Here is a 144179-nt window from a genome sequence, read left to right as displayed (position 1 = left end):
AAAAATATTATTGATATACAGTCAAAAAAAAAACCTGTCTATATATATATATATATATATATATATATATATATATATATATACTATATGAACATCAAGATAAATGCCTGGTAAATGATAAAGACTATGCAGAACTTATTCTCAATAAAACCAAATTAATTTTCAAAATAAAGTAAAATTCCTGTGATGGACTGGTGGCCTGTCCAGGATGTCTCCTCGCCTGCCGCCCAGTGACTGCTGGGATAGGCTCCAGCATCCCTGCGACCCTGAGTAAGGATAAGCAGTTTGGATAATGAATGAATGAAAAAGTAAAATTCATAAAGTAGAAGACATCTATTTCTCATGAAAATTCAACAACAGAGAGCTTCGACACCTTGACAGGTAGGGCTGGGTTCAATTAATCGTTTTCCCGATCCGAATCGATCTTTATCATAACGATCTGATTATCAATTCATTTAATCCCTGAATCGATATTTTAATGTTTTTTTTCTTCCCCTGTTGACGTGTGAAATGGAAATTACAGACACTGCTTCGGGGTCAATTCTTAATGTAAACATTAACATTTTTATTAATGCAACAGGTTAGAGGGTTCCTTGTACAATTTACAGGATTAGTTCTCTGAGACTCTCTTTCACATCCAAGCAAAATTTGTACTGTAACTGAAATATCCCAAACTGAATCGATATTGAATTGAAAATCGATTCGATTCGGGAAATCAGAGGCAACACCCAGCCCTGATGACAGGACTACATTTCACTTGACAGTGCAATTAAACACCCCACTGGTGGACAACAATTTATGATGGCTATCATTTTATAATGGGGCAAATCTATACAGTATTGAAGGAGCCATAGTGCGGCAACATCTGCCTTTTACTGTATGTCAGTGCTGTACCACTGATATTGGCCCTGCGACAAATGGCTAAATAACAGCCAGGCGGACAGGAAATCATCTTGTGCCAAACACGTCATGACAAGAGCTAAGATTACAGCTTCCTCGCTGTTTGTCTCTATTCAGGCCTTCAGTCAACAACGCCTAGGAGATGTTTAGCAGTGTGGGAAATTACTGCCAGCCACCAACCAAAACGTTTTAAAATTCTGCCCACGGCTGGTAATTTTGCAAATTCTACCATCCACTTAGGGAGTTAACCAACCATCATTTTGGATGTGTTACTCTATTCTGATATCTCCTTGGATTCGGTGAAATGGGAATACAATCTGAAATGTTCAGGTCTACCGGCCACTTTAATCGGGGGACCAGTGTTAGTCTCCTGTGTATAGCGTCACACTCCATCAAGTCAGACATCCATTATACTCCCCTCGCCATCAGCAGGCTAAAGGCTCTAATATCTTAAAGTCACCCCGTGTCTAACCTTTCCCTCAAGCACTACCATCTGAGAGATTGCTGAAACAAGGCTAATTCACCTTGTTACAAATGGAGCAAAATACGGTGGGTTTTGAAGGGATAAAATACCTCAAAGAAAACTTAGTAAGTATTTGATGAACTGAAAATCAACCAAAAAAAAAAAAAAAAGCATAATCAGGTTGGGCGGGGGGTCAAATACCCTATCTAAAAGGACAGCGAGCTACGTTGTGAATTCAAGCGTAATAAATGTCAAATACTCCGTTGTTGCGGCATTTAAAAAAGCTCATGCTGCTTTTAATTAGTTGTAGTTGCTAGTTTTCCCCTTTGAAAGAAGTTTTAGGCACCCAAAAATTGATTTTTATTTTTTTTGCAACCTTACTTTTTCTAACACCATTCATACTTCTGCTCTAAACACAGATGATTTCTCGTTTCAAATCACGAGGCTCAGCCCATCTCAGCTCATCTCAGCCCATCTCAGTCCATCTCGGGACTTTGCATGATCTACTGTACTACGTTTAAGCCCGTTTCCTGGCGTACAAGATCGAAAACTTCTGACCATGAGAGCATTTTGTTTCTGTCGCGAAATTACATCCACCATCTGAGCTGTGTGGCACTACAAGGAGCCTCGACCTTCGCTCACTTAGGGCCCGTTTGCCACAGGCTTCGGTCAGCTTGGACACACATCCACAGTGTAGTCTTGTTCCTCGATACTGAAGTGGAGCAACACTGATTCTTGCCAAGCAAAAAAAATAAAAAATAAAACAAAAAGGAAGCTGTAGTCTGTATCAAAGCGTGGTACACAGTAAGATTTTATGGATAGCACGCTACATCCACAAAAGCTTGAATCGTAAGAAAAAAACAAGGAAGTCTCAAAGACTGAAAATAATGACTTCACTGTGTTCTCCTAACACTTGTTGCACAAAATGACCATGAAAAAACAAACAAAAAAACATGAACGTTTGAAAAAGAAAGGTAAAACAGGGAAATCTTTTGCACTGAACGCTTCTCTATTTTGCAGGATCCCTCTAGCGAGATGAATATTTTTTATTTCTATTATCGGGGCGCAGAGGCTCTGACCATTATATTGTAGTGAATTCGGGGGGCAGTCCGGGAACCGCCACAGCCGGGACGCGAACCCGTGTCTCGCACTCCGCAAGCGACAACTTAACCAGTCCACTAAAGGGTCCGACCCGTTAGTCAAGGACCAACGTGTCTACTTATCCATGCACGTTACAATATACTGCTTTAGCGGGTTGTGGCTTTTGTTGGTGATTGAAGCTTATTCTATTGTTGCGTTCATTCCAAGTCCCTCTGGTTAACAGCCTCCGCTAACTGCTGAACATCTAAAGCGTAAAGCATAAATGGCCGTGACACAGACGGCGAGAGACGATGCACTCAACGTCAATAATTACAACAAAAACGCTAAATCCGCACTGCTCGCAAAGCAGTAAATGAACCCTGGTCACAGCAGAGACACGCTTTCCATTTTTTTCCTCCTACCTGCTGCTCTCCCTGCGCCCAGCCAGCATCTCAGCGATAACAGAGACAGAGAGAGAAAAGAGAAAGAGATATTCCACAGTACAACCCAGACCAACTCCTCTTCCCTTCGGCCCCACCGGCTGGTCTGATCAGGGAAGACAGGAATCACGGCGGTGCGTCATCCCCCCCCCCCATCCACCTCGCAAAAACATGAGCAGAGGGCAGGGCCCGATCATGGAGGTATGGCTCCTCTTCGCTGGCAGTGCCAAGGGGCTTTGTTCGCCAGCCAGCCTCCTCGCTGTGTGTGTGTGGCCTGCCGGGACTGGCACAGCTGATCCCCCCCTGTCACCAGCTTTACCACGCGGGTGGGGTGTGTGAGAGCTTGTAGGGAGAGTAGGGGGGAGGGAGGGAGGGGGGGCTATGGACTCACACCGAGAGAGAGAGAGAGAGAGAGAGAGAGAGAGAGAGAGAGAGAGAGAGAGAGAGAGAGAGAGAGAGAGAGAGAGAGAGAGAGAAACACGGAACATACCATCTGGCCAAGGAAACGGGGACATACATAGCCACGGCAAGCCACAGCAGCAAGCACACCATTAAAAATTCAGCTCGTGGGGATTTCACGGTCATTATGTAGGTCCGGGCCAAGCGAGTTCTCATTAACTTTGCAAAGCGCCGTGCAATATTTCGGCTCTCGGTGCTAGCTTAGGTTTTCATATGATTCAAAAGATTTCTTAACACAGGAAAAAAAAAAACCCCAAGACATTTCAGATTCACAGAGGAGATATTGAAGACACTGTTACCAGGTTGTATGAAAATTAGACGGGCAAGCTTGGCTAATCCTCTATCCTACAGTGTGAAGACTTGCTATTCTGTTCTATTAGCAGCAGTACACTCACATATACCACCACAGAAACACAACAGCTACTGAAGCCCCATTGTGTCCAGAGGGACCTGCTGTATTGTGGGACCCTGAGGGGTTTGCATAAACTCACATTACTAAAGCAAATTTAATGAAGTTCCGCTCACCGATGGAAATGAGGCTGATATCCACTACAAACTGTGCAAAGTCATATATATTTTATCTCCATTTCCACTTCTGAAAATCGTGCAATAAAAGCACGTCTAAATCTCATTCAGTGAGGTGACAAATTGTCTACATGTTGTTGCTATCCAGTCTGTTTATTCTTTTACCAACGGTAGTTTAAACTCATGATTACGATTAATAATTGTGATCACAAAACCACACAAATAATGAGGATGATATTTCAGCCATCATCCTGCAGCTAATTTACATTTCCTTCCATTTGTCAACATTTATGTCCAGGGGAGAGGCCCTGTCTGTCTGGCTACCAACATTAGGCACTGCCTCTAGCTCAGAAAAAAATCACCAATGACCCAGCACAGCCCTTCAACTGAGGGAAAAGCTGTGTTAAGGCTGGCCAACTTCCACAAGCAAAAACACAAAGATCTGCTGCTTCTGACACACCAGCTGGCATTTGAAGACTTAGAGGTAGAACGAGTAAGATTTGTCGGTTGCGGTTTGTAAACACAACGTTCAAAGTTGGCTCCTCCTCCTCCCCGGTTCAACGACACCAGGGGGATACGCCCCCTGACGGCAGCTACCGGAACGCATCCCGTTGTACAGCCCAACTCCATGTCGCTCTTCATCCCCATCCTGTGCCTCAGTGCTCGCCAGCGGCTGAAAGTTAACCCCAGATCCACTCATGTTTTAGACCGAGCTTTGCTCACTTGGCGTTTCGCCTCGCTATAGTTGCGTCTTTTCAGCGCTGTGTCCGCCATTGTCGTAGCAGCCTCGTGAATGTGTGCTTACGATCTCGACCTGGCACCTGGTCGCTACGGTTTTACGGAGTCCCGCTGCCCAAAGGTTAACGCCCATAAACGTCCCGTAAAAGCAAAATAAGGAAATACAGGCAGAGGACAGGGTCTCTGCAGATACAGACACCGCCACACACGTCCGAGTGGGTCATAAATCATGACTGAGAGGGATTATTTTTGTGTGAGTCTATGCATTGATTTTTAGGAAAATCCTGCTCCTTCTACCTTTAATTCTGTTTAGGATGCCATCATGCCTCACAGTTTGAGGTCTGTGGAAGAAATTATGTATGGTCCATGGGATGCTGCATAATTCATGCTGTATAGTTGATGACATAGACTAACATTTGGTTTATACCTTTAAATATATATGGATTAACGTGAAGTTTATATTTTACCAAACGCATGAATTGTTAACTAATGTATAATCTCGGCAATGAACTAGCCTTAAATTAAAAAAAAATAACCACTGGGATTAGATACACAACATGAGTGCTTGAATGCAGAACATATGGTTGAAGTCTGATTTCTCAATTTAGTTACCATGCTATCCAACAACCCCACCCCACACACATGCCTGTACACAACCTACACAAATACACACACACAAAAACATGAGTGTTTTCTGCGTACTGCTGGATCTCTTCATCTGCAAGACAATTCCCTCCCGGGCTAATTAAGGTGCATTTTAGCCTATTCTCTGATTCTGTGTTTTGTTTTTCTTTTGAGGAGGATGAGACTTTGGGAGACCACAATCCGTGTCTGATGTTTGATGTGGATCCTGTGAAAAAAATGACACAAGCCAGCATATGCTTCTTACTCTTTTATGAGCTAATGTGTTTTGCACATCCTGGGTAAGGTAAGGACACAAGCCGCACTGAGGGAGAGCCAAGTATTAGCCTTGAGTTGTATTATCCATGAGATGCTGCTCCGTCTTTACTAATCAATAAAAAGCAGCAACTTTAAATAGAAGACATGTCGCTGCTGGCAGGCAAGCAAGCAATGAGGTATTAGTCTTAGCTGGTAAGCTTTTGTCTGCAGTGGTTTGTCTTTCCAGCAAGTAGCCAAGTTAATAAATACCACATTATTGATTTAGAAAGAAATAAGGGAGTTTTTGATTCAACTGAATCAAAGGAATTGCTGACAAGCAGCACCTATTTACATTGATTCAGCCACAGTAGAATCTTCTTCCGTTTGATTCGGTTCTCCACTGGAGGCTTTTAGTAACGAGTGCCGCTTCACTTCCTCTTTTCAAAACATAAAAAACGAGATGTGTGGGCTCCCGTGTGTCTGATGTCAAACAGTCATCTGTCATTCACTGTTAAGCACAGGCATTTACAGCTAGAAAGACAAAGAAGAGACGCAGTAGAAGCAGAGAGGAAGTGGTTCTCTTGGGACTGCGATAACTTCAGGGGAACTGGCGAAGAATCCCAGGGGTCTCACAGCAAAATCGAGAACAGGTTAACCTTACTATAGTTTCTTTTTAGAAAGAACAGAAAAAGGTCAGAGAGGTTTTAATTTGATCCAGCACACTGGGTGATTACGGGAACCCACGTCAGTTTGGATTTGCCTCTGGATGACCACACCACTTTGGCAACCATAACAATTAAATGGAAATGACAGAAAACATTTAATAGATGTCATCTAATAATCTGTGCTGATGAGTCAGAAACAGCAAAAGAATTCGCAAAAATGTTAAGGAGGAGGAGTGACATAATGGCCTGCTGGGCAGAATAGGCCCACTGACCAAAGACCAGTGCCAAAGAAAGACCAGTGCCAAAGACCAACAACAACTCCTTGTCATGATCTGAGGCTATCCCCACAAAGGCTTTACACTCAGGACCATAGTGACTCACACAGTCCAAAAACTTTCCAGTCCCCATCACTTCTTCCCTAAGAATAATGGTTGGCTACTTGCCATATCAGAGCTGCCAGCCACATATACAAAATCTACAAGAATCTGGTAATTTTTCACTAAGAACCTTCTATCTTCTATTTTTAGAGCCAATCAATAATAAACACATGGGCCAAACGTTAATTATATAACAAAACCATGACAACCTTTGAATGCACTTTGGTGAACTATGTTGGAATTTCTATACATGCTGCTTAAACTAGATACGCCTATAGTTGTTGTAGTAGTAGTGTTTTGGTCCTCATCTGCCGTTTCAAAATGCAAAAGGAATTACACAACTTTAGGTTTATTTTGAGGTATGTTGACAGACACCAGTATTATGTCATGACAGGTCCTGTTTAGTACCTTTAGTTTATATTGTCCCAAGGTGTGAATGTGTGTGTGTGTGTGTGGGGGGGGGCTGTGATGGCCTGGCATCCTGGCCTGTGATGTCCAGGGTGTCTCCCCGCCTGCTGCCCAATGACTGCTGGGATACACCCCAGCAGCCCCGCGACCCTGAGAGCAGGATAAGCGGTTTGGATGATGGCTGGATGGAAGGTCCTGTTTAGCCCTGTAGTGTCAAACAAGCTATGAATCACTGAACTGGCAATTGCAGCAAACAGGCATAAAGGGTAATAAGAAAAGCAGAAACAATTCAGGGATGAGGCCTCAGCCATGAGTGCATTTCATCATACAGTTGGGTTGTGAGTAACACAACAATACCAGGCAATGGTAACAAGATGGGGATTGCCAGCAGGGTGGGAAACACAGCGCCCATCAGCAGCTGTCGATGGCTGGTTTGACTTTGAATTTGCTTAGCTAGCCCCTTTTCCAAACACACTGACAAGAGTTATTAGAATTTAAATACAATGAAAAAACATCTCCTGGCCTTGTCACAAAACCCTCAATGTCACACAACTCTCATTGTCACACAACCCTCAATAAAAATTGCTATTTCAATTGCAACACAACTTTAGACATCATGGAAGGCGACAGTCAAATAAGAGCCATTCTTACACCAAAAAGGAAATTAGGAAGTGATTTTAAAATAAGTTCAGCAGCAAACATAAGCCACATTACAAATAAATAAATACAACCACAAAACACTGCTACTTTGTAAGCCTACTTATAAAGTATTAGAATGTATCGGATAGCCACTAAGCAGGTAATATGGCACTGTTTCAGGTCTCGATTTAATCTAAAAATCCAAGTAATGTTGAGAAATACTGATGGCTTTTGAAAATTCAGATAAAACAGCCACTGCAGCCTGCAGTCTAAGAGAGGTGTTTGTCACTTAGTGTTTCATACGGATGTAAATTAACTCTCTTGCTAACTCCGCTATGTTTAAATCTTGTATTTTATACTGATGTTCATTAATGAAAGAAAGAAAGCCACTTGATTTTGTCATTGTACAGTTGTTCAGTAACAATGAGATTTGTTTAGTGCATTTAACCCATCCTATTGCATAGCGGCAGTGGGCAGCTGCAGCACCAGGGGACCAACTCCAGTGCTTCTTTCCATTGCCTTGCTCAGGGGCACAGACAGGAGTATTAACCAGTGGCGCCGTAAGTGGGTATAATGTTATGAATGTTAGTTTTTCCCCTTATCCCACCCGATTACCCAATGGCATATGGCCAGATCTTGTCGAAGAATGCTCGGATTCGTGATCCACAGCAAGGAGATCAACAGGAAAGAGCCCACAGGTTCAATCTGGGCTATGGTGGTATCACATTCCTTTTTGTTAAGAGCATTTTATATGTAAATTTGTCAGACTAAGAAGATGGGTCCCTTATTGGAGAAGCTGTTGATAAGGGGATTGTTGGGCAAGCTGGTAGCATGGGACAAAGGTAGAGGATGGGTTTAATGTTTAGAGAAGTCAGGAAAATAATAAAATAATTATTTGATTAATTAAATAAATAAAGGGTGCTCAGTCATATTCTTTATATGGACGCAAAATCCCTGGCGGCACCCCTGGTATTAACCCTAACATGTATGTCTTTCTGATGGTGGGAGGAAACCGGAGCACTCAGAGGAAACCCACGCAAACACGGGAAAAACATGCAAACTCCACACAGAAAGGACCTGGGATGGCCTGGGGTTAAAACCCAGGACCTTTTTACTATGAGGCAACAGCGGTAACAACTGAGCCACCGTGCCACCCAATTCGTGCCTGAAAATTCAGATAAAACAGCCACTGCAGCCTGCGGTCTAGGAAAGAGGGGTGTTTCTCAGTGGTTCATACGGATGTAAATTAACTCTCTTGCTAACTCTGCTATGTTTACATCTTGTATTTTATTTTGATGTTCATTAATGTGCTTTGTCCCTATCAAATAAACAAACAAATAGATAAATAAATATTGTCAGGTCAAATACTTCAGCCTCCATCTCTATATCAGCCAGTCTGGACCATTCAAAAGGCAAGTCAACTCACCGACAAGGTTTTGTCCTGATTAGGCCAATGCCATCAGCCATTCCCTCAATGGCTTCACAAGAACTGACACAACATTTTTTGTTTATGTCCTAAGGTGGCTTGTAAAATCCCCAAATTCACATGCCACCTTAACTAATTGGGTTTTAGATTATAATGAGACCTCGCAGTAAAGGTCTGGTGGGGTAAACAGATTTGTCCGCCACAGCCACTAGCAGCCTAGGTTGTGACAATAAGTGGCTTTCAACCTGTGTGTCAGGACTCTCCACAGGGTCGAAACATCATTTTTGGAAACTCAAAAACTGCTGACATACAAATATACTGTGCTTTTGATTCTCGTAAAAAAAATAAAATAAATTCTTTTATCAACAGAAATTTAATCATAAAGCATCACAAATATCATCACTGTCAAAAGTTCACCATTTACTCCAGTACCAAAAGGTTGAAAATAGCTGCCGTTTGTTTTGCTTTGTTTTTGGAGGGGTGTGGGTGGTTTGACTACTTGGATAATCAAGCAGTATGTGAAATAAAAGGCATTAAAAGGATAATTCCAGTTTTGTTTCTTTTTAGTTAGTAGTTTAGTGGGTGCTACACATTGGTGGTTGAAGTGAGTTACCCTCTTCAATATGAATTGCTTTAGGTGTCTAGAAAAGCGCTATATAATTGTAATGATTATTATTATTATTGCTGTTGTTGTTATCCTTTAACAGTGCCTGATAACATACCAATTAAAGTTGTTGCTGTGAATTATTAAGGATAATGGATATCTATGTTGGAGAAACTGCACCAAAAAGTGACTCACAGCCCCTAAAGCAAACTACTGCCAAACCATAGAAAAGACCTTTATCATGATATTCACAAAGAGGTAAGGACATTGAATTACCACTCGCCAGCAGCAAGGATTAGTAGGATTTTTTTACATTTATTTTAGCTGTGGTTCATTAATTTATCAAAATCTACATGCCCCATTCACTGGTCACCAGTCATAAGGAGATCCATCTGATACTAAATATCCAGGGGGACATTAAAATAATCAAAATGTTGAGTGAAATAGGGATGTGTTCCAGTTTGTTATTTGACTGGGAGAGATTGAGTTACCTGACCTGCTAAAAATCAGAGATACGCCTTGGCTCCAGGCAAGGACATCTTTCCAATTATTTAAGTGTAGTTGGCAGGGTTAGCCTAACGTACGGTTTTGACTTCAAGCCATTTGATCCGTACATCGGGTGAAACTTATTTTTTCCAGAAATCACAGGATACACACACACACACAATTATTTGCACTCTGTGTATGCAAGGCTACGCATATGTGGGTGTAAGTGTATGCACATACACACATGCACAAGCTGTGTATGTCCAACAGAGTGTATAGTTTTAGTATCTATCAGTCAATATACAAAATAGTGTAGTGTAGGTTTTTCTTTATGAAATGGCTCTTCACGACAAAGTACAGAGTTGGCAGAGATCATGTTGCTTGTTGTCAAGCGTCAACATGGTCACAATCTCATGGCTGAACACCATCACTGACAACGATGAGAAAGCACTGTAGGCTGACTGAAGGTTTTTGGGACATTAATGTGTGACAGCCAACCTTTAACTCAAAGATTAACCCAGTTCGACGTGTTGTCCGCAGACAGACGTACAGACAGGGCATGAACAATGCGCTGGGTCAGTGTACACACAGGGGACGGTAGCAGGTTTGGAGTTAACCACAGTCCAGGCAACAAAGGAAGGCTACAGAAAAATGCAGCAAAATGACGACACTATAATCAACATATAGAGACAGCAAGCAAATAGGTTATTGCACCTTTAGATAACCGGCAAGCTAAAACCTTTTTTAAAAAAAGAAAGAAAGAGAGAGAAAAAACATAGCTGCTTGTTGGTAACGTTTGGTAAACAGCACCCCTGGATACCCACCCAAGCATGCAACCACAAATGTTAACTCTCAAAACATCGCCGTGAATTTCGTTATATTTATTAGACATCAAGGTATCTGTCCTGTTTTCCGTTTTAACTGAGCTTCAGCTGACGCGAATTCCTGCTCCGGGCAGCGCCGCTGAACGAAGGGCGCCGCGCCGGACAGCGCGGCGCGGCAGCGGCTCGTCGGTAGGCAGCTCGACCGCTGTCGGCCACCTCGCTCGCGGGGTTAGCATTAGTTAGCCTGCTACCAGCTGTGCTTCCTAGCCCCGTCGGCATCTGAAAGACAACTGTCAGGCTAATAGGTAGCGTAGATGTAACTGGACGGCCTTGGATACACGGCTTGGCAACTAATTAGTTGGGTATATTTTTAAAACTAAATATTAACGGATGACGTGGTATTTCTAACAACGACCTGGCAAACTAAGTGGTCGTCAGCTGGGGGGGGGGGATAAACCCATTAACGCAAGCTCGGAGGTACACATTGCAGGCGAGGAAACCGGAGGAGGCTCCCGCTAAATTGCCTTGCTAGGCGGCTAGTAGTGCGATGCTAGCTCCTCCACAGAGCACCGTCTTTTTTTCCTTTTTTTTTTTTTTAGTATCCGCCATCCGCTTACCGATAACTTGTGCAGACAGCGGGATATTCCAGTCAAATGGCAGAGGACGAATATGCGCTGCGTCGATGGCGTCGTCGCTGTCTCCTTCTTTATCCATATGTCACAAATGATGCCTTTATCCAGAAGTGGTTACTATTCCTTCTCCTGCCGGTGGCCATTTTTAATCCTCAACATCTAAACAACCCAACCTCGTCTACCAGGTCCCAGCGTTGATGATATTGCTTCCAACAGCATCCCTCCGGCTCCCCAAGGGCCCAATTGGAGGGCAGGGCTGACATCTGCTGGATCACATAGAAAAGAACGGAACAGAATTTGAAATTGAATCAAGGCGAACGTCATACCCGGACCTCAATTTTAAGGCATGACAATTGTAATCTTTTGAGTCCATTTGTAGCAGAGCCAGCAAACCCCCCCCCCGGTCAATTGTTTTGTCAGTGTTATTTTTTTTATCATTAATAATAAATGAGTCTCAAGACATGTATCTTCTGCATCTAAATAACTGACCAACTGTGCAATCGATGCACAACCATAAGGAGGGTAGCTGCCTTTAAACTTAAAATTATATGAAACCGAGCAGTCATCATGACAACAAACAATGAATAAATTCACCCAGTGTTGTGTATTTTTAAATATAATGTACGGACAGGTATTTGAACATAGCCATCAATCATGAGCACGCTGAATGAATGGCCTTTTCATGTTTATGAGTCCATTCATCTACAGGATGGAGTGTCTTCTGTACAGATTTGCTAATATTATTCTTTTTTTTCATTTTGCACTCTGCACAGAGCTATACATTTCCTAAATCTACTTTAGTCCCTTGACCACTTGATTTTCTAAGATGCATAAAAATTCCTAAATTCTGAGGATCTATTTTATAATCATCTGTCAACAGTTCTAGCCTCGCCAGATGTTTGTTTTTGTTTTTTTAACTCTGAGCATCTCAAGTCACCTTTTATGTGCAGACCTCTTTGACTAACAACATAACCTAACTTGACTTAACTAGTCTCAGACAGCAGCCGTCCAACACTTAACAGTTCTGACTGAATGCTCTGGTTCTCTACAGAGGGCCCTTCCGCCACTTCCTCATAACTTCTGTAATGGAGTCCTCTGATGTTTCCGCAGAAACTCTGCCAACTGTTCTTGACTTGACAGGCAAGGCTGAGTAAAACATGTGGATATGAGAAGTCTCATCCTCTTCTGAAAAACATGAGTCTGTGCTTTCCCATTCACAGCCCTACAAAGTAAGTCTGCAGTGAATATGAAGGGACTGGACTTGATTTTTATTGATTGTTTTGGAGAGCAGCTTTAGTGGAAAACATAAACAGCACTGCAGTACACTCGATCAGGGTACATTTGATTCTGTATTCATTTAAACCAAGGGTCTATTCCAGGAAAGAGTAATATTTCACATGATAGAAGCTTAGTCATATGTCTCCAAACAGTACAGTGTGTTTTAGGGAAGTGCTGATTCAAAGACTGCTACTAAAAATAAGTTTGTCCAAAACAGAATTTGATTCATGACTTTCAGCTGTTGATATAATACATGTACACACCATTGAGTAAGAAAAAAATTATTGGGGTATTTGAATTAAGATTCAATGTCACCAGTGACAGGATGAAAGCCACTTTATTTTGTCATTGTACAGGTTACAATGAAATTTGTCTTCTGCATTTAACCCATCCTATTGTATAGCAGCAGTAGGCAGCTGCAGTACCCAGGGACCAACTCCAGTTCTTCTTTCCATTGCCTTGCTCAGGGGCACACACATGCATTTGTTTGATGGGGGGAGGAAACCGGAGTACCCGGAGAAAAGCGACACAGACATGGGGAGAACATGCGAACTCCATACAGAAAGGACCTGAGACAGCCTAGGGTTTGAACCCAGGACCTTCTTGCTGTGAGGCAACAGTGCAAACCACTGAGCCACCATGCTGCCCCTTATGATGACTGATGACATTAGCCATTTTTGTCCCCGCTCTGAGATTTATGTCAGATTTAAATCATAGCATTAGAACCTCGTCTTTAGACATCGTATGTGTGTGTGTGTGTGTGTGTGGGGGGGGGGGGGGGGCATGGAACATAGATTATTTTTTGCAGTTCCTAAGTATTTATGGTCCATTTCTAGAACAAACTTGGGAAGTCCATCGATGAAGGCATCACATTTATCACATAATAATACTAAGCTAAGGCATTCATTTTCCAGTGGGCATGCTGGCACTCAGAGACTTTGCCATCAGAGACTTTGATGCGTCCACTCAAGGGGCAAGGATATTGACTCAGGGGGTGGGGGTAGTGTGGTAACCCTTCAATAATGAATAATAATGAATGAAACCAGAGAACTCTACCCCTCTCATAAAATACTATGATAAATGAAAGGTAATTTGTTGTCACAGAGCACAAAATGGCAATTTGTTTTCTTTTTTCTTTTCTTTTTTTTGGGGGGGTGGGCCTTTTTTTGGGGGTGGGCCCCCTTTTCTCCCCAATTGTATTTGGCCAATTACCTCGCTCTTCCGAGCCGTCCCGGTCGCTGTCCCACCCCCTGTGCTGATCCGGGGGGGGGGTTGCAGACTACCACGTCTCCTCCGATACATGTGGAGTCACCAGCCGCTTCTGTTCACCTGACAGTGAGGAGTTTCGCCAGGGTGACGTAGCGCGTGGGAGGATGACGCTATTCCCCCCAGCCCCCAGCCCCCCCCAATAGACACATCGACCGACCAGAGGAGGCGCTAATATAGCGACCGGGACACACCCACATCCGGCTTCCCACCCGCTGACATGGCTAGGTGCATTAATGTCACGCTGCGGAACTTCCGGGTGTGTCTGTTTGCGTAAGAACTTCCAGTACAACCGGATGCCTACGTCCTACCGAATCATTAGTTAGCTGCTAACTTATCCGTCTGAATTATCTTAATTTCGCCTGAAAAATCAATGAATCAAACAGGGCAAAAAGGGGCGTTCAAGTATCAACGCCGTGAATCAGGCTCCACTGAGCACTGTTGTGTGTCACAGTGTGCGAATTCCGCGCACTATCATTCTCTTGAGTTTCCATTCATTCCCTAGTAACTGCGAGTGTAGTGTATGGAGATACACACGATAGCAAATGTTTTTATTTGCAGTAATATTATGTATTTTATGTTTGACCTCTGACCCTCGATGTCTATTGGTTGTGTATGTTGTATAAATGTACGCGCGCCACTCTGGTGCGCGCCCTTGGAAGAAGACAGAGCAAGAGGGTCACTCATGTGTTTTCGTGCCTGCTTAACGCAGTCGTTTTGTAATGTTACTACGCTCTAGCAAATAAAAGAGGAAGACCAAGATACACCTTGATCGTTGTGTAATTTAGTTATCCTGTAGATACACGACAAGCTTTGGCGACGAGGATGGGATTTTCCTCTTTATTTTTATGTGCAACGGGTTGCTTCCGTCTTGACCGGTAATTTTTTGAACGATGCTAGCAGCTTAGCAGCTAACGTACGCGATGGCACTGTATAGTACAGATATAGGACTGCAGTTCGACGAAACGGCAGAAGGCTTCGACAATTATAAAGACAGGTTTATGTAATTCTTGTCTGCTAACAAAATTGAGCAAGATAGGGGAAGAGCTGTATTTTTGTCCGTGGTTGGACCGAAGAATTTTGCCTTGCTAAAGGACTTGATATCACCGAAAAAGTTCAGTGAAGTTGCTTTTGCAACCTTGCTACTGTCGTTGCGGGATTTTTACACGCCAAAGAAGAACGCATTGGCGGAAAGATTTGCTTTTAGAAGCCTTCGACATCAGTCTGGAGAGACTTTTGCTGCTTCATTGCTAGTGTAAACTACTAATAAGACACGTTAGTCCCTAGCTAACGGGTCTGACCCTTTAGCCGAGCGGTTAGCGATGTCGCCTTGTGGTGCAGTACACAAAAGATGGTGGAATTAATGAACAATTCCGAATGCACGAATTCTGGATTAGAAAGCATGCAGAAAGGGAGTCATCTGTCAATATGCGAGCGGATCATGTCGGAGTGCGGAGACACCGAGAGCCCAGGACTGCGCGGAACCAGAGGGAGGTCAGCGACAGCCACCAGGACAGTTACAGGTGCCTCGGGAAAGGACATGGACCGGGGAGCTGCCGCTTCATAGACTTCCAGTATCGCGGATGTGGAAAGAACGGACATCTGGAGCGAGCCTGTCGGAACAAGCGCACCGACGCCGGTAGGGACCAAGGGAGGCGGTCTGCTGGACATTCGTCTACCCGCCCGCCTCGGACCAAAGGCGGCCCGGAGGTGAACTTTGTGGACCAGGCAGACACAACTCGCGAACCGGACTCAGGGACTGATTCTGAACGGCGAACTGATATGAGACTATTCAGTAAAGACTGAGTGTGAGTATGTGAAACCTTACAAGGTGATGGTAAAATGCAATGGTGTTAGGATGTACATGGGGGTAAATACCGGGGCAGCAATGTCAGTTATCTCAGACAGCCTGTACAAATCGAAACTGAAAGGGTCGAAATTGCATTCATGTGACGTTACATTGAGAACATACACAGACCAACCGTTAGCTTTGTGGGGTAAAATCCTAGTGAATGTGCAATGTGGGAAGCAGCATTTACAGCTGCCCTTGCTAGTGGCCCGTGCTCAACTTAGATTGGTCAAAAGTGAATCGCGTTGCCGCATCTGACCCAGTGGAGCAAGTGTGCTCAGAGCACAGAGCAGTTTTCAGCGCAGAGCTAGGCCGTGCAAAAGGCGTCACTGCATCCTTGCGTGTCTCACCGGATGCTATATCAAAATTTTGCAAAGCGAGGCCAGTGCCTTATGCACTGCGTGAAGCCGTGGATAAAAAGTTAATCGAACTCGAACAACAGTAAATTATCTCTCCTGTGCAGCGTAGGGGATGGGCTGCGCCGCTAGTTTGTATTCCGAAAAAAGATGGATCAGTGCGCATGATGGCTTGATGTAGATCAGTACCCACTTCCAAAACCGCAGGATTTTTTCTCCACTTTAGTAGGTGGAAAGCATTTCACTAAACTTGACTTGACGCAGGCCTACACTCAGCTCGACATGGATGAGAAAAGTAAGCCGTTTCTCACCATCAATACACACAGAGGTCTCTATGTATGCAACCGCTTGCCATATGGGGTCGCTAGCGCGCCCGCTATTTTCCAGCGCACTATGGATGAAGTATTACAAGGGCTTGATGGCGTGGTATGCTACTTAGATGATATTTTGATAACAGGAACAGATACCACCGCACATCTGCGCAATCTTAAACAAGTGTTACAGAGACTGGAAGAACATGGGCTTAGGCTTAACAAAGAGAAATGCGCCTTCTTTCAGAAGTGTGGCCTACCTCAGGCATGTAATTGATGCCGAGGGTGTGCGCCAAATTAAAGAGAAAACTGAGGCTATTGACAAAGCTCCTGTGCCGAAAAATGTGACAGAATTGAGGTCGTACTTAGCCATGCTCAATTACTATGGCAAATTTATACAAAACCTGTCCAGCGAGATTAAGCCTATGACTGAGCTCCTACATAAAGATAAAGAGTGGGATTGGACAAGAAAACGTCAAGAGGCGTGTAGAACCTGATAATGTAATACATCCCTGATAATGTAATAACCCTGATAATGTAATAAAAAAATGCACTTGAGGCCATTGAAAATGCAATAAAACCTGATAATGTAATAACTTCCTGATAATGTAATAAAGTGCATTTCCCGATAATGTAATAAACTATATATCATAGCTAACCCTAAACCCTAACCCTAATAACGTCCCGTTAATGTAATACATTATTACATTATTGGTAAAAAGTTTATTACATTATTGGGACATGCACTTTATTACATTATCAGGAAGTTATTACATTATTAGGTTTTATTGCATTTTCAATGGACTCAAGAGCAGATTTTTATTACATTATCGGGGTTATTACATTATTGGGAATTTATTACATTATCAGGTTCTACAAGGCGTTTGAGCGAACTAAAGCACAGCTTGTAGCTGCGCCAGTGCTTACACATTATGATCCTAAAACTGCCTGTAATTTGGGCATGTGATGCTTCGCCTTACGGCATAGGTGCCGTGATTTCACATCAGTTTCCAGACAACAGTGCGAAACCTATAGCCTACGTGTCTAGGACACTCACTAAAACAGAAGTCAACTATTCTCAGATAGAGAAAGAAGCACTTAGTATCATCTTTGGGGTGGCCAAGTTTAATGACTATCTGTATGGACGAAAGTTTACTCTGCTTACAGACCATAAACCACTCCTAAAGATACTAGGGCCCAAGACTGGAGTGCCTACATTGGCAGCAGCTAGGCTGCAGAGGTGGCCATTAATTTTAGCAGCATACCAGTATGATATACGTTACAAGCCATCCTTACCACATGCAAATGTGGATGCATTATCACATTTACCACTACAGACTCAAGAGGCAGACTCAATTATAGTTCTGTGTTTAGGGTCTCATTCTTGGATAAAGTGCCAGTGTCCTCACAAGAGATTGCAAAACAGACAAAGACTGATGCAGTACTACAGAGAGTGAAGCACTTCACATTGAATGGTTGGCCAAAGCATTTGAATGAAGACGAGTTAAGGCCATACTTCATAAGAAACACTGAACTGACTGCTGAATCTGACTGTGATGTGGGGTTTCTGGCTAATCATACCAGAGGTGTTAAGACCAGAGATGTTACGTGAATTGCATGAAAATCACCAGGGAATGGTAAAGATGAAGGCATTAGCCCATAGTCACTTTTGGTGGCCAAACCTTGATTCTGACATAGAGTCACTGGTAAACAGTTGCCAGACATGCCAGTTAAACAGACACCAACCTGCCACAGCTCCTGTTCACAATTGGAGCTGGCCTAACCGTCCTTGGCAGCGGATACACATAGATTAATTATGCTCAGAAGGGAAAGTTCAACTTCCTAGTGGTCACTGATAGCTATTGACGTTGGCCAGAAGTAGCTTTGATGAGTAGCACTACATCTGAAAAGACCATAGAAGTTTTGAGGGGATACTTTGCCACTTAGGGTCTTCCAGACGAACTTGTGTCTGATAATGGAGCACCATTTGTATCTGCTGAGTTTGAAACATTCCTGAAAAACAATGGGGTGAAACACATTAAGAGTTCTCCTTACCACCAAGCTTCTAATGGGGCTGCAGAGCGTTTGGTGCAGAACCTGAAAACAGCTCTTGAAAAGGGAAAGCGTAGCAATATGACGTTGCAGCACTGCATACACAATTTCCTATTCTGTTATAGGAGTAGACTACAGCCTACTACAGGGGAAAAACCTGCAGAATTGTTTCTCAGACGTCAATTTAAAACCAGGTTGTCTCTCACCAAACCTAATTTCGCAGAGTCCATGCAACAGAGACAGGACAGTCAACAGTCCAAGCAAGCAGATAAGTTGGCACAAGTCAGACACTTGCTACCAAAACAGAAGGTGTTGGTTCGAAACCACAGAGGAGGGGAAAGTGTTAAATGGGTGCCTGGGTGCATTGTAAAGGCACTCGGTCCTGTCACATATCTTGTGAAAGTGTATGGAAAGGTGTACAAGAGACATGTCAATCAAATGATCAATACTGAGATTGAGAACTGTAATGGGTTAGATGAATCTGATAATGATCTGAGGGTTGTTCCAAATGTATCACATGCATGTGTAGCAATGCTTGTAAACGTTCCAGAATCCACTGAGAGGGTTGTGCAGCAAGGATCCAGTGATACTGCTCCCTCTTCAGGTGCAGAGGGTGTACAGAGGCCACAGCAGCATGTGAAACCACCTGATAGATTAAATCTGTGAGAACCCAGTTGTTGTTATAACAAGGTAATGTTGAAAAGATGTAAAAAAAAAAGAAAGAGAAATGTTGTTGTACTGTAAATGTACTGGGTTCAGATTTCAGGGGAGGAGTGTAGTGTATGGCGATACACTCGAAAGCAAATGTTTTTATTTGCAGTAATATGTATTTTATGTTTGACCTCTGACCCGCGATGTCTATTGGTTGTGTATGTTGTATAAATGTACGCGCGCCACTCTGGTGCATGCCCTTGGAAGAAGACAGAGCAAGAAGGTCACTCGTGTTTTCGTGCCTGCTTAACGCAGTCATTTTGTAATGTTACTACGGTCTAGCAAATAAAAGGAAGACCAAGATACACTTTGATCGTTGTATACTTTAGGTATCCTGTAGACACACGACAGCGAGGAAAGAGTGAAGTGGCTAGCGAAGATTCGGAGGGATGCATTTACCGTCACCAAGAGTGCAAAAGTGTGTAGCCTGAGTTTTGAACCGGGTGATTTCGCTGTGCCAGCTACAGGTGTGTTAAGGAGGCTCAAGAAAGGAGCTGCCCCCACACTCTTTGCGTGGAATGAGTACTCCAAACCCACACCCAGGCTAGGTGTGTGGGGCCGCCGGGAGCGTCCTGCTGTCGCCGCTCTGTCAGCTCTGGACTCCTCTGATAATGAGATGGATGTCAGCAGCTGCCTGCAAGAGCATGACTATATCGTGGCTCCTAATCCTGCCACTTTGGATGATGCCCTGGCCCAAAACGAGTCAATGAGGAAACAAATAGAAGTGCTCCAGAAACAACTAGAGACCATCCAGCTACAGTCCAAATTCAGCCTGAGGCGATTTGCAGGTTCCCATGAGGACATTCGGTTTTACGCCAGGTATGTCTTATTTGTATCATTTCATTTAATCGCCCCTGAGAGCCAAGATGGCGGCGTAGTGTTCGGTCTACTGCAGAACCCGCTCTGTCTTGAAAACGTTTTAAAAGCAACAAAACGAACTTTCAGGATAAAAAATTGAAGCCACATGTGATGGCAAAAAATCTGGGCTCAGATAAGAGAAAAATTACGACTCCCAGTTCTTCTCCATCCAAACGTTTTGGCAAGAGACAAAACATGGAAACCGACGCCGCAGAAAACATCATTGCTACGCTCAAGATGGCTATCAAAGAGCAAGGAGCTAGTAGCATTGGGAAAAGTATCAGTGACCTGCAGGTTACTGTTAACTTTATTTCTGAAGATCTCAAGGAGCTGAAAGGAAAGTTGACGCACACCGAAGCGAGAGTGAGTAAAGCAGAGGAAAAAATCCAAAATGTGGAAAGCAAGGTGCTGGAGCTGTCACGATACAAACGAAGATGGAACCTGCGACTCCACGGGCTAACTGAGGAAGACGGAGAAGACGTTCGCAGAAAGGTAATTGAAATCTGCCAAAACATGGCTCCTGACCACCGAGAGACATTCCCGGAGGTACTCGACTCAGTGCACAGGCTGGGGCAAAGACGTGAGTCTTCAGCGGCACAACTGCCCCGTGTAGTAATCATTCAATTCACTATGAGGCATTTTCGAGACATTATCTGGAAGACGGCGAAACGATCCGACTATTTGACGACCAGGAAGCTGCGCTTTAAGGAAGACCTTTCTCCCGAGGACCGAGAGAGGCGCAGCCTATTGTGGCCGCAGGTTGAGAAAGCACGAAAGGAGGGGAAGGTGGCACACTTCGTGGGAGCCCGTGCGTTTGTGAACAGAAAGGAGATTCACTGAAGTGCCTCTCATCGTGTCAGCTAATATGACTCAGGAGTTATTTTTCCTTATTCGTTTTCTAAATATAAAATATGCTGTTGTTGCTAAAAACACTTGTTATGTAATGACAGAGTAGTTCTGTTCTCTCTGTAATTTACACGCTTTTTCTCAGGATGAAAAGTTAGTTACACTCAAAATTTCATCTTTATCTTTTGTTTCTTTTAATGCTCGAGGATTAAGGGACAATACCAAAAGAAAAGCACTGCTATTATATGCTAAAAGCCTGAACACTGATTTTTGTTTGATACAAGAATCTCATTCTGAACCTAATGACATTAGAAACAGGAAATCCCAATGGGGAGAGGACTTGTGGATGTCTCATGGCACAAACCACTCAGCAGGAACTCTGACTTTGAAACACAAGTTTAAAGGGAAAGTTATCTCTTCACAGACAGATCCAAACGGTCACTTTATTTTGTTGGTTATTTCATTTAATGACCAGGTGTTTCTATTGGGAAACGTTTATGGTTATAACAACAAACAGGAGACTATTACCTTAATGCATTCAGTAAATGCAAAAATTGATTCTATAATAAGTAAATTTGCAGATCTATAGATCATATTCGGAGGAGACTGGAATCATTCAATTAATATGTTAGATAGATGGCCAAATAAAAGTAATACAAATAATAGTTATTTGTTAGATTTTATAAATGAAAGATCTGACTGATATTTGGAGGTATAAGAATCCTACAGTTAAAGAATTTACGTGGAAGAACAGGTCAGGGTCATTACAGTCTCGTATTGACTATTGGTTGATTTCTGATCCATTATCTGAACATGTCTCTTCAGTTAAAATGTTACCAACACCCTTGACGGATCATAAAACTATCTTTTTGGAGCTGTATATGTCTACTAGTCATCAAACTAAAAGAGTCATGTAAGGGTTGTGGAAGACCCCAAGCGCACGACACCAGACAGAGATGGGGTTAGCCGAAAACTGGCGTACTTTATTCCTTACGCGTACAAATAGTCAAACATCGGAAGGCAATGGGCGACAAGGAAAAACGGAAAGTCCAAGGGGAAAAAACTCGCGGGTAATCCAAACGGGAACACGGCAGGATACTTCCACGGGGAAACTTTGCAAGGGAAAAACATGAACCAAGGGCTGGGGTGAGTTCGGAGAGAAAAGGACCGTGAGGGGAGACGAACTGACAACGGGCGCGTGGGAGGCCACCAAACTTGAGCCCAGCCCTGATGACTAAGCCCGGCCCTGACGAGCCGATTGGCTGCCGGCGCGGGGTGGGCGGGCCATAACAAGTCAACTCATATTGGAAATTAAATAATTCTCTTTTATTGAATGAATCTTTGGTAAAGGAGATTAAAATAAAAATAGATGAATGCTGGGATACGGCATGTGCTGAAAATGTGTATGGCAAAAATTGGGAGTTCATGAAATTTGAATTAAGGTCCCTTATAATGAAAAGAGGAGCTGAAATAGTTAAAAACAGAAAAGAAGAATCAGAAATGATATCTGACATTATTGCTTTATCATCACAGCCACTTGAAAATTTATCAGAGGATAACAAGAACAGACTTCAAATTCTACAATTAAAATTAGATAATCTATATATTCACAAGGCAAAAGGAGCCTTTGTGCGCTCTAGGAGGAGATGGCTTGAGGAGGGAGAGCAAAACTCCAGCTATTTCTTCAAATTAGAGAAACGACATAATACACTTTGCAGCATGACCAAACTCTGTTCAGATGGTGTCATCGCACAAGACCCTAAAAAGATTTCTGAGACATGTGAACTATTTTATAAAGACTTATATAAGTCTAAACTGTCAACAAATGACATCGGAAGTTTCTTCAACTCTTTAGGTAATATTGAGAGCATCAGCAATGCTAATAAAGATTTGTGTGATGCCCCCATCACAACATTGGATGTTGAGGATGCTATTAAAAAAATGAAACTCAATAAGAGTCCTGGGAATGACGGATTAACCTCAGAGTTATATAAATGTTTCTCCAAGGACTTATCACGCTTTTTACATAAAGTATATATGGAAAGCATTGCTAATGAAAAGCTCCCTCCTTCACTGTCTCAGGGGTTGATCACTTTGATTCTCAAACCGCAAAAAGACTATTTGTTGTTAGATAATTGGAGACCTATTTCACTCTTGAACAATGACTACAAGATAATTGCTATGTGTTTGGCTAAAAAATTGAAAAGTACACTTAATGACATTATTGATGAAACACAGCCTGGTTTCATGACTGGTAGACACATAACAAACAACATAAGACTGGTGATTGATATCTTGGATCATTCCGAATTAATTACAGATAACAGCTTCATTCTTTTTTTAGATTTTTATAAAGCTTTTGATTCCATTGAACACAAATTCATATTTAAAGCACTTGACATTTTTGGTTTTGGGAATGTGTTTAAAAAAATCTGTCAAAACGTTATATGCAGGTGCAAATAGTTCAATCAAACTCCCATATGGCACTACTAAAAGATTGAACTTAAATCGTGGAATCCGTCAAGGTTGTCTGATATCGGCATATCTCTTCCTTCTTCCTATGCAATTACTCTCCATTCATTTCAAAAACAGTGATGTATTGGGTCTCTCTATCGTTGGCAGAACACTGTCTATCACTCAACTTGCAGATGATACAACACTTTTTTTAAAGGATAAATTTCAAGTTGATAAAGCAATCAAAGTCATTAACTCTTTCTCAATGGCCTCCGGCCTTAAACTGAACATTTCAAAATGTGAGCTTCTTCCTGTTAATAGTTGCACAGATACTATTATTTCTGGGATCCATGTGAAGCATAAGGTTAAATATCTTGGTATTATAATTGAAAAAGACCAAAGCTCTAGACTATCTGAAAATTTTAATTCCACTTATAGCTTCAGTCCAACAGAGGTTTAACCTTTGGCTTCAAAGAGATTTGTCTATTACTGGAAGATCCTTGGTAGCTAAAGTTGAAGGCCTCTCCAGACTTATATATGCAGCTATGGCACTTGATGTCTCAAAAGCCATATGCACTAAAATTGACAGAATATTATTTGAATTTATCTGGAAAAAAAGAATACATTATATTAAGAAGAATGTCATGATAAATAAGTTATGTTCTGGTGGGATTAATTCTTTAGACTTCACCTCCTTAAACTCTTCTTTTAAAGTCAAATGGATCAAACTTTTCTTAAAAAATCCCAACTCAACCTGGAATTTTATTACTGCCCATATATTTAATTCACTTGGAGGAATGCATTTTCTCCTAAGGTGCAATTACAATATTTATAAATTACCGATAAAACTGTCCAACTTTCATAGTCAACTTTTGTTATCCTGGTCAAGGATGTACTCACACAATTTTCTCCCCATAAATATTTCATTTGGAACAATCAAGATATTAGGTTTAAGAACAAATCTTTATATGTTAAGAGATGGGTTGATAATAAAATTTTACTTGTTAGTCAATTACTGAATGACAATGGTCAGCTTTTCACTTATGAAGAATTTCTTTCTGTATATGGTTTCCCTGTTACACCAAGAGAATATTCTATTGTATTTGATGCAATACCAGATGGAGTTAGAAGGTTATTGTTGTCTGCTCCTAAAGGTAAAAGTTGTACTATTCCAGGTTTAACTCCTGATGACATATATATATTGGTAACTTGTGTCCTTTATTAAGTGATAAAGCCACTAATCAATGCATTAGAAATATTATTCAGAGACATTGTTTCTAAACCTGCAGCCGTTTTCTACTGGAATAATATTTATAATGACATAGATTGGAGGAACACTTGGATTTTATCACGAAAATATTGTATTACAAATAAGGTACGAGAAGTTACATTTAAACTGCTTCACAGATGTTATCCAGTCAAGTCCCTTCTTGTAAAATACAAGATTAATATTGACACACTCTGTTCCTTTTGTGGCAATGTGGATGAAACCATATGTCATTTATTTTCGGATTGTACTTACTCTCATGTTTTTTGGATTGATCTAAATAATCTCATAAATAACAAAATTGACTCTTCTTGTAAACTGAAAATCCAACATGTTTTATTTGGTCTGTCACAAAATGAGGAAATAAGTTCAGAAAAAATGTATATTATCAACCTTCTATTAATATTTGCTAAATTTCATATTCATTGTACCAAATTTGGACACCAGCGTCCAAACATTAGTGTATTCAAAGCACTTCTTTCCCCCTATTTAGGATCTTTAAAAAAATGTATGAATCCTAAAGCCAGCAAAACCAGAAGACTATGTGAAGAATATAATTGAACTTAAATCCTGTATCTCGAGCTTTTTTATTTTGTCTTTTTCTTTTTTTTATGGATGTGTAAATTTTAATTGTGAAATAATTTATATTTTTGTAACTACTTTTTGTCCTATTGTGATGTAATATTTTCTTGTTTATATGTTTTGTTCAATAAAGAAAAAGAAAAAAAATTAATCGCCCCTGCCAGCTAGCTAGCTAGCGCTAGCATAGATCCAATGATGCCGTTACTCACCCTCGTAGTTGTCGATGTAGCTCAAATATAGATCTTTAGTCCGCCGTGGTGTAGCAGTCCGAGGATCGGCTTTGCGTCGATGCAGTTGCCCACTGGGGACCGGGGTTCGCGCCTCGGTCTCGTCAGATCCAACTATGGCCGGACTCGATGAAGCAGCAATCATTAGCAACGCTGTCTTCGGGGGGGGGGCGGAGTCGGCTTGCATCTCTGTGTCGGAAAAAAGCAGTGGTTCGGCCTGGATTTGCCTTGTCACGAAAGTGGCGAGGCGTCTGTTATGTCTGCACACATCGACAGTGCTGCATTTGATTTGGTGCTGTTCTATTGTGCTGGGATCGATTGGTGATGCCTGCGGGCTCTGGGTTGTTTAATCGGGTCTGCCTTTGATGCTGTGTCAGTCTAAATAAAGAATGCCACGGAGAGGTTGTGTCGAGCGACAGCGCTGTGTCCTGAAGTGATTTAAAAATACAATATTGGCGACGAGGATGGCTGATATCTCTCTCCCACCACCTGCCCCCTTCCTGGCATTACCTGGCGAGCCTCCGGTACCATGGACTCGCTGGCTACATAGTTTTCAAAATTACATCATCGCCTCAGGGCTCGACGACGTGAGCCAGGCTAGGAAGACGGCTCTGTTGCTACACTGCTTGGGAGCAGAGGGTCATCGTGTGCTCGGGTCTCTGGGGAACGTCACAAGCTTTGACGAAGCTGTGGGACTTATGAGCACCCATTTCGCTGCTCCACAGAGTGCCCTCCTTCGGCGATTTAGATTCCGTCAGCGACACCAACTGCCTTGTGAGTCTGTGCGGCAGTACGTAGCTAATTTGCGAGGGCTAGCTAGCTCATGCAAGTTTGGCGCGCTTCAGGACGAGATGGTTCGCGACCAGCTAATCGAACACACCAACAACGCAAAGGTGCGTGAGACTCTCCTGCTGGAAAAAGACGATCTGCTGCTGTCCAGAGCAATTACCATCGCACTACAGGTTGAGGGAGCTCCAGTCAAGCTGCCAACGACTCCTCCCTCTACTCACGGCTGCCCCTCGGGACGCAACCCAGCCAGAGCGAGGCGGGCGCCGACTCCATTGGGGACGTCTTGCAACTGCAACGACGGCGTTCTCGGCCCCGCCCTCAACAGTCCTGTGGTAACTGTGGGTCTCGGTCTCATGTTTCAAGGGCTCAGAACTGCCCTGCCCGTGGCCAGACATGCCGTAGCTGCGGTGAGCACAATCACTTTGCCAACGTCTGTCGATCTTCCCCGGCTGGGTCAGAGGGCCACACCCCCCAGTCTTCAACCGCCGTCATTCACAAGGTGAGCTCTGGGCCAGTGTCATTCAAATCATGCACAGTCAACATTAATGATGTGTGCATCCCCCTGCTGTTGGACACCGGTGCAAGTGTGTCTCTCCTGAATGTTGATACCTACAGTCAATTTTTCGGTTCACTGCCACTGTCCGCACCCTCAGCTGTCCTCTGTGGGTATGGTGACTCCAAAACCGATCTGGTTGGCTCTCTCCAAGTGACTGTCCGCTATGGAACCAAGCTGGTGCCCAATGCAGTTTTTCATGTGGCACGCCGTGGGGCCAACCTGATGGGCCTGGACCTGTTCTCCGCTCTGGGGTTCTCCCTCTTAGACACAAGGGGAGCAGCAATCCTGACTGTTGCCACACCTGGGCAGCAGAAGTGGCCATCGCTGTTTATGGGGCTGGGCTGCCTCTCCGCCTTCGCCCATCAACCTCTCCTCAACCTGCTGTGAAATCTGTCATCCAACCACTGCGCCGCATCCCGTTGGCTCTCCGTGATGGGGTCTCCGCCGAGCTGCAACAACTGCTGGAAGCTGGCATCATTGAACCGGTGGACGCGTCACCTTGGGTCTCAAACCTCGTGGTGGCTAAGAAGAAGTCGGGGGGCCTGCGTGTCTGCGTCGATCTACGTGCAGTAAATAAGGCAGTGGTCCCTGATAAGTATCCACTGCCCACCTCAGAAGAACTCACTGCTCAGTTCTATGGCTCTGAGGTGTTCTCCAAGCTCGACCTCAGACAGGGGTACTTACAGGTGCCCCTCCACCCCAGCAGCCGAAACCTCACAGCCTTTGTGACACATGCAGGAGTGTTTCGCTACACCAGGATGCCTTTCGGTCTCAGCTCCGCCCCTAGCTGCTTCCAGAAAATCATGGTCTCCGTGCTGGCTGGCATACTGGGCATGGCCATTTATCTGGACGATATAGTGGTACACGGGCCCACCAGTGAAATCCACGACAAGCGCCTCAACATGGTCTTCGCAGCCCTGTCTAAGCACAAGCTAACTCTCAATGCTGAGAAATGTGTCCTCTCTGTGCCAGCCATCGACTTCGTGGGGTTCCGGCTGTCAGCGAGCGGTGTAACTCCACTACAATCCAACGTGGACGCCATTCAGGCCATCCCTGAGCCCAGCTCGGCCGCCCAGGTCGCCTCCTTCCTGGGTATGACAAGTTACTACCTGAGGTTTCTTCCCCAGTACTCTGCGACCACAGCCCCCCTGCGCCAGCTGCTGCGTAAGGACGAGCCATGGGTGTGGTCAAAGGCATGCAGTGACGCTGTGCGTGATCTCAAGACTCAACTGACTTCACCACCAGTGTTGGCTCACTTCGACATCTCCAGCTCCACCTTTGTGATCTGTGACGCATCAGCCACAGCGATAGGGGCTGTGCTGTCTCAAACCCAGAACGGTGTGGAGAAGCCCATTGCCTTCGCCTCTCGTGCCCTCAACCTGACCGAGCAGCGGTACTCCGTGGGTGAGCATGAGGCGTTAGCCTGTATCTGGGCTTGTGAAAGGTGGCACCTCTACCTCTATGGCCGCTCCTTCACCCTCAGGACAGATCACCAGGCCCTGACAGCGCTGCTGTCCACATCTGGGACAGGCCACAAACCCCTGAGGCTGCACCGCTGGTCTGACCGCCTCCGCCAGTACAACTTCAGCCTGCAGTTCACCCCAGGCAGAGACAATGTTGTCGCCGACCTGCTCTCTCGCTCTGTCTCCACCCCAGCTCCACAGACGGACACTGACTGTGTGGAAAAGGACATTGTCCAAATGCTACACACACCCCTCCAGGCCACTGTCTCTCTGCAGGAGCTGAGGGCAGCCTCCGAACAGGACCCTGTCCTCTCCCAGCTCCAAACCTACATCCAGAACGGCTGGCCTCACAAGGTCCCAGAGGAGCTGGCTGCGTTCGCCCGAGTCAGACAGGAGCTCTCCTGCTGGAACGACACCTGCGTGGCACGTGGGTTTTGCACAGTGGTCCCAGCTGCTCCCCGTGCACGTGTTTTGAATACGGCGCATGAAGGCCACCTGGGCATTGTGAAACTGAAACAGCGCTGCCGAGACCTGGTGTGGTGGCCAGGGATAGACAGAGATATTGAGGCTCTGGTGAAGGACTGTTCTGCCTGCCTTGTGAGTGGCAAGACTGGCCACCAGGCTCCCCCACCCCTGCAACCTCTCGCCTGGCCCTCTCAGCCCTGGGAACACCTGCAGTTGGAAATTTGTGGTGAGATCCATGGAGTTCCCCACCACCAACGCTTCATGGTGGTCGCCTACGATCTACACTCAAAATGGCCTGAACTCACCACTTCCGGCACTGTGACCTCACAGATCATCATCGACTTCCTGGACTCTCTTTTCTCTCGCTGGGGCCTCCCAAAGACCATCACCACTGACAATGGCCCTCAGCTGGTCTCTGCTGAGTTCACTGCTTATCTCGAAAGCAAGGGCATCCGTCATATACGCACTGCGTACTACCACCCCCAGGCCAATGGCGGCGTTGAACGTTTTCACCAGTCACTGAAGAACGGCCTCAGAGCACACATGGCCCAAGGGTGCTCTTTCACGCAGGCCATCTGTCACACTCTGCTGCACTATCGGGCCACACAGCACTCGACCACAGGCGTCTCCCCAGCCTCTCTCATGCTAGGCCGGGAACTGTGCATGCCCCTTGACAGGCTCCGCCCCTCCACACCTCAGGCACCTCCCTCTGGGGTCAGAGCCTCAGTCACTCGTCAGCAGACGCGGATGAAGCAACGGTTTGACCAGTCAAAACGAACCAGGGTGCCAGACATCAATGTGTCAGACTGGGTCAGGGTCCGCAGGCCCCACAGGGACAATAAAATGGCTTCATACTGGTCCTCTCCTCTCCAAGTCACCCGTCAGCTGGGCCCAGCCACTTACCTCCTCAGCGATGGCACTCGGTGGCACTCCAGTCGTCTACGGAAGGTGTCAGCTCCGCCACACACAGCTGGTGACACAACCATAGCCATTCCCTCAGCATGGCGAGACGCCCCGGGGCTTCATGCAGCTCCTACACGGGCCCCAGACATTTCTGGGCCTCAGCTTCCCCTGCCATCTCCCTCCCCACCTCGGCCTGCCCAGCCTCAGGCCGCCCCGCGACCTGTTCGCACACGTTTATGCCCTGGCCACCTAGAGGACTTTGTGTCAACCTTTCATGTTTGAAATCCTGTCGGGGGGGGGGGGATGTTATGTCTGCACACATCGACAGTGCTGCATTTGATTTGGTGCTGTTCTATTGTGCTGGGATCGATTGGTGATGCCTGCGGGCTCTGGGTTGTTTGATCGGGTCTGCCTTTGGTGCTGTGTCAGTCTAAATAAAGAATGCCACGGAGAGGTTGTGTCCAGCGACAGCGCTGTGTCCTGAAGTGATTTAAAAATACAATAGCGTCTCCTTCGAGACTGCCGGCCAGAGAGATGCAGCTGGCGAACGCATGCAGTACGAGGGTGGGTGTTTGAATTAAAATAGGGAGCGATTGGCCCCTAAATTGGGAGAAAAAGGGAAAAATCTGAAATAATATATATATATCTTAAACCCCTTTTCTTTTTTTGCTCGTCTGAGCTACCGAGGAAGCACTTACGATGCGATGTACATCGTTGACCGTGATTTTAGGGAGGTCCTGCAAACCGCGAGTGTAAAACAAAGCCATCTCTTCTTGCAACAAACCAGACCGGAAATTCGTGTGCAAGTACTCGTACGTCGGAAGTCGAACGACGCCATCTTACGCACCCAGGCTATTGCGTCTGTAGAGACACCCGACCAAGCCGGAGGCAACACGGGGATCCGAACCAGCAATCCTTCTGTTGGTAGACAACGGAGTAGACCGCCACGCCACCCAGACACCTGGCAATTTGTTTTCTGATTATCAGCCTTCTTTGTTAATGAGGCAAAGTTAGACATTGGTGGTGTGCTCTAGCCCCCGCTTTCTCAAACTATGGGCCGGGGACCGGCACCGGGCCGCGAAGGAATCCCTGCTGGGCCGCCACAAAATAACTGTCTTTAAAAAAATATAGGCTATATTTTTTTATTTTAATTTAAATAAATAACTGTATTCAATTCAATGGGTCTATGAATGTTCTCATTCATTCAGGTCATGGTTATCCAAAGGAGTTGAATCAAGTGCAACTGGACTTGGTATGTATCCGTGAAGACGTTTCGTCTCTCATCCAAGAGGCTTCCTCAGTTCGTGCCTTTCTGACTAGACCAAGCTAGTCTGACTGGCTGGTGATGAGACTCAGTATTTATCCTCTTGGAGTCGTTGTCAGAGCTATTGATGTCCATGGCTCTTTGTGATCAGATGTTTACCAACGCCCGTCGCTAACAGAGCCATAGATATGCGTGGCTCTTCATCTCTACCCAGGAGACTCAAGAAGCCTAGCCTCCAAGAACAACAGTCGGTCACTAACGGCTCCAACCACTCTCATGACCACTGCACAATGAAGTCGAAATCAACACCCACAACGACCGTCGCTGCTAAACAAATGCAAATCAACAGCTCCGATAACGAATGGCGCGGCCAAACATCGGTACACAAAAGAGCCACGCATGTCTATGGCTCTGTTAGCGACGGGACATTTTTCAGATGAATGACAAAATCGCTGCATTCAAGAAAAAGCTCTCCGTCTGGAAAACTCGAGTTGGCAAGGGAGTTTATGATGTGTTCCCATTATTTTCTTCTCCGGCTGATGAGAGTGAGGCGGATTTGAGCCCCATGCGCAAATTTATGGGAGAACACACCTGAGCCAGACTTTGCTCAAATTTGAGGAATACTTCCCATCACAATCTGACGCACGCACTGGAAATCAATGGATGCGTGATCCGTCCACCACTGCCGAGACCGGCACATATCTGCCACTCCCGAGGAGGACACACTTTAGGAGCTGTCATGTGACGGAGGGCTGCGCGCTCGTTTCAATACTGTGCTGCTTTCAGAATCCCGGCTGGCCTGCCGAGGAGAATACCCGCAACTCAGTGAGATGGCAGTGAAAATGTTGCTCCCCTTTCATTCCACCTGTCAGTGCGAGTCCGGCTTCTCAACTCTTGCTGCGACAAAACCGACATACAGGAATAGACTGGCTTCTGAAAACACCATGCGTGTTTCCCTCTCCTCCTTTCCCCCTCGGTTTGACCTACTGGTTTCAAGAACACAGGCGCACCCATCTCATTAGGTGAGCACATGAATCAGGCACTGATTATATTATGTTTTTTAAGACTAATTTGATTTATATTGTTCCTCTTATTCTGTCTCAGCCAACAGAGAGACAGCCAACTCAGCCAACAGAGAGACAGACAACTCAGCCAACAGAGAGACAGACAGACAGACAGACATCAGCCAACAGACAGACAGACAGATAACTCAGCCAATAGACAGACAGACAACAGACAGACAGACAACTCACCCAACAACAGACAGACAGACAACAGAGACTTTCAAATAGACATGATGTGGCGCGGACAAGAGACAGACACAATTCTATAAATATAGCCTACATTTAAATGATTAAAATGTTTTATATAATAAAATACATTGTATAAAAAAATTAGTCTTTTTTCCCCCCGAAAAAATTACGTAAGCGGTCCCCAGAGGTTGAGGGCCATGGATTACTGGTCCCCGGGACTAAAAAGTTTGAGAAAGGCTGAGTCTAGCCCACGCATTCATTACTGCTTTCCTTTTACTACATTCCCGAAGCAGTTCTTGAACCATTTTTGGAAGCATTAGTTGAGACTTTAGCCTCTCCATCAACCCAGAGAAACTAAAGGAGGCTGCTAATGTACACTTTGGGAAGTTGCAATGACTCTGTCCTCTCCCTCTCATGCTCATGACCCCGCTGGAGCTCTGTATTTTGATGTAAGTTTCCCTACGTGTGATGTTTTCACTGACAGTTTAAGGTTAGCCTTCCCCGGGTAAACAACCATGCCTAGGGACCTTCAACCCCCCCCCCCAGCTGTCACCTTTTTTTACACCTTTACTGCATCTTCCTTGACTACTAAATGAATCTGATCAGCCAGAAAACTGATTTTACTTGTCTTGAACTGACACTTGTAGTCTATTATAGCCCAATTTTCTGAAATGGGCCCTCTTGACTGTACATCATCTAGATCGAACCTATCAGAACATGATAGTACCCAGCTCTTAGTCCAGGCTCCATGTCTTGGGTGCAATTCTCACTGGTGCTTTCTTTCTTATTTACTTAGAGACCAGTATCACCGGTGCTTTCTTTCTTATTTACTTAGAGACCAGTATCACCGGTGTTTACTGTTGCACCCTTCTATTTACTGCACTTTGCATCATATGCACTTGTGGCAATTATATATGTCTATTATACTAGTATGTAGCATGTGGCATGTGTGACAGAAGGGTACCAGCAGCAAGAGTTAAAGGGAAGGTTTACAAGATGAGACCAGCTATGTTGTATGGTTTGGAGATGGTGGTACTGACCAAAAGACAGGAGGCGGGGCTGGAGGTGGGAGAGTTGAAGATGCTAAGCTTTTCATTGGGAGTGACAAAGAAGGACAGATTAGGAACAAGTATATTAGAGGGACCGCTCAGGTTGGACGCTTTGGAGACAAAGCAAGAGATGCAAGATTGAGATGGCTTGGACACGTGTGGAGGAGAGATGCTGGGTATATTGGAAGAAGGATGCTGAGGATGGAGCTGCCAAGGAAGAGGAAAAGAGGAAGGCCAAAGAGGAGGTTTATGGATGCGGTGAGGGAGGACATGCAGGTGGCTGGTGTGACAGAGGAAGATGCAGAGGACAGGAAGAAATGGAAACGGATGATCCACTGTGGCGACCCCTAACGGGAGCAGCCAAAAGTAGTAGTAGTAGATACTAGTATGTGGCATTATCGATATACTTTGTAACTTTATTCTGCTCTAAGGTTCACTTTCACAAAATGCACTTGATTGACATGCGCTCTTGGCTATGATGATCTACTATTTAGTGCCAAGTGATACCTGATGCTAGTGCTCGAAAAGCGTGCTAATGTGCTAAATGATTAAATGTAAGTGTAAATGTAAATATGTAGTGATGGAATCACATTTCTTGACTCAGTTCGCTCTCTTGTGTCTGATGTGTTTATTGACATCAACTGGTATGCTTTTTTTAACTGCTGTAGTTTTCATTTAATTCTCAAATTAGTGAGAAAGGGTTTTTTTTTTTATTCCATCAGTGTTGTGAACGCACTACCCTAAATATACCTGGGTTTTTGTTTTGTTTTGTTTTTTTCCGTTTGTTTGTTTTGTTTATAATTGAGTCTTGGAGAGTAATAGGTTGCTTATTTCCTATTACTGAGTGATCAGCCCTGTGATGGCCTGGTGGTCTGTCCAGAGTGTCTCCCTGCCTGCCGCCCAATGACTGCTGGGATAGGCTCCAGCATCCCCGCGACCCTGACAGCAGGATAAGCGGTTTGGATAATGGATGGATGAATGGATGGTATAAATGAAGGGTATTGGACCTACTGAGGCGGAGAACTGCATTTCTAATGACGGCAGGGGGTGCTATTTAACAGCTAATCCTATACCCTGCCCTGCGTGTAGGAGGTGGGCAGGCTTCAGCCAGGGTACGACACTCTTTTCATGTGGTTGTAGATACAAGACAGTATAAAAGGTTATTGATTGTTTTCAGTTCTATCTAGCCAATGTTTACCCTGTGTTTTAAGTTTCATTTATAACAAATAATCACCTAAACACTTACATGGTGTGAGAATAATGCATCAGCTGGCACCAACATGTTTCTGCCCCAGGGAAAAGGAATATTGGACAGAAAAATACAAGGAAATTAAGAGAGAGAAACTGAACAAACTCCTGAAGGACAGTTTAAAACGCAGACACATCTATTCATACCAATTTGATCAGAGATAAAAAGAGTCACATTATATCGCTTGATAAATGTGCCATGCTAATAAGTGCAGTATTGACAGAGGCTGCTCACAGGATTAATTAGCTCGCTCCTCAGGTGTGTCACTGTGTGACCTAGTTATGAACATGATGATAAGTGATTGATTTATCTTTGTATGACTTGAGAGAAATTGTTCCATTTTCCATACAACTCAATAACGATGACATCTAATTTTCTGTTGAATGATAAACATGATTTGCAGCGGCGTTGATGTTTTCTCTGCTGGGGTTATGTTCCAGTCCTAATAGAAGAAAGCCACTTTATTTTGTCTTAGTAGGTTACAATGAAATTAGTTCTCTGCATTTAAATCATCCTGCAGCTGCAGTGCCCGGGGACCAACTCCAGTTCTTCTTTCCACTGCCTTGCTCAGGGGCACAGACAGGAGGATTAACCCTAACATGTATGTCTTTCTGATGGTGGGAGGAAACCGGAGCACCTGGAGGAAACCCACACTGACACGGGGAGAACGTGCAAGCCCCACACAGACAGGACCTGGAACAGCCTGGGGTTCAAACCCAGGACCTTCTTGCAGTGAGGCAACAGCGCTAACCACTGGGCCACCGTGGTAGCAGTCCTGCTTCATGGACTCAACAATACAAATCTTTCATAATTGTTGATTTTTACAGTATTATTTTGTCCATTTTTAAAACGTCTTTAAACATCTCTCAGGACTAGTTAATTTTCCTTTACCACTTGTGATACTGGCAGTAGCTGTTTTTGTTTCTGCTGTAGTGTCCATTATATATTATCCAAGCTGCTTATCCGAATCAGGGTCACGGGGATGCTGGAGCCTATCCCAGCAGTCATTGGGCGGCAGGCGGGGAGACACCCTGGACAGACAGCCAGTCCATCACAGGGCCTTATTTCAGCAGCTCAGATATATTTTCTGTATTTCAAAATTCATTACCTCTCCCAGATCTTAAATCTCCTCACTAGATTTGAGGGTTTTGGTTGGTGTTCAGTATTATTTATGTTGACAGTCAGCCCACAGTAATTATCTTGTGTCACCACTCTAATAATTTGGAAGATTATTGTGAACAAGAAATCTGTGGTTTGAGTTTAAGAGAGAAGAAAGATAAATTCTGTTAATAAAGACAGAGAACAGCCTGCCGAATGAACACAACAAAGGTCTCTTGTCTCTGCTTTTCCTGTAATAAACAGGACACATCTTCTGTTAACAGGCAACTCATGCCTGAGGATTATAATATGAACAATGTCAAAGGGGTTTGGGGAGTCTTAAAAACCTCCATGAAAGACAAGAATGAAAAACAACTCTAAGACCATGCACATTAATTAGTGTGATAAATGTACTTTCAACATTTTAAATAGCCATTAACCAGTGACCTTCCTCGTTTGCCCTGTGTGAGATATCGCCAGCAGAACTGTTGGTTCTGTGACTAAATAGTATTCCATCATCCTTCCTGAAATGGAAACTACTAACTTCCTGAAATGGAACGCCGACACACGCGCGCGGGGGTTGGATATATGACCTTAGACTAACGAGCTCCGACTACTGTGGACCTATTGCAAATATTTTATTATTGCATAATGCTCATTTTGTCCAAAACGACAGGTGTTGTTTTTACACCCGCGTAAGGGCAACGGTACAAAAGTAGACTTTAGATAAAAGACAAGTAGACTTATCTAAAGATATAACATAAAAATGCCCACATACTGGGCATCTGCTGTAGTAGCACCAGTATATTCATTAGTATTTTCATCAGAAGTTAGAACATCCCATAATAGTCACATTATTCCGTAGTATTTGCAGGCCCGGTAATCTTGCTGTCAAGCACTACATGTCAACATTACCCCCCCCCCCCCCACACACACACACAACAGAAAGCCATTGACTGAAGTAGGTCAGGTAATGTGGTTTTTAGGAAGAGGAATCACAGTCGGTGTGTTGGCATCACAAAAGCCTATGAATACTTCAGACCACTTTATCGATGAAAGGCAAAGTAATTTTTGGTGACATCTATTGCATTTGCCCTCCTCTACTTGAATTGATGTAAATAAAGTCGGTGCAATTCCCATCATTTACATTGCGGTCCTTTTTTAAGTGTCTTGCGTGTATTTCTATAAAGAGAAGTGTAAGTTATGGAGGTAGAAATGTATGTCTACCTGCAAACCACATTTTCCTGCAGAGGCAATAAAGCCAAATGTGGAACTTTGACCCACTCACATGTCTGTGTTTTCATGTTAGGTTAGATATCTTAGGTTGTGTGTCATCTTGTTGTGTGATGTGTAGTTTATAATCAGAGGCTGACTGCATCTTTAACCTACTTCTCAGATTTGGGTCCAGAGTGTATGCACACGTTTGATGACAACGTGTTATGCAAATATAGTAAACAGTTAAATGCACATACTAACGGTCCTTGATCAAAGATTACAAAATGCCATTATCTCAAATTGTTTTTTGTCCATTTGTTTAATAAAAAGGGGATAGCGTTCCTTTTCACACCCCCATCCCTCTCAAATCGATTTTGCAGGCCATAAATGCGGTGCCGCCAACCAAACGAGAGATTGACAAAGTAATCTTAATACATAAACCACAGCTGAAATCAATTATCATTTGAGTGCTGGCCAATCCCAATTATGGTAAACGTACTGAAATGAAGTGATGACACCAGATTTGTCTTCACCAGAGGCGCCGCTGGCTCCAATTCAAACATTTGCAGATGAGCCTGAACATGACCAAGCGATTCCTGTAAGTAGTGTGCAAGAGAAACAAATAAACAATGACGGAAAGTACTGTAAACTTCCCCGTTGAACCCTCATGAAATGTATGGAGAGTATTTTTTTTTGTACCTGTTATTTAGATAGAGGTGAAGTCTGTTATGGGGAGCTGTGAACAAGTGGATGTTTCTGAACAGAAGTGTTAATTCCTGTCACTACCTTGTATGTTTGTTTGTTTCAAGAAAAAATAGAAATGGTCTTTACTAAATTTGACATTGACTCTTGAATAGTTTGGTTTTTGACACAATCCATTTTTATAGTATGATTGACCCCTGACAGTACAGCTGAGAATGAAGAATAAGTGCTTGGTTATAAAGATTAGTACTGCATTTGGGGCCTCTATTCACTTTGGGCCACCCGTAGCCATATTTTTTCCTAAAGAGCATCTCAATCCGCTCTGTGCATAACTGTAGTCCACTGACTTCTGGCTTCTACTGCAGTGGTCATACCAGTTTCCTGTTTGTTGGCGTGTGCTATTGACAATGGCATATTTTTTGCGATGCCTGCCAGATTTACCATGGATAAATGTCAACGAAATGCACAGAATTGTCGACAAACTTTCACCTACACCTACCAGCAAACGGGTGAAAAGTTTCAAGTTGTACATATCAAGTTACGTCCACAATTATGAGTGTTCAAGAGACTCTCAAGGTGACAGCGGACTTGTGCGACCACGTGATTTGCATGAGCATATCACACACCCCCATGTGCTCGTTGAGTGGCCGCAGCCGGTTGGCGCCGGTTAGTCCTACAGTAAACCAGGAAGTGAAGAAAAACCCGGGAAGTGAAGCTGAGTTTAGCAGTTTACTAGTTTAATCCGCAGTTAATTCCCCTTGGATTACCCGTGTGCATGAATCAAAAAAACCACCTACTCACACATTCTTATAACAGCCAATAAAGTGGTAAAGGGAAGTTCTGCCTCCTCTGTGTTTGATCAACACACCTTGGCGATGGCTATCGCACCTGAACCACACAGTCTCACCTACAAACTAGTCCTTTGAGCTGGATAGAGTCGTTACCATGGCAACCCCCGGATGGGATCCTGGCAAAATAACTCCCAGTCCTCGCTCTCGCAGAACAACCTACAGACCTGCTCACCTCCAAGATTATGTTGTTGATTATGGAGATGAGGGACAGCCACAAGCAACACCTCTCCCCCCACCCCCGACGTGAAGCAAGCCAGTCAAGCAGCCTTGCATCCTTGTAGCAGAGCCCAGGTCCATCAAGTCCATCTACCAACCTTATGCAGCAGATTGTAGAGATGGCTAAACAGCAAAGTCAAACGGCAAGACAGCAGAGCGAAATGGCTAAGCGTCAGACAGAGCTCCTAGAACAAGTCCTGCTAAGAACTAGTCCCCAGACCTCAGCCCATTCCTCGAGAGCAGCATCACGGCAATAGTCACCTTGGGCTCACCCCCAAAAGCCAGTGAGGAGAGTGCAGCCAGCCCCCGATGAATGCCGTCCCTATCGAATGCTCGAGGATACCGAGGTCCCAGATCACAGCTCTTCCCCCCTAGACACACAAAAGCCGCCTAGTCCCCAGCTAAACCCTTCGGTGAGTAGGCAACCGTATCCATCACCACCTCCACTTAGCCGTGCAACATCCCTTAGCATGTACCCTCTTGACCTGCAGTAGAATACCACACCAGACAGTCACCATCCTGCTAGCTTCATGCCACTGGAACCCCTTCCACTAATTCCCGAAGAGCATCAACAGTTACACACCTTACAGCACTTTTGACCTCCAAGCCCAACCACAGGCTAACATTAAGCAAGTGCTATCCGCCCCCCTGAGCCAACCTTATGGCCCAACCCTTCATCACCATGCACCTACTAAACAAGATCCAGTTACTGACGGCAACGTTCACCCTCCAGTTGCAAAGTCGCAGCTCAGACCAGATGCCCCATGGTATGTTCCTTCCCATCCACTCCACAATGTTGAAGGGCCAACATTCCCAGATTTCACCAAAGAAGACCGAGCACAGTATGTAGAGCTTCGCCTCTCATTCAGTAACCTCCTACACCAGAGCAACTCTGAACAAAATAAGTATGCTCTACAGTTGAAGCATGTAAAGACCCCAAAAGCTAATTGGCTTGTCCTTGCCCATGCTGAGTCCTCCACCCCTTATACGAACGCACTGCAGGCATTAAATAGAATGTATGGACGGCCTTATCAGTTTGTTCTAAAGGAAATTGAGACCCTGGAGAACTTGCCCCCCATTCGTGCAGGAGACGATCGGGCCCTGGATGACTTCTCACTGTGTGTACAGGCCATTGTGGGCATGCTAAAAGCCCTAAAGGAAGATGGTGTGGAGGAGCTGCACAGTGGATCAAATGTGAAACATCTACTGAATAGACTACCCCACTCACAGCAGCAGAGATTCACGGGAAACCAAATCAGGAAGAACCCCAACCAAGTCAAAACATCTCTGCTAGAGTTTGCAGAGTGGCTGCAGTTGGAGGTAGACTGTCTGGAATTTGACCCCACAGACCAAGTTTTCCCTGTGAGAAGAGAGCAGAAACCTCGACCCTGAATCGACAAGCCACTGTCATGCATGGAGCAGAGCACCTCCCATGTAAGATCACCCAAGCTGCTCTCCCACGAAAGGTTAAAGGAAAGGGAAAGATTCACTGCCCCTACTGCAACAGTACAGCACATTATTTAAGCCAGTGCACAGACTTTGTTGCCCTTAACTAGAGATCAGGCTGTCATTTGGATTAAAGAGAATAAGCGATGCTGGAAGTGTGCCCGAGTGCACCTAGCTAAAGACTGTGACTTAAAGAAGCCTTGTCATCTCTGTAAGGGAAGCCACTTATCTTCAGCGGAGTGCTGCAGAGCCCACATAGTCCATGGGCCAGACGATATTTCGGTACACTCAAGGTGGCAAAACTTACTTATAATTTTTGAAAGGATCCATGTCTGTAGATGATATTTTGGTATGATAACCATTCCTGAGTGGCAGCTGTATCACAGTTATCAGCTCATGAAGTTAACCACCCGCTAAACTAAATTGCATTTTAGACGCTGGTGCATATCCTGGTTTAGCCTCATGGTCAGGACATTTTTCAATGTTCTATAATATTGTCTTTGGTATCATTTTAAAGGGGACCTTCTTAGCTTTCATTCAAGCCCTGTTGTGGATATTTCTCACAAATATAGAGGTCACTTGAGCTCTTCAACCCGTCAATAACACACATCTTTCTGCAATTTTCGCCTAAACTATATACTTTCTTTTAGCCCTGTGGCATCTAGGAATATCAGGGACACAAAACACAAAAACTGGAATACTCACAGGACTGTAAAGATTCAGAAAATGTATAATATACCCATACTATTTCATTGTGTGAGGTGATTGTGAGCCTTAAATGAGAACTAGACCAAAGCCAGTTAGGTCACAAACTGGTCTTTATACATTTGTTTAAATACACAATCAAAATACATGATAAAAAGGAATACCATAGTGAGGTAATGAACTATTTTAATATTTTAAACAACATTGACATTTACATATACACTACCGTTCAAAAGTTTGGGGTCACCCAAACAATTTTGTGTTTTCCATGAAAAGTCACACTTATTCACCACCATATGTTGTGAAATGAATAGAAAATAGAGTCAAGACATTGACAAGGTTAGAAATAATGATTTGTATTTGAAATAAGATTTTTTTTACATCAAACTTTGCTTTCGTCAAAGAATCCTCCATTTGCAGCAATTACAGCATTGCAGACCTTTGGCATTCTAGCTGTTAATTTGTTGAGGTAATCTGGAGAAATTGCACCCCACGCTTCCAGAAGCAGCTCCCACAAGTTGGATTGGTTGGATGGGCACTTCTTGCGTACCATACGGTCAAGCTGCTCCCACAACAGCTCAATGGGGTTCAGATCTGGTGACTGCGCTGGCCACTCCATTACCGATAGAATACCAGCTGCCTGCTTCTGCTCTAAATAGTTCTTGCACAATTTGGAGGTGTGTTTAGGGTCATTGTCCTGTTGTAGGATGAAATTGGCTCCAATCAAGCGCTGTCCACTGGGTATGGCATGGCGTTGCAAAATGGAGTGATAGCCTTCCTTATTCAGAATCCCTTTTACCCTGTACAAATCTCCCACCTTACCAGCACCAAAGCAACCCCAGACCATCACATTACCTCCACCATGCTTAACAGATGGCGTCAGGCATTCTTCCAGCATCTTTTCATTTGTTCTGCGTCTCACAAACATTCTTCTTTGTGATCCAAACACCTCAAACTTGGATTCATCCGTCCACAACACTTTTTTCCAGTCTTCCTCTGTCCAATGTCTGTGTTCTTTTGCCCATCTTAATCTTTTTCTTTTATTGGTCAGTCTCAGATATGGCTTTTTCTTTGCCACTCTGCCCTGAAGCCCAGAATCCCGCAGCCGCCTCTTCACTGTAGATGTTGACACTGGTGTTTTGCGGGTACTATTTAATGAAGATGCCAGTTGGGGACCTGTGAGGCGTCTGTTTCTCAAACTAGAGACTCTAATGTACTTATCTTCTTGCTCAGTTGTGCAACGCGGCCTCCCACTTCTTGTTCTACTCTGGTTAGAGCCTGTTTGTGCTGTCCTCTGAAGGGAGTAGTACACACCGGTGTAGGAAATCTTCAATTTCTTAGCAATTTCTCGCATGGAATAGCCTTCATTTCTAAGAACAAGAATTAGACTGTCGAGTTTCAGATGAAAGTTCTCTTTTTCTGGCCATTTTGAGCGTTTAATTGACCCCACAAATGTGATGCTCCAGAAACTCAATCTGCTCAAAGGAAGGTCAGTTTTGTAGCTTCTGTAACGAGCTAAACTGTTTTCAGATGTGTGAACATGATTGCACAAGGGTTTTCTAATCATCAATTAGCCTTCTGAGCCAATGAGCAAACACATTGTACCATTAGAACACTGGAGTGATAGTTGCTTGAAATGGGCCTCTATACACCTATGTAGACATTGCACCAAAAACCAGACATTTGCAGCTAGAATAGTCATTTACCACATTAGCAATGTATAGAGTGTATTTCTTTAAAGTTAAGACTAGTTTAAAGTTATCTTCATTGAAAAGTACAGTGCTTTTCCTTCAAAAATATGGACATTTCAATGTGACCCCAAACTTTTGAACGGTAGTGTACTTAGTCAATGATACATGTAATCCCATATCATTAGTGGGTATATGTAATGGTAATGGGTAGGGTAATGGGTATATGTGAATATGGTTACATTATTGTTATCAAGCTCTGGGTAACCAAGTCCAGAATCAACATCCTGTGCATCAATAGACTACTACCACAGTAATACCATCAGAATCATCACACTGTCATTCATCAAACTGCTCGTTTCTCTCATCATCTGACTCCCCAAGTTCAAAGTCCAGTTCTGGACCATCCTGCTGTTTTTGGTTACTGCAGGTCTGTAACCTGCACATGTCTGTGCATGGAAGTCCATTTGACAGGCACATCCAGCTTGGCATTTTGCATGAATGCACACACTTGCATGTTAGCATTTCCAAGACCACATCTGGTGCAGGTGGGGAGCGCATCCAGTAAATGGCCAGCTTGCCTTCATCGTCTGTCCATCCATACTCAGTAGGGCTTGGCACCACAGGGTTAGCCTGCAGACAGCACTTCCATATTGCTGCCTGATAGTTGGCTCGTTGAACATGCATAAAGAGACAGTCTCTACATGGTGGCAGCTGGCTGGACTCAACCTCTCCCCTTTTGGTGCAGAAGAGCTGGTAACGCAGTTTTTTCACCTCAGCAGTGCTGCTATTAGCAACATACATCCGACAGGTGAACTGCTCCATTTTCTGGAACAGCTCATCACTCACATTCCATGTCTGTCCCAGTTGACTAAAAGTCTCTTGGCAGGAAGTGTGCTTTCTCACTATCTTCAGGGCATTCAGCTTCCCTCGACCAGCGAATGCACTGACAGTGTCGCAGCCTGTGAAGGCATGTAAGCCAATTAGGCTGTCACAGATGCTGTCTCCAAGTGAACTTGCCAGTTTGGTGATGTCGACAAACCGTGTGCGGTTCTGAGTCCCACACTTCTGGTAGATGGGACAGGTGATGTCCTTCTGGAAGCCAAGACAAAGCACCATGACATCAGTGTCCTCAGCTGTGATGATAACTGACTTTGAGCCCGCATTTGCTGCATGCAATGCATGCAGGAGCAGACGGGTGTCAGCTTCTTCATGTGTGGAGTGCAGTTCTGCTGCTTCCTCACACCCATCTTCTGTCAACTTGTAGCAGGTTTCCTCACAGGTCATGTACAACACCTTGCCATGCAGCATAGCTCTGTATCGTGGGAGTTTCCACTCTTCCACCAGAAACTTGATGAGACTGGTCTTGTTGGAGGAACTGCACAGAAATTTTCTCCACTGCTGGACGTGGTGTCCCCCTGCAAGATTCTTGTACTGGAGAGTGATGTCTCCACCCCGGTTCAGTCGTTCAGCATCTTTGATCGAAGTCTGGTGATAGACATCAAAAACAACATCAATCCTCCCACTCTGTGCTCCCTCATGGAGGACCTGGGTCAAGGCTGACTCTGCCACCTGTGCAAAGGTTTTGTTGTTGCCATTCATTTTTTGGACCAGGCTCATCCCATCAATGATGGAAGTAGATGGGATTGGGATGTCTTCTGCAGGAGATACATTCTTTTCAAGCTCTCTGGCAAGTGCAGCCTTGTTTGTTTTTCGTAAGGACCCATCAGCATTTGCCAGTGCCCATGGTAGTGGGCCCAATGGGTAGGCAAGGACATCCTTCAGATTCACCTTCCTGCTTTCTGCCACCAGGATCATGTGACTGAAAAGGTTTCTATCTGCCTTCAGAACCACATCCTGTGCTTTCTTTCCATGAGCTTGTTTTGTGCTGACATTGGAAAATGTTTTCAGACTTTGCTTGGTCATCTTGTCGTGGAATTTCACAGGTGGTGGGTCTGCATCTAACCTTGTTTGCTGGAATGCTTGGTAGGCCTCTTCTCCTTTCTCAAGGGCTCTCAAGAGATCTATGGTCACATCAGGTGGAGCCATGTTGCCAGTGGCGAGGCTAACCAAATCAATATCATCAGGGGACATAGGATTGAGCCAGTTATTCTCCATAAGGTCCATGAGAGACTGGACATCTGCTTCATCTCTCTTGATCCTTGGACTCTGTAGATCTGGATGAGACCATTTGCACCTGCCTTGACCTGTCAGGTCTCTCAGCTGTCTGAGGTACATGCTTCTATACTCAGCTGTGAGATAATATTTGGTCACAGCTCCTGGCTTCAGCTGAATCCCTTTGTCCCTCCAGCTGTTTGGGTGTCTTTGTTCACCGTTTCTTCTATAGCTTGGTCAACAGGGATTCGGCCAAAGGGATTGGTGGAGCCCAGTTGGACTGAGAAGCCTCCTTCCATGAATTCTGTGTACACATCTGGGTGTGTGATGGGCAGCTCAGACATCTGGGCGTAGTAGTAGGGGAGGTAGCGTGCATAATTCATCCTGTCATAAGCAAAGCACCATGGGATCATTGCTCGAATGCTAGCCAAGTGTAGCATCCAGTCTCCCTCTCTGGATGCTCGGATGAGCCCCAACAAGATTTCAACCATGTCCAAATAGGACATCCAGAAGTTCGAGAGGCGGCCGTTTCCACCTCTAAGGAACTCACGGTAGACTTCAAATAGATCCATGATGCATGTACAAGAGCTGTTCTCGAGGACCTCCTTCAAAGCATGTTGTGAGACTTCTTTCCCAAGGCTGTCAATGGTCTTCAGTGTCTCATTCAGGTGAACCATGTCATTCCTGTGAGTTTCTTCCAACCAGGACAGGAAACCATTCAAGGTCAGTCGCATGAGAGCCTCATACAGGAGCTTGTGTAGTCGCACTGCCCTGTTGTACTTGCGGCCATCCATAACACCAGCAATTGAGCCTTCTGCAATCATGCCAGACTCAATGCAGAGGTCTTTGAGTCCAGCATCTTGGAAACGCTTTCCTATTATTGCCAGCAGTGTGCAGATGGTGTGGAATACCCCAAGCCTAACGATGATATCATGGAACTTGTCATGGTGTTTCCATGTGATCTCGACAGCCTTCGCATACAGGGCTTGGTCAAAGACACAGACAATCTTCCTCAGGCCTAAGCACTGCATGATGCTCAGTGACTGGTTAAGCACCTCGTTGACAGTAGACATTTGTGTCGCTGGAGCATTGATGGTAGGCAGATAGCCTATATTGTCGGGGATGACCGTCATCTCTCCTCGAGTCAGGATGTTGAAGCCTGTCCAGCTGCTGACTGACTGTTCTTCTTGTTGTGACATGCGTGCTAGGACCCAAAGAAGGTTTTTCTCTCTGGCAAGCTTAGTATTGGCTGCAGTATCGGCATCTGACTTTTTGCTTTGTGGTGGCCCTACCCGTTGTCCAGCATTGTAAGTTGGTAACATTGGTGGGGGTCCATCAATGCTTCTCTTCTTTGTTTTGGGAACAGTGGGCATGGGTTGGACAGGAAGTGGGTTGACTGGCTTTGCTTGCACAGCAATCCCATTGACTCTGTGAGATGTTCCCTCACCACTGACAGTTTCTTCAAGACGGTCGATATTGTCCCAGGCTAAAGTTGTGAATATGCCAGGATGGATGTTAGCTGGAAGGGCAATGCCACTCCCTGATGATGAGAGTTTCTGGAGACACATGGCAGTGTTGATCTCTTCCATCTGTGAATAGGACACACTGTGACCAAGTCGGTTGAGGATGTTTATCAACTCTACATTTCCTGTCAACGATTTGACACTGAATGGCAGAACAATGTGCTTGGAAGGCTTGGTATTTCCACATGTCACTGCATATACTATGTCATGGCCAAATGACTGCAGAAGGCACTGCACTCTCTGGGATGCATGATCAGGATCATTTGAGCCTGTGAGTAGAGAGTACAGGAAGATAATGAGCGACTCTGGAATGGTAGGACATTCTGCTTCTGGTTTGACTTCAGGCGGCAAGGTTTGAGGAACATCTTGACTTTTAATGTCCGCTCTCAATTTGATGGCTGCTTTGGCTATAACATCTTGTGCACTGACACTTTTCAGGGTCTGCAGCTCCCTTTTGAGAGACTGATTTTCTTTGGCAAGTTCCCTCATGGACAAGTTATCGGGATAGAGGAGGAATTTTCCTTTCTCATCAGGGAATATCTGCAAGGCTCCAGCAAACTCACTCTCCAGGTTTCGCCTTATGTGCTTCTTGGTTGATTCCTTGACTTGGGCAATGCCTTGGGAGTTCATTGAAGCTACCAGTCTAGAAGAGAGATCAGTCATTGTCATCACTTGAGGATTGCCAAAAAGCTCCATCCTGATGAAGAGGAACAGCTCATTGTATGCCTTATTCACAGCAGCTTCATACTGGGCTGCAGCATCATCATCTTCATTGCTGGCAACCTCTCCTTTGGAACCCTCTTCTTTGGTGTAAAGTCTATAGCATGACCTGTGGTAGTGCCCTTCAGCTGCTACAAGGTCTCTACTCACAATGGCAAGGATTCTGCTGTCCCTTTTCTTTGTGGCTGCACTCCTGATCTTTGCATCAGCTCGCAGTTCTCGACACTGCACCAGTACTTCTCTCGTATTCTGTCTCTTGGAATATTTGCTGTTTTTCTGACAAAATATGCACTCTGCATCATAAGTCCTAGATGTACTTGGATCATGTCGAGCTACTCTCTTAGATTGTTTCTCTTCAGCAGAGACACAACTTTTCTTTTCTTTTGCAAGGAGGCCATCAAGAATTTGCTTCATAGTGAAGATACTGCGACACTTTCTGTGGTAGTAGATTGCTGGAATCTGTCCCTCAGGAATGTCTTTTGCCAGTTTCAAAACTGGTGCATGATTTCGTATCTGAGCTGCCCTGAGCAGAGTTCTCCATGAGTCGACACTTTATAGTGAAACCAGCTTATCTGTATCATCAGAACAGCGGATAATGCACTCCACCCGTGGGCGCTTTGGTATTGGGTAAAAACTTGCTTGTTCACCAGTGGCCATATTCAGTCAGTTTTCACCTGCCACATACAAACAAATACATGTAACTTAGGTGTATGAACACTACTAAAACAAAGTTTACTTTGCTTCACCAGCGTCATATTACCATTATTTATCTTACATAGCCACAAATAGATACATTACCTAGTTGCTATGCAACAGCTGTATTTTGTCCACATGAGGCCGCTAAAATCAACACAAGATGAAAGTTCCTCGTAGCCACTTTAACTAATCATATTAACATATACATTAAAAGAAAATGCTAACATTATGGGAAATTGGCTTACAATCTTCTCCAGAGTGAGACAAGAAGATAGATACCAGTTTCCTCTATATGTGTTTAGTAGAAAGCTATCTGGCTGCACGTTAGCCTAGCTTAGCACAATGAATGGAAGTACACAGTACTGGTTATCCTTGGTTGTTGGCCAACTAAGAACTGTCCCAGAGTTTAAGCTAGGGCTAATCAGTACCATGGGTGTTGAAATGCTATATTTGTAAAAATCTGGGCAAATACACAATCGTGAGAGGCACAGAAACAGGGTTCCTGAAAGAAAAATGAAATAGCTGCTCATTTGGAAAGGTTATCATGTATTATTTTACTTCTGTTAGTGTACCAAATAAAATGGCACCAGTGAAGTTGTGTCACCTTGGGTGATATCGATATCTGGTCTGACCCATGGACTAACTGGCTTTGGTCTAGTTAGTTTCTTAGTAATAATGCCCTTCTAATTTAAGGTTCACAATCACCTCACACAATGAAATAGTATGGGTATATTATACATTTCCTTAATCTTTACAGTCCTGTGAGAATTCCAGTTTTTGTGTTTTGTGTCCCTGATATTCCTAGATGCCACAGGGCTAAAAGAAAGTATATAGTTTAGGCGAAAATTGCAGAAAGATGTGTGTTATTGACGGGTTGAAGAGCTCAAGTGACCTCTATATTTGTGAGAAATATCCACAACAGGGCTTGAATGAAAGCTAAGAAGGTCCCCTTTAAAATGATACCAAAGACAATATTATAGAACATTGAAAAATGTCCTGACCATGAGGCTAAACCAGGATATGCACCAGCGTCTAAAATGCAATTTAGTTTAGTGGGTGGTTAACTTCATGAGCTGATAACTGTGATACAGCTGCCACTCAGGAATGGTTATCATACCAAAATATCATCTACAGACATGGATCCTTTCAAAAATTATAAGTAAGTTTTGCCACCTTGAGTGTACCGAAATAGGAAATTTTGGGCTCTGGACGTTCCCTCAGAGAGCTCCACCCTCTACAACTCTGACTCTGAGATGCTGTACTTGGAGCAGCGTCACCATGGTGGAAGAGTCTTCCTCAAAGTTGTGAAGGTTACTCTTCATCAAGAGACTACAGCGTTGGAGACATATGCTATTCTTGATGATGACTCAGAGCAAACCATCTGCTCTCTGAAGCTGCACAGCACCTGGGACTGCAAGGAACAGCTGAAGCCTTGAAACTGTGGATGTTGAAAACCACTTTATTTTGTCTTAGTAGGTTACAATGAAATTAGTTCTCTGCATTTAACCCATCCTGCAGCTGCAGCGCCTGGGGACCAACTCCAGTTCTTCTTTCCATTGCCTTACGCAGGGGCACAGACAGGAGTATTAACCCTAACATGTATGTCTTTTTGATGGTGGGAGGAAACCGGAGCACCTGGAGGAAACCCACGCAGAGACGGGGAGAACGTGCAAACCCCACAAAGAAAGGACCTGGAACAGCCTGCGGTTCAAACCCAGGACCTTCTTGCAGTGAGGCAACAGCGCTAACCACTGGGCCACCATGGTAGTAGTCCTGCTTCATGGACACAACAATACAAATCTTTTATAAGTGTTGATTTTTACAGTATTATTTTGTCCATTTCTAAAACGTCTTTAAACATCTCTCGGGCCTAGTTAATTTTCCTCTACCACTTGTGATACTGGCAGTTGGTGTTTTTGTTTCTGCTGTAGTAGCACCAGTATATTCATTAGTATTTTCAACAGAAGTTAGAGCATCCCATAATAGTTGCATTATTCCGTAGTATTCACAGGCCCGGTAATCTTGCTGTCAAGCACTACATGTCAACATTAGGCCCACACACACACACACAACAGAAAGCCATTGACTGAAGTAGGTCAGGTAATGTGGTTTTTAGGAAGAGGAATCATAGTCGGTGTGTTGGCATCACAAAAGCCTATGAATACTTCAGACCACTTTATCGATGAAAGGCAAAGTAATTTTTGGTGACCTCTGTTGCATTTGCCCTCCTCTACTTGAATTGATGTAAATTAAGTTGGTTCAATTTCCATCATTTATCACGCGGTCTTTTTTTAAGTGTCTTGCGTGTATTTCTATAAAGAGAAGTGTAAGTTATGGAGGTAGAAATGCATGTCTACCTGCAAACCACATTTTCCTGCAGAGGCAATAGAGCCAAATGTGGAACTTTGACCCTCTCACATGTCTGTGTTTTCATGTTAGGCTAGATATCTTAGGCTGTGTGTCATCTTGTTGTGTGATGTGTAGTATATAATCAGAGGCTGACTGCATCTTTAACCTACTTCTCAGATTTGGGTCCACAGTGTATGCACACATTTGATGACAACGTGTTATGCAAATATAGTAAACAGTTAAATGCACATACTAACGGTCCTTGATCAAAGATTACAAAATGCCATTATCTCAAATTGTTTTTTGTCCATTTGTTTAATAAAAAGGGGATAGCATCCCTTTTGACCCCCCGATCCCCCTCAAATTTACTTTGCAGGCCATAAATGGTGTGCCGCCAATCAAACGAGAGATTGACAAAGTAATCTTAATACATAAACCACAGCTGAAATCAATTATCCTTTTAGTGCTGGCCAATCCCAATTATGGTAAACGTACTGAAATTAAGTGATGACACCAGACTTGTCTTCACCAGAGGCGCCGCTGGCTCCAATTCAAACATTTGCAGACGAGCCTGAACATGACCAAGCGATTCCTGCAAGTAGTGTGCAAGAGAAACAAATAAACAATGATGGAAAATGAAAGTACTGTAAACTTCCCCACTGAACCCTCATGAAATGTGTATATATATATATATATATATATATATATATATATATATATATATATATATATATATATATATATATATATATATATATATAAGTCTGTTATGGGGTGCTGTGAACGACTGGAAGTTTCCAAACAGAAGTGTTCATTCCTGTCACTACCTTGTATGTTTGTTTCAAGAAAAAAATATAAATGGTCTTTATTAAATCGGACATTGACTCTTGAATAATTATATATTAGTTTTTGACACAATCCATTTTTATAGTATGATTGAACCCTGACAGTACAGCTGAGAATGAAGAATAGGTATTCTATTCCATAGGTACAGAAAAAAATACCGTTGTTACAAGGAACATGATGTCTCCAGTTCATTATCACCTGTTGCCCTTAGTAATCCAGCTCTTCTCAAGGTGAGTCCTCTCTCATCCCATGGCTCTTACAATATCCCTGTTAGGATGAGGCCACGATTTACTACCCACTACCCTTTGCACTATGTGTCTTCCAACTGTCAGGCCAGATCATTTGATTAGTCTGCTGTTGTGATTCCAGTCCAACTAAGCCCCTTGTTCCAGTTGTATTTGCTCTTTTAAAAGCCCAGTCCATGTTAAATAAGTCTTTTATTCGCAATGATTTAATTACTTCCCTCAACCTTGATTTTCTATTTCGTACTGAGCCCTGGCTTAAACCTGGGGAGTGCGCCCCTCTAGTGGAGCTCTGCCCACCCAGCTATCATTTCCTGAATGCACCCAGGGTAACAGGTCGTGGTAGGGGTAGTAGCTGCCTTTAAGAACCATTACATTTGTGTTCCTTTTACTTTTGGTTCTTTTAATGGTTTTGAAGTTTTAACATTTAAAATTGTGTGTGACAACCCGATTTGCTGTATAATCTTTTATCGACCCCCCAATTCATCTACAGGTTTTCTGAATGAATTCTCTGAGGTATTGTCCTCTCTTGTTCTTAAATTTGATGGGGCCATTATAGTTGGTGATTTTACATCCATATTGATAATCCTTTTAACTCATTTCAGCATGTCGCTGGCCCCACACATAACCGAAATATGTCCAGGGCAATTAAAAAAACAAAACAAAAGACCAAAAACCCTTTGCTGGAGTTCCTTGGACGTCAAGGTGCAAAGTTCTTTTGAAATTGCTGTGTGTTGTTGAGTGCTTCCACTTTTTCCCCCTTTTTGTTCGATGTGTTTTTGATCTATTACTTTGTTAAATATGTTAATTGTTTAGTTTGTTGTTATTATTTGTCTGTGTGTGTGCATGTGTGAAATATATGCAAAGTTCAATAAAAATATTGTTAAAAAAAAATCCATCAAATAGAGGGGAATATAGGAAGGCCGAACACAGATGGACAAAAATCTGCTCTTGAATTTCATCAACGCCACATGAAGGAATTATTAGCTGAATTGAATCAAACTATTAACGTTTCGAGAGCTGCTTACTTCTCTGAATTGATGAGAGTAACTAAACATAACCTTAGGTTTCTGTTTAGTACTATCAATCAGCCTGTGAATCCCTCTCTTCCTACTATTTCTGACTGTTCTGCTAACGACTGAAAATTTCTTGTTTTTCTTTGTTGACAAGATCGATGGTCTAAGGTCCAGTTTTACTCCCACTGTCGTACCCCCCCCCCGCCCCTTTCAGCTGTCCGATTTTAATGTTGGAATTTGCTCCTGTATCTCTTCAGTTCCTTGTTAACACTGTAGACCTCATGCATCCCTCCTCCAGAGATACAGTTCCAACAACATTTTTAAAATCCATTCCCCCTAGCTTAGGTCGCAGCCTGCTTTCTATCATCAATTCAATTCAATAAGGCTTTACTGGCATGACTGCATTAATTACAATGTTGCCAAAGCAGGTGACTTTCATCAACTGCTCACTGACATCCGGGTCTGTACCTGACTACTTTAAAATTGCCTGTGTTCAGCCCCTCCTCAAAAAACCCTCTCTTGATCCGGCAAGGGTAGAGAATTATAGACAAATTTCCAGACTTTCTTTCTTACCCAAAATCCTTGAAAAAAATGTGTTGCAGACAAAATCCTGCAGCTGACTCATGACATTTTTGATAAATTTCAATCTGGCTTTCGTCACAATGAATGACATTCTTATGTATGCTGATAAAGGTGAATACTCTACTCTTATTCTCCTAGATTTAACTGCTGCCTTTGATACCGTTGATCATGCCATCTTATTTGATAGGTTGGAGAACTGGTTTGGCATTTCTGGTTCAGCATTAAATTGGTTTCGCTCTTATCTGACAAATACATAATTTAATGTTTGTATTAAAAAACTAGTATCCTCGTCAGCTCCCCTACTGTGCCCTCAGGGGTCTTTCCTTGGGCCAATCCTCTTCCCTTTATACATGCTTCCTCTGGGTCATTTGTTTAGTCACTTTCAAGACATATCATGCCACTGTTATGCCGATGATACTCAGATCTATTTCTCTGCCAAACCCAATAACCTGAAATCAACTGTCCTCCCTCCATGATTGCTTAGCTGCCACCAAAGACTGGACGTCTCTTAATTTCTTCCATCTAAACCCCGACAAAACTGAAGTTCTCTTAACTGGTCCTGAGAACTTTGCCACTGCAGTTGATCAGTTTATTGGTCCACTTCATTCAAACATCAAACCTACGTTAAAAATCTTGGTATCATCTTTGACCATGGTGTCTTTCGAACACTGTGTTACAAGGCTTGACCAATCCTGTTTTCCTCATCTATGAAATATTGCAAAAAACTGAGATATTGTCTTTTAAGGATATCGAAAAATTAACTCACACTTGCATTTTCTCCCGTCTAGATTACTGTAACTCCCTCTACTCTGGCCTCAACCAAGCTACTTTAAATGGTCTACAGTTGGTTCAGAATGCAGCTGCTAGACTACTAACTAGAACAAGCCGTAGGTCTCATATTACCCCTATTTTTGTATCCCTCCATTGGCTTCCCATAAAATTTAGAATAATCTATAAGATTTTATTGATTACATTTAAAGCAGAGCATGCTCTTACCCCCAGTTATACGTATTTCTGATCCTCTCATTCCTCATTCCCCTTCCCAACCACTCCCGATACTCAAACCTCGGTCTTTTATCCATTCCTCACTCCAACTGCAAAACAAAAGGTGACCCCTGCCTTTGCAGTTTTAGCCTCAAGCCTCTGGAATAATCTTCCCCAATCCACTAGATTTGCTGAATCTTTGGACTGTTTTAAGGAGCTTCTAAAAACCCATCTTTTCAGGCAAACCTTTTTATAGATTCCCACCCCTGACGTCTGTTTCGTTTCGTTTTTAGCTTGGTCTGTTACTCCCTCTGCCATGTTTTTATTTCATTCAATCTATTTTATGTATTTATTCGTAGTTTGTGCATTGAGCGTAAAGCACTTTGTAACTGTATGTTTTAAAAGTGCTACATAAATATAATGTTGCTTGCTTGCAATTCCGATGGCTTGCCGTCTCCTAAGCCGTGCAGTGAAAACAACCAGTCCGCCCGCTCCATCTCTGATAGCTCAAAAGCCTCGTGCCATATTTATCCACGGGTGGCGGGGCTTGCAGCAGGCCCAATATGCGTGACGCCGTAGATGTTCCGGGTGCCGCCATGATGTAGTAGTACCTGGTCCCATCCATGGTTATGTTCCTAATAGTGAACCGGCAGCATGGTTCGCTCTCGACATCTTCTGCCAGTTTAATTTCATTTATTTATTGGGGGGGGGGGGGGTTCCCCCCTTTTTCTCCCCAATTGTATCCGGCCAATTACCCCACTCTTCTGAGCCATCCCGGTCGCTGCGCCACCCTCTCTGTCGATCCGGGGAGGGCTGCAGACTACCACATGCTTCCTCTGATACATGTGGAGTCGACAGCCACTTCTTTTCACCTGACAGTGAGGACTTTCGCCAGGGGGACAGAGCGCATGGGAAGGGGGGAGCTGAGGGGAATAGCGTGACTGACCCCCCCCCCCCCCCCCCGACTAAACAGAGGAAGCGCTAGTGCAGCGACTAGGACACATACCCACATCTGGCCTCCTACCCGCAGACACGGCCAATTGTGTCTGTAGGGATGCCCAATCAAGCCGGAGGTAACACAGGGATTCGAACCGGCGATTCCCGTGTTGGTAGGCAATGGAATAGACCGCTACGCAACCCGGACGCACTGGGCAGTTTATCTTTTTGCAGAACTCTGTTGTAGATGTAACCCCGGTGTAAATACACCGGAGTTAAGTTTCAGTTAATATGTACACACAGGCTGCATACAGCGTCACCGGACAGCGCCCCGTGTGACCGGGAAAGCACGGCTGCACCTCTGGCAACGAGGGAGCTCCACTGTGTCCCCTCTTCATCGCCTCTGGGACCGAGGTGGATTTTTCTTCACCATAGTCATCGCCGGAGCAGATGGGCAGAGACATGTGACTTCTCATCAGGGGTGAGTCACCCACAGTTACAGTTCTCAAACCCAGCTCCCACCAGGCCTGCAACGGGGTTGTTTATTTGTTTCTTGCCGGCTTTTGTTTTTATTTTTATTATGTGGGCCCACACCAGTGAATACTTAATTGTTGTTAGTTTCTGTTGTGTTCATTGTAAATGTAAATTCATGCAAATTGATTATTAATGTTTCCTAATTGTGAATACAGGTTTAAAGGGTCAGTGCCTATATTTTTGTTGTTGAGTGAAACTCCTTAGTGCCTTAAAAGAACACTAAAAAGGGGTCTATTTTCATTTCAATTATTATTTTCTACTGTGAATAGATAATACATCTTCATGAAAGGTAATTTCACTTTTCTCATTGTCCTGTTAATAAACATGTAATAAATAGAGGGGGTTAAATGAGTTAAAAGTATAGGATTTTATAGGGATAAGGTTAAGGTTAAAAATACATTTGTATCATAATATCTTAAGTTGGCAGGCAATTAATACTTTACTTACCTTTAAGGGGTAACCTACATAAAAACAAAACAGGGTTTATGTTAAAGGACCCAGGGTGCTGTATCTCAGGTAAGGTGATACCAAGAAAGCGCTACATAGAGTCCTGTTCTTGAATCCCACCACATCCGATCTCTGGATGTGTTATTCATTTATTTATGTTTTAGTTTTGCTTTCCTTTCCCCCTATATCATTCTAAAGTTGTATTATTATCTGGTTTCTATTCCCAGCTGCCCTGTGTCAGTTTGCCATCTTGATCTCTTTTTCTCTTTGATGCATATGGTAAAGCATTGCCGCACACCCTGTGGTGTTTCTTTGTTGCCAACACAATTGGCAGCAGTCCTGTCAGAAAACAACCTGTTTATACTTGTTTACAGTCCTGCTCCTCAATACACCTCTGGATGGAAACGGCTGTTGGTGCCATTTGGAAAGCACCGGCTGGGGATGGTGGCTGGCCCAGAGACAAGGTGGGGTGAGGAAGAATACAGGTTACGGGAAAATAGGACTTGACAACAGGAAGTCGGAGTTTCAGAATGACAGTAGTTTCTACTTAATGGAGGATGACAGAAAGGAGATGAGACCACTTCACTTTTCTGTCATCCTCCACAGGGTCACTTTCTTAATTATGACACTCTTGGTACTTGGCTTTGAGAAGCAGGATGGCCCAGACCCACAACCTGCAGACCAATGGGTTCGAACCCCAGCAGATGAAAACAAAGAATGCCAAATGAGCGAAAACTCCAAGATGGCATCCATATCTATAACGTTCACTGTAGTGCATCGACACCTACATCTGTGGCCTCAGTATTGAAGCATCCTTCAGAAAGGCAGTGGACACCAAACACTTGTTCCAGAGATGCCACACTGCAAGAGAACCTGCTCTTACGTACATGACCTCTTTGAAGGGTAAATCTGCAAGACTTGGCATGTGTCTATGTGTGAACACAAGCTTTGTGCGTCCCTCTACTAAGACAGGTGAACACTAACAAATTTCTGTTTACTGCATGTACACTCCCAGAGAGCTCAATGTAAAATGCATGTAAAACGATTGAGATGCACATATTTGTGGTTTCTATTCTGTCCACATTATCACTGTATTTTTTTCTTTCAATTTTTTTGTTTTAATGTTCTGGATACAAAGGACAGCAGAGTATTCCTCTTAGTCGTGTGGTAGGAATTGCAGATTTGACCCCAGACCTGGGTTTGGGGCCAAGTGGTTTGATATAGGTTGAGGGTTGAATGCTGGTGTCTCTCAGGCCTGTGAGTGATACCCAGAGAAAAGTAATTTAAACTGTTTTTCTGTATCACATTATACACGTGATATGTGCAGCAAGAAGAGATTTTTACTTTCTCTTTATTTCATTTAAAAATTTGGTTTCTTTCGGCTTTATCTGATTAACTAAATGTAACCCAGATAATATAATGGATAGCTATAGTCCAGTAATTTTATTCAAGAAGTAATAAATGAAATAGTTCCAAAGTTCATAGCATATTTAATATCCAATTAAATATTAGAGAATAGAACGATATGTTGGTTTCATCCAAGCAGCATCCTGCTGTTGGTGGCTAGCCCCACCCGTCTCATTGGGAGCAAGTGTTTTGTTTTTTCCTTTGCGTCGTGTGTGGAGAGTAAAACTGATTCATCCGACTCATCGTTCATCTGGCTTTAAAAACCAAAGTCAAAACCCGCGGTAACTCAGGAGGTTAGCGAGGCTAACTGTCGCCATAGCAACGAAATACGCCCAGCGAGATTGTGCGTCACTTCCGTCCGTGGCTGTATCCCATCCAACCACAACCGAGACGGAGACAGAGTGAGAGCACCTTTTTCTGAGCAGTGCGATCAAGGACGTGAATAACAAGAAATAGAAGAAAACCCAGGAATCTAACTAAAACGGATTCTACTGTAGACAACTTAGACCTTACCAAAGTGGTACCTAAGTACAGTGAGCATAAGTGAGTTAGCCTGGCTCGAGCTGTGGTTGCTAGCTTGTGAATGGGTTTGAAGTGCTTGGAAATTTCCCGAACTTTCCGTCTATTATCACTGCTCCGGGGGGGAACAAGAAACTGTGTGGCGTGACTGGGTACGCCATTTTGTGCATGCGTCCAGCCCGCTCACACAAAATTGAAACTGTGACTTACCAGGTAAGCTATTTTGTGCATGTGTCCAGTCTGTTCGCACAAAATTGGTCAGGTTTTTTTTGTTTTTTTGTTATATATAATAGATGGTGAGCCTTCCCACCACATCAGAGGGACAGTAAAAATGCCCCCATCTTTTCCAAACAACCCCACACTCAGCGTCATCATTCTTATTTTCTCCTTTCACAATCCCCCCCCCCCCCACACACACACACACACACACACGCTCCCCAATCCCCTGGAACTCTGAACTCATACTTTTCCCTTTAACGTTCTCTTGGATCCTGGACTTGATTAGTGGATTCATTCCCTGGAACTGTGAATTAGGCAATTGCTGTATTGTTCAATCAGCAAATATATTTTCATTGTCATTGTGTATGGTACCGATAAAGGAGCTGGGCCTGAGAGTAGGAACATTGTATGCCGGCCTGATTAGGACGGCCAGGGAGTCTGTGTACGCCGGCCTGATTAGGACGGCCTTGGAGCAGGAACGACACCTGCAAAACACGAGGAAAACGTAATCGGCAATGACCAAGGGAAACCAAAAAAGAAGATCACGCCTGTCTCCGAAAAGCACCACGCCTTGTTGTTTTAGTATATATCACTATGTGTTTCTGTTATTTGGCAAACGACTCCCGGTTTCACCGAGGGTACGTCTCCAGCGCTGCAGCATTACCTGTGAACTATTTGTTGTGTGCTAAATAAAATGACACGAACCAGCAAGAAGTCGTCTGACTTCTTATTTGCCTATGTCGACCTGAATCAAAGAACCGGGCGAGTCTTTTGCAAAAGATTAGACTCAACACCGACATGTACGTATGTGTATATATATATATATATATATATATATATATATATATATATGTCGGTACCATACACAATGACAATGAAAATATATAAAGAAAATATATTTTTGTTTTTTCAAATTCCTTGTTCTAATAAAAAGCAAGCATACCGTTTACATTTAACCTTTTGTCTTTGAGTCTCATTTAAGCATTCCACTGTGCTCCAGCAGCCGAAACTCACCGGTACATAATATTAACAATCAGTCCTTTATACAGTTAGGTCCATAAGTATTTGGACAGTGACACAATATTTGTAATTTTGCCCCTGTACACCACCACAGTGGATTTGGAATGAAGTAACCAATATGTGATTGAAGTGTTGACTTTCAGCTTTAATTTAAGGAGTTGGACAAAAAATATTGCATTAACCGTTCAGGAATTACAGCCAGTTTTATACATGGTCACCCCATTTTCAGAGGATCAAAAGTAATGGGACACTTGACGAACAGGTGGTTTCATGGGCAAGTAAGACCTTTTCCATCATTATTCCATGACAAATTAAGCAGATAAAAGGTCTGGAGTTCATTCCAAGTATTAACATTTGCGTTTGGTAGCTGTTCATCGGGACTCTCAACATGAAGTCCATAGAGGTATCAATACAAGTGACGGAGGCCATCATTAGGCTGAAAAAGCAAAGGAAATCTAGCAGATGGATAGTAAACACTTCAGGAGTGGCCAAATCAACATTTCGGTACATTCTTAAAAAGAAAGAATGCACTGGCAAGCTCAGCAACACCAAAAGGCTTGGAAGACCACGGAACACATCTACAGTGGATGATCGCAGAATTCTTTCCCTAGTGAAGACAAACACATTCACAACATCTAGTGAAGTCAAAAACACTCTTGAGAGGTGGGGGTATCCTTGTCCAAGTCTACAATCAAGAGGCGCCTGCATGAAAATAAATACAGAGGGTTTACGACAAGGTGAAAACCACTGGTGTCACTTAAGAACAGGAAGGCCAGATTAGGCTGTGTTTAAAAACATCTAAAAACCTACCCAGTTCTGGAACAAGGTTCTTTGGACAGATGAAGCAATGATTAACTTGTACCAGAAGAATGGGAAGAGGAAAAGTGTGGCGAACAAAAGGAACAGCTCATGATTCTCAGCATACCATATCATCCGTCAAACATGGTGGAGGTAGTGTTATGAAATGGGCATGTATGGTTGCCAGTGGAACTTGGTTATTGGTGTTTATTGATGTAAATAAAGTAAATTCTGTGAGACAGTACAAGCCTGTTTCATGCCATAAGCAATCATCAGCTGTCAATTTTATTATTTTTATTTATCTAACAAAGAAAACAATATTGTGTTCTCTTTGTTGAATCACATTAGCAGCTGATGAGTGCGCGACGCATGAAACAAGCTTGTACTATGTATTAAAAGGTTTTTTTCCCTACATCTATACTGATATTCCGCCCCTCATTTGTTGAGCACTTTTATCAACACCATTGACGGTTTCGGGGGGGGGGGGCGATATATATACACATACATACATAATCCAGTGAGTCAAGTAAATTCTTTATGAGACAGTACAAGCCTGTTTCATGCCATAAGTAAAATAATTAATTTTATTGACAGCTGATGATTGCTTATGGCATGAAACAGGCTTGTACTGTCTCATAAAGAATTTACTTGACTCACTGGATTATTTTTCTCCTTATTCGTTGAGCACTTTTCCTACTGTTGTGAGTGAGAGAGAGGGAATTTTTTTTGAATTTTTAAAAACAAAAAACCAACAAAGACACATCCATTTCACAACATCAACACGAGTAACTCCTTCACATTAAGCAGTCTAAAAAAGTCTCTTTTTTTTTTAACAGTGGTCCAAGTCACATACTCCCAAAGGGTCAAAAGAAATATTATGCAAAAACAGAATGAAACACCAGTTGCCTCTCATTGACTGAACAAATGGCTTTACTGAAACACCACCATGAAATAAATTCATCCAAGTTGTTCATTAAGGTAAAGAAGCTGAAGTCCACTCGGACTCTCGCCTTCAACTTTGCAATGAACAAAGGAAGTAAATCTTCCTCCGAACCATTATTAATCAGACTTTTCCTGCTCCTATAAATCGCAAACTTAGCTTGCCCCACTACAAAATTTAACAGTTGCCACTTTTCCGCATCCTTCCTCTTGTACCTACCGCCAAAGATAAAAACAGTTTCATTCCATCTTTCATCACAGTGTGAGAATATGATTTGTAGAGCTTCAAAGAGCTCCTGAAGTCTTTCACATTCCACCAAACAATGAAACATTGTCTCTGGCGACTGACAGAAAGGAAACGTCACAGAAACAGTTGGGTTAATCTTAGAAATGAAACTACTGACTGCCAGCGCTCCCTCAGGATCCTCCACTGCAAGTCACCTGACCTTTTGTTCAGTGGGGCTTTATACAGCACCCTCCACACTGGCTTACAATCATCTGCCACTTTTAGCCTTGTTCTCCATACAGTGTCCTTTCTCTCATGCAGCATTTTCTTATTCATGGCAACAACACAACATTTGTACAAGACCTTTCAATCTAACATATAAAGGTCCATTTTAGTAGTCAAATTTGGGGCCGGCAAAGGTCTCGTTAGACCAGTCTGGTCCATTTGAAGGCCCAACTCAGGGAACGGATCTCCATTATCAGGAGCCTTGGTCCCAATGGCATAGTCATGCAGCATGTCCAGTTCCTCCCTAGTGAGTCTTTTAAGCCATGCATTCAGAACGTCTCTGGTTTGTCTGCTTGACCTCAAGCCCAGCAGTGAAGCCGTTGCCTCTGTGTCAAGAAGCATTGGACCTGCAGCATCCACAATGTGCTTCAACTTAACCGTTCCAGCTGAGCATAGCCTCTGGTTGAGACCTGGTTTGCTGTCATCCTGAACGTCCAGTCTGGCCACATGGATTAGAGGTTCTTCTGGGAGCCAAAACAGAGATACTGTAGGCTCCAGTCTGCGCCACTTGAACAGAGTCCAAGCTTTAAACAATCCTCGATAGAAAGGTGGCAGGTCATGCATGTTCTTAAAAGCACAGTCTGTTAGAAACAAAGAAGCGCCTAAACCCAAACCCTGTACCTTCTTTAAAATAACACTCATGAGAGGTCTCCACAGCACATCATCAGGCCCTGTGAGGTAACACTGTATGATTTGTAGTCTAAAGGCTGCTACTCTGCTCTCCAGATTAGAGATAGACCGATATGGTTTTTTCAGGGCCGATACCGATACCGATTATTAGTAGTCAAGGAGGCCGATAACCGATATTTGGAGCCGATATTAATTTGCAGTAAAAGGGAAAATATTGGCGTCAAAATTTTGAATAATACAAACTCCAACACTTCACTTCGTTTAAATGCCTTTAAGCATATGTTTATTAAACAGCTTTTCAGATTTGCAACATGTTAAAGGTTTTTTTAATAGACATCTTTGTTTTAAAATTCTAACAAAAAGTGCAGGGAGCTCCCAGGCTCAGCAGCATGTCTTATAAAGTTAAATTAAAACTTAAACAAATAAATAGCTCCCTAAAGTTGTCTACAGTAAATAAAGTTGTCCAAAATTTCAATATAACTGAAATATTAATCTTTCACTTATCTTTGTTTTAAGTTCAAACAAAAACAAAAAGTGCAGGGAGTTCCCAGGGTCAGCAGAATCTCTTACAAAGTTAACTGAAAATTTAAATAAATAGTTCCCTGCAGTTTTATAAAGTAAATAAAACAGATTTAAATAAAATTTGCACAGAAATGTGAGTCTAAAATCAATTAGTAGTCCCAATTGAGCAGCCCCAGATTGTGGTGCAAAAAGCAGAGTTGTTCAGCGTGCTCTCCAGTGAGACGGCTTCTCTTGCTCTCATAAATTGCAGAGACTTCACTGAAGACTCGCTCACTTGGGACTGATGAGGGTGGTGCACAAAGAAACTTTCTTGCTTGTTTCGCAAGTAGCTTGAAGCGCCCATCATTCTGTCTCCACCACTGGAGTGGGTCCCCTTTATGCCTGTCGATCACTGGCTCCTTGAGGTACAGATGTAGCTCATCCTCAACGCAGCTACTGGCCAGCAGGTCACCAGTGTGATGTGCCAGCAGAGAACTGAACATCTCATCAACATGGCTGCAGAAGGATGTGTGTTCTCTCCGTTGCCTTTTGTGGATGTTTCCGTCATTCTCGTGTGTCCCATATGCAGCTGCCTGCTCCTCCATACTGGCTCCTTATGTGGCAGCCTGCTCCTCCATATTGGCTCCTTCTGTGGCAGCATGCTCCTCTCGAGTGGTCTGTTGTGTGGCAGCGTCCTCTTCCTCTTTCAACCATCCTTTGGCCTTGCTCAATGTCGTGGCAGAGGAGAATGCATGACTCTTATAACAAGGATCTAAGACACAGGCCAGCACCACAGTTTTTGTGTCTTTGAGAAACGCTTGTCGAGGCTCTCCCTCATGGCTTGCCTGAGCGTTCTGATGCCTTTTGTGGAGGGCCCCTCATCATCTTGAAGAAGCATCTTCAGCACAGTCAGGCATGGAATGATGCAGGATGCTGATGAGTTGCTGTGGCTCACCTGAAGTGTCACTTCCTCTATTGGGAGAAGAGTTTCAATTAAATTGGACACAAGGTCCCACTGGTGAGCATTAGGACCTGCAAATCCTCCATGTTCACCACAGTAGATGGTAAGCGCACGCTTTTGCTCCAGCATTCTTTGCAGCATGTGGAGCGTTGAGTTCCACCTCATTGGAACAGCCTGGATTATGTTGTGCTCTGGCAGGCCAAGTTCCCTCTGAATGACTCGCAAACGCTGTTTGGCCAGAATGGAGTGGTGGAAATGTGTGGCACACTTCTTAAGCATTGCAATGACATCTGTGACGGCTCTTTGACTTGCCAGACCGTCATTCACCACAAGTTGCAAGGTGTGCGCCGTGCAGCTGAGGTCTGGGAGTTCAGCTAGCCTCATCCCCTTCACAATATTGGCTCCGCTGTCTCGAAGCACTAGTGCTACACGGTCTTTGCTTATCTTCCAGTCCTCAAGCATATTGAGGAATGTCTCGTTCAGGTATTCCCCAGTGTGGGACCCATGCATCGCTCTTGTATTTAATATGACCTGCTTTCTTGTCCATTCAGCATCGATGAAATGGCATGTCAGGCTCATGAGAGACTCTGTCACACCAGACCAGCAGTCTGTGGTGAAGGAGAGAAAGTAGCCAGCATTCTCTGGTTGAATCAGCGCTTTGATCTTGTCCACAATCTTGTGGTGAACTTCTTGCAGCTTCTCAGTTCGGTAATACTTGTCACTTTTCAGTGCACATCATGGCTCTGCTGCAGCCATGAGGCGCTTAAAGCCAACATCAGACACCACCGAGAACAGTTGGTTGTCAGTGACTATCATCTCTAGGACTAGTTTGTCCGTTAGTTTCGACCTGTCATCTGAGTTTGTCCACTTTCTTTGTTTCTGAAACATGTCCTCTATTGTTGGCTGAGATGAAGTTGCCTCATCCTGATGAGATTCAGATTCCCGTTTCTTCTGTGCTGTTTCATACAACTCAGGGTGATGAATCCTAAGATGGGACCACAGGTTTGAAGTATTTTTGTTTTTCCCAGTTGTTGCTCCCATGCTGACACCTTCATTGCATGTATTACAGACTGCCTTCCCTGGTGTTGGTTGAGTGTAATACTTCCATACTGCACTTTTAAACTGAAGTCTATCCATCTGCAATAAGGGTTTGAAAAAAAGAGAGAGTTAAAAGTGGGGCCACATGCTGACATATGCTCAACTCATCATGTTTCATTTATTACAGCATTTGGGAAGCCTGTAGTTGATTTTATTATGTAAATGTTACATTTTAACAACATGTGATAGCAGGGACCCTGTCATTCAAAACTAGGCTGCTACATTAATAATGATTAATGTAACTATATCTGAAAAAATAGTACAATAGCAATAGGAGAGACTATTCATCCTTGAACACCATGCAGTTCATGTAGGCTTTATGATGCAGTTACATTATGTCTTAAGTCTTAAACAGCAATATCCTGCTCCTCTCTACAAGAAACTATCAAAGACAGCTTCGGGACACACTTAATCTAACAATATGTCATTTTCTGCTGCTTGGGATCTCTCAATCAACACAGAAAAAGATAAAGTAAAATAACTTGGTAGTTAAACAGCCATTATTGCCTTACAGTTTTCTCTCAGACAGACGGTGCTTTGCTTACTTTTATCACTATTTCCCTATCAATACTATCAGCAACCTTGTTTCAAGTGATTAAACCGTTAAAAACACTAAATAGCCTACAGCATCTTCACTTTAATGATCAGTTTATCATAGGAACAGACAGCTGCCACTAACGTATTTGGCCTCACAGTAACGTTAGTAGTAGTGAATTGTAGAGTTTCTCATGTGGCTTCCACAAACACACTATTCTCTACCATAACAGACATTCTCCCCATTCATAGTATTCCATGACGTCACTCAGAACGAACCGCGGCCAGTATAACAGCACGGCATCGAGTGTGATATTACTTTTGTACAATATTCTACAAGCGGCATTTATTAGTTAACAGTAATAAGCGACAACAGATAATGATTAGCTAGTTTATTTCATAATTTATTTGACTCCGCCAACACAAATAATGTTAAAAACTGTCGCGTGATTGATGCCGTCTCTTTTGCGTCATACCCCTGCACGCTTGGGGGCGCTGGAGCGCTGTGCCTCGCTAACACACTCTCCACCGGGGATCCATACCAACGCCTGCTCGCAAATTTCCCCGAGCTCACCACACCCATCTTCTCCTCGGCGGTGGCCAAGCACGGCGTGGAACATCATATCACCACAGTGGGCCCCCCAGTTTACGCCCGGGCCCGACGCCTCGACTCAGCCAAGCTCGCAATAGCCAGGGAGGAGTTTTCGACTATGGAGCGCCTCGGCATTGTCCGCCGTTCTGACAGCCCGTGGGCTTCCCCTCTTCACATGGTTACTAAGGCCAACGGGGGTTGGCGCCCGTGCGGGGAGTACCGTCGCCTAAACAATGCCACGACCCCCGACCGGTACCCCATACCGCACATACAAGATTTCTCTACCCACCTGGCGGGCGCTGCCATCTATTCCAAAATCGACTTAGTGCGGGGGTATCACCAAGTGCCGGTCCACCCACTGGATGTCCCAAAAACGGCTGTCATCACACCCTTTGGGCTCTTTGAGTTTTTACGTATGCCTTTCGGCCTTAAAGGGGCGGCGCAGACGTTTCAGCGCCTTATGGATTCTGTGCTCCGCGACATGCCATTTTTGTTTGTGTACTTAGATGACATCCTCGTGGCCAGCGCGTCGGCGGAGGAACACATGACGCACCTCAGACAGCTGTTTGACAGGCTCAGCGAACACGGCCTCATCATCAACCCAGCTAAGTGTCAGTTCGGGGAGTCGTCCATCACCTTCCTCGGGCACCACATCACTCCACAGGGGGCCGTTCCCCTCCCTGCCAGGGTTGAGGCTGTCACCATGTTCCCCCGCCCCCGCACTGTACAGTCGCTGCAGGAATTCCTGGGCATGGTGAACTTTTATAACCGTTTCCTGCCCCGTGCCGCCCACATCATGCGTCCCCTGTATGAGGCCCTGCGGGGTAAGAAGTCTAAGGACGAGCTGGACTGGTCTTCGGGGATGGACGAGGCTTTTGTGGCCGCCAAGACCGCGCTGGCCAACGCTGCGCTGCTAGCTCACCCGTCGCCTGCCGCCCCCATAGCCCTTACAACGGATGCCTCCGACTACGCCGTGGGGGCCGTGTGTGAGCAGTGGGGGGGGGGGGCTGGCAGCCGTTGGCGTTCTTCAGTAAACAACTCCGTGAGAGCAAGCGCAAATACAGCACCTTTGATAGGGAACTACTGGGTCTCTTCCTCGCAACCAGACACTTTAGGTTCCTATTGGAGGGCCGACAGTTCACCGCTTTCGTGGACCACAAACCGCTGACGTTCTGTATGGCCAAAACCTTAGAACCGTGGTCTGGGCGTCAGCAGCGCCATCTCGCGGCGGTTTCCGAGTTTACCACGGACATACAACACGTGTCGGGCAAGGATAACTTCGTCGCCGACTGCCTTTCACGGGCGGTTGTTAACGCCGTTCACTTGGGACTCGACTACGCCGCTATGGCAGCGGACCAAGCCAAGGACGCGACCGTTCAAGACTACCGGTCGACCCCTACGGCGCTACGGCTGGAGGACGTGACGTTCGACGCGGCCAACACCACCCTCCTCTGTGACATCTCCACCGGTCAACCGCACCCCCTGGTGCCTACTTCCTGGCGGCGCCGAGTTTTCGACACCGTCCAGGGCCTTTCCCACCCGGGAGTGAAGGCCTCGACCAAGCTGGTGAGCGTCAAGTTTGTTTGGCCTGGGCTCCGTAAGGATGTTAGAGCCTGGGCCGGCTCGTGTGTGGCGTGCCAACGCGCCAAGGTGCACCGCCATACCAAGGCCCCTTTGGCGCCGTTTGTGGTTCCAGAGAGGCGGTTTGACCACGTCAATGTTGACCTGGTGGGTCCCCTGCCCCCCTCCCGTGGTTATACGTTCCTCCTCACTATTGTGGACAGGGCCACCAGGTGGCCAGAGGCTATTCCCTTGTCCTCCACGACGGCAGCAGAGGTAGCACGGGCGTTCATCGGCTGCTGGGTTGCCCGTTTCGGGACGCCGGGTGACATCACGAGTGACCGGGGCTCCCAGTTTACCTCGGAGCTCTGGACGGCGGTCGCTGAGCACCTGGGGATGAAGATCCACCGCACTACGGCGTACAACCCGCAGAGCAACGGACTTTGTGAGCGGTTCCATCGGGACATGAAAGCCGCTCTGCGGGCAAGCCTCACTGGCTGCGACTGGATGGACCCGCTCCCATGGGTCATGCTCGGCCTGCGTTCGGCCCCGAAGGAAGACCTCCAGACCTCCTCCGCTGAGCTGGTGTATGGCCAGCCCCTGCGAGTTCCGGGGGAGTTTCTTCCGGATGCTACGGCTCCCTGGTCGGCCGCCTCTCACCTCAGTGCGTCCCGGAGCGCTGCCGGTGCCTTCGCTCCCGTTCCGATGTCTCAACACTGCCTCCCCCGGTCCTATGTCCCCAAGGATCTGCCATCGGCGAGGTACGTCTTCATTAGGCACGACAGCCATCGGTCCCCGCTGCAGCCCCCATACGACGGGCCCTTCCGCGTCCTGGAGGCAGGGGATAAGAACTTTGTGGTGGACATGGGGGGCAGGCCGGAGCGGGTCGCTATCGACCGTCTCAAGCCCGCTCACTTGCACATCGGGGAGCAAATGCAATTGGCCCTACCCCCGCGGCGGGGACGCCCTCCTAGGTCGGTCCCGGCACCTGCCTCTGTTCCTGCTTCGGCCCCGCCTATGGCCCGGGTTTCGGCCCCATCTGTTTCCCCTCCTGTGAAGCGCAGCCGTTATGGCCGCAGGGTCCGCCCCCCGACTCGTCACTTGTTTTCCCCGTGACTTTGCACTATGTCATTGACTGTTCTGTTGTAGAGTCTATTTTTATGTTCATGACTTGTGCTTTTGCTGTTTTGCATTGTTTTGTGTAGGTGAATTCTGGGGGGGCCAGTGTGGTGACCCACATCTATATAACTAGAGACATTCACCTAAGAGGACAGTGTACCTTTAAGGGAAGAGGCGAGGGGTCAGATAATGCACTTCCGCTTCCGGTACAGAGTTCAGTGTCGTTGTTGAAGTTATGACATGCAAAGTTGGAGCTAGTAAACTACCTCGACTACGTCTACTCTCACGTCTCCTGTCTCGTTGTTTTCTAACTCCACACCAGCCAGCTAGCTAACTAGCCGGCTTATGGCTTGTTACCCTGCTACACTAACGTGACAATAACATTAACGTTAGTTGTCAACACTGGCATTAATCCATTTGATCTGGCTAGATTATAACCTCAATGAAGGTGCTCAGAACACACTCTGCTGCTTTGTGAAGGCAGGACATTTTCCCGGTTTATTCTGGCTAGCCTCCTGGCTTGGAGAAGGAGAAAGCGGAGCGGTGGGCTAACGTTACGCTAAAAGCTAATCAGCCTTCACCTCAACGTGCTTCCCTGCAATAAAACTGGACTGAATTGAGTTCATTAGGTTTTTACTCTCTCTCTCACTCACACACACAGACTTCTACTATCACGGACTATTTCCATATCGATATTATCAGCAACCTTGTTTCAAGTGATTAACAGGCACGTCTGGAGGGACTGCGATCGAGCAGAGCTGCCGCTTATGTTTATATAATGTTAATGGGCTCACAGTAATGTTACTAGTAATTGTGAGTTGTAGAGGACTGGGACGTTTATTACAATTTCGGGAGAGTCTGCTGCCTTAACTTACCCTCGAAACATATATCTGCTCTCCGAGTCCGGACCTTCTCCAGATTCGGCAAAACTTTTTCTCCTCCCCCCCGTGTGTGAGCACTGTGCATGCACAGCTATCACTGCTGATTGGCTGTTACCCGTGCCGTGGCTCTGCGTGTAACCAATCAGATAGTGCTGTGGGTGGGACAATGCTGGAGAGACAGAGTAGTGACAGCAGACAGAGAGGCGCGCCTGCATCAGAGCCAAAATAACCCCGTTTTAAATTGATCTCTTATCGGCCGTTGGATTTTAAAAAAAGGCCGATGCCGTTATGCGTCAAAATGCCAAATATCGGCGCCGATAATCGGCCCGTTCGATAATCGGTCTATCCCTACTCCAGATGCACCAAACCCTGCCCTCCCACCTCTTTTGGTAAGTATAGTACATTCTGTGGTACCCAGTGCAGGTTATCCCAAAACAAAAGTTCGCAAAAATAGACTGCACTTTTTTTTAGCAATCCAGCAGGGGGCTCTAAAACGGTTAGCTTGAGCCAGAGGGTGGAGGCTGCCAAGTTATTAACAACCAAAACCCTTCCCCTATAAGACATTTGTGGTAACAGCCATCTTCACTTTTATAATCTCCCCTCCACCTTTTCCACCACCCCCTCCCAGTTTTTCCAAACAGTCTGGTCATCACCCAGAAACACTCCTAGGTACTTGAAACCTCCCGTCTTCCAATTTAGCCCCCCTGGCAGCTGAGGGAGACCTGCAGACCACTTTCCAACTGCTAAGGCTTCGCTTATTGCCCAATTTACTTTCGCAGCTGAAAGATTCCCAAACCTTTCCACAAGTTTCTCAATCAGATCAGCATCATCTTGACTTTTTATGACAATGACTATATCATCTGCATATGCAGATAAGACAACTCTTGTGCCAAAATAAGGCAAACACGGACCACCAATACAAGAGCGAAAATTGTGTAATAAGGGTTCAATCGAAAGCGCATAGAGTATGCCCGACAATGAGCAGCCTTGTCTTACACCTCTACATGCTTTGAAAGGTTTACACAAAACACCATTAATTTTCAGTACTCTCAATATCTTTGTGCAAAACCTTAATCTTGGCAACAAGTCCAGGGCTGAGGCCAAACCTTTCTAACACTTTCCAAAGGTATTGGTGCTCAACCCGGTCAAACGCCTTTTCCTGATCCAATGAAACCAGACCAGCATCAAAGCCCAATGGACCAGAGACTTTCAAAACATCCCGAATTAGTGACACATTGTCAACAATGGACCTACCGGGCACACAGTAGATTTGGGTTTGATGGATGACTTGGTCTATCACCTTCTTCAGTCTGTTGGACAGGACTCTGGAAAGCAGTTTGTAGTCTACACACAGGAGAGAGACCGGACACCAGTTCTTCATATCTTGCAGGTCGCCTTTTTTTGGCAACAATGTCAGAACAGCTCTCCTGCAGCTCTGGGGCAAGAAGGAGTCATTAAAACATTCAGTGACGACCTCAATGATGTCGTCACACAGCTCAGACCAAAAAACCTTGTAGAATTCCGGTGGGAGTCCATCAATCCCAGGGGTCTTCCCCCCCTGCATGCTCTGCAGCGCTGTAGACAGCTCCTCTGCAGTCAGAGGACCCGCTAGCTCCTTGTTACTCTCCTCTGAGATTCTGGGCAGCCCACTGCAGAAGGAGTCAAATGCCCCTTCATTCTCGGTGTACTCACTGCTGTACAGAAGAGAGTAAAAATCCACAGCTCTCTTCTGGATCTCATTGGCCGTAGTCAGCAGGTGTCTTGTTGTTGACTTTAGGGCGTGAATGAACCTGCTTTATCCATTCTTCTTTTCCAGGCTGAAGAAAAACTTTGAAGGTGAATCCATCAGGGCAGCACTCTGAAAACGAGACCGGACCAATGCCCCCTGTGCCTTAACACCCAGCAAGTCAACCAGCAAGGATTGTTTGGAGTTGAGGTCTTCAACACAGCCTCGGTTTCCTTTGGACCCCGCTGAAGTCTGCAGCTCCACTATTTCAGTCTCTAGATCCCTCATAGATTTGGTAATGTCACGAGAGACATTGAGAGTCTACTGTTGACAAAGCTGCTTGATCGGCACTTTCCCATAATCCCACCATTGTTTCAAAGACGTAGACCCCCCTTTCCGAGTTTTGAAAATATTCCAAAAAAATTTTAAAGGTTTCTTTAAAGTGTGCATCTAGTAGCAGAGCAGTGTTAAAATGCCAATAAGCAGACTTTTGTTCGACTTTTGCAATAAAAATATTGCATGTCAGTGAGTGATCTGAGTGATCTGAAAAACCTACGGCCATAATCCTGCATTCATTAAAAATACTGACATTATGCCTAAAAGAATAGAAACGATCCAGCCGTGCCATAGTAAAAGATGCTTCTCTACTATGAACCCAGGTGTACTGCCTAACATCCTCATGTATCTCTCTCTCCACACATCAACCAAACTATGAGTTACTATCAACTGCTTCATTGCACGTCTGGAGGCAGCATGAGGTTCAATATGATTTCTGTCCATGTTATCATTTTTTGTGCAGTTAAAATCCCCTCCCAGAAACAGAAACTCTTCAGGTCCGCACTAATTCAAAACCGCACTGAGGTTAAAAACTGAACTCTGTCAGGCCCTGCATTCAGAGCATATACATTTACAAACACCAAAGTGAAGGACTCATACTTGGCTGTAACTACCATCAATCTACCTCTCACTATTTCCTCTACCACATAAGATTGTGGTAAAAAGTTTTTAGAAAAGAGGAGAGCCACTCCTCCACTACATTTACTCAAGTGGCTTAGGACAACATCACCATCCCAATCTTTCTTCCAGTCAGTGGCATTCATTATATCACTGTGTGTTTCCTGGACAAACATGACGTCAACGAGCTTTAGTTTTACAAATTCAAAAAGACATGCTCTCTTTCTCACGCCTCTTGCTCCATTCAGGTTAAGTGTTGAGACTTTGAAGTTGGCTATCGAGACTGATGAGAGAAGAAACACATGACAAAAGAACAACATTGAGCAGAACGGGAAATGACTTGTCCTATACTGCTTCTGACTCTTCATACTGTAATTCCTGTTTGAGCTTCAGAACCATTTTCCTCAACCTGTACATCTCCTGATCAGTGTGGCCCCATTCTTCTTTTTTTCTCATCTGAGATTTAACAGAGTGCATAAACAGTTCTTTGTCTACAAAAAAATCCTCAATTTTGACATTTCTCAAATTTTTTGTTTTTTGTAAGACATTCTTGATTCTGCGTGCATCATAGTACTCTTGATTCGTTGCCCCTGACAACTGGGAAGAAGTGTGAGGCTGGCGGTCTACACCATCACCTTCCTCCTTAGACTCATCTCCCGACATTTGTACCTCGTGCTGTTTTTCCTTTAATACAGGTACCTGGCTGTCTATACCACAGTCCCCGTCATCCTCCTCTTCCTCCATACCCAACTCAACCTCAGACAGTTGTTCCTCGTACTGCCTGCTTCTCTCCCTTATCAATGCTCCTCTTTTGGCGTGAGAGCCACTCGTTTTAGCCGACTGCTTTCTCTTTAGTACAGGAAACCTACAGACTTTTTCGTCCTCCACCAAATCCTCATCGCTGCTCAACACTACACCTTCTGCAACTCCACCTGTAGTGTTTGATGCCACTGCCTGTTCACTTCGTGATTCCTTCTCAGCATTTACGTTTTCCTTTGTAGACTTTCCACTCAGTTCGGGTGGTTCCGTTTTGTCAGTGTGGTCTGGACTCTGTCCCTTTTCTGTTGTCTCTTCACTGCCCTGCCTGGTTTCACTCTGTCCCTTTCCTGTTGTCTCTTCACTGTTCTGCCTGGTCTCACCCTGTTTATTTCCTCCCTCCTTCACACTGTCCTTTGCCCTCAGAGGAGTGTTTCTCAGGACATGCCCGAAACAAATTACCCTCTCCTCCACAGCCAAAACACTTCAAGCTCCCAGAGTTTACAAAGATAACATAGTCAAAATCATCTACCTTCACCCTAAAAGCTACACCCAAGTCTAGGTCCTTTTTGTTCAGGATCATTTGAACCTGTCGTCTGTGTGAACTACATGTCGCACCAGCGGCGATTTGCAGCCAGACGACAGTTTCCTGTTTCCAGTTTCCAAACTACTTACCCATACCTCGACAGCTCTCTTGTCAAAAACTCATCGGAGATGAACGGCGGGATGTTTGAAATGGTGACTCTTGTCGACGGCGAGGTGAGCGGCGACACCGACACGAAGCTGTCATTAACAACAACGCTGCTTCAACCACTTTGTTTGCTTTGGCTACAGCGTTGACAAAAATCACCACAGCGCCGTTTATCCTAGCAACAGATTTAACGCTGCTGTGACCCACAACCTCTTCGACTGCCAAAGCACAGTCCTCCACCCAACACGGAAAACTGGGCGACACTTTAAGCCCATGTTCCCTGGTGAGTTTGGTAAACTCCATACCGGCGTTTAGCACGCCGACCAGCAGGCGCTGGTCGACCGAAAACACGCACACACACAAGACCTCTTGAAACCTCCTTATATACACAAACCAAACCAGTACCCCTACAAAACACACTATGTGCAATATTTGCAAAGAGAAAATAGCAAAAAAGATAGATAAACGCTCACAACCGCTCTCGGGCGTCTGCTCCGCACGCTCACTTCCACTGACAGAGAGAGCGAGAGAGTTTTAACAATACTTTAATAAAAATTACAATAAAATTACAACACAAAGACCAACATGGTCAGTAACATCAGATTCCAGAAACTAAATCATCTCAGGACACTTCCCGAGAGAGAGAGAGAGAGAGAGAGAGAGAGAGAGAGAGAGAGAGAGAGAGAGAGAGAGAGAGAGAGAGAGAGAGAGAGAGAGAGAGAGAGAGAGAGAGCGAGCGAGTCTGGTGGCCTGTCCAGGGTGTCTCCCCACCTGCCACCCAATTATTGCTGGGATAGGATCCAGCATCCCCGCGTCCCTGAGAGCAGGATAAGCGGTTTGGATAGTGGATGGATATACACATTTTGATGCACAGCTTTTCCAAATGTAAGATATTGTGGCGAACGTAGAAGCAACGGCAAAGGTAACTTTGCAGCCCCTTTATTGAACTCACACAGAAACAAGAACTTACGGAAACATGACACAATACATGGTGGTCATCTACTCGAACAACAAAGTTGTTCAGGGTTTCAGTTCCAAGGTTACGCAACACAACAGAATGACAACTACAATGACACCACAACAAATAGTAATCACATAAACACATAAAACCACATAAAACACTTACAAAACATTTAATAACAACTGACAATCTGCACGCAGTGCCTGATGGATAAAACAGGACAATTGGCACAATTCTGACGGGGTAGCAACTTCGCTACATTACCCCTCCAGCGTGTCGCCTGTCCTCAGCCGACAACAAAGTCCCTATAGCGAAGGGGAAGCCGTCTCTGCCGCCGCGGGGGCACGGGTCCCTGTTCCCCACTGTCTGTCTGGTTGGTAGGGCCTGTGGGTGTAGGAGGGACCGTCCCAGGTGGGCTAAACTGATCTACAGGTTCTTCAGCCAAGGGGCGGTAAGGTGCCAAATGGTCCCAGTGCAGAACTACCACCTGCCCCCGGACACACAGTTTCACCCGGTGCACAACATCCGAAAGCTGCTCCAACACCTCACAGGGCCCCACCCACTGGCTGGCGAGCTTGGGGGAGACTCCTCTCTTCCGGGTTGGGTTGAAGACCCACACCTTTGCTCCTGGGGTGAAGGAGCGGCCCTGACAACGAGTGTCATATGCCCGCTTTTGTTTTGCACCTGCCTGTTCCTGATGCTGCCGAGCAAACTCATGTGCCTTGGCCAGACGTTGTTGGAGGTCCCGCAGGTACTCGAAACCGGGTATCTTGGGAAGGTCAGTACCCGGGGGCGTGCCAAAGGCTAAGTCCACAGGGGTCCGCAGTTCTCTCCCGAACATGAGCGTGGCCGGTGTACACCCAGTACTTTCTTGTACTGCCGACCGGTATGCCCACAGGACCAGGGGTAGATGACAGTCCCAGTCTCGCTGGTGCCGTGAGGTGACAATAGCGAGTTGTGTTGTGAGCGTTCGATTGAACCTCTCCACCAGTCCGTCGCTCTGGGGGTGGAGGGGCGTTGTCCTGGTCTTCTTTACCCCCATGCATTGACACACCTCAGCGAATACCTGTGCCTCAAAGTTCCGCCCCTGATCGCTGTGTATTTCTTCGGGCGCACCGAACCGACAGAACATCTCACATACCAGCCGCTCGGCTGTAGTGGCAGCGCTCTGGTCTGGGACTGCATACGCCTCAGGCCATTTGGTAAAGTAGTCCATGGCCACAAGGACGTACCGGTTTCCGTTGTCTGTGGTGGGAAATGGGCCAAGAAAGTCCGCATGGACCCGTTCCATGGGGGCCCCCACCTGATATTGTTGTAGAGGGGCATGGGAGCGTCTGGTTGGTCCTTTCTTGGCAGTGCAGGCATCACAACAGTGCACAAAAAGTTCAGTGTCATGCCTGCATCCGGCCCAGTAGAACCGTTGGCGCAGTTTGTTCAGCGTCTTTGCCACCCCATAGTGACCTGCCCCCACCGAGCCGTGGGCTGCCCGTAGCACTCGTTGGGGCCAGTCCTTGGGCACCAGTAACTGCCACACACTTCTTCCCCGGCCCGGTGCTTGCCAGACCCGGTACAACAGTCCATCACGCCGGGCCAAGGTGGCCCACTGGGAAAAGTGGGCTTTGGTCTCCACCGACATGGCAGAGACAGCTTGCCAGTGGGGGCGTGCCTTGGCGTCGACCCACTGTCCCACCCTGGCCAGGGTGGGATCACTATCCTGTGCTGTTTGCCACTACTGCTTGTCCATTGCCATCAGCCACGCCTCCTCTGGCTCAACCTGCCGTGTGGTGGACACTTGGAGGATTGCTCTGTCTCGCTCCTCTTGGCGCTCACAATGTCTACAATCCTTGCAGGGACGACGGGAGAGGGCATCTGCATTCCGGTGCAGGCGCCCAGCTCGGTGCTGGGTCTCGAAGTCGTAGCTCTGCAGCTCCTCAATCCACCTAGCCACCTGGCCTTCGGGCTCCTTAAAGCTGAGCAGCCAGATCAGGGCCGCATGATCCGTCCGCAGGAGAAAGGTCTGGCCATAGAGATAGGGGCGAAAATGATTGAACGCCGCGACCACCGCGAGGAGCTCGCTTCGTGTAACACAGTAATTGCGTTCAGGGCGGCTCAAGACACGACTGTAGTAAGCCACCACTCTCTCTCCCCCAGCAACTTCCTGAGACAGGACGGCCCCCAGCCCCACATTGTTGTCGTCTGTATCCACGATGAAGCGGCACTTAGGATCAGGAAGGGCCAGGATGGGTGCAGTGATCAAGGCGGTGCGGAGCCGGGCAAAGGCGGCTGCACAGTTGGCGTCCCAGTGGAACTCCCGTCCCTTCTCGGTGAGACGGTGTAGGAGACTGGCAATGGAGGCAAAGTTGCGGACAAAACGTCGGTAGTAGGAGACGAGCCCCGTGAAGCTGCGCACCTCGCTGACGTTTCGCGGAACTAGCCATTTCTCGACCGCCTCCACCTTAGTAGGATCAGGGGCCACGCCCTCTGCCCCCACCACATGGCCCAAAAACTTGGTCTCACGTCGAAGGAGGTTGCATTTCTTGGGGTGCAGGCCCAGGCCCGGCCCCCGAATGGCTTGGAAGACCTGACGGAGGTTCTCTAGGGCCAGCTCGAAGTCAGCGGCATGAACCAGAAGGTCATCAAGGTAAACCACGCACCGGTTGTGGGGAATGTGAGCCAGCACCCTCTCCATTAGTCTCTCAAACGTGGCGGGGGCATTGCAGAGACCAAAGGGCATCACACGAAACTGCCAGAGTCCCTGACCGATGGTGAAGGCCGTCTTGGGTCTGGCTTCTGGTGCCAGCTCCACCTGCCAGTAACCGCTCCGTAGGTCAAGTTAGCTGAACCACTGTGACCCTGCGATGTGGTCCAGGGTGTCGTCAGTGCGGGTTAAGGGGTAGGAGTCCTTGCGAGTTGCATTGTTCAGCCGACAAAAGTCCACACAGAACCTCCAGGTGTCATCTTTCTTTTTGACCAGGATGGCAGGGGCGGCCCAAGGGCTATTGGATGGCTCTATCACCCCGGCCGCAGCCATCTCTAGAATCATCCGCTCTGCAGCTTCACGCTTGGCAAGCACTAACCGGTAGGGTCGCAGTCTAATGGGTGGGGTTGTACCAGTGTCGATTGTGTGCTGCACCAGGTTGGTCTGAGTGCACTCCTCTTCGCGTGAAGCGAAAATCTCAGCGAACTGTTGGAGCAGGTCTTTCAGCTGTTGACTCTGCTGAGGGTCCAGCCCTTCACTGCTCCGCTGATACAGATCCTGGATGGCGGCAACAGTGTCCGGCGAGGGTGTCTGAGGAATGGTAGCCTCAATGAGGGTCGTCGTCATTGTTGGTGGGCTGGGCAGTGTCGTCATCCCCTCGGTTGGCAGTGGAGGTGGGGGCGGTGGCGGCGGCATGGTGACAGGTGGAGTTGGCTGGATGTGGATACGTCCCACCTTCCTCTCTGGACGGCGCCGGAGGGCCAGGGTCTCTGTGCCAAGGTGAATGGCATTACTCGACACATCGACCAGAGCCCCCCAGCGAGTCAGCAAATCCAGCCCGATGATGCAAGGGTCTTGTATTTCAGCCAACCAAAACTCGTGGGTGGCTGCAACTTTCCCTGCCCGCACCTGCAGTGTTCTCTTCCCTAGCATGCTGGTTAGTTCCCCAGTCACAGTTCTGATTTTACAGGTGGTGGGCCTCCACTCTGTCTCTGGCAGCACCCCTGGACGCACAATGGAGATGGTGGACCCTGTGTCCACAAGGGCCCAGCAGCGGTGTCCACCAATGGAGCAACAAAGATAGAGACCATGTGCGTGGCCCACTCTGCCGATCTGGGAAGAGTTCTTAATGGGGGATATGGTCGGTTGGCTGGGTAGCAGTTTCTCCGCGGTGCCACCCCATTCTAGTTTTCCGACTGGGGAGTGCTACAGCGTCGTGGTGCAGGGGCAGGGCAGTCACGGGCCTTGTGCCTCGCTTCTCCACAGCGGTAGCATGGATCACGAGGCGACCAAGGTCTGAAGGGTGGTTGGCATCGGCCTGGTTGCTTTCGGCGTGGTGACGGACAAGCCTGGCAGACGACCCCTCTTTCGACGTCTCCTTCATCTGTGTGGACCTCAGCCTGACGCACTCGGGGTCTTGGTTGGTTGTGTGGGGCCATCACAGCCTCCACCCTCTCTGCCTCTTCCAATGCAGTCTTGAAGGCTGTAGGTGCCGTGATGCAGAGGTGCTCCTTCAACCTCTCTGGAGTGAGCCCCTGGATGAAGGCACTCAGGGCTAACTCGTCACAAGCTGCTGGATCAAAGGTGGGGTAGCCATGATGTGCAAAGAAGTGCACGTCTGCTGCATAGGTTCCCAGGGTCTCGCCCTCTTGGCGGCGCCGGCGGGCCAGTCGGTCTCGCATGCTGTCAGTAGAGACCCGTTGACCAAAGCGTCGGTCTAAAGCAGCGGCCAGTGTCTCGTAATCCTGCTGTTCTGATGGCATAAGGTCGAGCAATACCTGCAGCGCATTCCCTTCGAGCGCCAGGGCAACATGAGCAGCAGTGTCTTGGGTGCTCCACTGGTTGTGACTTGCTACCAGTTTCACTTGAGTTAGGTATGGCTCCAGTGCTGTGATGCCCGCATACCGTGGGAGCTTGAAGATGCTTGGGGATGGCAGCATCACATTAGCAGGGGGTGCTGGGGTTGTAGTGACGTTGGTCAGCGAAGTGGTGACGGTGACGTAATGGCGGCGGCCAGCGGCGACATGGCGGCTGTTGATAGTGGATGGGCGGCGGCCGGCGCCGGCAATGAGGCGGCGGTGGAGACATCGGCGGCCGTCGCTGGCGATGAGACGGCGGTGGAGACAACTGCGGCCGGCGATGACATGGCGTCGGCCGGAGGCGGAATGACGGCTGTTGGTAGTGGGTGGGTGGTGGCCGGCGGTGACATGATCGGTGTTGAAATCAGAGTATATAGGCCGCGACTTCTCGGCGGCAGTTGCCGCCTCCGAATCGCTGAACCGGCCGGCCGTGTTGGGTCCTGAAGGACGGGGGGCGCTGGCTCCGTCAGCCCTTCCTCCGCGGGACATCTTCCGAGCGGCGATGCTCTCTCCCCGGGAAAGCTCTTTTTCCAGACACTCGATTAAGTCCTCATTCTCCCGGAGCTTTATATCGAAGCTTCTTCTTGACGTTGCCATCTTCGATTTGTGGGTATTGGCTGCAATCCCACTTCTGACAACAGTGTGGCGAATGTAAAAGCAACGACAAAGGTAACTTTGCAGCCCCTTTACTGAACTCGCACAGAAACAAGAACTCACAGAAACATGACACAATACATGGGCGTCATCTACTCGAACAACAACAAAGTTGTTCAGGGTTTCAGTTCCAAGGTTAAACAACACAACACAACAGAATGACAACTAAAATTACACCACAACAAATAGTAATCACATAAACACATAAAACCGCACAAAACACTTACAAAACATAGAATAACAACTGACAATCTGCACGCAGTGCATGATGGGTAAAACAGGACAACTGGCACAATTCTGACGGGGTAGCAACTTCACTACAATATTTTCAGAAGAACAGAAATGTTCAAGGGAGTGTTTTCTTTTGCTTACATTTACTAACAAAGTTTCTGAAACATAGCGAGCTCCGTAATGCTGTTCTGAGGCCAAACATATAACACCTGTGTGTTGAATCATACACGACATTATTTTTGCATCGTTTTTGATGAATCACTTCTAGTACACAAAATATAGCCTATATGATATTGTAACGTGCATGGATAAGCAGATACGTTAGCCCTTGGCTAATGGGTCGGACCCCTTAGTCGACTGGTTAACGTTGTCGCCCGCGGTGCAGAAGATACGGGTTTGCGTCCCGGCTGTGGCGGTCCCCTCCATCGGATGCGCTTCCCGAAGGAGCGGGGTAGTGTGACGTACACGGATAGATAGGCTCGCTAGCCCGTGGTTAATGGGTCGGTCCCGTTAGTCGAACGGTTAGCGATGTCGCCCGCGGTGCGGGAGATACGGATTCGCGGCCCGGCTGCGGCGGTTCCTGCGGTCGACCCCCCGAATTCGCTATGTCGGTGTCAGAAGTGGGATACGCGCGGACGCGCTTTCCCGAGAAAGGGGGTAGTGTAACGTGCATGGATAAGTAGAAACGCTGGCAGCGGGTTAACAGGTTGGACCCTTTAGTCGAGCGGTTAGCGATGTCATAGGCGGTGCGGAAATTACGTGTTCATATCCCGGCTTTGGCAGTACTCGGATTCGCTACAATATTACATAGATCTGTATTCAAAAGTTTATGTAGGCTTGTTCTTTATGTTTTCTCTATTCGTAGGACATGCACCATGGGTTAGAGCCAACCGGTGCTCATTACCAGTGTAAGGACCTGTAAAATATGATTAATGTACACTATATATGTATTTTTTCTACTGTATGTCCTGTATCTTGTTTCTGCCGTTACTACATTTACCAGGATGCTTTGTAGTTTAAAGATTCCCGCTGTTGATGTGAAATTTTGTAATGAGCCAATCATTTAATGTGTTTTTATTTGAATTTTGTAAAGAGCCAATCATAATTTGTTAATCCACTGTAGCCGCGAAATCGCGGAGAAATCTAGGAAGTCCGAGTCTACACGCTGAAGAGAGAGGTTACTTCTCGTGTGTCACCCCTGGTTTTGTGGAGACCAAGTATAACGTATTGTAACGATCACGGATGAATAGGCTCGGTAGCCCTTGGCTAACGGGTCGGACCCTTTAGGCAACTAGTTAACATTGTCGCCCGCGGTGCAGGAGATACGGGTTCACGTCCCGGCTGTGACGGCCTGGCCAGGCTGCCCCAGAATTTGCTACAGTATATTTGTGTACATAGGCCCACAATTGTAAAACAGCGTTGGTCATTCGGATCATCCGTGCGTGTTCTCGTTCCGTGATATTGAGTTTCGCAGTGTTTATTTGAGTAATGCTAGTTAGCTAACTACTGTTTTTAGCTAACTGGCTAGTTTGCTAGCCATTGTGAGCTAGCTCTGTTTCCCTTCAGAGGGATCTTCTGAGTTTGTGAGGAGGAGCGGACTGTGGCGGGCTTGAGCGCCTCCTTGGTGGTGGTGCTCACTGGACTTGCTTCGGCTGCTAGCCAGGAGGCAGCTGGAGGGTGACGGTTCGTGGACTGAGCGGAGGTGCTTGTGAGTGGCCTACACTTGCACTGACGAACGCACATGTGATGTTCAGACTTTAATTGAGAATACCTCTTTAAGAGAAGCAAATGGTTATGGGGTGAGTACGGAAGTAGGAGGAAAAACAAGCATGTATGCAGGACGCTTGATTTTTTTTCATACCCGTTTTCCGGGAACTCTGCCTCTGATCGGCTAGTACTCGTTGCCTCCATTGGTTAGGTTGGTTAAGGTTAGGGTTAGGGATAGGGTTAGCCAATCAGAGATATAGTAGGGGCGGTTCTTCCCGGAATCCAGGTGAGAAAAATAATAACGCGCTCGAAAACGGGTACGAAAAAAAATCACGCATGCAGGACACACAGCATGGATGTATGAACGACAGTACGTGATAAAATAAAGCCCCAGTTATTCGTTCACACAGTCGTCCCGTGTATTTGTGGACATTACAATGGCGACGAGGATGGGATGCGTCTGAGCTACTGGTTGTACAGTTGTGTCGATGTGGATCTTTACCTGGTGGTTCTTGAATTTCCCAATGCCTTGGAAAACTTCAGAGTACCTCTCCCGAGGCTTTAGTGGCATGTCTACACTTGACCAGGATGACTAGGTCGAGGGCAATCGCAGTCTGACAACTCAAAACAGGAATCGCTGACTTGTCAACCACATAGAATGTCTCTGAGATCACCCTGTCTCGGAAGCTGAGCTGTGAGCGGAATTGCCCACGCATTGGCAAAGGCGTGTGTGAGCCGTATGCAAAAATCCTGACTGACGTGCTCTGCAATACGGGAGGGTTTGGGGGTGACTGAAAAGTGCTAAAATCCATTACATTGACAGAAGCTCCAGTATCCACTAGCACTTCGAGTGAGGACCCATTTACCTGAATGGTCCGTTTTGGCGCTGCGACGGCTGGGTCCCCCAGTGTGAAGAGGTACACGGAGGAGTGTGTACCTCCCCGTCTTCATTGAGATGAGGTGAGTAGGCCGAGTCTGAGGGGCCATCCGACGAGAGCGAGTTCACGTTTTGTCTCCGTTGTGACCGGCACACTTTCGAAAAGTGATTTCTTTTACCACAGTTGCGCCATGCGTGTCCATATGCTAGGCACTCGCCTTGGTGAGGGAATGGTCCACCGGGAATGGTCCACCCGCGTGCGCGTGCATTTCGGGCTGTTGATGCCGGATGCCGGGCTCGCTGCTGGCTCTTTCGCTCTTGATGGCGCAATGCTAAAACATCTAAGCCAGTGTCAATGTGTTTTTCCGTTGCAAGTGCTTGTTGTTCAAATGCTTCATTCAGCCTGGCTATTTCAAGGAGTTTTGTCAATGTCATTGTGGGATCGGCGAGTGCTTGCCTTCTCAGCTTGTGTGATCTGCAGCTTTGTACGATGTGACGTCTGATTTCTGCGTCAACAGTAGGGAACTCACGGGATGCCGCCAGTGTGCATAGGCGAACGTAGTATTTTCCCCAACTGTTTCATTTTCGGATTGAGTAGCTTGTCTGAATTTGTAAACTTCGAAGTCCACATTTTTCTTCGGTGGGAAATAAGCAGCAAGAGCCTGTTTGGCTTTCAGGAAGTGTCTGCATCTGATCTCCTGCTGAGAGGGAATAAACTTGTAATACCTTCCTCAGTGCACAACTGGGTGATAGACATCGCCCATGAAGGCCACCAGTGGGTGGTGAAAACAAAGAAACTACTCCGGGAGAAAGTGTGGTTCCCAGGAATCGACCAAAAGGCAGAGGACTGCATCAAAACCTGTCTTGCCTGCCAGGCAGTAACAAACACGACACAGTCTCACGTACCACTTCAGATGACTCCTCTGCCAGCTGCACCTTGGACTGAAGTGAATATTGACTTTTGCTCCTTGCCAAATGGAGAGTACCTACTTGTAGTGATGGATGATTACTCAAGGTTCCCTGAGGTGGAGACAGTAGCCACCACATCCGCCAAAGCTGTAATACCAAAGCTTGACAAAATCGTCTCAGCATATGGCATTCCAGAAGTCGTCAAGAGCGACAACGGTCCACCATTCAACTCTGAAGAGTTCTCCAGGTTTGCTGCATACCTGGGATTCCACCACAGAAAGATAACTTCATACTGGCCCCAAGCAAATTGCGAGGTGGAAAGATTCATGAAGACCCTGAAAAAAACATTCAGGATTGCAACACTGGGGCACAAAAACACTCAAAAGAACTGAATCGCTTCCTGCGAGCATACAGAACAACACCGCACTGCTCCACTGGGACGCCCCCTGCCACAGCAATGCTCGGTAGGCAAGCGCGCACAACACTGCCGTGTCCAGTCCACTGTCCCGGACGAGCTCATGAGAGCCAAAGACACACAAGCAAAAGAGAAGATGAAAGGGCACCACGACAAACGCTTCTGTCGTCCTTCCTCTGCTCTGAAAGTGGGAGACCATGTGTCAGTCAAAAGACTGAACAAGTTCCAATCCCCTTTCCATCCTGATCCGTTCCAAGTCATTGCAGTGAAAGGAACAATGGTCACTGCACAACGTGAGCAGCGAGTGGTGACAAGGAACACATCACACATCAAGCAAGTGCCCCCCTCACTAGCTCGACCTACGCCTGCTGCTACAGAACACGACAGCATCATACCTCAACAGACTGAGCCCATATGGTCCTAGCGGGTTTGCCCACACCGACACGGACAGGGCACCCCCAATGCCACCATCGCGCCTGGAGACCCCTGGCATCACTCGCTACCCACGGAGGGTAGTTCAGAAGCGGCCAGAGTACCTTAAAGACTTTATACTAAGTTAAAAAAAACTGTAGTCACAGAAAACCATTTGTTTCTGCTGTTGTATACTACGGGAACTGGGGTAAACACGAACACGACACGACAGCATCATACCTCAACAGACTGAGCCCATATGGTCCCAGCGGGTTTGCCCACACCGACACGGACAGGGCACCCCCAATGCCACCATCGCGCCTGGAGACCCCTGGCATCACTCGCTACCCACGGAGGGTAGTTCAGAAGCGGCCAGAGTACCTTAAAGACTTTATACTAAGTTAAAAAAAACTGTAGTCACAGAAAACCATTTGTTTCTGCTGTTGTATACTACGGGAACTGAGGTAAAACCATCGGCTCAGGGAGCTGACAGCGGTCCGAGGAGCGAGCGGTTGAAGTTGCCTCGGTGCACCAACGGGCCCCAACGGCAAGCGCTTGGTTTATAATATCGACAGTACTAAGTGGTTTTGCTGATGGGATTGTTGAAACTGTTTATACACACTGTAAATCAATTTTGATTCATTTTTTATGACCTTTATACAGTTTATTTGTTTAAATCACACTGTAATGGTTGTAGGCTTCAGCCAGATAAGGGAGTTGTTTGTTTTCTTTTGGTTTATTTTATATCACTTTAAGACAGAGAGAGCCACTTTGCCACCTGGGGGTGAACATTGGTTTCACCCTCTGCTCTCAAATATATCCCATTTTTTTGTTTATTTCGTTTTATTTTATTAACTATAACTATTATCAATTAATAAATAATCTACTATTCTATTTAATTATATCTTGGGTGTACTGGCTACTCACTTTAACTGATTAAGAGTGCTGGTCAATGTGCTAAGTAATATGGAACACCACTGGTGCATTACACCTTTTACTAGAGGCATCACAGGCTTGATCAGCAATTGCGCACACACCTATAGGATAATAGGCATCAGAATATTTCTCATTTAAATTCTGGGGAAATACATAATATACTACCTTAATTGTGGGTATAGTATATCTGCAGTGGAGGCAACCGTGCTACTTAATGTGTCATATTTCCATTCCAGTTTTTCTTGTTAATGCTTCTCAGTCACATGTAATAGTTACCTATTCTAATAATAACACTAGCCTAGTGACATTTAGGGGTAGACAGGAATTTCAGCCATTTCACCATCGACTACTTAGAATCTAGGATCCTGTTTTGATGTAAGAGTGTGACTCCTGTATGCATTATAACACCAGGTAAAAAAAGGGGTTACGCCTGGCTTACATCCCATCCCTTCTTTCTCTACCCCAAACCCCTGTTGCCGTGACCATTACTGTTAATGTAATTTAAAAGAGCATTTCACTAAAACAAGCTTTATCTCATGCTCATAAAGGCATCTGGAGTCAAAGATGGCAGCACTAAAGAATGCATGCAAAGGTACACAAGAGTGACTCAGTTAAATAAAATACACTTTGTAGGTTTCCAAAGAATGAAGCCTTAGCTTAATGCTCTAGTGACTCCCCTCGTCCGTAACCACATCAGAAACAAAACAAAAAAATGTAAGAAAAAAAAATGTATCCACGGGACCACTCTGCAAATTTACTTCAACACAAGAAATATTTGGTACAGAACGATTGTCCATTAGCGAAAAAAGGTTAATAAGAAAAGGAGACCGACAGGTCAAAAAACTGTATGGCTCCACTCTTCCCTTGCCTAACTCCACCCCCCCAGTCTTCTCCAACTCTCATCACCAGAGTATCAAAAGACAATTAAAGGTGCGTGCAGTTACTAGGAAGCAACAATTATAGTCACCTAGTCCCAAATATTACAAATGTAACATGAGATCTTATACATTTGAAACTATTCACACACCTTTTAAGTGCAAGGAATCCAACAATTAACTTATTGCATTACTGTAAATATGAACTGTAAATCATTGCATGCTAATTAGTCAAATATTTATATTTAATATTTTATTATTTATATTTAATACTTTAGGCTCCTACACACTTCATGGTGGAAATTCCGCAATAACAGCAGGAATTTCATCTCATCTGATTTGATCAGGAAGTGTCTCGGCACACCCTGGTTTGGAAGAGAACCGACAGACATCAACCAAACTCTGTGGTCTGAATTCCAGGTATTGCTCATGAAGTGTTTCATTCATTATCTTTGGCAAAGTTTGAACTTGGTTTGTTCATACATTTTTTTTATTGGTGAAAGTGGGTCAAGTACAACAGTTACGATATTATTTTGTGACTGTAACTATAACATCACAAACAAAAAAGAGACGAGGGGGTGGGGGAACATAGTTATTTAGTGGAGTAAATGGGACACTGTCTGTCTGTCTGTAACCTGTCTGTGTCCAATCTGATTACAGAGATACCAGCATACTAAATAGATCAAGTTATAAAAGAAAGATTATACAAGTAGTAAACAGGCCAGTGATTTGATTCTTATTCTTGGGGAATGGTTGACAAGTTACTGAAATACTCAATAAATGGTCTCCATAGCTTGAGGAAACCATGAGTGGCCCCCCTAAGAGAGAATTTATTTTTCCCAAGCTTAGGAAGACCATATCATTCAACCAGAATGAAAAAGAGGGGGGTTTTGGAGATTTCCAAGATACTGATAGCCTTCTTCTTGCTAGGAGTGTTGTAAAGAATAATAATAAACCTTATATTGCACCTTTCTAAACAATGTTACAAGGTGCCTTACACAACAGGATAAAATAATGCACATAGTCAAGATAAAACATCAAAACACAATAAAAATATAGGACATTTATATCTCCATTTCAGGCTGTGTTTGGTGAGGGTTCTGATGCCACACCAAATATGGCTAGCAGTGGGCATGGTTGTAGTGGTATATGTAAGACAGTAGATAACGTATCAAACACTGAAAACCAGAATGGTTGCAGTTGTGGACAGGACCAGTACATATGAGAGAGAGCAAAGTTTCAACTTCTGTCGGTGTTAGGATCAGTAGAGGCGGACCAGGACCCAAATGCAGACACAGACAGTGGAATGAAGCAACCTGAAAAGGGGTTTATTGTAGGGATAAAGGGGGGGAATGAGGATGGCAGGCAAGGCAGAAGGTAGAGAGGCGACGGTGGATGAGGGAGTGAGCGTGGCTGGCTGAGGATAAGCTCGGGGGTTTAGCAAGAGAGCGGGCGAGGCAGGCAGGCAGGGGACCAGAGTAGTAATCAAGGGACAAAAACACTGAATCATTGCTACACAATATAAAAGGACACTTATCTCTCTGTCCCCCGTGCAGCCCTGAGCCTCTCTGATCACTGTCTGATATACGTACTGATATACTGGTATGCTCTGTCATGTCCATCTACCACAGTGGTATGTAAGTAACCTGCTAACATCTATTTCAGCATTTCTGATATATTCTCTGCACTATTGCACTTTATCACCTCTTATTTCACCTGTATATAGTCAATCCTTGTGTGTATATATCTGAAGATTGTTGTGTTGTAGTGTTGTTATTCTATGTTAAGTACACCAAGAGAGCCACGAAACCGGAGTCAAATTCCATGTACGTGCAAACCTACATGGCCAATAAACACGATTCTGATTCTGACTCTGATCCACTGGAGCTGAAATCTGGCAATAAGTGGATGGAGAACCATAGTTAATATACTGTTGAGTTGATGAGTTGACAGAAGGCAGGTGTGCAGGCTGGGCACGCTAGGTGAATGAGTCAGTCAATGAGCTAGTGAATGGGTGCCAGGGAAGGAAGCCAACCCCCCCCCCCCACACACACACACACACACAGATTTCCATGCTATGCAGCCATGAACTGCGTAACTGACCCCCTCTCTGCTGCCGTCAGTGAGAAACCCCCAGAGTTGCAGCTTGAACTTTGCAAACTACAGTCAGACCCCTTCTTTCAAGCAGAGTGCAACGAGAGAGGAATTTCATTTTGGAAACTACTACCCGTGTCCCGCTTTCCGCTTCTCTGGGATTTTGCACTCTTGACGGCCAGCATGTTTGGAAGCACATCAAGTCAAAAGAGAGAAACAGGCTGACTGATGAAACTGTGTTCCAGCTCATGCAGACTGGATGCACAAACACTGACACTGACATTCAGTCTATTGTACGCCAGCAGGAGAGGCCACACGTATCTCATTAAGACAGAACTTTATACTAATCCACCTGTGGGTGAGTTTCAATGGCTTTCAGTGGCTTCATCACTGTAGTAATGTGTGTGTATGAATGGGTGAATGTGAGGCATAATGTAATGACCACGGCTGCTGCGGACCCCAGCTTGCCTCCGAATTTACTACACTGGTGTCAGAAGTGGGACGGTGAGACCGTGAGGCCATCGGAAGCGCGTGCGGCCAGAGACGTGAGCAATGTAGTGAATTCGGGGGGGCAGCCGGGAACAGCCGCAGCCGGGACGCGAACCCAGGTCTCCCGAACCACGGGCGGCTGCGCTAACCAGTCAGCTAGCGTCCGACCCGTTAGCCAAGGGCTGGCGAATCTATTCATCCGTGGTCGTTACACTACCCCCCTCTGTTGGGAAGCGCGTCCCCGTGCTTCAGCATATCAGCTCCCTCACGACTCTGGGCACACGCGCTTTCCGATGGCCTCACGGTCTTACCATCCCACTTCTGACACCAATGTAGCGAAGTTGGGGGGCAGTCTGGATGCGAACCCAGATCTCCCGCACCACGGGCGACTACGTTAACCAGTCGACTAAAGGGTCTGACCCGTTAGCCAAGGGCCAGCGAGTCTAGTCATTGGTGGCTGTTACACATACACTTTACAAAAGTGCTGAGTAGTCGGTAGACTGGAAAAGCGCTGTATAAAATGCAGTCCACCTACACACAGGGCAAAACAGGAGACATGTGGGGAGAAAGTAAACACATGAAAACACACAAGGGAAATAGCTGCAGGCATAGCCGGGCCCGGGGCAGACGGGGTATTTATGCTACTGTCACTCCTTACTCAATAGTTCTAAACGAAAGCTACCACCTTTGCACATGCAGGCAAGTACAGACCTGCACAGAGACACTAGTGCACGACATTCACACACACACACACACACACACACACACACACACACACACACACACACACACACACACACACACACACACACACCTCAAAAAGCAGTCAAACCTGCACATGCGAAATGTTCAAATACTTTAACACACGTTCAAATACTCTAAATACACGAGCACTCACTTTCTTTCTTTCTCTCTCCTTCTGTTTTCTGTCTGTCTGCCTGCCTCTCTCTCTCTCACACACACACACACGCACACACACACACTCCCAAGATACAATAGTCAGTAATACAGAAATAAAAAACATACACGAGAGAGAATGACACCTAGACTTGAAAGATAAAAATAATTTGACGGGTGACCGTGGTGCTGCTACCTTATTACCACACGTTAAAACCCTGACTTTACTTCACACTGTCCTGTCGCCTTTGTGTAGGGGTCAGTGCTCGGCAGAAGCTGGGGTCGTAACCCTGCGGTGTCGCTTGACAAGTTTACGCGGCACTTCCTGTCCATTTCCGCATTCGGGCCACCCTACGCTTTTCTTTTCCGGTGGAACGAGTAGCTAGCTAGTTACGCCAGTTCGGGGGAAGGGTTTTCTTTGGCTGGCTTTTTGGCAATGAAGTGATGGGAACAAACAAAGACGTTTTTCGGTGGTTTCTTCAAATTCAAAAGCCTTCAACCACATCCGTGATTCGAAATCTGCTGTTGGTTTTCTGTGAGAGGAAAACAATGGGATGCAGGGACATTGTCGTTTTGTGGCAGGTCGATGAGCAACACAATCTCTATCCAACCACTCATTCAGGCGTTTCCGTGTATTAGTACAGCCACATATCGCGCGATGTGTCCCTGGGCCATTTTTTTGATTTTCTAATGTCCATTTTTAATGTTTAATGTTGTTGACGATATCGCAGATCTAGGTTTGCGTGTTTACATCCGGCTACGGATGTTTAGACCGGAGGAACAATGCACCCACCCTGGCGCCCTAGGTAAGGGCGGGAAAATTCGTCTATCCTGAGGAGCAGCCTCATCATCAAGCGTTCGCATGTTCATAGAATGTGTGTGTGCGTTTGTGTGTGTGTGTGTGTGTGGGGGGGCTTGACAGGAATGCATGGGGAAATGAGGGTTTCGTTCCTTTAGGAATAGAAAAAAAGATTAAAGATTCAAGAGTTTTATTTGTCACGTACACACAAGTACAAGTCCCGAGTGCAGTGAAATGAAAAAGTGAGTTATGACACACAAAAAAATAAAAGGAAGGAAGAAGAAAACCACTTCATTTTGTCATTGTACAGGTTATAATGAATGCGTTCTCTGCATTAAACACATCCTATTGTATAGGAGCAGTGGGCAGCTGCAGCAAGTGGGGACCAACTCCAGCTCTTTCCACTGCCTTGCTCAGGGGCACAGACAGGAGTATTAACCCTAACATGCATGTCTTTTTTTAACACTTTTATTTTTAATAGCATTTAAAATACAAACAAACAAATTACAGAACAGGAGGTCTTGCCTGTTATCATCCAACACCATAGACACATATACTGACACATATACTGGTACGGGTCATCACACAGGGACTTCAGCAATGTTGCCTAATGAGAAAGAAGCAATCCCATTTTTCCCTTTGTCTTTCTGTAGGAGGGCGAAAGTCATCTTTTCCATGGAGCATATATAATCGACAATTCCAGTAAAACGGTCCATATTTGGAGGATTTTTCTGCAGCCAACATTTGGTGACACCTTTTTTAGTTGCTACTAGGAAATTTTTCAGGAGATTGGCATCAACTTTACATAAGTTTTTAGGGGGAACTCCAAGACACAGAGAGGAAAAAGACACATCAATATTAAAGCCCAGGAGCCTCGATATCAAACGTCCCGATGTTTCAAACGCAGACAAGACAGAGAAAGAAAGAAAGCCACTTTAGTTTGTCAGTTGTTCAATCACAATGAAATTTGCCTTCAGCATTTAACCCATCCTATTGTATAGGAGCAGTAGGCAGCTGCAGCACCCGGGAACCAACTCCAGTTCTTCTATCCACTGCCTTGCTCAGGGGCACAGACAGGAGTGTTAACCCTAACATGCATGTCTTTTTAATGGTGGGAGGAAACTGGAGCACTCAGAAGAAACCCACGCAGACATGGGGAGAACATGAAAACTCCAAACAGAAAGGACCTACAACAGCCTGGGCCTTGAACCCAGTACCGTCTTCCTGTGAGGCAACAGCACTAACCACTGGACCACCTTGCCATCAAAAGCAACCGTACTGCCAAGTGTGTGTGAGAACAAAAAAAAAAGGGGGAAGGAATGATCAAACATTGTTCTGACAAGTAGGTTTGGCTTTCCCAGACAAACTTAAACTTTCACCTCATTCAACTAAGAATGAAAGTGAAAGCTGAAAAGCATGTATAAATACATCCGTTACTCGCCTCTCATCCTCATCTCAGCATCTTCACACACCTGAAAGCTCAGCAGAGCAACAAAGCTTAGAACAAACCGGCAACATGGCATCTCGAGTAGCAGCCCTTCTCCTGCTAGCAGTCATCTGCATTGGCTTTGCAGAGTGTAAGTAGAACACACACACACACACACACACACACACATGTATATATATATATATATATCTGTGTAAAGAATACTGTAAAAAAAAGTTACTGTGAGGTTAAATTTGCTCCCTTTATTGAGAGTAGTTTGTTGAGTTTTAGTTAAAACTCATTTCTGTCCATCCATCTGTATCCACCTATCTTCTTGTCTCTACTGCATAGTCTCCAGTATCTACTGACTTAATTTCTCCCTTGGTTTTCTTGCAGCCGAGATCCTTGTGGACTGCTGTATGTCTGTCACCGACAAGCCGGTCCGCCGCAGTCATATCACTTCATTCCACATCCAAGAAGGCATGGGTTGCTCCATCAACGCCACTGTGTGAGTAGCAACCTATCCTTCATGAAAAAATTCACCTTTTCCAGGTGAGAGAAAGTTGCTTAGTTTGTTAGAAGGTTTCTCAGGCCCCTCTCTAAATGGCTATGTGGGCTGTGCAGATTTGTTTTTTTCGAGTGTGTTTAAACCGTCTATGTAAGGTACACTGAACATGTCACTCACTCAGCTGCAAACATTTTTGGGGGCCCAGAAAATCCATAAGTCTTCTACTTTGGGCCCCCAAATAGCTCCATGGGATCAGTTTCAGGCTTGGGTAGGTTGCCAAAGTGCACCCTAAAAGAGCAGCATTTGTCAAGGCGAAGCGGAGGCATGACCAAGCTAATTCTCTGCATCCTAGTTTAGTGATTGCAACAGCAGGAAAGCAGAGGGAAGATATTTTTCCTGTTAGGAAAACTGCAGCTGAGTGTAAATTTTTCTTGTCTCAACTTGTTTTCCAGGCTGGTTACTAAAATTGGAAGAAGCCTGTGTGTCCCCCACCCCAACAAGAGCGAATGGGTGAAGAAGCTCATCAGGTATCTGTCCACAAATAGAGCTAAGCAGTAAAGTAAGTAGTGGTACATTGATCCACATAATTTGCTGTCCCCACTTGGGTTTGTTTTGAGAAAAGATTAACCTTAAGTGTTACTCAAATGACCAAAGTACAATGAGAAGTTTGTAGAAATACAGTTAACAATCAGGAAAACTGTGAATGGGGTTCGCTAATCTAAAGCTATAATCTGAGGAGTCTGTAAAAAGTTCCAAGAAAACTGCTTTACGTTTCATGACGTAATATAGAAATGAGTCCTTATTGAACGAATGTCTCTGACTATAAACTACCGCTCTGTCGATTCCTGGTTTGACATGAAGGTGGCTCAAAGACAAGCTCCATAGATCCCCTCACAGATTTGTGGTACCTTTAAAATGTTTAAAGATGGGGCGTCCAGGTAGCGTAGTGGTCTATTCCTCTGCCTACCAACACGAGGATTGCCAGTTCGAATCCCTGTGTTACCTCAGGCTTGGTCAGGCGTCCCTACCGACACAACTGCCCATGTCTGCAGGTGGGAAGCCGGATGTGGGTATTTGTCCTGGTCGCTGCACTAACACCTCCTCTGGTCAGTCGGGGCGCCTGGTCGGGGGGAAGGGGGAATAGCATGATCCTCCCACGCACTATGTCCCCCCAGTGAAACTCTCACTGTCAGGGGAAAAGAAGCAGCTGGCGACTCCACATGTATCGGAGGAGGCATGTGATAGTCTGCAGCCCTCCCTGACTCAGCAGAGGGGGTGGAGCAGTGACCGGGACGGAAAATAGGGTGATTGGCCAAGTACAATTAGGAAGAAAAAACTACAACAAAAAAAATGTTTAAAGATTTCCCTGGATTTGGCCTGTTATACCTAACTAAATGTTGTCTTCCTTTCTGGATGTCTCCCTCACAGGAACAGAAAGCAGGCAGTGACCCGGAAAACAGAAGTGGAGTCGACTCTGGCGAGGATGAAGTTCAGCGGATCATATAATCAGTCTCAAAATGCCAAAAACAGAAGTTGCCACTGAATAATTTCAACATTTTAGTCAATAACAATAACCACATTGAACGAACTTCAGAAAGTCCAGTCCTGTGCTGCAGAATGTCTTTGGCGCTGGAGAGCCTCATTTCAACCCATCAGTTTCTGTAGCACTGAGTTCAGGAATGTGGGAGTGCTTTTGTTTTTGTTAATTTGTTTTTACTGTATGCAGGTTTGTTTGGTGTGCAGAGCAAGGCACTGGGGTGCTGATGGGGTTTGAATCTGCAGGGCATCGCTTGTGCTAAAACAAGCTCATTCATGGTACTGTAAGGCACTTTGAATCAAAGCGCCCATCAAATGATGATTGTTGAGATATGACTTTTGCTTTTCATGTATACGTTCCTCTTTTTTCAATGTGTTTGTGGTGCTGTATTCTACAATGACAAGTACTACCAATAAAGCTTTGCTTTTAAAATGAAATCTGACCACTGAAGTTGACCTTTTTTTCCAGTTCCAGTACTTGCCTTTACTCTATAAAAAGCGACGATATGGTTTGGTGGAGGAATGGCTTCATGAATGAAAAAATAGATGTGATTCTTTCTCAAACCTTGTTTTCTTGCCACTTAACCTCCAGTCCGGGCAATAGAACAATCTTCCATCAAACGCTGAAAACTCATCTCTTGAAAACACGCTCCAGGTCCCACATGGCAGTACAAATCCTCTCCTGTATCATCTTCCTCCCTTACACTTCCACATGCTTTTGTATGGACGTTTAAAAAAAAAAAAAAACCCTCCTCCCTCGCTCTCCGTAGCTCTCATTCCTGTAATTTCTCCTACAGAATATGATCCTTCTTCGGTCAGTCTCACACAGACAGCTGATCCCTTGACGTCCTTATGTGTTGGTTGCTTTTTGATGCCGATGATAAATAAAGTTTATTCACTGCATTGAATTGAATGCAAATGAAATTGCGTTCAATTCAGGTTGTGATGAGAGCATTACCCAAATGATTAGATGATAAAAATGTGAAGATGACTCAAATACAGGGATGGTAATCTGTGTCCAGTTCCTTTTCTTATTTATTGTAGTCAGTACACTCCTCATACAATCCTCCCTGAATTCTGTGCCAAAACCATTGACACTGGAGAGATAATACAGCTTTTAACACTAAGGGTGCTGTTTTTTAAACTGGCCAAGGTGCAAGCGCAGGTGCACATAGGTGATTATGTGAATATATTTTTGGTAATTTGGTGACCTAGTTGATAAAGAGTTTGGATGAGGATGAATACATTATAAGCAGGTGGAGTTTGGGTGGGTTAGCGACAGGGATGGGCACAAGTCCATGAATGCTGGGATGGCATGCAGCGCTTTACCTATGCCCCCATCCATAGGGTTAGCGGTTGTGTCAGGAAGAGCATCCAATATAAAATTTTGCCAAATCATTATGCAGATTGACAAGACCATACCATACGGTCAAGACCACAGGGTTTAGTTTAGTTTAGTTATCAGGATCCCCCATCAGCTGTGCCCTAAAGCACCGCTAGTCTTACTGGGGTTCACATAAAAACAATACATTTAATAAATACATTTAAAACAAGACAGAGAAAAACAAAAACAAAACAAACAAAAATAGCAAAAACCTACATTAAACTTTACAGTACACATAAGTCATCATCCAACAGCAAAGACACATACATAAATCATTCCAATATACAAACTGTTGAAACCATCCAGGCTATACAATTCAGTTCAAATCACACCTTACCCTGTCCTGTTTGTGTGTGTGTGTGTGTGTGTGTGTGTGTGTGTGTGTGTGTAATATGTGTGCGTATGACCATGTATTTTGCATCCTACAAATATAACATTCCAAGGTGTTTCTTTATTTGCTGTTTAAATATTGATTTCCGTGTCAGTTTAGTCATTGACAGTGGTAAGGAATTCCATGCTTTCATTGATCTGTATTCTACCGTACATTTCAGAAAATTAGTGTTTGGCTTAGGAAGTGAAAACCGGCCTTCTATTGCCTGTCTAGTGGCATATGTAAATGATTCTGAATTGTGTTTTAACTGATTGTACTGATATAATGGAGTTTTGTATCCATATTGAAGATAGAAGTGCAGCATTCATTCTGTCCTCAACTTTTAACCATTGTAGACAGAAGTGCATGCTGTTGATGTTCGTATTTTATGGACATTGGAGAGCAAGGCGCGCCGCCTTGTTCTGTAGCAACTGGAGTTTGCTTAAACCCTTTTTCATAGCATTCGCCAATATTATTTGGCAATAGTCGAGCTGTGAGAGAACAATAGTGTTTATTACCATTTTAGTCAATTCTGGTGTGAGGTATTTTCTGCATCACCTTACCACTGCCAATGCCTTACCCATTCTGTTTACAACAATGTCACTGTGTTTTGACCAGGACAGTTTATTATCAAGAATGATGCCCAGGAGCTTAGTTTCCTTTACTTGTTGGATTGGTGTTTTATTTATAAAGAGTTTTAGCTCTGGCTCTTTTCTAAGATAATGATTTGAACCAAATATAATGCTTTTCATTTTAGTTGCATTAAGTATCACTTTGTTTTCAAAGACCCATTTCCAGATTATATCTAGCTCCCTATTCAGGATGACATTTAACTCAGCAGGTGTTGTTGCTGATGCATACACTGTAGTGTCATCTGCATACATCATTAATTTAGCATCTTTTAGAGCGAGGGGTAAATCATTTGTAAAAATGGAGTACATAAGTGGACCTAGGCATTTTCCTTGAGGAATTCCACACTCTATAGATACACCATCTGAGTAATCTCCATTAAAGAAGACTCTCTGTAATCTATGTGTCAAATAACTTTCCACCCAGGCCATTGCAGATGGTCTAAAACCATAAGACTCCAGCTTTTCAAGAAGGAGCTTGTGGTCAATTACATCAAATGCTGCTGTAAAATCTAAAAGGACTGCACCACAGATAATTTTGCTGTCCAAATCTTTGTACCAGTCATCTGTCATTTGGGCTAGAGCTGTACATGTAGAATGTCCCTTTCTATAGGCATGCTGGAAATCTGTACCGATGGAAACTACCAAATCTGCTGTGGCGATCCCTGAGAAACAGGAAATAAGCTTGAAGAAGAAGAGGAAGAAAAAGAGGGAGGAGGAGGAGAAGGAGGTGGTGGTGGAGTTTGGGTGGGCTTCAACTTGGCCAATCAAATCAGCTCCTCTCACAACCTGTAAATGTGGCATTTATTGTCATTTTCCTGCCCATTAGGACCACTCTGCATCAGTTAACTTGGATGAATGAAATCCGGTGGGGGTAAATTCTTTCCCCGTACCGCCGCCATCTTCCAAATTATATACTCATTCCAATAGATTGTGTCAAATCAAAATATATATTTAAAGAGGCAAGATGATCATTATAAACAACCTGGCTCATGACTCACAAATTGACACTCGATGGTGTTTTAAGCCCCCAACGTACTCTTCCGGGCAGCGCTGCATGGAAGGCACTCCCCGCCCCCAACAGTTTCATCCAATCACAGAACTGGTTAGGGTTAGCGCCAGTGCTGTGATTGACTGAAACTGTCGGGGGCGGGGGAGTGCCTTCCATGCAGCGCTGCCTTGAAGAGTACGTTGGAGGCTTAAAACACCATCGAGCCAAATTGACTTCAATGTTGTAATGTTATACACAATTATGTTATGCACATATTCTTCATATATTTTATAGTTCCATTGTAATTCTGTTGTCCTGTTTCAATTGTTGAATTCTGTGAATTGTGTACACACAACATTCATTGCACATTGTCCGTCTTGGGAGAGAGGTCTCTCCTCTGTTGCTCTCCCTGAGGTTTCCTCCTATTTTTTCTCCCTGTTAAAGGGTTTTTTAGGGAGTTGCTCCTTATCCAATGCGAGGGTCTGAGGGCAGGATGTTGTGTTCCTGTAAAGCCGACTGAGGCAAATTTGTCCATCCATCCATTATCCAAAGTGCTTATCCTGCTCTTTGTAATTTGTGGTATTAATAAATAAACAAATAAACTTGATTTCACAAGGCTGCAGGGATTAACAGTGACACGATAGATTAGCGTCTGTTACGTCCTGATCCTCTGTGAAAATAAAATCTCCTGTCTCGTTCGGCTCACTGCACTGATTGTAGAAATGACTCCCAGATGTTGGACTCTACTAGAGACAGTTTGTATTAGTAGATTAGATACAGCTGTCTGGACCAGACAAACATTAATTTTGTCAAGTTAGGTTGAAATTTCCATGTGTCATGACAATCGCAAATTCTTTAATTCACATCGAATTCAACAGCCACATTTCGATGTTTTTTTTCTGATAAACTCACACAGAATGGTGCATTCAATTACTTGCTGCCGCTGGCTTAATGATTTATTTCACTGGGGTGAAATACGTGGGCTTACAGCCATTAAAATACAGTTGGACACATGTTCCCATGCGTCTTCGCCTTGACTGCCGAACGAAATATACAGGGAGCTCAGTGGACCTGCGTGCCTAGATGAGATCTGAGCAGTGATCCGTGAAACGGCACCAGTCACCACCACCACCACCACTACCACTACCACACACATTTCCGGGCAGACGGGCTCCTTGAAATTACCAAATGCACGCAGGCGAGAAAAATTCCCCTTGCTCGCATGTGAAGTCAATCCCCACCCCCTCCCTTCAGACGTGACCAGGGTTACACTGTTCACCATCTTCAATAATACATGTATCTCTTATTCTGTATATTCAGTTAATGCCTGCCCCTTTTTTGTGTTTTCTTGTTGTCGTGGAAACAGCATAGCAATGCATTATAATGTACAAAATGCGTTTCTAAAACGTTTTCTTGACTTATTAATTGGGAGGGAGGGGGGCTCTGCAGGGGTCTTGGATGTCCTCCAGGACATTTGGAATGAACACAGCATTTGCAATCCAACTCTAGATCTATTCCTGATGAAACAATCTCTGATATCATCCCATTGCATGTGTTCTACTTCCAGAATTTTCTGGGAAAGCGAAAACTAACATCTTCAGCGACAAGATTACCGTCAAGACACAGAGACCACATGGGAGAGGAGGCAGTCTCTGCAGCATCCTGTCATTTCCCCACATTGTATCTGGGGCTGTGAGAGGTCTTCGCAGGCCACCCACCCGACACACAACAACCCTCCCCCCTAAAGAAATTATGAACCCACAAATGGACCGTTTCCCACGCAGCCATCTGTTCATCCAGCGCACAGAAATGGCAACCTATCAGTCGGCTTTCGGTTTCACCCTCAACTTTCACGAGGACGATTTACTCTAAATTTTTTACTAAAATGCAATTTCTCAAACAGTTCATTCATAAAAATCAACAACCACAACAAAGAAACATAGCTGCCCCAGCAAAAACTCAGTTTGCTGCTCCTGGCCACCGAGTAACTTCGCAAGATGAAATGCTGGCAGGAGGTAAGCCATCTGCTCAAGAGCAATTTGACTGTAGTTGTTGAGGGAGTGAAGGGAACATGTTAGCCAAGTAACTTTGAACACATAAGGAATTGGATTTTTTGTATTTCTAAAAAAAAAAAAATGGCATCCAGGTGGCGTGGCAGTCTATTCCGTTGCCTACCAACATGGGGATTGCCAATTCGAATCCCCATGTTACTTCCAGCTTGGTCAGGCGTCCCGACAGACACAATTGGCCATGTCTACGGCTGGGAAGCCGGATTTGGGTATGTGTCCTGGTTGGTCGGGGTGCCTATTCGGGGGGGGGGGAATAGCGTGATCCTCCCACGAGCTACGTCCCCCTGGGTGAAACTCCTCACTGTCAGGTGAAAAGAAGCGGCTGGCGACTCTGCATGTATCGTGGCGCAGCGACCGGGATGGCTCGGAGGAGTGGGGTAATTCAGCGGTCCCCAACCTGTTTTGCGCCACGGACCGGTTTAATGTCAGACAATATTTTCACGGACCGGCCTTTAAGGTGTGGCGGATAAATACACAAAATAAAATGATACGACCGGCATCAAAACTGTGGTATTTTCTAAATATAATAATAAACGTGAATCCACTGTGTACTCGTATGCAACTTTATTAGCAGCGTCCTCGTAACATCGCGCCAACAACATAACATGAGTAACATCCTCTCTGCCCCCTAACGCTCTCTGGTCGCCATGGTAACGTTTAAACATGCCTTCAAAATAAGATACAACACAAAAACAAATGTAAATTGCATGAAAATACAACTCACCATAACGCTAAATCAGTGGGAGCCCTGAGCTTGTTTCTCTGCAACGAGACGGTCCCATCTAGGGGTAATGGGACACAATGACACCCGAAGTGTGTTGCTTATGTCCAGTCTACTCCGTAATTTTGTTTTGGTTGCTGTCACTGCAGAAAATCCCGCTTCACACAAATAGGATGTCAGAAATGGCGACAGGGTTTTCAGTGCTGTTGTGGCGATCTCAGGGTATTCTGCCGTGACTTTAATCCAGAACACCGGCAGAGTTGTTGTCTCGAACATACTTTTAAGGCCGCCGCCATTTGCGATCTCCAGCAGTTGATCTTCTTGCATAGACACGCTGGATTCACCTGGTTTGTTGACAAATGGGTCGCGGATCTCTTTTGTGGTTGGGAAGTAGCGCTCAAACTCTTTTAAAAGCAAAGACAGGTGATCGTGCACCAGCTGGGAGAATGAAGGCTCGGTCTCAGTCTCTTCCAAAATCCCCGCGAATGTTTGAAACATGTCAAATATACCTCTGTTCACGCGCCGTCCCCACAAATCCAGTTTGGCTTTAAATGCAGCTACTTTATCTGCCAACTTGAAGACAGTTGTCATTTCCCCCCGAAGAGACCGATTGAGTTCATTGAGCAGGTTGAATATGTCGCACAAGTAAGCGAGTTTTGCGACCCATTCCTCGTCACTGAAATGTGCTGCCAGCGGTGACTTTTTTCTGAGAGAAATCTCTGCAGCGGCTCTCGTAATTCAAACACTCTGGCCAGCGATCTCCCTCGGGATAACCATCTTATTTCTGTGTATAAGAGAAGGTGTCTGTACTCCGCGTCCATCTCCTCACAAAGCTGCTCGAACAGGCGCGAGTTAAGGGTGCGTGCTCTGATGTGGTTAATAACTTTAACGACATCATTCAATACGCTGTTATGTTCCGGTGGTATTTTTCGGCTAGCCAGCATTTCCCTGTGAATGACACAATGCGTAGACTCACATTCAGGTGAAACCTCCTTAATCCGAGTAGTTAAACCAGACAGCCGTCCGGTCAGCGATATTATGAACCCTACATAGCCCTCGCCAAAATCCCGTACCCTGTCCCAAATCTCGCGAACGGACGCCGGATTTCCGCTGCGTTGCTAAGGAAACAATCAACTATCAACTCGGTGCGAAGCAAAGCTAACGTTAGCTACCTTCAATTTTGTAATTTTGTATTTTTCGCAATTTTGGACAGCTGGCTGCTTTTGTAATTTTGGACTGCTGGCTGTCAACAACAGAACGGAGGTAAGTAACGTTAGTTGTCTGAAAATGAACATATATCTAATAAATAGACTTTCTCACATTTAAGAAAGCTGATCAGTAAGTTGTTACCTGTGTATAAAAAGCAATCTCACTATTTACCAGCTAGCTAACTTACTGCACAAGTAGAGTTGACTTTGTGAAGGAAAGTGAGGTTTAACATGCCAAAACGCGCACTCCAGATGAACTTCCCCTCGCTGCACACCCATAAGTCCCTTCCTATCTCTCTCGCCCCCTCTCTCTCGACCCGCACGCACGCGCGCGCGCGCACGCACGCACGCACACACACACACACACACACTTTCTGTCTGCTCATCCCCTACTTCCTTTTGCTTTACAGAAATGGCAGATATTCTTTGCTGTCAGATTTGCAAGCCCACTCAGATTGCAGAGGAGAAAGCAAAAGAGCTCGAGGTTAGGTGCAAGTATTTTTTTAAGAGTAGTGTAGTGTAATAAGCTGACACTTATTTAAAGATGAACCAACAAAACATTTGAAAATATTCGTTTTGATTGTTTTGCTCACCATGTTACCCCATATTGTGGCAGTCATAATTCACTGTTGTTACCGTATTGATTTGCCACAGTCCAAATCTCATCTTTACACTGCTATCTCGAACCCACTCGCCATTTCATGCAGTCATATCTGTCGATTGGCAAAGCCTTTTACAAATTGATTCGGACTCACCCCAGGATTAGGATGTCTTCTTCATTTCTGTCACGGTTTCAAGGTGACTTCAAAGTGACTGTTTATCAGCATTCCCCCTCCCAAAAATCTGAATTGTGTTCAGAAGTCAACTCATTTCACCCAGGAGGCACTTAGAATTAAAACTCCCACCTTGCAAGAGGCAGAATCACAATTCGGATTTTTGGGAGGGGAAATGCTGATAAACAGTCGCTGGAGTCAATAATAAACTGCGGATTACCTTGAATCCGTGACGGAAATGAAGAAGACATTTGTCCTGTGGCTAGTCAATACAGTAAAGACAGTGAATTATGACTGCCACAATATGGGGTTATTCACCATGTATTGACTTTATCATATGGGTGACAGAAAGTGTTGCCACCTGGATATTCCCACATCATTTGTGAGGTAGGAGAGGAGGAGAGAGTGAGGCTGAAGGTCAGGATTTGTAAATTAGAGGATGTGGAGGACTGGTTTTCTGCCTTTGAGAGTTCGTCAACCATCACGTGGAGGAAGGCCAGAACTTACCCTGAGTCAGGGAAATATAACACATACAAAGTAAGTGTAGAATGGAAGGGTAGCAATCTTGAGTTTCTGCATTGTTTGACAGTTTGAGGGCAGTTTGAGGGCACAGTTTGAGGGCAAAGTTTGAGGGCATCCAAAGACAGTCTTCCTTTTCCAATACTGACTTGCTAGTATAGTATTGGACTTGTGGACTTGGGCGTAGGTTTGATATGGTCACAAAGGAGGAGGAGGAGGAGGGGAGAGGGGGATCAAGGGAGAGGATGGGTGTTGTTTCCCTTGCCTCCCCCCATTCCCTCCCCTCCATAGCAAAACGTATGGAACCAAACCTAGGCCCAAGTCCACAAGTCTATACTAAGTCAGTATTGGAAAAGGCCAAGTGTGTCTCAAACAATAGAGAATTACAAGCAGAATGATAATTGATTATTTTACAGGTTGATTACAGATGTCAACACAAGACACACTGCTCCGGGCCCAAGGACACACGCTGTCCTGCCACCATGACTGTGGTCCTGAAAAGGAGTACAGAGGACAGGAGGTCAAGGTAAATTTTGTTTGTGTTTGTGTGTGTGTGTGTTCTGTATGTGGGTGCATGTGGGTGTCATGTGTCTCTGTGTCTCTCTCTACGTGCCTGTGTCTGTGCATTTATGTCTGACTGTCTGTGTTTCTGTCCCTCTCTCTCTGTATGTGTGTGTGTGAGTTTGTGTGTGTGTCTATAATGTTCTCACTCACTAGTAGATATTAAACGGCAATATGTAGGTTATCCCTTGAAAAAAAGTTATTTGATTGTTTATGGACCACTATAATGTAATGTCTAGTCAAAAAGTCCAAATATAATCAGGATAGTAGTAAGTAAAAACTGCAGACCAAAACATTTGGATACAGTATGCATACGTCTTACACTGTACTTCTCTCCTGCCTACTCAAGATCAACAGATCGTCATTTGGGGGAAGGGTACCTGCTTCAGGTGAAATGGAACAACAACCACAACCACCTTCTTATTAGTGCGGATGCTCTAAGGAAGAGAGATGTTTCCAAAGAGACAGTGGAGCGTTTGAGTGACCTTTTCCAACAAGGCCACTCCCCCTCATCTGCCCTTGACACAATAAAATATGACCTGCAGGAGGACAAAGGTGACGACTATTTTCTGGTGGCTGCAGATCGGTCAATTGTTCCTGACCCTGGGTTTTGCTACAGGTAAGAGACCATGTTTAGAGACCATGTGAAGTTGCTTTCAGGACGATGCAATTTGCAGGTCACTGTCCACTGTCACCAAAACCCGGCCGGAGCTTCCAGCTGGCAGATTTGTACTATGGGAGCAGTCACCTGCATGTGGGCACCAATCAAAGGGTCGCCCCACAAAAATATTTTTTGGAGGTTTTAGCGCAGGATGCTGGGGTGGAGAGCCCTCCAGAGCTGGCCAAGTGTATGGAGGAAAGAGAAGATTGAAAAAAACGTTAGCAAACTTGTCTGAGGACGACCTAATGAATGAATTCAATCGGAAGAAAATATTAAAACGATCAAAAGCAAACAAACTGATTGACCATTTTCAACGGATGTCTTTGTTTTTCGTCACAGGCTGTACTACAAAATCTTCGCAAAGGCCTATGGAGTTCCCTCAGGCGAAGGGATGGCTGTGGATCTTCAAAAAAGATTAGACGCCATCAACCAGGAGCACGGTGGCAGATGTGCTCAGATGGAGGTAAAGGATGGACAGCTCATAGTGGCCATTTGTACACCCGTTATGCAGCGTGTCCATGCAGCAGTCCAGCAGAGCGGAGAGCTAGTCTTTGTCGATTCCTCAGGGAATTGTGACCGGGAGAACCATCGCATTTTCTTGCTGATGACACACTGTGCCGCAGGGGGGGTCCCTTTAGGTGTTCTCATCACAACATCTGAAAATACACCAACGCTGCAGGCTGGATTCACTCTACTCAAAGGTCTTCTGCCACCAGACGGCTTCTTTGGACGTGGCATGGAGGGCCCCCAGACCATCATGACGGACGACTGTGATGCCCTCCGCCAGTCCCTCCATGCCACCTTCCCGACATCCAGGCTGCTGCTCTGTACATTCCACCTGCTGCAGGCAATGTGGCGTTGGCTTTGGGACAGCCACAATAAGATTGTCAAAGAGGACCGACCCCAGCTGTTGACCGAGTTCAGGCGCCTGGTGTATGTGAGCACGGAGGGGGAGCTGTCTGCTGCATATGCTGAGTTGAACAATGGGATTCTCGCTAAAAAATACCCAAACTTCCTCAAGCATGTGGCAAAGGTATGTGATTTTAGAAAATAACAATACAATTAGGGATCCCACCGATATATTAATTTGGCCAGTATCGATATCAGCCGACATTTACTAAAAATACTGGTATCGTTTTTTTAGCTACTTCTCTTTAGTTGCCGATGCTGTCAACCGATACCAGCAATTGATTCATGATGGAAAAAGAAATCCATGATGAAGCACATTATTGGTTACCAAGGCTTGACCATTCACTTTTTTTAGTGTCTCTGTTAATTGGAAGCAGATTTCCAAGAGAATAGATATCGGCGTTGGTCTTGTCAGATATTTATCTTCAGGCATCGCTATTGGCAGGGAAAAAGTGGTATCGTGGCATCCCTAAATACAATATTTATTCAATTGGTTGCACTTTAAAGTATTTTTTATCAGTGTCACAAATTATGTATGCTACTCATGTTTATAAGTGTGGTCTGTAAGCTTATTGTTACTTTCTAGGTGTATGGGAGACGCGAGGAGTGGGCCCTGTGCTTGCGCACACATCTAGTTACTCGTGGGAACAACACGAATAATTATGTCGAGAGTGCCATGAAGGTTATCAAAGACAATGTGCTGCACAGGCTTAAGGCCTACAATCTTTCCCAACTGGTTGACTTTATGGTGACCCGGTTCGAGGACTATTACATCAGGCGCCTCACTGATTTTGCCAACAACAGGGTGGTCAGGCGGCAACCAAGGCCATCTACCTCAGATGTGGACTGCCAGAGAATCACACGGGTAAGGCACATTGCATACTTGCAGGACAGTTTGTAGCATTCTTACCCTTATTCTGTCTGCAGGTCACAGTTAACTATAGCTTGCCGAACGGGGTCTGTCTCGGAAGTACTGTCGGCAGCCCATATATGGGCAGCGCACAGCACAGGTGCACTGTCACACTAAAATGTGAACGCTGGAGCTGCGACACTCGTCTAACCAATGCAATCACAAGCAACAAACCCGTTGGGAAAATAAACAATTTCTTACTCACCCAAAATAAACACATCCATAGAGATAGGAAGGTCTACTTTATAAGATTCAATCAAAAATGAAGGGGGGAGATAGAGGGGATTACACGCGGGACATGCACTGAGCTGGAATCAAATCTGGGCCGCCGCAACGCTCTTGTTTTGTGGAGCTATGTGTGTTCCCATGTAATTTGGTGCACCCTTATTAATTGTTTCTTTTACTTTACAAAAATAGGAGGACGACACCAACTTCACTGTCCCCAGTGGATCAGGTACCACCTGGTACCATGTGAACACATCACTGAGTGTGTGTACGTGTGCTGTTGGGGTGACCGGTGCAAACTGCAAACACCAAAATGCAGTTGTTTGTACATTCAATGTCAACGAGGCAATACCGGCAACCAGTACACCTCAACTGCGGAGAATGTTCCACGAGATTGCCTCTGGTGAGATTCCATGTTTTTGATGTCTGGTTTGCATACGTCATGGTACAAGATATGAAAGTATGTTCACATCAGGGTCAATGAAAATCGAATTGCATGTCAAAAGTGGCTTCAATGAATCAAATTAACCATTCACTATTGACTTATTTCAGATTTCAGTTAGATTTAACATCAACTTCTTTCTTATGAACCGATACGTCAACAATTGTCATTCCTGCTTGCCAAACTTTCAATTTCGTGATACTGAATGTCGTTTTGAGATTGAAGTGAACATTTTGGTAATGACAACCCTAACCCTTATTCCCAAAGTGTTAATGTGTTTTTTGTGGCAGTAGATGTATTGTACTCTGAAACAAATTTATTTGCCACACAGGCAGACCCACTCCAGAGCACTGGTTTGAAAGTCTGGCCTTTCAAACGCCTGTGATGGGTGAGTACAAACATTGTAAAAGGGGAACACAAGCCAATCCAATGGACCTCTCTCAAAAGAGCCTAATCGCTGACTCCAGATGAGGGGAGACAACCTGTCAGTCTACCTAAACAACACACTGACAGCTTGCCTCATGATCTGGGGTCAGACCTTGTGGGTCGTCCATTAATTGATAAAACATGGGTTTGATTGTTACCACTAGAGGCCACCAGAGGGGAGAAGGGAACTGGGGAGGATAACGTGATCTTCTACAAAATCGCGGGGGAAAACATATAAAAATGTTTGATAACTTGATTGATAAAGTTTTGTTTAGAACTTTAGAAAAAAGTTCATTTAATAATTTAATCTAATTCCCCCACTAGAAGAACACCTTGGAGATGGAGATTCTGCTGGGACTGCTCCGACCCTCTCAGGTGAGATCAGGAGGTAACATAGTGATTGGGAGAGTGGGAGACATTATATAGATAGGCCAGGCATGGGCACTTGCACGAGTGCCATAGCCTGAAGCATTGATTCTCAAGTGGGGGTACGCGTACCCCTTGGGGTAGTAGAGTCTTAGTCTAATGTCACGCACCTGCAAGCAGTGCGCAGCGCAGCAGCAGTAACGGGAGGTGCTTGTGTCTTACAGCCAAGACAAAGGCGCAGCTGGGCTAAAAGAAAAACAGCCCATAAGGCTGTCACTCAGGACAAGCTACCTACATGAAAGACAGACACGTGTGTCTCCAGGCTGTTTCAATAAAGGCTGTCCAGTGAATGTTGCAGATGAAAAAGTTTGCATTTGCATCAAAGGGCAGTAACCGTGTCTTTTACACTTTAGGGACATATATTTGAGATTGGTCCCATTCAAAAAAGTGTAAAATTATTCGCAATTCTTAACTGTGCTGGATGACAATTCACTCCGGGCATTATCCCTTACATAATATCTACATTTTGCCACTTCCTGACAGGCGAACCACCCTCACATCAAGATGAGGCATCTGATGCTACCTATGAAGCTACTAGCAGCTCAGTAGCTGGAACAAGTAAGGTCACAACTAATCCTCAGATCCTATCGCTACCCTTGACTGATACTCAGCATCAAATTAATTACCATTTAATCTATCTAGGCACATCAGACACAGAGGACCTGAAGAGGCAGCTGGATGACTTTGTTGGAGACCTGAAAAGGAAGTTGGAGGAGGATGAGAGCTACAGCGCACCTGTTAAGGCTTTTCTGTCCACTTTCTCAAAGCTCACACAGACTCAGCCATCCAGTCTGCTTTGTTCTCCATAGGGAAAGCACCACAAGCCCAACCGATGGGACGGAAGAGACCAAGGGGTTTCCTCCAAACAACCACCACAATAGGTGTCCAACCTACAGCGGTGAGACGAAGAAAGACCCCTTTGGGTGGGAGGAGAAGCCTTGGAGCCGGCCGGCCCCCAAAAAGCTCTAAGAAGGAGCACGGCTACCACAAGAAGGGAAGAGCAAAGCCCGCACCTCACAATCTTTCCTTCTGTGTCCAAGAAAACAGTGCCTTAGGGAAGACACACTGAGGGCCATATGCATGCACATGATAGAGTGATATACTGTACATCCAGTCTCCTTTATAAATGCACTAGCAACCTAATGATTTTTTTCTCTCTTTTTAGAGAAATATTGTAATTGAGCACAATTTGCTGGTAGATTGTTCACTTATGTTCATGTTTTAGCTTAATATCCCATTAGAAGTATCCAACTATTTTAGTACTATTTCCCATAAGGAATACCCAACTACTGTAGATGCCTCATAGAGGTTAGAGCCTATGACAGACTCACACCCATAACACGAGCATGTTGTCAATAGATTTTTTTTTAGCAGTTAAAAAGGACAAGTGATACTTGGTAAAGTGCTTGCTTTTGTTTCTAATATGAATAATAGTAATAACTACCGTATTTTCAGGTGTATAAGTCGCACCGGTGTATAAGGCCAAAATATTTTCATATATAAGTCGCACCTGTGTATAAGTCGCAGGGCCTGGCAAACTATGTAAAAAGGTGCGACTTATACACCGAAAAATATGGTAACTATATTGATTCAGCAATAGCACCTTCCAGTGACCAATGACGTACAAATGGACCTCCATGAACTGATTTGTGTCAGGTACCTGGGTGTTGAAGGTTAAAAAAAAGCTATAGCTTTCCACATATTGGCTCAGCTCAGCTCAGCCCTGTTCTTAGCTTTGTGCAGAAGCTCCTCTACTCCCTAAAAGGAAATGGGCTCCATTGCTTGGGCGCAGGTCCTATAGCTCAAAACTATGGTTTCTTGAGGAACCCCAGGGACTCCTTGCCATTAGAATGGCAATCTAGGTTGGTGACGGTGTTATTTGAATTCATCTATTTGAAAAAGAGCTTGAGAACAAAAACGGTTGTTGGGCCTTGAGCCCCTATTGGCGGAGGTCCAGTCCCATCGTAAGGAGTCATGTTAAGACATAAGGGGCTGGCTTATCTGTCTGGCCAGACAGATTCCCTGTTCCATCAGGGAACAAAGTGTTAAGTTGCGAGATCCCAGCAAGACTAGTCGCACATGATAGTGTGATATACTGTACATCCAATCTCCTTTATAAATGCAGTAGCAACCTAATGATTTTTTTCTCTCTCCTTTTAGAATTGTAATAATACAGTCAAAATTGTAATAAATTTCATGAAATCCATGGCGTGTCTTCTTTAAAGGGGAATTTCAATTTTTAAGACCCTGGACCCTATTTTTAGATCTGCTTTTATCTAAATGAATGGTGGTATTTTCAATTATTGCAGTCGCTCCTGTCGAGAGTGAGGGGTCGCCAAAGTTAGTAAATTTCTCCCCCTAGTGGCAAAATAATAATTAAAATGGCAGTCTTATGTGCTCTCCTCTGTTCATGATCCTCATTGCTCATTGAAACTTGAGTAGTTTCGATGTCTGATACTTCATTACTTTTACCCAAGTAGCCTATAGCTTTTCAGCAGGCCTTCTTTATACAACACTGTGCACTATACACTATAGGCCTAGGCTAATAGTAGAAAATGTAAACTTTCTGGTAAATGAAGTGAAAGACATGACTAGGATGTTTGTCTTATGATTTAAGTGTTTGCCCTGAAAACGAAATTAAGCAGGAAGTCTAGATTATTTTTGGTTTTGATTAAAAATAATCAAAATATTAAGTTACATAACTTATGAATCGTCTAAAAAGTGAACCATGGGGTTGAAATTATGATTGTGAGGGAAAGAATAGCCTTAAGTTGACTAACCTAACAATTTTAGGTTACAAGGTCTGCCTCTGCTCCTTGGATACGTTATTGGTATTATATTAATGTTGATTGTGGATAACTTAGACAGGTTAAATTGTGGGTGTACAGCGTTTCCTTGATGAGCGCTAACCCCATAACAACATATTTTCGCGTTGCTACGGTGGCGCACACGTGACAAAGCCAGAAACGGGATTTTGGCGAGGCCTATGTAGGGTTCATAATATCGCGTCCGGTCATGGCAGCAGCTCCGTCTGTGCATATGCCGACACAAAAGGACCATTTCAGTTTTCCTGATATATAATCATCCAGCAACTTGAATAGTTCTGCGGCTGTGGTTTTGGTTGGCAACGATAGTGCACATAACATATCCTCATGCACATCCTCCTGATAAAGATATCGCACATAAACAAGTAGTATTGTGTAACCAGGTTAAAATTAATGTTTTTATTTTATTTTGTTTGAGTATGAAATATCACCAAATCCTGTCTGTGTGCTGTTATTTGTGTTTACTACATTTTATGTTATGTAATTATTTACTTTTATGTATGTTTTACAACGACCGTCATATACATGTACTGTCGCTTTAAGAGAGAGGTCTTGTGGGTACACGGAAGAGGGAACGCGGGAGAGGCCATTTTTGTTTTGTGGGGGGAGTGTCAAGCAGCGACCGAGCCGAGCCACGCGTGTTTCTTACCGTAGCACAGTTTTTGCTGATTGAGGAGAACGTAACCTTTAGTATCCCTGTAAGAAGATACTGCAAGCTGTGGGATAAAATACTTGTTTTATCCTTTCTTACATCGGAGTCCCGTGGACGGTTTCTCCTTCTAACGCACACGAGTGAAGTCCGGGCAGTGGTTGAGCTTCAACCCCCACGTCCGTAATAAAATAAAATAAATGGCAAGGTGGGCCAAATAGAGTCCTGTGTGTCCCCCCTCCTTGATCATGATGATGATGATGATGAGAGACTGAGGGCCCCCCCAACAACACCTGGGGCCCCACTCAACTAGAACACAACGCAGAACTAACGATGAGAGTGACGGGCGTGCAGCAGGCTGACCAACATAGAACACCATAGGACTGCCCCCGTTACATTGGTGCCGTGACCCTCCTGGATCCTGAGAGCGACATCAGTTGCTCGCCGCGGGAGGCTGCTGTCGTCATCAAGCCCCAGACGTCCTCAGGTATTTCTATAGACTGTACACTCATGTTACAGTGGACTGGAGTTGAGCTGTGTGGACACTGGACAGTCATAGCTGTAGTTACCATGGACTGGGCTTGTGAACAGGACATTTGTATATATTGAAGGAAGAAAAACACACGGAAAAAAGTTAATGTTGATGTGATTGAAGGACTCGTGTGAATAATCTATTGATGTAAACTACTAGATATGTGAATATGTGATTAATCTATTGGTGAATTTGTTGATTGTGTGTGATTGTTTCAATCTCTTAGTGCTTTCTAGATTCAATTATTTAAATGAATTGAGCTTTTCACTTTTTTATTTTATTTTTTATTTTATCTGAGCGTTAGAGGTAGGAACATGGCAGAGGGTGGTTCGTACGTAGGTGGGGGTAACATTGCTGATCAGGATCTTTTGGATCGCCAGTGTACTATGGAGAGGGGGTACCAGTTAGATGTGGGTGGGGGTTTACGGCTAGGTGTAGGTAGGAGTTTCGGGCAGCTCTTAGAGGACGGGGAACCAGACACCAGAGCACCAGGACCTAGAGACCCGACCACATTTGGCACTCCTCAGTTCACCTCCACACGCTACGTAGAACGGGCCAGGCCAGGTATCAGCGAAGGGGCTGTGCTAGGTAACAGCGAGCAGCCAGTGGGTGAGTTAGCCACGCTCATTACTCAGTTAGCAGAGAAGATAGGAGAGTCAATCACTGCTAAGCTGCAGGAAACACAAATGCTTAGAAACACACACACAGACAGTGCTAGGTCTGCTGAACAGCGTTCGGAGACAGTGCCTAGTGTTAGAGTAGTAATGCAGACAGACGCTAGGGAGCCTCCTATTTTCAGGGGCGATAGCTCTGATAAGTTTACAGTTCATGAGTGGGAGAGCCTTATGACTTTGTATTTGAGGAAGCGAGCCATTCCAGTTAGTGAGCAGTCACATGAGATTCTAGCTAAGCTTATGGGGAAAGCAGGGGACGTGGTGAGGATAAAGCTGCGCAACACATCTGTCGACCACATAGCGAACCCCCACATTATTTTTGATGTACTGAAGCAACACTTAAGTGACCTCACATACTCGAGCATGCCCCTGGCGGACTTTTACAGTACGCTGCCCAAGCCAGGTGAGGACGCTATGGAGTATTGGATTAGGCTTAATAAGACAGTGGAGGTGGCTGACGAATGCTTGAAGTGGCAGGGCCGTAGTATTGAAGAGCCAAGCCACGAGGTAAGCATGATGTTTATCAAACACTGTCCAGATCAGTCTCTTGCCAATGTTTTTAAGTTCAAGTCCGCAGGGAAATGGTCTGCTAGCGAGATCCAAGAGAGGCTTGATGAGCACATGCTGGAGAGGAAGTCCCGTGTTGCTGCAGGTGGACAACGTGAAGCAGGCGCGGTAGAGCGTAGGTTCCATTCACAGGTTCATGTCCCTGTAGTCGACGTGGCTCCCGACTTGAACACGACCGTGCCGGTGGTGCCATCTCCCGTCCCGGCTCATGCGTCATCTACACCATTTTGTGCAAGGTCTCCTACACCGTCTCCCGCACCTGTCTTTGGCGGTGATGACTATATGAGGAGTTTGGTGAGCTTGCTAGACCGTTTGGTCACAATGCAGACTCAGGTTCCAGTTAGCGCTGCAGTCCGGACACCGACGCGGACTCAACCGCCAGCTAGCGCCGCAGGGCGGGTGCCAGACGCACCGCAGCGGTTGTGCAGGGTTTGTAAGTCTCCAGATCACTCCACATTTTCCCACTGCAGCCGGGAGAACCGATGTATAAACTGTTTGTCTCCTGGTCATTGGAAGAGGGACTGTCCTCACCCTCAGCCACCCAACCAGCTCCGTTCTCAGCCTGGTGGAAGAGCTGGTTGTCAGTCTCGTCCGTTAAACTACTAAACCCACACCTAGAGAGGGATGGTGTGGGTAATGTAGATGTATCCCTCACTGATGTCTCCGACCTGGCTAAATGGTATGATGACAAGTGTGCCAAAGCACCTCAGGGTTCGCGTATGGTCATTCAGGCGACACAGAGGATTCAGGCTTTCAATGACTTGTTCTATGCTCCTGTTCTTGTCAACCAGAGTGTGCAGCTTAATGGCATGTTGGATACTGGCTCTATGTCATGCAGTATCAGTGAAAATGCAGTAGAGAAGCTCCGCTCTGGGGGTGTTCTACCTGAGAAGCAGCAGCCTGAAGAGAACATTGTCTTGATTGGCTGTGGTGGTCTGGAGACTAGGCCTGATGGTTTTTATGACCTCAACATGCAGCTTTATGGTGTTTCCTTTGTCATACCCACTCTGGTCGTGCCCAGTCAGCATGATGATCTGATAGTCGGCACAAACGTCATTAAACATGTGGCCCATGTACTCAAGAGTGGTACTGAGTACTGGGACATCGCGTCCAGACAGGAACATCCATCTAGTCCTGACGTTGAACAGTTCCTGTCCATGTTCACGAATGTAGAGCGCTGGAGGGGTGGTGCAGTTCCTGATAAGATAGGTACTGTTAAGCTCACCCAGGCCGTGACACTCTTACCGAGGCACGAGCACTTAGTCTGGGGCAGACTTCCTGCTAAGGTGCCTATGTCAGCTGGAAGCACTGTTGTTGTGGAGCCGACAGACTCCAAGGCCATGCCACGCGGTGTCCTCGTAGGTCGACTTGTCACACCGCTCTGGGGTGATAGGTGGGTACCCATGACTGTTGTCAATCCGTCTGACAAAGCCATCACGCTGAAAAGGAACTGCAAGTTGGCTGATGTGTTTCCATGCTTGGCGATTGAGGACTTTAATGTTTTCCAGGGACTGCAATCAGTTACGGGGAGGCATGAGTCCAACGCCACAGGTAGTGCCTGTCCCCCTGTCCAGCCGGCTAGGAGTTTGTCAGAGCTCGGACTCAGTGACATTGACCTCAGCTCCTGTCAGGTTAGTGAGGCATGCAAGTCCCAGCTCACTCAGCTGCTCACCGAGTACCATGACATCTTCTCCAGGGACTCTCTGGACTGTGGCGAGGTCACAGGATACACACATCGCATATGAGCGCCCCTTTCGCTTGCCCTACAGGAGGGTTCCCCCAGCCCACTATCAGAAGTTGAGACAGGTTCTCACTGATATGGAGGAGAAAGGGATTATCCGGAAGTCCTCGAGCGCATACGCTTCACCGCTGGTTATGGTGTGGAAGAAGGATGGCGGGCTTCGGATCTGCACTGATTTCAGATGGCTGAATGCTCGGACCTTGAAAGACGCTCATCCCTTGCCACACCAGTCGGACTGTCTTGCCGCGCTGGGTGGTAACTGCCTCTTTAGTACGATGGACCTCACCTCTGGCTTCTTCAACATCCCAATGCATGAAGATGACAAGAAGTACACTGCTTTCACGACTCCCCTTGGGTTGCATGAATACAATCGCCTGCCACAGGGCCTTTGTAATAGAGTGACGGGCGTGCAGCAGGCTGACCAGCATAGAACACCATAGGACTGCCCCCGTTACAATTGCCTTGTTGTCAATATCTGTAGACTCGTCAACCTGGAGTGCGTACCACGGTGATGTATTAATGCTTTCCAACAATTGTGTCTCAATGTCCTCTGCTATTTCCTCAATGTGCCGAGTGACGGTGCTGGCCGAAAGAGGCACCTGTGCTATCTTTTTAACCGCAGCCTCTCCTAGAAGTTCACGGCAAATGTCTTTAGTGGCGGGCAGGATCAATTCTTCACCAATGGTGAATGGCTTCTTAGCCTTAGCAATACGATTAGCCACCAAGTATGATGCTCTCAGTGCACTCGCATTTGTTGATGTGGTGGCCCTCAGTAATTGCTTCTGTCCTTCTTGTTCATGCTTTTTTCTTTCAAAATACTCCGAAGGCTTGTCTTTTAATGCAGGGTGCTTGGTCTCCAAGTGGCGAAGCCGTTTTGAAGGCTTCATTGCCTCATTAGAGAGCCAGTCGCCGCACATTATGCAGAGCGGGCTTGGTGCGCGGGAATCACCTGTTGCGATAAATCCATATTTTAAGTAGGACTCCTGGTATTGTCTGTTAAATGCAGCTTTCTTTTTCTTGGAAGTCGTAGGCTCTTCTTCTGTCTCCTCACTGGGCCTTTTCCCCTTCGCAAAGACACTTTCCAAAGACGTTTGTTTTTTACTTTACTAAGCTTGTGGGTTTAATTTTAGCGGCAACGTATCACGTGACCGAGACAAGCGTCAAGAGTGAGTCATAGACGGATGTAACAGAGGGAATCTGGTCATTTTTCAAAATAAAACATCGTTCAGCCTCAGATAATAAATAAAACGGAAATAATGTAAGTTATTTATTCTTTCTCTGCGGCCCGGTACCAAATGACCCACGGACCGGTACCGGTCCGCGGCCCGGGGGTTGGGGACCACTGGGGTAATTGGCTAAGTGCAACTGGGGAGGAAAACGGGGAAAAATCCAAAAAAACAAACAAAACAAAAAAAACACAAGGGACACAGCACACTGACAGTAGGATGACAAAGAATATCTGAAAGAGTCCATGAGTATCTGTGAGCATTGCATAGGTAGGGGAGTAAAAGGAAGTAATAAGGGCAATAAAGAAAGCTCTGATTAGACGCTCAAGTCTACTTACAGTAAAGCAGCCTTATCTCGGTTTGACAAATGATTTGACGCCAGATTCTCTTCTCAGTGGCAGTGTTCAAGCTTTGTTTACTTTTTCCCCTTCCCGTAATTGCGCAAGTGGTGAAAAAACCCAGCCAGGGATTCACCAGAAACAGAAAGGGCAAGCATCCAAGTTGTGTTTATAAGAAAAGGAAACCGAATCTGTGACATGCGTTGCAGTTCACATTACCTGATAACTTTCAGGGGTCTAGTTTCCTCAAAAAGATGAACATCTCTGCATGCTGTGCTTGTGCAGAGTTGTAACTATAAATACAGAAACTTCACTATCTCCCATAGTGAGTAGAAATTAACCTTTATTGATGTAGTGTCAATGCAATGTTAATAATATATTAATGCATAAGGGCCCTCCACAGATCAGACACACTAATGTCAACTTCCTTTATCGTGGTTAGCCAAAGAGGAAGTTAGTGGTCGTCCGCAGATAGTTTCTGTATCAATTCGCCGCCTGGTTTTGTGTTAAAGTTATCACTAAAGACATACTTTCTCATGAGATTGTGCAAACTTTCAGAGGTGAGAAACTGGGAAATTTGCCAACACAGTCACTGGGTTCAGGCGTGTGTATGCTTTTGTGGAGATCAGTGAGATATGCCAACGTACTGAAAGAGCGGTAACAAAAAGGAGAGATTTCAATGTCCTCACCTCTTCCAACGAATGTCAGCAAGGTGGAGGCCATGTAAAGTTTACCACAAATGACGATAAAGAACGTCACCTTTTACAAAAAAGGTGACGTTCTTTGTCTCCTGAATTGTATACCTAGTTCAATACTAATGCATTGAATACTGAAATCAATGAGTACCATCTCTCATTCACATAAACTTATTCACATAAACAATTACACCTTGACAACAAAGTATGGCATGCTTGAAATCATCACTTTTTCCTCTAGGATTATGTTAGGAAACTGACATTAGCATATTAACACACACCAAATCAAGATGTTTCAAACACCGACAAGAAAGAAAGCCACTTTATTTTGTCAGTTGTTCGGTTACAATGAAATTTGTCTTCTGCATTTAACCTATCCTATTGTATGGGATTAATGGGCAGCTGCAGCACCTGGGGACCAACTCCAGTTCTTCTTTCCATTGCCTTGCTCAGGGGCACAGACAGGAGTATTAACCCTAACATGCCTGTCTTTTTGATGGTGGGAGGAAACCGGAGCACCCGGAGGAAACCCATGCAGACATGGGAAGAACATGCAAACTCCACACGGAAAGGACCTGGGACGGCCCGGGCTTCGAACCCAGGATCTGCTTGCTGTGAGGCAACAGTGCTAACCACTGGGCCACCTTGCCGACAAGCCGCTGACTGAGCAGCAGGTACAGGTTTTGCTCCCTTGTAGAAAACTGGATGTGAGAGTAACACCCCAAAACAAAACTATCTTTGAGAATACGGAATTACTTTTCTGTGTTTACATCATGTTCATATTAATAGCGATATCAGGCCTACGCTTTTTAGCATAGGCCTTGATATGTGGATTGCATTTCCACACACATCTTCTTGTGCCCTTTTGATTGACCCTTCGTTCCCCACAACACTCATCTCCTCTGTTTGGTCAAGGAACAGGAAACATTTATTTGGAAAATTTCCAAAATATTTCCAAGGCTGTTTATAAAAGCTGTGTTTTTGTTTGCAGCCGCTCATCTTGTGTTTACTTCCACAGTGCATGACATAATCACATTATAATTAACCTTACACCCCTTAAACAGAGTGAATCTGAATAAGACCATCGAAAGAATAAGCCTCAATTCTTGGAAACCACAGAAAAATGCAACATAACAGCAAGGAGCAGAAAAATCACATAAAAAGGTCGAACACTTGTGATTTTTTTATTTTTGTTATTTGATGTATTACACTCTTTTTATTTAGGTGGCATGGTGGCCCAGTGGTTAGCACTGTTGCCTCACAGCAAGAAGGTCCTGGGTTCGAACCCCAGGCCACCCAGGTCTTTTCTGTGTGGAGTTTGTATGTTCTCCCCGTGTCTACGTGGGTTTCCGCCGGGTGCTCCGGCTTCCTCCCACCATCAAAAAGACATGCATGTTAGGGTTAATACTCCTGCCTGTGCCCCTGAGCAAGGCAATGGAAAAAAGAACTGGAGTTGGTCCCCGGGTGCTGCAGCTACCCACCGTTCCTATACAATAGGACGGGCTACATGGATGGGCTAAATGGATGGGTTACATGCAGAGAGCACATTCATTGTAAGAATATAATTCATTAAGGTACAACGACAAAATAAAGTGGCTTTCTTTCTTTCTTTTTGTCAGGGACTGTGGAGGCTGGGAGGTATTTCTATAAAGAGGACATTATTTCAGCCCCATCAGAAGACGGAGACCGTCCGGGACTAGCAGGGGCCGGTGGAAAGAAGAGGGGCCTGTAAAACTAAAAATAAAATGACAGCATTGTACACGACACAGTGGGTGGCAGAGGGAATCTCCTCACATTTTGTGTGGTCCAGAGGTGGAACTGGGTCCAGGGTCTGTTTATCACACAGTCGACAACACCTCCGGTCAGACAGGCATCCCTCCTGCTAGGACAGTAACCTGTCGTGGCTCCTGGCTATGACGCAAAGCTCCTCTCCTGTCTGCTCTTCTGTCTGCTGCTATTGCTCTGGTGAGTTCACTCACACATCACATAAAAAAAACACTCGGGTCCGTATAACCTCTGTACAAATTCACTGTCACAGCCTCTCGCCCTTGACATCAAAGCGATTGCCCTTGACACCTGCTACACCAGCTGACACCTGCTGAACCCCCCTTCACCCCGGCAATCGCCCCCACCCTTAAAAGGCCTCCACTATGGACCAGTCTTCGCTGGAACGTCGCCATTCATGGACTTCTGCCTGTCTGCCTACCTGCCACAGAGCCACCTCCTGCTCTACCCCCGAGATCGGTCACTTCAATAAAGACTGGATTCTTCCCTTACCTGGTTGTCCCGTCTGCTTTTGGGTTCTTTCCCGATACGTGACATTCATGTTAATTCAGTCCTAACAGGTGCAATACTAAAATATGTGAAAACGCCACATCACCGAGAACAGCTGCTTGTGTTGTGGTCAGCCTGGTCACTTTCTCGCCTCCTGCCCTCACCGTTCCGTCAAACTAGCAGGCTCACGAGGGAGGGGGAGGATCCTCGTGAGCCCAACTGTCTGCCCTCTGTCTCCTCATTCACGTACCCAGTTGCAAGCTACCATCAGTTTTAAAGGTCAGTCCACTAAACTTTTGGCTTTAATTGACTCTGGAGCTGATGAAAGCTTTTTGGATGCAAGTGTTGTGAAGCAGCTAGGTCTTGCCACTTTGAGTCTGGACCAGCCTCTTGAAGCTAATGCCCTGGATGGCGGTCTCCTGGCCCGGATAACCTCTAAGACCGAGCCTGTGCGCCTCCTGTTGTCGGGAAACCATCAAGAGGAGTTAAGTTTTTTCGTTATCAATTCTCCCTTTGTTCCCATTATACTTGGTCATCCCTGGCTGGTTAAGCATAGTCCCCATATTGATTGGTCATTGGCCAGAATTTCAAGTTGGAGTCCCGTCTGTCATGCCATATGCCTCCAGTCTGCTCTGCCTCAGTCTGTCCCCTGTCAGGTGTCAAGCTCTGAGACCTCTGACCTGTCACTGGTGCCTCCAGAGTACCATGACCTCCAAGCCGTGTTCAACAAGCAGCAAGCTCTCTCCCTGCCTCCTCATCACCCCTATGATTGCGCTATAGACCTGCTGCCGGGTGCTCCCCTCCCCAGCAGCCGCCTATATAGCCTCTCCAAGCCTGAGCGGGAGTCCATGGAGAGGTACATCAAGGCTTCCTTGGCTGCTGGTCTTATTCGCCCGTCATCATCACCCCTTGGTGCGGGGTTCTTTTTTGTGGCCAAGAAGGACAAGACCCTCCGGCCGTGTATTGACTATAGAGGCCTCAATAACATTACAGTCAAGAATAAGTACCCTCTGCCCCTCATGACTTCCGCTTTTGATTCTCTCCAGGGAGCCACAGTGTTCACTAAACTAGACCTCCGCAATGCTTACCACCTGGTCCGGGTTCAAGACGGAGATGAATGGAAGACTGCCTTCAACACCCCCCTGGGGCATTTTGAATATCTGGTGATGCCGTTTGGTCTCACTAATGCCCCAGCTGTCTTCCAGAGTCTGGTCAATGACGTCCTACGTGACATGTTGGATCGTTTCGTTTTTGTTTACCTGGATGATATCCTGATTTTTTCCAGAGACCTGTCAGAGCATGTCATGCACGTCTGCCAAGTCCTTCAATGGCTTCTGGAGAACCGCCTTTTTGTAAAAGCAGAGAAGTGCAAATTCCATGCCCCTTCAGTCACCTTCCTGGGCTACATCGTGGCCGATGGGCAGGTGAGAATGGACCCCGCCAAGGTCAGAGCGGTTCTTGAGTGGCCAAGCCCGACCAGCCATAAGCAGCTTCAGAGGTTCCTCGGGTTTGCCAACTTCTACAGACAGTTCATCCGCAACTACAGCTGCGTTGCGGCCCCACTAACCGCTCTTACCTCCACCTCCAGACCGTTCCTGTGGACCCCTGTAGCAGAGGCAGCTTTCCAAGCCCTCAAGCACCGCTTCACCACAGCTCCTATCATCATCCAGCCAGACCCAACCAAGCAGTTCGTTGTAGAAGTGGACGCCTCTGAGATTGGGGTGGGGGCGGTCCTTTCTCAGCGCTCCAGTGAGGATGGCAAGACACACCCCTGTGCCTTCCTGTCTCGTCGTCTCTCCCCAGCTGAAAGGAACTATGATGTGGGGAATCGTGAGCTCCTGGCGGTGAAATTGGCACAGGAGGAATGGCGACATTTTCTGGAGGGGTCTGAGCTTCCTTTTATAGTGTGGACTGACCATAAGAACCTGGAATACATCCAGTCAGCAAAGCGACTCACCGCGCGCCAAGCCAGGTGGGCGCTCTTTTTTGGTCGTTTTAATTTTTCTTTGACGTACAGACCTGGCTCCAGGAATACCAAGCCCGATGCTCTGTCTCGTGTGCATGGGGAGGAGTCTGAGCCCAAGCTCCAACCTGACACCATCGTTCCCTCTACCTGTGTGGTTGTGGCTACAGCTGTCACCTGGAACATTGAAAGGGAGGTCATGGCAGCACAACAGACTCAGCCTGACCCAGGTAACGGTCCCCCTGGGTGCTTGTTTGTTCCAGACGCTGTTAGATCTAGCGTGTTGCAGTGGGCTCACTCTTCCAAACTTACCTGCCATCCTGGAGTAACCCGTACCCTAGCCTTCCTCCGCAGGCGGTTCTGGTGGCCTTCCATGACGGAGGATACTGGGTCTTTTGTTTCTGCCTGTCCTGTTTGTGCCCAGAATAAGCCCTCCACTCGGACCAGTGCTGGTCTGCTGCGCCCCCTGCCTGTTCCACACCGTCCCTGGTCGCATCTGTCCTTGGATTTCGTCTCTGGTCTGCCCGCCTCCGATGGTAACACCGTTGTACTGACTGTTGTTGATCGCTTCAGTAAATTTGCTCACTTTTTGCCCTTGTCTAAACTGCCTTCGGCCCGAGAGACTGCGGATCTGCTGGTCAGGGAGGTTTTCCGGGTCCACGGTCTTCCCCGTGATATAGTGTCTGACCGTGGCCCCCAGTTCACTTCTGCTGTCTGGAAGGCTTTCTGCTCTGCCATCGGTGCCACCGTCAGCCTGTCATCGCGGTTCCATCCTCAGACCAACGGCCAGGCCAAGAGGGCCAACCAGGCGTTGGAGACTGTCCTCCGCTGTCTGGTGTCTGCCAACCCATCCTCTTGGTCCTCACAACTTCCCTGGGTAGAATATGCCCATAACACCTTGCCATCGTCTGCTACTGGGTTGGCCCCTTTTCAATGCCTTTACGGCTATCAGCCCCCCCTTTTTCCTTCTCAAGGGGTAGACATTCCGGTTCCGTCTGTCCAGGCCCATGTCCGTCGGTGCCGTCGGACCTGGCGGCGAGCCCGTTACCAGCGCTTGGCGGATCGTCATCACACCCCTGCTCCGGACTACTCCCCCGGTGACCAGGTATGGCTCTCTACCAAGGATCTACCCTTGAGATCGGACGCTAAACAACTGTCCCCCAGGTACATTGGTCCCTTTCCCATTTTCAAAGTCATTAACCCCTCTGTGGTCCGTCTGAAGCTGCCCCGCACTCTCCGGGTTCACCCTTCCTTCCATGTGTCCTGCCTCAAACCTGTCTCTACCAGCCCTCTAGTTCCTCCGGCCCCCCCGCCCCCACCTCCTCGTATGATCAACGATCATCCGGCTTACACTGTTCGTCGTCTCCTGGACTCTCGTCGCGGCGGTCGCGGCCTGCAGTATCTCGTGGACTGGGAGGGATATGGCCCGGAGGAGAGGTGTTGGGTCCCTCGTCGCCTTGTCCTGGACGCGAACCTCATCCGGGACTTCCACAGGACGCACCCTGACGGGCCTGATAGGTTGCCCGGTGGCGCCCCTCGGAGGGGGGGTACTGTCACAGCCTCTCGCCCTTGAAATCAAAGCGATCGCCCTTGACACCTGCTACACCAGCTGACACCTGCTACACCAGCTGACACCTGCTACGCCAGCTGACACCTGCTGACCCCCCCTTCACCCCAGCAATCGCCCTCACCCTTAAAAGGCCTCCACTATGGACCAGTCTTCGCTGGAACGTCGCCATTCATGGACTTCTGCCTGCCTGCCTACCTGCCACAGAGCCACCTCCTGCTCTACCCCCGAGATCGGTCACTTCAATAAAGACTGGATTCTTCCCTTACCTGGTTGTCCCGTCTGCTTTTGGGTTCTTTCCCGATACGTGACATTCATGTTAATTCAGTCCTAACAGGTGCAATACTAAAATATGTGAAAACGTAACGTAGCAACATGCTACGCACTGATTTTACATTTTTCTCACTGTTAGTGCTCACTTTTGCTCTTTGTACAGAAAAAAATCTCCCAAAAAACAATAATTTCCAAAACTCCTTCATTACCATGTGAATATATTCATATATTCTAAGGTACATACTGTAGTACCCGCTCTTGAATATTATTAGCTACTCTCATTTACTTCAATATCATGCCTTGTTCTTTATGTTCTTTATGTCGGCTATCCCTCCAACTCAAAATGTCCAAAGTGTGCAAATGCACATGGTTAATCAATAAAACTCAGTTAATCAAGAACACTTGAATCTGAAACTATTTGTGGGTCAAACCCTTGACCTCTGAGGACACATAGTGTTCCTTATCGATGCGTTTATTCTGCATCTACCCTCAGCTGTAGTGCTATACGGCAGGACCAAAGATGAATGACTCAGTTAAAACTCACTCCACTGACTAGTTACCAGACAGCTCCTTGTAATTCTGAGTGGCTTGGAAGAGATAAGATCAGCTTAATACGCGTGGCATGGGTCCTGACATGTGGGAGGAGTTTCACAAGGACAACGGAAAACAGTGGGTGTGTGTGTGTGTGTGTGTGCGTGTGCGTGTGTGTGTGTGTGTGTGTGTGTGTGTGTGTGTGCATGAGTGTAGCGTTATTTATTTCTCCACCCACATGCTGTGAGTATTCCTGGCATTCCCCTGCAGGTTTGTAGTAAAGATCAAGATTGACTGGAACCATCAGTATTCATTAGCTAGTGCCAAAAACACAACCCATGGTCATTTGTTATCTAAACACAGATAACACAACAGTCTGTGTGTATTACATCTTGTATACGGATATAATTTTGTTTGTGAGTCGCAACTGTGTGTGTATGTATCATGTATCCCGGTCTGTGTGTGTGTGTGTGTTTTTGTGTGTGTGTGGGTGGGTGTCTTCTCCTGGATCACCACCTTGCCGTCTGGAGCTTGGCTTGCGGTAGGGTCGCCCAAGCCAGATGAGTGAAGGGGGAGGTTCAAGACGAAGCGCGATCCAACAAAGACCTCCACGGCGGAACTGGCGGAAGACAATGCCAGTGAAGGCGTATGAAGGCTACAACAGAGGGTGGTCCCCTATCGTCTTGGTTCTCCATGCCACTGGACTGTGGCCACCCCCTGCCAAGGACCATGTAGTGCAGGGGTCGGGAACCTTTTTGACTGGGAGAGCCATAAAAGCCAAATATTTCTAAATATATTTCATTGAGAGCCATATAGTATTCTTAACGTATAATAAATTAAATATGTCTTACTTTTAATGCGACTTCTGGTGCTGCATGGTTTTGCTGATGGCCTTGTAGTCTGGTTCATACGTGGTGAGGTTGAGCTTCATGCAGGCGTTGAGGCTTCCATCAGTTAAACGTGAGCGTAGGTTGGTCTTAATGTTCCTCATATGCGAGAAAGACTGTTCACATGCATATGTAGAGCCAAACATGGTCAATACGGCAATACTCACACGCTGCATTGTGTGGTATGTCACAGGAAGCTCGTTCCAAGTTTTAAGAATCAGCTGGTCTTCAGGTTGAAGATTTTTAATTTCTGTCCACTTGTGTTCCCTCGCCAGCTCTGCTCGCTGTCGCGCAAGACTTTCCAACTCTCCATTAAGTGACTTGAACTTACTCATCCACATGTCTGATGCCTTCAGGTCAGCAACTTCCAGCTCAAAGTCTCCGATAGAGACCCCGGGGATGCATGTCAGGTCGATTTTGTCCACTGCACACTCATGTGGATGAGTGATGAACTTGAAAAGACCAGTGCGCGCACGAAATTCTCCAAAACGTGCTTTGAATGACTGCAGGAGATTGAACGTAAAGCCAGCTAGCTGCTGGAGATCCAGATGTTGAGTGGAGTCACTTGCTAAGCATGCATCTCTAAATTGTTGCAGTCTTTCAAAGTGCAGAAGACGACCTGTTTCAATGTCCCTGAGAAAGACTTCCAGCTTGCTTTCAAATGCAAACACTGCTTGTTGAAGGGATGAGATTGTATTTCCAATACCTTGCATTTTCACATTGAGCTGGTTCAGATGGCCAGTTATGTCCACGAGATAGTGAAACTGCAGGAGCCAGTCAGTGTTGTCTAGCTCAGGATGCTTGACGCCTTTCATTTCAAGAAAAGTCCGGATTTCACTCAGGCAAGCTGCAAAACGGCTGAGCACCTTCCCCCTTGACAACCAACGCACGTTGCTGTGTAAAAGCAGACCGGGATAATGATTCCCGACTTCTTCTAACAGAGCTTTAAACTGGCGATCATTTAAAGCTCGGGCAACAATAAAGTTGACCACTCGAATGACCAGAGACATCACCTCGCCAAGCTCCTGGCCACACGTCTGAGCGCAAAGCGCCTCCTGGTGCAGGATGCAATGAAAACTTAGGATGGCTCTCTTTTCATGTTCACGGAGAAGCGCTACAAATCCTTTGTTCTTCCCCAACATACAGGGTGCACCATCAGTACAGACAGAAATAAGTTTATCCATCGGTAGTTTTTTTTCTTTAGCAAACTCCATGAAAGACATGAATAAATCCTCTCCTCTTGTTGTCCCTTTCATTGGCAAAACAGCCAAGCTTTCCTCACGCAGTGTGTCACCTGCAGCATACCTGGCAATGATACTGCACTGAGATAGATGGCTAACGTCTGTTGACTCATCTAACGCGAGAGAAAAGTATGTCCCGGCGTTTATGTCCTTAATTTGTGTTTCCTCGACTTGATTTGCCATCATGATGCTACGATCGTGCACAGTTCTTGCTGACAGGGGCATGTCTTTTATTCGTTTGATTATCTTGTCTTTATTTGGGAAGTCATCAAACAGTTCATTGGCCACATCAAGCATGAATGTTTTGGCATACTCGCCATCTGTGAATGACTTTCCATTCCTTACTATTGCCAAAGCCCCCGCAAAGCTAGCGGAATTCCCGTCACCTTGCTTGGTCCACACACGTAGTTGCTGCTGACTCGTCTGCACTCTCCGCTGTAGCTCCTCGCATGCCCTTTTCCTGCTGTCCCCCGCTGGATATTTCGATGCAAATGAAGCATGGTGCGTATCGAAGTGCCGCTTTATATTTGACCGTTTCATCGATGCAATTTTATCATTGCATATTAGACATACCGCAGATCCTGCTCTCTCCACAAATGCAAATTCCTCTGTCCACGCAGCCTGGAATGCACGGTAATCATCGTCTTTTTTTCTTTTCGCCATCTTTTCCGTTACAAGGGTTGAAGCGGATAAACTAGTTGGCTATCTGATAAAATTGATTTCTTCACCTTTACAATGACCCGGACATGCTCGCGAGCCATTGGTTCCCGACCCGACCCACGGGTGACCCGTGACCCGTGAAATTTATCTTCAAAACTAATTTCTGTTTACTTTAAAATGACACAGTATTATTAAGAAATATCACAAGTATTTTAAAATCAGTTCCAAACTGATTTTTTTGAAAAAAAAATAATTTTCAACTCAAAATTGTCTGGGAGCCATATGCCGTCACCGGAAGAGCCATATATGGCTCGCGAGCCATAGGTTCCCGACCGCTGATGTAGTGGCTGCAGTTGCATCAGCCTCTCTATGTATAAAGCTGTCATGCGCAAGTGTCCTCCCGCAAGGATACCTACAAGGACCTATTAGGAGGATGACCCCAAGTGACCGCCGATGATGGGCGTGTGTGTATGTGTGTCTCACTAGAGATTGCAAAATTGTTGCAATGTCTCATATAGTTTTATTGTAAAATCATAACTGTGGGGATTTCTTATAAGCCATTTTGCTAATCAAGGAAACAACTTCATCACAGAAGCCCCGCCCCCGCAGTAAAAAGAAGCTTGTAATTTTTTATTTTGTGCAAATCCCCCCTAATCCACTGGAATACACCCCGGACAGCTAAGTAACGCCAACCTGAACCAATCTTAAGGAAACCGGATGTTTTATGAGAAGTTCTGAGAGCTGTCTTTATCCTAGATCTCCCACATAGGGATGGATCATTTTTCACTTTTTTGCACACTGCTCAAATGCCAGAGTGTAGTAGACACTAAATCTAGCATATCAGGTTTCCGTTTTTGAACACCCAAAACCAAACAGGGTGCAATGATGTGGTATTCAATGCTGTATGTAAACATAGTATTTTGCATTGACTTTCACTTCACTGTTTTGCACTGCTGACCCCCGTCTCATTTTACCCAACTGATGTTTCTCTCTACGGTCTATGATGAGCTTACTTGTACTATGTTTTTTTTCTGATAATAAATAATAAAGTTTTGATTTGAATTGAAATGAAGTGAACAGTAGGTACTTTCTTTATCAGTGACAGTGGGCCAGCCACCCATGGACTGCTGTCTAACAGCCAACGATGCTGTAATAAGGAGACATCATGTCAAGGACTACCAACTTCAGATCAAGGGACATGGCGGCCGGATCGATGTTGTATAAGTATGTAATCCATCTATCTGTCTGGCCGTCCGTCCGTCCATCTGTTTCACTATGTGACAGTACTGATGTCGACTTATTAAATAAATCTTTTCCATGACCTGCCCCCACCTCGAGTCTGTCTTGGGATTATTCTGCCCTGCCACAGAGACAAGACCTACAAACTCAACTGGTGGGGCTAGTGTCTCTTGCCAAAGGTGCATTAAAAGGTAAGGCAGTCGGGGGGGTTGATGACCCATGAAGGGTATTTCCTACCAGCCTCTGGAAGAGCATCAGCCTCCACTGATACTTCTGTTAGTCCTGGGTTGGCTGCTTCCATTTGGGTGACTGGGTGACATTTCTGGGGGGATCCTGCCCACCCACTGGGGGAATAGTCACCGGGCCTTTCATGGGGACAGTAGTCATTTGACCCAATAAGGCAAGTTGTGGTGGCTCTCTGGGTAGGAGCATTTACGGGTCACAGACTCGCATCTGGTCTGTGTGGCATTTCCAGTGTAGCACTGAGTCCACATCAACTATATAAGAAACAGGCCCTGCCTGAGACACAGAGTCCCCAACTGCAAAGCCCTTTACCTTGGCGAATTAAGCCCTGTGACCCTGCTGGTCTGCCTATGGCTGATCCACCACAGCTGCATCATTTGGTTTGAGGAAGTCAAAGTAGGAGCCAAGCCAACAGAGGAGAAAGAGCATGGCAGGAGACTCATTAGTTGTTACGCAAAGAGTATTTCTGTAGCTGAGCAGGAATGAATCCAGTCTATGTTACACTGTGGTCGACCCTCTGGAAGCTTTCAATGAACGCTTCAGTGTCTGCACAACACATTCTGCAAGACCACTTGTTGCTGGGTGAAAGGGTACAGAGCACATGTGTTTCACTCCATTTGTGTTGAGAAAAGCCACAAAATCACTCGAAGTGAACTGTGAACTGTTATCACTGACAACACTTCAGGCAAACCATGATGGCTGAACAAAGTCCTCAGAACCTGAATAGTCTTCGAGGTTGTGATGGATTCCATCAGTTGCACTTCAGGCCACTTAGAGTGGGCATCCACCACAACCAGTAACATATGTCCCTCCAAAGGACCAGCAAAATCCACATGTATTCTCTGCCATGGTGTCCCCAGCCATGGCCATGAGTGCAGTGGGGAGACTTGAAGACTTTTGGTTGTATTGACATGAATAACACACTTTGGCCTGCTGTTCATTCTGAGCATCAATCCTGGGCCCCCCGATGTAACTACTCCCAGGTACAGCTCTTTCAGTAATTGCGCTCTCAATTTTGGGGGTACAATCACCTGGTTCCCCACAGAAGGCAACCGTGGACCATGATGAGCTCATCTTTCCTTAAGTAAAAGGGTGTCAGGCCATTGTCCTGCCCCTTCACCACAGGAAACTGCCCTGACAAAATCATGTCCATCACTTGAGAGAGCACTGGGTCATACCTAATTTCTTTGCATTTCTGTGCTGCATACAGGCAGGGAGTCCAGGTGCTGTATCATCACTGTATCCACTGAACTTAGTTTGTCCTTGTGTGTTACCTGCAGAGGCAGGCGTAAGACTGTCCACAATGCGATGTTCAGCTGCACTCCTGTACTGAACTGTGTAGTTGTGAGCTGTTAATACAAGGGCTCACTGCTGAAGCCTAGCAGCTGCCATAGACGGAATGGCCTCGCTGGGGCTTAATATTGTTGTCAGTGGCTAGTGGTCAGTGAGCAGGGTGAAATGGCACCCGTACAGATAGGCATGAAATTTGCATAAACCAAATATTACTCCAAGGGCTTCGCGTTCAATTTGAGCATAGTTTTGTTCCGCTTTGCTCAAGGTTCTGGAGGCGAACACTATGGGCGTTTTCTTGGCTGTCAGGCATCACATGAGAAATCATCGCACCCATGCCATATGGCAAGGCATCACATGCCAATCTGATCTTTAAAATTGCCGCAGATGTGTACACCCACCCTTTTCTTTCTGACTGGCTTAACGGGGGTGGCCTATTCACTGAACTGAACTGGGGAAATCACCCTTAGTTGTTGTAGGCACTCCAGCTCTGCCTCCACCTTGGGCCTGAGTCCTTAGGGAACCACATGAGCCTGACAGAGCTTAAGCTGATGTCCTTGCTTGAGTGTCAGTGCTACCAAAGACCTTCAAAGTTCCCAGTTCATCTATGAACACATCTGCATGCCTGTTTAGCACTGTTTCCAAAGTGTCTCCCCATATCTGATGTATGGATCTGGCAGGTTTTATTGCTCTCCAGTTCAGTCTATCTGGACCCAAACCTTCATGACCCCTACTGGGGAGATCACTTCACCTGAATATGTTTTCAGTAGGATGTGGGTGTGGCACAGATGAATAAGGCTGAATTTTGCCTTGTACAGTTTCTCTGAAATATGGGAGTCTGCTGCCCCAGTGTCTAGTTCCATCTCTGTTGTTTGCCCCTCTATTTTTGGCCTAATCCAGATTATAGAAGAGGCTGGATTATCCTGCTGTATGACATTTTCTCTCCATGTCCCATCATTAGCTACATCTACCATGTGCAGAGATAATTTAGCATCTGAGTCTGTCACTCGGCTATAGCACTAGTGTCCAGCTTATTAACCTGTTTCCTTGCATTTTCCTTCCATTTCTGTCCTTTTTTCTCCCTCACTGTTTCCTGCCTTATTTCCCTGCTTTCTCTCTTTGCATGTGCATGAAATGTGGCCTTTCTTATCGCAGCGGTGGCAGATCTGATCTTTGCAGAAGCATTCACTTTCAGTATGAGTTGCCCTACCACACCAGGTGCATGTCCTCCCCAGAGTTGATGAGAGGGACATGGCATTCACCTTCAAGGAGCTGCTATGCTGCTGGGACTCCCTTGCCACTGTCTCCATAGAGATGGCGATTTCCACCGCTTTCTGGTAGGTGAGAGCAGCCTCTGTTAGTAGTCTTTTCTGAATGGACTCGCTGTTGAAGCCGCAGACCAACCTGTCCCTCAATTCATCCTGCAGATAAGCCCCCAACTCACAGTGCTCTGAAAGTTTTTTCAGATCCTCAATACTGTGCTGTTGCCCCCCCCCCACTTGATTTCTTTTGTGAAAGTGATATCTTTGAGCAATCACAATGGGCTTCAGGAAGAAATGGGCTTGTAGTACTTCCACAGTCTGATCCTAAGTTTTCTCTCCAGGCTTATCTGGGGTAATTAAGCTGCGCAGTAGACTACAAACTGTCTGCCTGATCACACTGAGAAAAACTGAGAGCTTCTTCTCTACCCACAATTCCATTTGCCAGCACGAAATGGTTAAACCTCTCCACATATGGTCGACCACTGCCCCACTGACTCATCAAAGGCATCAATATGACCAATGATCCCCGCTATCCCTTTGTGTATCTGCCGATAGGCCGGCACCACTTCTAGCAATACTAATGCTAGCCACCACGAACTGGCGCAGATTCTTCACCACCTAAGCGTTGTTGAGAATCACCAGGTGTACCGTGCTCATCGCCAGTTTGTTACCTTTACCATGTGACAGTACTGACGTTACTGTACTATCCTAACGTAACATCAACATAATGATGGGAGGGAGGCGATATGTCAACGTGCTGCAGTGTACACTTTAATGGGCAGACCAGAACAGGAAGTACAACCAAAAACACAACATGAAAATAACACTGTCGCCCTCCGGTGGTAGCTGGGGCAATTAGCCCAGAATAAACACCCAGCCCAATACACCACATTATCTACCATTGGAATTGGAAGATAAAGATAACTAGAAGAACACTGCATTGTATTCTTACACATAACATTGGTGACAACCCCTCCATTCAGGACTTATATATCTCCAGAGTCAGGAAACGGGCAGGCAACATCACTGCAGACCCATCACACCCTGGTCACAACTTGTCCCAACTCCTCACCTATGGCCAGCGCTACAGAGCGCTGTACACCAAAACAACCAGATATAAAACAGTTTCTTTCCGTGGGCTGTCATTCAACTGAACGCTTAACATTGTCAAATAAATCCATCCATGTTGCATATTGTGGCGAGCCGGTGTGGAAAAACGAGAGTCGAGAGGAAGAGATCTCGTTTTAATGGCAGCTCCTGTGCCCCATACACCGCACGACCCCGGGAGTGCTCTTTTATTTACACACTGGCCAGAACAGACCAGAGCTGACTACATACAACAATGCCCCCCCCATGTCACAACTGGCGACACCAGTCTGAGTCATGGTCCTAAAGTCAGTCAGTCAGTCAGTAAACGGTCTTCTACTTAGTCCGAGTCGAACCCCCAAACAAATAACTCAACAATAAACACAACATGAACACATTATCATGGAAAAAAATTTTTTAACTAACAGTAACAGTCCTATTAGCCCCTGCGCGGAAACACTGACAGTCAGAGCGAACGCCTCCCCCAGTCACTACATAACCCCTACCAGAGGGGTCAGTCGTCCCCGACAACTCCATCAGCCAATACATAGTGCCTCAAAAGTCCATGGTGTCACCGCTGGCGAACAGAACACCTAAAGCACCATGTCTCATAGGCTCTCTTCTGTCGCACTCCGAAGGCAGCCCGGGCCTGGCAGGTGCAGGAGTCGTAGCAGTACACATGAAGCTCCACGTCTCATTGACAGCCAGGCCAACAGAACCACCCCCAGAGGCGGTGGAGGGTCTTGGCTTTCCCATAGCGCCCCATCTGCACCGAGCCATGGACCATCTGAAGAAACTGGGGTCGCAGCACACAGGGCACCAATAAATGCAGGAGGCTGCTCCCTCATCCAGGAGCTTGCCACATCCGGTACACCAACCCATCGTGGAACTCAAAAGTTGCCCCATTGAGAGTGGTAGGGTTTTACCTCAGGCCCCAGCGCTAACACCTCTGTCCACTCGGGGCGCCGTCCTGTCTCCAACCAGCCCTTCACCAGCGCAAGGGCCACGCCTGCCTCCTGCTGCTAATTCAGTTGCTGCATGGTCAACGGGAACAACCCCTCCTTGTTGCTGGCAGTCTCTATGACTGCCATCGTCGGCGTCACCTAGCCCTGCACCTCTTGCCACTGGCAGCAGCAGCCCTTCAATGCCTAACCAGGGCTCTGAGCCTGCTGAGCGGTGGCTGCTCAGTGACTGGCTTGCCGGTCCCTGAGCCCACTCCTCCTCTGGCCGGACCAGAGCGCCATGATCTTCGTGCCGAACGTGATGGTTGCCTCTGACACATTAAAACGGGTTCCCCAGTAGGTCAGCAGTAGTGTTGCCACCCATCCTGGTTTTCCCGGGATTGTTCTCTTTTTTGAGTGACTGTCCCGGGAAATAAATATTCTTTCCCGGGACATGAATCGTCCCGTTTTTTGTGAAAACGTACTTCTAATTTAGAATGTCGTATTTCCCAATAAAACCTCTGTAAAAAGGCTCTGACATTTATAGGTGCCTGCCCCTTTAAGACTGGCCAGATTCTCCGGTTGTGAGTGACGCAGCCTATGTTCACCTTTAGTTTGAAGCTAGATACCTTGCCTAGTGCACGCTGAGACTGTGTTCGTGTTATAAGTGCACACTACATGTAGTTTTCCCCTGCAATACTCGTGTCTTTGTATAGTGAAGTTATCCTCATTTGTCCTTTGTTGCGATCCAGTTTGTTCTTTGAGTCACTGACGAAAAGTAAGTGTTTCAGACTGAGTTGCCTCGTTATGTTTAGCTAGGCCAGCGGTCGGGAACCTATGGCTCGCGAGCCATATATGGCTCTTCCGGTGACGGCATATGGCTCCCAGACAACTTTGAGTTGACATTTAAAAAAAAAAAAAATCAGTTTGGAACTGATTTTAAAATACTTGTGATATTTCTTAATAATACTGTGTCATTTTAAAGTAAACAGAAATTAGTTTTGAAGATAAATTTCACGGGTCACCCGTGGGTCGGGTCGGGAACCAATGGCTCGCAAGCATGTCCGGGTCATTGTAAAGTGAAGAAATCAATTTGATCAGATAGCCAACTAGTTTATCCGCTTCAACCCTTGTAACGGAAAAGATGGCGAAAAGAAAAAAAGACGATGATTACCGTGCATTCCAGGCTGCGTGGACAGAGGAATTTGCATTTGTGGAGAGAGCAGGATCTGCGGTATGTCTAATATGCAATGATAAAATTGCATCGATGAAACGGTCAAATATAAAGCGGCACTTCGATACGCACCATGCTTCATTTGCATGGAAATCTCCAGCGGGGGACAGCAGGAAAAGGGCATGCGAGGAGCTACAGCGGAGAGTGCAGACGCGTCAGCAGCAACTACGTGTGTGGACCAAGCAAGGTGACGGGAATTCCGCTAGCTTTGCGGGGGCTTTGGCAATAGCAAGGAATGGAAAGCCATTCACAGATGGCGAGTATGCCAAAACATTCATACTTGATGTGGCCAATGAACTGTTTGATGACTTCCCAAATAAAGACGAGATAATCAAACGAATAAAAGACATGCCCCTGTCAGCAAGAACTGTGCACGATCGTAGCATCATGATGGCAAATCAAGTCGAGGAAACACAAATTAAGACATAAATGCCGGGACATACTTTTCTCTCGCGTTAGATGAGTCAACAGACGTTAGCCATCTATCTCAGTGCAGTATCATTGCCAGGTATGCTGCAGGTGACACACTGCGTGAGGAAAGCTTGGCTGTTTTGCCAATGAAAGGGACAACAAGAGGAGAGGATTTATTCACATCTTTCATGGAGTTTGCTAAAGAAAAAAAAACTACCGATGGATAAACTTATTTCTGTCTGTACTGATGGTGCACCCTGTATGTTGGGGAAGAACAAAGGATTTGTAGCGCTTCTCCGTGAACATGAAAAGAGAGCCATCCTAAGTTTTCATTGCATCCTGCACCAGGAGGCGCTTTGCGCTCAGACGTGTGGCCAGGAGCTTGGCGAGGTGATGTCTCTGGTCATTCGAGTGGTCAACTTTATTGTTGCCCGAGCTTTAAATGATCGCCAGTTTAAAGCTCTGTTAGAAGAAGTTGGCCCGGTCTCGTCAGATCCGACTATGGCCGGACTCGACGAAGCAGCGATCATTGGCAACGCAGTCTTCGGGAGGGGGGCGGAGTCGGCTTGTGTTCGTCACGTGAATGCGTCTCTGTGTGTGTCGGAAAAACAGTGGTTCGGCTTGGAGTCGCCTTGTCACGAAAGTGGCGAGGCGGTCTCCTTCGAGACTGCCGGCCGGAGAGATGCAGTTGGCGAACGCATACAGTGCGAGGGTGGGTGTTTGAATTAAAATAGGGATCGATTGGCCACTAAATTGGGAGAAAAAGGGAAAAATCAGAAGAAAAAAAATAGAAAAAAAAAGAAGAAGTTGGGAATCATTATCCCGGTCTGCTTTTACACAGCAACGTGCGTTGGTTGTCAAGGGGGAAGGTGCTCAGCCGTTTTGCAGCTTGCCTGAGTGAAATCCGGACTTTTCTTGAAATTAAAGGCGTCAAGCATCCTGAGCTAGACAACACTGACTGGCTCCTGCAGTTTCACTATCTCGTGGACATAACTGGCCTTCTGAACCAGCTCAATGTGAAAATGCAAGGTATTGGAAATACAATCTCATCCCTTCAACAAGCAGTGTTTGCATTTGAACGCAAGCTGGAAGTCTTTCTCAGGGACATTGAAACAGGTCGTCTTCTGCACTTTGAAAGACTGCAACAATTTAGAGATGCATGCTTAGCAAGTGACTCCACTCAACACCTGGATCTCCAGCAGCTAGCTGGCTTTACGTCCAATCTCCTGCAGTCATTCAAAGCACGTTTTGGAGAATTTCGTGCGCGCACTGGTCTTTTCAAGTTCATCACTCATCCACATGAGTGTGCAGTGGACAAAATCGACCTGACATGCATCCCCGGGGTCTCTATCGCAGACTTTGAGCTGGAAGTTGCTGACCCGAAGGCATCAGACATGTGGATGAGTAAGTTCAAGTCACTTAATGGAGAGTTGGAAAGTCTTGCACAACAGCGAGCAGAGCTGGCAAGGGAACACAAGTGGACAGAAATTAAAAATCTTCAACCTGAAGACCAGCTGATTCTTAAAACTTGGAACGAGCTTCCTGTGACATACCACACAATGCAGCGTGTGAGTATTGCCGTACTGACCATGTTTGGCTCTACATATGCATGTGAGCAGTCATTCTCGCATATGAGGAACATTAAGACCAACCTACGCTCACGTTTAACTGATGGAAGCCTCAACACCTGCATGAAGCTCAACCTCACCACGTATGAACCAGACTACAAGGCCATCAGCAAAACCATGCAGCACCAGAAGTCGCATTAAAAGTAAGACATATTTAATTTATTATACGTTAAAAATACTATATGGCTCTCAATGAAATATATTTAGAAAAATTTGGCTTTTATGGCTCTCCCAGTCAAAAAGGTTCCTGACCCCTGAGCTAGGCTATGTAATAGTTGCTAGCTCACTGCGCACCCGTAGGTTCTAAAATGTGAGAAGATATATTCCATGTTAGAATGTCTGTCATAATTCCTTGGTTTAAGTGCTAAATTAGCAAAGGTGATGCCTTATAAACTGTTATAGGCTAACGTGCAGTTTATGCCGTCGTGTGTTAGTTTGGTCGTTTGTGTTGCTCGTCCAACGTGGACTCCATTTTGTTATTCTTCATCTCTACAGCAGATGTCGCCATTGTATCGTATATGATAGTAATAGGCCTACTCTAAATGTATGTAGCTTGAGGCCACCGTTTCTGATATTCTTGTTATGCTGAATAACTCAGAACCACTGAATGTATGGACATGCCTTTATTATGTTTATTGGTAGCCTAACTCATATCCTGTAATGCTGCAATGCTAGTGCCTGATGGCAATTCCCTTTTTGTTGTTGCGGAACTCGCTATAATTTATGCTGGATTTCAATACAGTTCAGACAAACGAAGTTCATGTCTCTTCTTCATTCCTGTGTTCTGACCGACACACCATCCTGTTTACTCTCTACCTAAGACAAACTAGCCCTTCCAAATTATCACACTAACAACCTCATTTGGTTTCTTCTACTGCTGTTCTGTTTTCTTGCTGTTTACGTTTAGACATCCAATCCTGTGTCTGTAAACAAGTAAAAATTGGTAAAACAGCAACGATTGGTCATAGGCCTATGTATACTTTTATTTCATTGGTAGCAGAAATACGAAAGCGTACCTTATCACCTAGTAACTGCCCGGGCTGCCTGCCTGTCAGTCTGCCGTGCGCATCCACTTCAACGTCCCTATCGTGAGTGAGTTCAGCCAGCTAGCCTACTAGCCTATAAACCTTCGATTTATTTTGGTCATTTTTGTGAAATGGGGGGAGAGACAGACGAGGAGGACGAGAGAACAAAATCAGACAAGCCACCAGCATCAAAGAAAAAACGATTTACAATGTACAACTCAGACTGGGCAAAAAGAGAGAACTTTTCTGAATGGGTAAGGCCAACCCAAGGAGACCGGTTCTCCGCCATGCGTATTTTGTGTTCAGCCAAAATTTCAGTTAAATATGAAGGGAAAACAACACTGGAAAATCATGCAAAAACAAAGAAGCACCAGAATTTTGCATCAAGCAAACGCAAAACTATAGCCATTGCAACCTTTATGACAAAAAAAGGTTCACCAGAGGAAGACAGGGTAATAGCAGTTGCAGAGCTTACCAGTGTATACCACGGAGTGATTCATGGCCACAGCTACTTATCTACGGATTGTAGCAATAAAGTAAGTGCAAAGATCTTTCATGATTTGAGTATTGCCACAAAAATGTCATGTGGAAGAACAAAAAGTGAAGCTTTAGTTCAAAATGTGCTAGCACCTTATAGCCAGGAGCGTTTAGCTACAGAGCTGAAACAGACCCTATATTTTGCTGTCTGTTCTGATGCATCAAACTTTGGCAACGCCAAACTATATCCATACACAGTCAAATACTTCCATGAAGACGAGGGTGGTAAATATTGGAATTTTACGAGGACCCCCATGAAACGAGCAGAGCTATCGACGAACAAATTGTGGATATCACAGAAACAAATGGCCTGTCTGACAGCCAGATTAGTGCATATGGAGCTGACAATGCATCTATAAATTTTGGCAAGCATAATTCAGTTTTTAAAAAACTGAAAGAAGTCAGTCCACACATCATAAAGGGCAACTGCAAATGCCACTTGATCCACAACACCCTGAAAAACGTGAACAGACTTCTCAGCGCTGCAGGTTATATTGTTGAATGCAGTATCCTAAAAATCTACAGCAAATTCTCGTGCTCAGCCAAAAAAGCAGAATCTCTGAAAGAGTTTTGTGAGTTTAGTTCAATAGAGTACAAAGAGATACTGAGGCATGTACCAACCCGTTGGTTATCTCTGTTGCCTGCAATTCAGCGGATTTTGGGAGTGTTGGCCTGCCCAGGAGTGTTATTTTTTGTCAATGGGAAAGGATTGTCCTGACATTATCTGGAAGGCTATGTGCAGAAGTGGTGCTGATGCTGCTGACAGCAGTGATGAGGATGAAGCAACGCTGCTTGAATGTTTCCTGTTGCTCATGCACAACGTCATGCAGGAATTTGACAGAGAAATACAGAAGTTGGAAAATGAGAGCGCTGCTCTACTGGATGTTCACGGCGTGATGAGCCAATTGAGCAGCCAATTAATCTCACGCCGTGCAGACATATTTTATGGTAGTAAAACGAAGCAAGCATTCTGAAAACTGAGTGCAAGAGAACAGTTGGAGTTCGCAACACTGATCGACAGCTTCTTTGAAAAGGCTGTTCTATACCTAGAGGCAAACTTTGATTTTGAGTGCAGTGGCTCAATAAACATCAGAAATAACACAGTGACTGCCCTACAGCCCCCTTTCTTAGCTCTTGCTCATACCATAACAAAACCATGTTGTCAATTATCAATACTTGCTGAATAACATATATTGAACAAACCTTCAAATAACATACATTAAACAACTGTTCAATAATCACAGAGTGAGAATTATCAGATACAAAGAAAACAATTTGCCCTTAATGAATAATATGAAAATAGTTGTCTTAGCAAAGCATATATTTATACTTTAACACAAAATGAGGTCATTTATATGTAAAGATACCTGAAACGAAACCCAGAGACCTCAATGTCAGCTCTTAGCAAATCAGAGAATTAACTTAAATGACATAACATTTAAAATTTTGAGCTGACAAATTGACTCAATCTTTATACTTAGGATTTGGCTTGCTGACACGATCATAGCGTGTTGTGTGCAGACTTCCAACTGTCTTAGCAGGTAGCACAGCTGTAGGTGTTTTCATATGTGACTGTTCAGTGTCCAGCATGTTGTGTGACACTTTTGTCGGAGTGTGCTGGTTGTTAAGTTCATGTCCACTGTCCTGACACCATGTTTCGTGTTCTCATGAATGACACAGGGTTAGTACTCATAACCTGGTCTATTAACCAACACGACGAGGATGCAATAAGATAACATACAGGTAGCTGGCATCCAGCACTATCACCACGCGGGGCCCCACCCGGTAACCTGTATAACTGAGTGTTCCTCAGTACGGTGTCTGCAGTGGCTCAATAAACATCAGCAATAACACAGTGACTGATCTACATTGAGGATCCAGTTATGTCTAATGCTAGCTGTCTGCGACTGAGTCGTCAAATGGAATGCGATGCACTCGAACGATTGGTCGACAAACTAGCTCTGGGCATTGATGAAGACTGACTGTATCAGGACTACACTGTCCTGAACTCTGTATTTGAAAGCACCCCAGAAGAGCTTTCACCAGAGAAGAAATGGGCTTTTTTTTTCAACAAGGAGAAAGAAGCAACTGCATTGCTCCAAGTGGTATCTTTTGTTTTGTCTGTCCCCATCAGCAATGCCTATGTTGAGCGTGTATTTAGCCACACGGAGGATGTCTGGTCAGATAAAAGGAACAGGATGTCAGTGCGGTTGGTCAAAGCAGAACCTCAAGTCAGACTAAACTTCAAAGTGTCACGCTTGGAGTTTAAAACATTCATCGAGGGACAGCAGACTCCTAAAGGCAGCAAAAAGGAACGACAAGTATACATGGAAAAAGAGGTGAGAAATGTCAGTGTTAGGTTTCCCAAATTCATTAAGTTAAAAAGTTGTTTATAATCTATTAGGCTATAATATATCTAATCATGTTTTCCTCTGTATTTTTTAAATCTGTATTTAATGTAGAAAGGCACACCAGCAGGAGTCCAGAGTGAGTGCAACTGCATCAGGGTCAGCCAGTGCATCAGGGAGTGCATCTGCGTCAGGGAGAGCGTCTGTGTCAGGACAAATATACTAGGTAAGAGAGGCAATAGGGAGTCCTACAAATGTTAACATAGTATATTTGCAAATATGGTTTAACCCCCCCCCCCCGAGCCGCGCGTCAAATGTCCAGTTTTTTTTTTTCACAAATCAAAGGTGGCAACCCTAGTCATCAGGTCCAGGCCGATGATAAACCATTCCCAGATGCTGGCGAGCCAGAACTCGTGTGTCAGCGCCTGGTCTCCAGCCTGGACTCACAGTGACCTCTTCCCTCTCATGCAAGCCTTCTCCCCTGTCACCGTTATCAGTTGGGTACTGGTTGGTGACCACGCCACTGAGAGGGGGCCGGTGGTGCCCAGGAGGATGCCAGGTCACACCAGGGAAATGGTAGACCCCGTATCTACTAGGGCCCAGCAAGATCGACTGTCGAGTTGGCAGTTCAAATACAATCCTTTGGTGTGACCTAGGAGGCCAACCAGTGTGCACCGGCCTTGAAGGGGAGCTGGAGACTGGAGTAGCAGTCACCTCACTAGGCCACACAGGCGTCGTTTCCCTGCCGGCTGGTTGACTCTGGCTTTTGGTGCTGGTGCTGAGCAGTCACGGGCTATGTATCCAGGCTCATCACAACAGTAACAGCAGTCAGTCGGCCGGGGTGGATGTCACCTCACAGAGAGCCTCGCTGAGGGAATAGGGGACGGTGAGGCGAACCTCCTGGCGCACATGTTCCAGCCTAAGCCCCCACAGGAAAACATGTAGGCCAGCTCCTCTTTAATGGCTGCATTGAACTGTGGGTAACTGTGCTGGGCATGTAGCACAGCATGTCTGTGGCAAAGGCACACAGGCTCTCTCCCTCTTGGTGGCAGTGGCTGGCTAGCTGCTCCCTACTCTGGTCAGTGAAGTGTTGTCGCCCAAATCACCTCCCCAGTGCCACAGTCCACTTGGGACTGCTCCACTTGGGATAGATCGAGAAACACATGCAAAGGCTTTCCCACCAACGCCAGATCCAGGTGGATGGCAGCTTCCTTTGTTGCTCCATCCATTGTGCCATGCCGCTAATTGGACTTACAGGGGATTTGGGAAGAGAAGAGTACGTCTGTCGCCGTCTTACAATGCTGTGTTTGCAAACATTCCCAAATCCTCTGTGAATAGTACATAGTATGGCCATTGAAACTCTAGTTAATGGTCACGCCCACATCTGCATACTGCATAATGACTGAAACCAACTGGTCGTTGGTTTCAGTCATTATGCAACTGTATACTACTGTATTGTTTATAAGGGCGGAGATACCTGTAGTCAGTTTAGACTGAAGATGTCACATAGATGAATGTATCTGTCAATAAATGTATCCAGATGAACTGATTCAACCTTCTTTGACTGACCACTGTATGTATACTGGTACACTCTGTCATGTCCATCTACCTCAGGTATGTATCCAAGTAGCCTGCTAACATTTATTTCAGGTCTATTTTGTTGCCTATCAACACGAGGATTGTCGGTTTGAATCCCCGTGCTACTTCCGGCTTGGTTGGGCGTCCCTACAGACACAATTGGCTGTGTCTGCAGGTGGGAAGCCGGATGTGGGTATGTGTCTTGGTCACTGGACTGCACTAGCACCTCCTCTAGTTGGTCGGGGCGCCTGTTCGGGGGGTAGGGGAACTGGGGGGAATAGCGTGATCCTCCCAAGCACTACGTCCCCCTGGGGAAACTCCTCACTGTCAGGTGAAAATAAGCGGCTAGAAACTCCACATGTATCGGAGGAAGCATGTGGTAGTCTGCAGCCCCCCCCCACCCCGGGATCGGCAGAGGGGGTGGAGCAGCAACCGGGACGACTCAGAAAATAGGGTAATCGGCCATGTACAATTGGGGAGAAATGGGAGGGGGGGTTAAAAACTTATTTCAGCATCTCTGAAATATTCTCTGAAATAGTCACAGTGGCGTAGTGGTTAGCGCGGTCGCCTCACAGCAAGAAGGTCCTGGGTTCGAGTCCCAGGGTAGTCAAACCTTGGGGGTTTTCCCAGGTCGTCCTCTGTGTGGAGTTTGCATGTTCTCCCCGTGTCTGCATGGGTTTTCTCTGGGTGCTCCAGTTTCCTCCCACAGTCCAAAGACATGTAGGTCAGGTAAATCGGCCATACAAAAATTGTCCCTAGGTGTGAATGTGTGCCTGTATGTCAGCCCTGTAAAAATGTTGAACTGGAATTTTATCAAAATAAAACAGCGTGGTGGGGTACATGTACATGCAGATTTTAAAAGTGGAAAACATCATGAAAAAATCCCAGTCCACAGGGTGTGTGTGTGTGTACTGAGTTGAAGTTGAAGAGACTTGCTTGACTTGTTTGATTTCAGTGTGCAGTCTGAAGTGGTCTCCCACACAGAGTGAAAGTGAACACCCATTGTATCAGGTCTGTTTGGGTAGCACACCAGAAGAGTAGAAGAAAACCTACCCTGTGGTTTATTCACCTTGCAATTTAACCTGAGGCGATCCACATATGACATTAGATTTTCAGCCCACATAATGTCGAGCGGCGCACAAAGCCTCATGTCATCTTTGGTCACAAAACTACAAGAGAATCATCAAATTGTCACAGTTTAGGATGAGCATCAATATTAACCATCTACAAGGCCCCAGAGGAGCTCACAGCCACATGTTCACACCCGCCCTCCCACTTAAGTGTTCAATTACAAAAGTAGTGAAACCCACACCTCATTGTAGATATACTACATACAGGTTATTTACACCGCAAAAGCGATTAGTCATGGTTGTGGTTTAACCGTTGGCTGAATCAAATGTTTTTTTGGGTTACAGCCAAAACCACAGACACCACAACTGGTTTTGAGTCATAAGGTTGGACTGAAGTGTATAAACAGACCAGGGATAGGCAACTTTGATGATACAGAGGGGCACAAAAATTGTATCCTCACTACCAGAGGGCCAGATTGTGACCGTGCACTTCCACCAGTGGGATACTGTAACCCCATCACTCAATTAGCCAATTATAACTACTTAATAATGAATTATAACTACTAATAATATACTAATAACTACTATATAATTACTAATATATAATATATAATATTTAAAAATTATAACTACGAATAATATATTAATGATGAATTATAACTACTTAATAATGAAAAGATAAAATATATACCAGTATTCAAAGTTCATTATACCAACATTTCTATTTAATGAGATTAACACAGAAACAAAACGTCCACATTCCTGAGTGATATACCATTATTTCAGTTCAATAAGGTCTCAAAAATCATCATTCAATAATGGTACAAAAGTTAACATTCACACTAAGTGCAACAACTAATATCCATGTTTGTAGTGCATTTCTACTCTGCCCTGCCATTCCATGTCCTGTTTCAAATAAACATGCATTTAGCTCAAAATGGTAAAGGACTGCATTTTATATGGTGCTTTTCTAGTCTACCGACTACTCAAAGCGATTTTTTACAATGTATACCTCACATTCACCCATTCACACACATTCATACACTGATGAAGCCACTGAAAGCCATTGAAACTCACTCAAAGGTGGATCAGTATAAAGTTCTGTCTTAATGAGATACGTGTGGCCTCACCAGCTGGGGTACAATAGACTGAATGTCAGTGTCAGTGTTTGTGCATCCAGTCTGCATGAGCTGGAACACAGTTTCATCCGTCAGCCTGTTTCTCTCTTTTGACTTGAGGTGCTTCATTGTTGAGAAGCTGCTCTCGCAGATCTAAGTGCTCCCAAACATGCTGGCCATCGAGAGTGCAACATCCCAGAGGAGTGGAAAGCGGGACACGGGTAGTAGTTTCCAAAATGAAATTCCTCTCTCATTGTGCTTTGCATGAAAGAAGGGGTCTGACTGTAGTTTGCATAGTTCAAGCTGCAACTCTGGGAGTTGCTCACTGACAGCAGCAGAGAGGGGGTCAGTGAATAACGCAGTTGTGGCTGCATGGCGTGAAAATCTTGAAAGTGTTCCTTGAACTGCTGCTGCAGTGTTTCTGTGTCTGCTCTCTACTTGAGAAATGTTTTCTCCCATTCGGGGACATCTTTGCGCACCTCCTCAGGTAGGAAAGTGTGCCAAATTTGGATGGTCAGATGAACAGCCTTCTCTGAACAGGTTTAATTTACACTTAAATGCATTCATGTGTAGATCCAACACGGTTTAGCCTCTTACCTGCAACTGCATATTAAGGTGATTAAGATGCGAGGTAATATCCTCAAGGAAGGCTGTGTCGCAGAGAAAATCTGTATCCCTGAGTTTACTGCAGTAAGCACTTGTATCACATCGAATGCTGTCCTCCAAGAACACTGGGATTTCAGTGCGCAGCGCAAGAAAGCTCTCCAGGCACATCCCGCGGTTCATCCATCTTGATCTCAGTGTGCATCTGTAAATCCCCATAAGCGGCACTCGCTTCATCCAAAAAGGCTACAAACTTCCTATGATTGAGAGACCTGCCCCCCCCCCCTCGAATGAGATTGGTAACCTTGGTAACTAAATCCATGGCATGGCTGAAGTTCATTGTCTTGGCCTAGAGGGCCTCCTGTAAGATCAAAATGAAATAGGATTTAACCTATGATAAAAATTCTCACAAAGAAAACCCACATTCATAACCAGATATTAATAGTTAGCTAGCAATAACGTGACCCACCTGATGTATGACGCAGTGCAATGTTGGAGTCAATGCTGCTCTGTTGGAGGAGCCCGGTGAATCCAGTGCGTCTTCTTCACATTGATGGTGCACCATCGGTAACAACAGCTGAAAGCTTGTCAAAGCCCCCATGCTCACTTACAACACTTTGCCGCGTTTGCCACTCATGTCTCTCCTCGCCACGTCATTGCGGAAGAGGCCCACTGAGACCAAAACGAGACCATGTGCAAGCAGTTGCTTGGCTACAGGCCTCATGTTTTATCAGCGGACAGTATAATTACAACTGGGATCAGGTTCAAATGTGGTCAAATGGCCGGCTTGCTTCCAACGCCCGTGAAACCTGCAATTTACTAATATTTGGAAATTGGTCCGTTCACTGTACTGAGTGAGGACGGGGGCCAAATGCAGCCCATGGGCCGCCAGTAGCCCATGTCTAATTTAGCACAATACACCAACAGGACTGGATTAACCAAATACAAGGCCCAGGAGGAACACACAACCACATGTTGTGCCTCACCCAGTACCAGTGTGGGAAGATGGTGGCGCGAATTTATGTTTGCGATGGCCTTACCCAGTACTGTCCATGCAGTGTCTTTGTCCACGTCTGTGTCAAAGTTTGTCTTCATTTGATGGCTGGGAGAGCTGGCGCTGGATCGCCTGAGGAAACTTGGTCTGCTGCATCCTGTAGGCCCAAGGACCACGGCCCTGACCAGAGCTGCGCCTGCAGAAGAAACACCAAGGGCAGTCTGACAGGATGCGGAAGCGGGGCAGGGGGCGCTAACTGCTAGCCCATGCAGACCGGCAGTTCTGACAGCCATCCTGGCTGGTGTTTGTTCTCCTCGACAGTGACTTTATTTTATTTTATTTTTTTAGTTTAGATATATGTGTTAGTTTGGATATGTGTGTTCTTGTAGTTTTTGTAGTTCTTGGATGTATTTTTGTCTTTGTGGTGCACTGCTGTGGGCTGGGGGAAACGAGGTTTAATTTCATTTCATGTGCACAAGTGCATGAAATAAATTGACAAATAA

The 144179-nt window shown here is 45.6% G+C and overlaps 2 protein-coding genes, 2 long non-coding RNA genes and 1 pseudogene across 4 annotated transcripts; 3 read left to right on the top strand and 2 right to left on the bottom strand.

Annotated features, from left to right (window-relative positions):
* Window positions 1-62218: 62218 nt before the first annotated feature.
* Window positions 62219-81601, bottom strand: LOC130111459 (zinc finger BED domain-containing protein 4-like; annotated as a pseudogene).
* A 9598-nt stretch (window positions 81602-91199) lies between these two features.
* ccl19b (chemokine (C-C motif) ligand 19b) lies at window positions 91200-93600 on the top strand. Its single transcript, XM_056294300.1, has 4 exons — window positions 91200-91309; window positions 91555-91666; window positions 92119-92193; window positions 93095-93600. The coding sequence occupies exons 1-4, from the start codon at window positions 91249-91251 to the stop codon at window positions 93207-93209; spliced, it is 363 nt and encodes a 120-aa protein (XP_056150275.1). The 5' UTR covers window positions 91200-91248; the 3' UTR covers window positions 93210-93600.
* A 5781-nt stretch (window positions 93601-99381) lies between these two features.
* Window positions 99382-128704, bottom strand: LOC130111450 (SCAN domain-containing protein 3-like). The gene is given in 5 exon segments (XM_056278649.1): window positions 99382-100049; window positions 100052-100383; window positions 109430-109634; window positions 113884-114478; window positions 128561-128704. Coding segments are annotated over 5 exon segments (1944 nt in total).
* Window positions 100411-102908, top strand: LOC130123687 (uncharacterized). Its single transcript, XR_008811342.1, has 3 exons — window positions 100411-100629; window positions 102283-102392; window positions 102777-102908. It is a non-coding gene; the product is annotated as an uncharacterized LOC130123687 (long non-coding RNA).
* LOC130123691 (uncharacterized) lies at window positions 105471-106379 on the top strand. The gene is made up of 3 exons (XR_008811343.1): window positions 105471-105535; window positions 105906-105962; window positions 106325-106379. It is a non-coding gene; the product is annotated as an uncharacterized LOC130123691 (long non-coding RNA).
* Window positions 128705-144179: the final 15475 nt, after the last annotated feature.

This window comes from Lampris incognitus, chromosome 1, assembly GCF_029633865.1.
Source record: "Lampris incognitus isolate fLamInc1 chromosome 1, fLamInc1.hap2, whole genome shotgun sequence".
In the NCBI taxonomy this organism is placed as follows: Eukaryota; Metazoa; Chordata; class Actinopteri; order Lampriformes; family Lampridae; genus Lampris; species Lampris incognitus.
Note: the sequence above shows the minus strand (reverse complement) of the source record. Positions and strands in the feature narration are given on the sequence as shown.

Bases quoted from the DNA above. Each gene is read 5' to 3' on its own strand.
- ccl19b (XM_056294300.1), top strand. From the start codon at position 91,249: ATGGCATCTCGAGTAGCAGCCCTTCTCCTGCTAGCAGTCATCTGCATT. The intron at 91,310-91,554 runs GTAAGTAGAACA...GTTTTCTTGCAG, and splicing joins CTGCATTGGCTTTGCAGAGT to CCGAGATCCTTGTGGACTGC. The intron at 91,667-92,118 runs GTGAGTAGCAAC...CTTGTTTTCCAG, and splicing joins TGCTCCATCAACGCCACTGT to GCTGGTTACTAAAATTGGAA.